Source organism: Crinia signifera, chromosome 19 (genome assembly GCF_055691185.1).
Source record: "Crinia signifera chromosome 19, ASM5569118v1, whole genome shotgun sequence".
Classification (NCBI taxonomy): domain Eukaryota; kingdom Metazoa; phylum Chordata; class Amphibia; order Anura; family Myobatrachidae; genus Crinia; species Crinia signifera.
Genome location: NC_139226.1, coordinates 100,640,096 through 100,778,883, shown reverse-complemented (window position 1 = coordinate 100,778,883; position 138,788 = coordinate 100,640,096). Strand labels below are relative to the sequence as shown.

The following is a 138,788-nucleotide window of genomic DNA, read 5'->3' as shown; positions in this document are numbered from 1 at the left end:
GGAACTACATAAACAGTTTACATTCACATACAACGCTATTAAACAGGACACATCTTACCAAAGCTACTGCAGAGGCCCACCAGGAGTATAGCAATTGCAATCTTCATATTAGCTTTGAGGTTTCAACCTGAATGCACAATTACATATAACTTTTACTAAGCGATGCAGGACAATTTATAGTCCAAAAATGCCGCTTGAGGGTGTTGACTTTAGTGCCACTCCTTAGCCATTTGGCACAAAATGGAAGAAATTATATTCTTCGTCACCAGCTTCTGAACCTTTAGTACAATATTTGTCAGATGGTGGCTGTTTGTCCTTCCTGTATTTACACGTTAGATTTAAAATAATATAATAATTTCCAACTTATTATCGCACGTGGTTGGATTTCTTCACCTCATTACAATTATTCACACCTGAAAACACAAATCTTTAATTGCATCCAGAATAATATTATAAATGTGTAAAATAAAATAAAATATCCACTAAAAACAGAGCACTATACACAAAACCCACAGGTCCTGTATCCTGGCAAAACAAAGAGTTCCTAGTAAATGATTATATTTTAACAACATTCCTTTTATTTTAATGGGTAAAAGCAGAAGTGGCAGGTGCTATGGCAAATCTAGAAATATGGTAATGGGTGGTCCCAGATCCAAATACTCAAGCAGGTTGGACCCTTGTGCAGCGAAAAGGAGGCGTGGTATTACATATTAGACCACACACCGTAATGCCCATTACACATTTTAGCAAACTCCATAATACCCATTACACATAAAGCCACACGCCGTAATGCCAATTACACATAAGGCCACGCACCATAATGCCCATTACACATTGTGCCACACATTATGATGCCCATTACATACTATATAACAATGCAATGCCCATTAAATATTTGACACACAAGTACTGCTTACCTACATGCTCATTGCTAGGGGGTTCTTGCTTGATGCCAGGGGCTTCATGCTCAATGCCAGGGGCTTCATGCTCGATGCCAAGGGGGCTTCATGCTCTATGCCAAGGGGGCTTCATGTTCGTTGTCAAGGGGGAATACATGATTGTTACCAAGAGGGAGTTTAATGTTCATTGCAAAGGGGCAGTGAAATTGCTCGTTGCCAAGGGGGAATACATGCTTGTTGCAAAGAGGGAGTTAATTGCTCATTGCCAAGGGAGTGGGATTGCTTGTTAGCGAGGGGAAATACATCCTGGTTGTCAAGAGTGAGTGAGTTGCTTGTTGCCAAGGGGGAAGGAATTGCTCATTGCCAAGGGGGAGTGAGACTGAGTCTGACAGCCACTGGCCTCACACAATTTAAATAAATGACTGTGGCTGTATATTAAGCAGGTCCATCGATATCTTCAATTCTACTGCTGGACTGCGAGCCAATAAGAGCTTGCGTCTGGCAGCCAATCAGGAGCAGCATTGGTAGTATTGGTGGCAGCTCCTGATTGGCTGCCGGACCACGAGCTGTTATTGATTTGCGGTCTAGTGGGAGAATTAAAGATATCAACGGACCTGCTTAGACTATACAGCCGCGCAGTGCACAGCCCCCCCCCCCCCCGGACCACCGTGGCCCTTAGATTCGCCCCTGGGAAAAACTGCCACCCCTAGGCATAGGCTGCTGCCCTAGGCAATTGCCTAGGATGCCTATGCATAGGGCCGGCTCTGCTCTTGGTGGCAGGGTAGCGGGACCCTGCCCGTCTCCGCTTAAGGGAGACGTGCAGGGTTAGTGGGGGTCAGGGCGGTGATGGGGACCATCGATGGCGGTGGGAGAGGCGGCGGACGGTGGCAGGGAGCTTCATCGCCATGAGGCGTGCGAGCGTCCCGTGCACGAGTGCCCCCTTGTGATGGCTTGCAGGGCTGGCGATAGAATCTCCAGCCTTTGCAAAGATGGAGCTTGCTCCATCTGTACAGTACAAAATGTCTATCAGGCTGCAACTTCCCTCACATCAGGGGACACATGCACATTGTGGCTCTGGCACATGCTGCAACACTATTGGTCAAGCATCCCGTGTCGGACTGGGACATGGAAGGCCCATCTGGAGAATACAGATATAGGAGTGTTCAGGGGTGTGCCCAGTCTCCAGTGGGGGTGTGGCCAGCTGTCACAGCTGTTTGCATAGCCATTAGGGGGTAAATAGTATAGAAGAGTATAATAAGTACATGCAAATACACCTTAGTCTTGTGCAGTATAAGGTAACATGTATAATGCATAATTCAAGTGCACAATCCAAAAGCTGATCCCTAGAAGAGGAAGTCTGGCCCCCAGGCAGTAGGGCCCACTGAGGGTTTCCTCTTTGGGCCAATCCAGCCCTGCCAACATCTGAGTATTAATCATGACCTCAACAACAGGAAATAATCTCGATGGGTCACCCCTCTTTCAAACAGTGGTGCTCTCATCTCTTTAGGTGCCAGGGTTTGGGTGGTAGAAAAACTCAAAACCCCACCCTCCTTTGCCAGTACTTTTTTCTTTTTAAAGGCATTAAAACTTTATTGGCACACATACGTTACTCCTCTGGGACTGCCGCTTGATACTTAAGGTGCGTACACACGGTTGTATTGGCATTCGATTCGATTTAGATTTGATATGCCGCCTGATTTCTACTATATAGTCTGGCCTGTACATGAATGCGCATTGGGATCAAATCTGCATCAAATGCTGCAAAAAGCATTCAAATTGATTTCTATTTGTTTTTGCTTCTATAAGCAAAATCAAATAGAAAAATAGTGCATATCTGACAGTGTGTACCCTCTATTAGGACTCTCCAGAGGTGATCAGTGCTGGTGGGAAGAAGGAAAGTCATTGGGGGACACTTTGCTGCAGCATTAAGGTATATGCGGATGGTGGCAATATTGGAAAAGTTTTACATTCCGGCTGCTGGTGAGAATGAAGGGGTCGCAGCAGGTATCAGAGATAAGTAGTAAATATCAAAGATATAGGTAGGGCGTTCCGCAATGCAGCAGTTCTGTCAAGCAGCTGTTACATACAAAGTGGGGAAAGTCACTCCCCTAAAACAAAGTGAAAACAGTAACTGTGCTAAGAAACCAGTTATATAATATTAAAGTATATAATATTAAAGGTGTCTGCAGAGTATTCTATTCGGTCTGGTGTCTGCGTGAAGTACTGTTGAAAGCATCCCTTGGAGGGACATTTGCAGGAGGCTGGGTGCAAAGAGGCAGATGTGGACAGCTGTACCCGGAAGTGCCTCTACCGCTGACTCACGTGGGGGGGGGGGGGGGGTGTGAGGGGGGGTTAGAATCAAGATCAAGATGCTGCAACTAAAGGTGGTGGCAGCAGAAGGAAATGGTGCCACCTCTGACAAGAAGGTAGTTTGGCATCATTTATAAAGGGGATGGTGCTACCATTTGAGGCTCGAAATGGTTTGAAGGGCATAACTGCGGGGCATAATATGGTGTCAGGTGCATAACTGTGAGGCATAATATGCTGTAAGGGGCATTATTGTGTGGGGCATACAGGGTTGGACTCGCCCACTGAGGCAAAGAGGAAACCGCCTCTGGTGGACCCTGCTGCATGGAGGCCTACCGCTTCATTAAGGGAACAGGTTCCAGACTGGAGAGTTGATTAATACATTATATATGTATGTAAACCTGTGAGTGCAGCTGTCTTCCTTCAACTATGTATGTATATATATATATTTTTTTGCACTTAATATGCCTTTAAATAAATAAGCTTTTTTCAGATTCATGTTGTCGGCTCTTTAATGCAAACCTTATATATATATATATATATATATATATATATATATATATATATATATATATATATATATATAATAGAAGGGGTACCCTTTCAATGCGCTATGACGAAATAAGTGGGCAGCAACTAAGTAAGTCCCCCCTGTTAGTGGGGGAGAAGGGGAAGAAATAGCAAAAAAACAACAAAGTGCGCCCCTAATCAGATGTATCCACCACCAGAATAACGGATTGTGACAATCAGATCACAATACAACAAATTTAATGTAAAACAGGTAAAGATAACATTAAAACACTTTTTTTCATCCGTGTGGTCATAAATTCAATAGCGGTCAAGTACAAGGAAACCCAACGCGTTTCGTCGTTACAACGACTTCCTCAGGGGTAACTGTCCGCAGGCAACTTAACTTTTGGATAAAGATGTTTCTTTCCAAATGTAATAAGGCTTTCAATTTAGACTCAGTAAACAAATGTGTGGGAGTGGATCCTTTGGAGATCTCAATCCTGATGCATGACAGCATCTAAAATGTAGCCTAAAAAAAAACAGAGCTGGGCAGTCAAATGTTGGACCAAACTCCAGGTGATGACCTGGAGTTTGGTCCAACATTTGACTGCCCAGCTCTGTTTTTTGAGGATCCTGATACTACACTAGGAATTTATCTGAATCTCTTCAGGATATTTCCACATTTTTCCCCTGTTCTTTATGGAAAATGACTACATTTTAGATGCTGTTATGCATCAGGATTGAGATCTCCAAAGGATCCACTCCCACACATTTGTTTACTGAGTCTAAATTGAAAGCCTTATTACATTTGGAAAGAAACATCTTTATCCAAAAGTTAAGTTGCCTGCGGACAGTTACCCCTGAGGAAGTCGTTGTAACGACGAAACGCGTTGGGTTTCCTTGTACTTGACCGCTATTGAATTTATGACTCCACACGGATAAAAAAAAAGTGTTTTAATGTTATCTTTACCTGTTTTACATTAAATTTGTTGTATTGTGATCTGATTGTCACAATCCGTTTTTCTGGTGGTGGATACATCTGATTAGGGGCGCACTTTGTTGTTTTTTTGCTATATATATATATATATATATATATATATATATACAGTATATATATATATATATTTTTTTTATTTATTTATCAAGGGCCCATACCATGCACTCTCTAATGGTTAGCGAAGCCTCGCTGGCCAAACCTCCCATGGAGAATTGACACACCCCTAAATATGGGCCCCTACCACTGCATTGCACTAGTGAGCCCTTAATTTCTCAGTTGGCCACTGTGGCATAATATGGTGCATGGGGCATTACTGTGTGGGGCATAATATGGTGAAAGGGGCATTACTGTGTGGAGCATAAAATGGTGCAAGGGGCATTACTGTGTGGTGATTAATGTGAAATGGGCATTAAACTGATCACAGTACAAATTTGTTCTCAAAATGGGTGAAACCATGTGCACTGCGGGTGGGGCAGATGTAGCATGTATAGAGAGAGTTAGATTTGTGTGAGTTATTTTGTTTCTGTGGCTGTGCAGGATAAATACTGTATGCATTATTTTCACTGCAATTAAAATTTCACTTTCAACACACCCCACCCAAATTTAACTCTCTCTGCACATGATACATCTGCCCCACCTGCAGTGCACATGATTTTGCCCATTTTGATAACAAATTTGTACTGTGATCAGATCTGAATAAGGGCCAATATGTAAGGAGCATATTACAAATTACAAATAATATATGGGGCATTAATCAAGAATTGTAATTTTTTTATATGGTGGCCAATGTTTGAGGGTTAAGGGTAAAAAAACACTGTGTAAGGTAGTCTTTTTCGACAAGACCAGGCCCACTGCAACAGCAAGGCCATGCCCTCTGTAATGAAGCTATGGCTTTCCTTCTGTCTGGCCAGGCTCCACTTTTGTCTCACAAGCCAACACCCCTTTCTGTCTCCCCTTTAGTTTATCCAGCTCTAGCCTTTTCTCCTGTCTTAGTAGTGCTCCATGCAGAGGCGTGGCGAGGGCGGAGCCGGCGAAGCACACGCTCCGGGCGCCGGAAGATAGCATGGCGCCGGAGATGTGCCGGCACCGCCAGCTCACCTGTCCGCCAGCTAACCGGCCAGCTTTGCCACTTTGCCGCTCCCCCGCTGTGTCCACTGTCCGGGTCGGGAGAGAGACGTGCTGCTATGTAAAATTCACGTCTGGACCACTAGCCAATGGGTGCTTGCGGTCCAGCAGCCAATCAACTGGTGACTACTGGACCGCGAGCGCCTATTGGCTAGCGGGCGGTGCACTGTCACACGGACGCACACTGGCAGGTGGGAGGGTAGGGGTGAACACATGCTGCATCTGTCAGCTCAAGCAGGGGGGGGGTTGCACATGGACGCACACTGGCAGGGGGAGGGGTGAGGTGAGCGGCTAACCGGCAGCTGGCTAAGTATGGTGTACTCCCTCCCTGCTGCACACCACTGCAACCAACCAACCAACACTGCTGCACCCTACTGCAGGACCGCTGCACAGTTCTGTCCCCCTTGGCAACGAGCAAATTCAGTCCCCTTGGCATCGAGCATGAAGCCCCTTGGCATCGAGCATGAATCCCCTGAGTATGTAGGTAAGTGGCACTTATGTGTCAAATGTGTAATGGGCATTATGGTGTGTTATATAGTATGTCATGGGCATTGCGGAGTGTTATATAGTATGTCATGGGTATTGCGGAGTGTAATATAGTATGTCATGGGCATTGCGGAGTGTTATATAGTATGTCATGGGCACGGCGGAGTGTTATATAGTATGCAATGGGCATTGCGGAGTGTTATATAGTATGTCATGGGCATTGCGGAGTGTCATATAGTATGTCATGGGCATTGCGGAGTGTTATATAGTATGCAATGGGCATTGCGGAGTGTTATATAGTATGCAATGGGCATCATGTGTGGGCTTATGTATAATTGGAATTACAAAGTTCACTAAAATGTGCAATGGGCATTACGGTGTGTAATGTTACATAGTTACATAGTAGGTAAGGCTGAAAAAAGACTTGCGTCCATCTAGTTCAACCTGGTGTAGATTATCTATTACTGATTTGTTATCCATTGCTGATTTGGTAGGTTCTGATATTTTACAGACAGATTATATTTCTTATTTGTACCCATGGACGTTTTTATCCAGTAATGCTGCTTTCAGACCGCAAAACTGGCTTTGACCAGGTATTTTGAAACGTTTCTAAAAACGGGTCTGCCAGGTAAAACCCCTTTCACACCGCATCTCTTAAACAGTATATTACCGTTTAAGTGTGTTTTTTTTTACACTGGCAGATCCGTTTTTGGAAGCTTTCCAAATACAGGGTCAAAGCCAGTCTTCAGCGTGCCACCCCCCCCCCCTGCCGCGGGTTAACACACACAATCGCCCCCCCCCACAAGGTACCGGACAGGGAGCCCCGGGACTGTATGGGGGGGCAGTGCTCGTACATTACCTGCACCCGCCGCCGCCACTGTGTCCGAATCCATGCCGCTGTGTCCGTATCCCCGCCGCTGTGTCCGTATCCCCGCGCTGTGTCCGTATCCCTAGCTCCTGGTACCGGACAGGGAGCCCCAGGACGGTATAGGGGGAGCAGTGATGGTACATTACCTGCACCCGCCGCCGCCGCTGTGTCCATATCCCAGCAGCCGCCGGACGCTGGACGTTGCTAGGGAGCATTGCTAGGGAGCGTTGCTAGGGAGGTACCCGATTTTGATCCCAAAATACCGGGTCTGAAACGGGTAGGACCCTGCATTTTAACCGGTTTGAAAAAACAGTATTTTCAAACCGGTTAATTGGGTCTGCACCTTTCAGACCGCACAGATTACTGTTTTAAAACGGTAAAAAAAACGGCAATATACCGTTTCCAAAGTGCGGTCTGAAAGGGGCATAAATGTTTGTCCAACTTAGCCTTGAATGCATTTAATGAGCCAGCCGCCACCATCTCACCGGGAAGAGAGTTCAACAGTTTGACTGTTCTGAAATGAAATCTTTTTTCGGTACTTATGTATTATCTGGACTCCCATGTTAAATGCACCCCATTTTTTCATACCCCTACTATCCAACTACGCATGGAGTTGATTTTATATAGTGTGGCGAGCGCAGCGAGCCACCGTGCCCGAAGCGTGGCGAGCGCAGCGAGCCCCGCGAGGGGACGCGGTCTCATAAGAAAAACGGGAGTCCAGATATTACATAAGTACCCTTTTTTCTTCTAATCTATACTCATTCCTTTCTAGTAGAAAAGAGGGTGTGTGACAGTTCCATATATTGGCCCTTGATATACTTGTACATGTTGAGCATGTCCCCCCTTAAACGTCTCTTTTCCAATGTAAATAGTCCCAAATTGCTTAAATCTTTCCTCGTAGCTTAAATTCTCCATTCCCCTAATAAGCTTTGTTGCTCGCCTTTGGATTTTTTCTAATTCTACGATGTCCTTTTTGTAGTGTGGGGCCCAGAACTGCACTCCGTACTCGAGGTGTGGTCTCACCAATGCTTTATACAGTGGCATAATTACCATTGAGTCCCTAGTTTCCATTCCCTTCTTAATACATGTCAGAATTTTGTTGGCCTTTTTTGTAGCTACATTACATTGGGCACTACATCCCAGTTTGCTGTCTATTTGGACTCCTAGATCCTTTTCAAGTATGGAATTACCTAGTTCCTCTCCACTAAGGTTGTAACTTGCACACAGGTTGTGTCTCCCAAGGTGCATAACCTTACATTTATCTACATTGAACCTCATCTTCCATTTTTTTGCCCACTCATCTAGAATTGCAAGATCATTTTGAAGCATGGTGACATCTTCTGATGATTTGATGACTTTGCTAAGTTTTGTATCATCCGCAAAGATGGATACATTGCTGAGTAACCCTATCCCAATATCGCTAATAAAAAAGTGAAACAGAATGGGCCCCAAAACCAAACCCTGGGGCACTCCACTTAGTACTGGTATCGTATCTGATATGGCACTATTCACAACTATTCTTTGTTCTCTATTACATAGCCAATTCCCTACCCATCTGCAGATATTTTCACCCAATCCTAGGTTCTCCATTTTATTAAGAACCTAGGATTGGGTGAAAATGTTGGTCCGTGCCCACTTTTCACTGTGCAGGAACTGCACCTACTACATATTGGGGGGGCGCGAAACATGCCCTTGCTCCGGGCGCAGTCAGGGCAGGCGACAGGGGGGGTCAAAGAGGACACTCGTACCGGGCCCCAAGCTTGTGAGGGGCCCCAAAGCTCTTAGGGGCTCAGGGGATGTAAACATGGCTAGTTTATAAAGGTGCTGCCTGCCCACCTGGCTTCCTGGAATGAAACTTACATGGATCCCAATCCAGTAACCCCCCTCAGTCTGGTCACCTGTCCGGCTACCAGTGACATCACACAACACAGCTAACCATAGGATGAACCAATGCTGCGCTCTCCCATCTGCCCTGCACAATTATATTGCATAGTGAATATTAATTATCATTTTTTTTACTACTAATAAAAACACATTCCATGTTATTAAAATCTGGGTGTGTTGTTGGGGGGGCCCCTAGAGATATCAGTGTACTGGGCCCCAAGATTTCTGTTGCCGGCCCTGGGCGCAGTGGCACCTAGCTACACCACTAGCCCCATATGTCTTCCTCATCTGTTTCTCCAGTCTTCCCCCTTTCCTATTCTGTCTCAACTTCTTCGTCTACAGCCTCAGCCATCCCCCATATGACACACCACTTAGGACACTCCACAGGGGGCGTGGCTCCTCTCTTTTTCAGTGGTGCAACATGACGTCATGATGTCATGTTTTACCAGGACACAATAAGCCAGTGCTAGGGCCGGCAGGCTCTCTTTCTTTGACTGAGGGCTTGAGACTATCTTGATGTTGACCCTGTTGATGCTACAGGAGCTGCAGACCTCCTCTATGACTGCAGGGTGGTGCAGGCAGAGGCGTAGCTAGGGTGGAGCTGGCGGAGCACCTGCTCCGGGCGCCGACATGTCACCTGGCACCGGGGCTCTGCCGCCGGCTCCCCCGCCCAGCTCGCCCGCTGTGCCCGACATCAGCGGACAGTTAAAACCCGGCGAGCGCTCACTGCGCATGCGCTGGTTTGGGACGCCAGAGGCAGGGATGCGGCACCATGATGTCACGGCGCCTCTTCCCTGCCTATGGCGTCCCAAACCGGCGCATGCGTGATGTGAGAGCGCTCGCCGAGTTTTTTTTTTTTTTTGAGGAGGTTGTGCTGGGCCGGCCCGCAACTACAACACATATAACACAGTCATCCTCCACTGTCGCCTGCCTCTTTATTTCCTGGGAACTGGTGTCCGAGCACCCGTCTGTGGGAAGTGAACAAGGGGTTAGTGCTGTGGGTTCTTATTATTATTATTATTATTATTATTATAATACAGGGGAGCATCCTTATTAATATACAGGGGGAGCAATCTGTGAAGTCTTGTTATTATTATTGTTATACAGGGGGAGCAGCCTGTGGTGTCCTTTTATTATACAGGGGGAGCAGCCTGTGGTGTCCTTTTATTATACATGGGGAGCAGCCTGCGGGGTCATGTTGTGATTATACAGGGGGAGCAGCCTGTGGGGTCCTGTTATTTTTATTATTATTATTAATGAGCAAGGTCAGTCCTCCTTTTCGCCGCGCAAAGGGGGGGGGGGGGGGGCGGGGGTCAGGCAGCACACAAAACATGCCCTTGCTCCGGGCACCGTGGAACCAAGCTAAACCACTGGGTGCAGGTCCTCCTCCACCTGGTCCGGGCTTGAATGTAGGCATATAACGTGCCAGGACTTGATTGTAGGCATGTAACGTGTCGTCTGGCCACTGCTTATTCATCTGTCAGTGCTCTATGTCCGGTGGATGTATTCTCGTACACATTCCCTGGCGAGGGGGTGCGGGCGGACGTTCGGCGGGTGGCATTGATTGACCTATTCGCTATGCTGCGTATACTCGGTCTAAATCAAGCCCTGTGTTTTCACAATACAAATAATTTTTTAAGGCACCCTAATAGTATTGCCCAAAAAAACAATAAAACAGAATCATCTGAAACAATACATTTGTCGTCACTAATTGGATACACCTAAAAGTACTGAAATAGTACATAACATAACAAAGGTTAGTACAAAATGATGTTTGAGGTAGACGCGTTTCACATTGACTGCTGCGAGTTAATGAATTTCAGTTGGTTGTGATGAATTTCCTGGTACTACATCCAAGGATGGCTGAGAATAGGATTTAGCTTTAGCACAGGCGGTGTTTGATGTGTCCCTAAGATTATATATAAACAGGCCATAGTTTCACATATATTTACACTTAAAAGGAAGTAGCCTAAAATCTCTTAAACAGATTAGTGAAACTGATGGAGAGCCAGGGACAGCATTAACTAATGAAGTATGCCAGAAGAGGCATTCATTATAATGGAAGACGCATATTGAAATAGACAGTGTTGCATTTACTTCCTAATATAGGTTAACAATATATTTGGGATTTATGCACAATCTTCTAAATCAAGTAACATAGGACCTGGGCCCTCATTCTGGTTGACTCTGGTTGATTCTGGTTGACTCTGAGCGAAGCTCAGAGCTTACTGCGTCCCAGAGTAAGCCCTCGCCGCCATATCCCCTTGCAACCATGGGAGGAGATGTGTCACTAAGACACATCCCTTGGCATGTGCCCGCTGCTGGAGAAATCATTCAATGGTCGCCGACCATCAAAGGATTTCTCCAGGGCTCGCAAATATAAGTCAGTGGAGCCATCCACCCCCCCCAGCACTCTGCGTCCCGCCCGAATTCCCATGGGCGCGCCCACCGTTTTCATGGGGACGCCCAGGAGTTCACATGGGTGCAATTGGACTCTGCCACCCAGGGGTGAATTTAGGGGTCAGGCTGCCCCTAGGCACAACATTTTTGGCTGCCTCCCTTTTAACATATTCATTATTAAGTTACAGTAACTAACTTTGCAGTTACCAGTATACTCAGTGGTCCAAGTGGAAATTTTAAAGTATGGGCATGAAAAAGTGAAGGCTGTAATCCTGTGCGCCAAAGGCGCACACACGCTCCGGAAAAGGGTATGTGGCCATTAAAAAGGAGGTGTGTCCTTAAGTGTAGTGTACCACACCATATGCCACTTATACACATTATGCACCACAACAGGATCCCTTTTATTATCTAGTGAAAGCAGGAACAGAGAGAATGACAGCAGGGACAGAGAGAGAGAGACACGGACACACCGATGCTGACACATGGACAAACGCTGACACACTGACACAGACAGCTGATAACACCCAGACACTGATACACAGACAGATGTTGACACACTCATGCCGACACACTAATCGTGACATACGCCTATAATGGCGCACAGACTCTGATACTCGGATGGTGACACACAGAAATATGCTAACACAAACACACTGACAGACATTGACACACTAACACATGGAAACTGACACATAAATACTGACACACAGGCAGACAGATGCTAACACAACAACCGACACATAGACAGATGCTGAAATAACAGATACAAGGAGGCTGACACACAGACAGACATTGACAGACTGGCATCTAGGGAAGCCAATCCCGGGGCATTTTTTTCAATCCCGGAATTCGGGATTGAAAAATGCCCAATCCCGGGATCCCCGGGATCCCGGGATTGGCTTCCCTACTATTAAAAACCCACCTCGGCCGCCCCGCATATTTACTTACAGATGCGTGGTGCGGCCGGGTGGGTGGGCGAGATGGGGTGATGGAGCCCCGGGCTGGTCTGCAGGTGGCCCGGCAGGTCCATTGCTGGGCGGGCGGGCTGGTCCAGGGACAGGATGGCTGGGCAGGCTGATCCGGGGACAGCCCGGGCTGGTCCGCTGGTGCCCCGGCAGGTCCGCTGCTTCTGATCCGGGGACAGACAGGATGGAGGCAGGGAGGCAGACAGCCTGTGCGGCCTGAGCAGCGTGACCTCTGACGTCTTCACGCTGCGCAGAGCCGCACTGCCCGGGACGGGAGAAGCCGGGCAGCTGCTGAGCACCCGCTCAGACGCTGCCCGGCATTAGACTGCGCATGCGCAGTCTAATCCCGAAATCCCGGGATTGGAAACTCCAATCCCGGGATTGAAATCCCGGTGTTTTGGGGGCCAAATCCCGGGATCCCGCGGATCCCGATCCCGGGATTGGCCACCCTACTGGCATCCACTGTTAAATGGACACAGATGCTGAAACACGCACAGAAAATGCTAACACACAGGAAGTGACAGATGAACGATGACACACTGGCAGATGCTGACACACATACAGACACTTACTCACAGACAGACATTGACATGCTGACACTGACACACTAACCCCGACACATTGATGCTGACACATCGATGTTGACACACATACAGACGCTGACACACTGATGTTGACACATAGACATACACTGATACATGGACACTGACACAGACACAATAACCCAGCCACATATTGATGCCGACACACAGGCAGATGTTCACACACTGACACTGACACACTAACCACTGCACAATCTGACACACTGATGCCGACACATAGACAGATGCTAATACATGGACATACCAATGCTGACACACAGAGATGTTGACACACTGATGTTGACACAGAACAGATGCTGACTCTGCCAAGAACGCTGACACAGTCACTTACTATTTTGTCTCCCTTTACAGGTCAGTCACAGATGCTGGTACAGGGATACAGCTTGCAGATGAGAAGAGAGCAGGGAAGTTCCCAGACACAACCGAGGGTGGTGGTGGTGGTTTTCCGGGCACAGCTAGGTGCATGTTCTGGGGGGGAGGGGGGAGGCGGAGACAGGTCCATCCGGTAGGTTAAGAGGAAGAGCTGCTGCTGGAAACAGCCACCGTGTGGGGGCAGTGAAGCTAGCTCCGCTGGGTGGGGGCTCTAGTGCCAGCCACAGCCATTGGAGACAGCTCCATTTATGCCGGGAGGGGGACAGAAGGAGGAGAGGCTGCTGGATACAGCCACTGGATGGATTGAGGGGCCCAGGGTGTGAAGGAGGAGGTGGGAGGGAGAAGCGGACACAGCCGCTGGCGCTGGATGGATTGAGGGGCCCAGACAGTTCTGCTGGGAGGAGAGAGGAGAGTGCCTGACACACCCCAGTGTGAGCTGGAGAGAGGAGAAGCGGCTGCTGGGCACAGCCACCAGACTGATTGGCGATCGGCCCAGATAGCATCGCTGGGTGTGTGAGGGGCATTTAAATTGAAGCCGGACATGGCCACCTGGCATTTGAGTGGGTGTGAGCAGCGGTAGGTGGGGGCAATGGTGCCTAATGCAATTGTAGGGTGGGGGGTTGAGAGACAGCTCTGCTGGGTGGGTGAGCTAAGCAACAGCAGTGGGCATCACATACATGTGGACCTTAAACTTCCAACATGGCACATTTTGAGCGAGGCATACTATCTTCCCTCATTCCCTTAAATTAAACTTTCACACTTTATGTACCAAGCTACACATTGTTGTTTTTTTTTTTTTTTTCATCACTATACACATTGGAGCCAGGGCCGGCACCACCACTAGGCAGCCTTAGGCATTTGACTTAGGAGCAGGTCCCCGTAGATGGAGGTTAGCGTCAACTCTCCTTCTTATCCCCCCCCTGGAGTTACTCCGCGGCCCTAGCAGCATCAGACCCGCCCCCCTCCTGTCCCCTCCCATTGAACATTGCGGCAGCCCTCGCTGCATTACCGCGCACCCCCTCGTGGAGCGATGGAGCGACTGGAGCAGGTGAGCGCCGGAATGCCCAGCACCCCTTCCCCCCCCCAGTGGAGCGACGGAGTGACCCCCACGGTGGAGCGGGTGAGCGCCGGAGCACCCTCCCCGCCTGGGGTGCTCCGGTGCCTTCCACTGGCCGTGGTTGGAGCACATCAAGAAGCCGGAAGAAAGGGAAACTTAGACGGATCTTCTGTCTTCCTGCAGGAAAATATACCTTTATACATTTGAAAAAAACTCTACTAAGAGTGAGTTGGGTACGCTCATCCATCCTAAATCACATAGAATAATTTTTGATTCACATTTATTGGAGTTCTAATCACTTATTTATTTTACATTTTACATATACTTTGCTGTGAGAAAAACGACCATCAAACGTTTGAACACGGAAACACTAAACATCCTAGCATCTGATGTGTGACCTTGTGCATGTATACCTTTTCACATTTCAACACTTATATAAACCTGAAATAACGACTCGGAGACTTGGGTTTGGCAGAAATTGTTAGCTGAATTTATTTAAAACACTTTAAGCTAATTGCTTGTATTAGAATGCCACAGGGAAAAGAGGAAGACTCCTCCTTCCCTGTCCCTATTATCCCAGCTAACTCTGCCCTCCCCTGCTTTCCTATTGGCTCCGAGTCACATGCTCCATGGTGTACACACAGCCTTGGATGTTTAATTCACTCCTTTTCTATGGCAGTCATTACGTTATTCTTTATTGAAAAGGATTCTTCACAAACACCTATAAAGACTGTAATAACATCCATAACTTTATTTGTTTATTATTAGTATTGTAATCTGCGCCCTACGAGAGAAATCCTCCAATTTTTTATTTTCCAAAATTGTCTCCATGGGGTCAATACATACATTTTTTGAGATTTCCACTGGTGTAGATTCGTGGAATCCGATAAATATATAGCTCGCGTTTAGATAAGGTGTGCAGAAGTGTCCCATACAAGTAACGGTCTTACACCTTATGGGTGCGATGGAGCGACATGTTGCACGTCTAAATCTTTATATAGAACTTCTTGAAGAGTAAGCGACTTGGAAGATATACATTATATGGCTCCCACTTGCGCGTGAAAGCAGAAACGGACAAAGTTAACATAGCATTCAATCTCTCAAAATACATACATTTCAAAAGTAAGTTGTCTAGATCCAGTAGGGAGGGGAGGATATGTCTGGATATCCATGAATTTAGCATGACCATTTTTGCTGCTCCAAGTAAAACATTTAAAAAGGGGATCAAATGACTCGAGCTTTTAGGGAAATGCCATAGGTCGAAATTCCCAAACAGCATTGAGACAGGATGGAGGGAAACTTGTAGATGAAAAGTATTCTTGATGTAATATATTATTTTGTACCAGTATTTCTTTATGTTTCCACAGGACCAGACATTATGGAAAAACGTGGCCGAATGGTATCAACATTTCGGACATCTACCGGGTTTGTCAAGGTCGAAAAAAAACTCGCTGTTTTTGGGAAATGTATGCCCTATATACAGTCTTAACATGAATTTCCTGTAACACCGAGGCTTGTAACATTTTCAATGTGCGGTCCCAATATTTGAAAATATCTGTATGGCTCAATAAAGGTAGATCAGATGACCATTGTTATTGAGTGTTTTTTCCATATAGCATCGGTGGGAAGGGATACTAAATCATGGTAAATTAATTTTGGTTTAAACATACCCATACAGCATTTAAATATAGCAGAGTGTATGGTAGTATATGGCTGATGAACAATATCTCGAGGTGACAATGAATTAACAAAATGGTGTAATTGAAGTAATGGGGACAGACTATTTTTGGACAGACCAAATTTGTCTTGTAGGGCTGTAATTGGGAGTAATTGCCCACCAGGGTCAAAGAGTTGGGATATCATACTCAGGCCTTTAGCTTTCATTCGATTGAACACTGGATTCTTGATACCTCATCTAAAGAGGTTGGGATCCACTCTGTTTTACTGGGATCTGTGCCTAAGTCCCTATTGATAGACCACCACGCCTCATAAGTATCTCTGAAAAGGAAGTGTGAATAAATATGCTTAGGGTTATCGCCAATGGTTCTGGTGCCAGCACGAAAAGGAGGGGCGACAGGGGGCAGGTTATGTGGAAAGGTTCTGAAATCAAGCCGTTGCACATAATTCAGAGCCGCTGTATAGAGTGGCTAGTATTTTTTAAAAATTTAGCAGGAAAAGCAAAATGTTGAAGGGTATTGTAAAGGGGAACCCAGTGCACCATGTCAAAGGCCTTTTCAGCGTCCAGCGATAAAATTCCTTGGGGTACAGCACCCCTCTAATGTTAATCACAGGATTACGGCCTGATACAAAACCCGTTTGGCTTGGGTGTATCAAGGTAGGCAAGAGTTATTTCAGCCCAGGGCTGCCACTAGACATCAGGGATGCCATATTCAAGCGTGAATATGGCATCCCTGCAGTCTCCTGTGTTTTTGCAAAGTATGGACTTCGTTTTCCTGCATTGGTAATACCCTGTAATCATGACTGAACTGCAAGCTGGATTTATGCCTTTACTTTTATAAAGATTTTTTGCCCTTTTTATCAATCGGGTGTGCTTGCCTCTAATTGTCCACAATATGAACCATTTACATGGTTTTAGCACCCGCTTTTTTTCAGTAGGAGTGTGCACAGATGCCCAGAATCTCTCTGCTATGCCCAGAATACATAGCACAGCTGGGCATAGCAGGCACTCCCTCACCTCATCTCTGTTGCCACAGGATGCAGCGCTGGCTCCCCTGTGCGGCGCCGCAGGGTATCCTGGTCTGTGATTTAAGGGCGGATGTCCTCCAGCTGGCGGCTGTTCTCTGGCTGGCGGCTGTCCTCTGGCTCCTCATCCTCAGGTGGTGTGGTGGCATTACGTCGCAATTGTTGGGGCTTCCTGTGGACGGTGGCTCCTTGATGTCAGCTGTCCTGCTGCCCACCGCACTGCCTGCTTTAATGTCCGAGGCAGGCAGAGGGCAGCGAGTGGCAGCTGCTGCTGTGCTGTGCGGCGGGCTGCAAAGTGCACCTGCCGACCTGATGGGGATTGGAGGCCGCCGGCCAGAGGGTAGGGCCCGGCTGCGGCCAACAGCTGTGTAGTGAAGAGGCAGGAGGGTGCTGCGGGCCCTGTCCTCCTGTCAGAGTGGCCGGGCCCAGGACACTTAACCCCATAGACCCCCCCTGTCGGTGGCCCTGTCTATCGGCCATGATTTTTGTGAGGAGCTTATAGTCTATATTAAGTGAAGAGATTGGGCGGTAGGATTCAGGGTCTGAAAGGTCCAGTTCTGGTTGGGGCAGGAGCCTTAATGAAGCTAAGTTGAAATGTTGCACTGGACACAGTCTCTCTCACACTGGCCACTGTTCCCTGTACACTGGACACTGAACACAGCTTCTGTTACACTGGCTAATGCACCATTACACTGGACACAGCCCCTGTCACAGTGGCCAAGCACCCTGTACACTGGCCAAGCACCCTGTACACTGGACATATCCCCTGTACACTGACCAATGCACCCTGCCACACTGGACACAACCCCTGTCACACTGGCCACAACCCCTGTCACATTGGCCACAACCCCTGTCACACTGGCCACAACCCTTGTACGCTGGCCACTGCACCCTGTTACACTGGACACAGCCCCTGTTACACTGGCAAATGCACCCTGTTACATGGGCCAATGTACTGTTACACAGGACACAGCCCCTGTCACACTAGACACAGCCCCTATCACAATGGCCAATGCACCCTGTACACAGCATCTGTCACACGGGACACAACCCTTGTCACACTGGACACAACCCCTGTCACACTGGCCACTGCACCCTGTTACACTGGCCACTGCACCCTGATCACTGGCCACTGCACCCTGTTACACTGGCCACTGCACCCTGTACACTGGACAAAGCTCCTGAACACTGGACACAACCCCTGTCACACTGGCCAATTCACCCTGTACACTGTACACAGCTTCTGTCACACTGGACACAACCCCTGTCACACTGGACACAACCCCTGTACACTGGCCACTGCACCCTGTTACACTGGACACAGCCCCTGTACACTGGACACAACCCCTGTTACACTGGCCAATGCAGTGTAACAGGGGACACAACCCGTTACACTGGCCAATGCACCCTGTACACAGCCCCTTCACACTGCCCAATGCACCCTGTCACACTGGACACAACCCCTGTCACACTGGACACAACCCCTGTACACTGGCCACTGCACACTGTTACACTGGACACTGTTACACTGGACACAGCCCCTGTACACTGGACACAACCCCTGTTACACTGGCCAATGCAGTGTAACAGGGGACACAACCCCTGTTACACTGACCAATGCACCCTGTACACAGCCCCTGTCACACTGCCCAATGCACCCTGTCACACTGGACACAACCCCTGTCACACTGGCCAATGCACACTGGACACAGCCACTGTCACACTGGCCAATGCAGAATGTTACATGGACATATGCACCGTTGCACTGGACACAACCCCTGTCACACTGGTCAATGCACCCTGTACACTGGACACAGGCCCTGGACACTGGACACAACCCCTGTCACACTGGCAAATTCACCCTGTACACAGTCCCTGTACACTGTACACAGCCCCTGTACACATCCCCTGTCACACTGGACACATCCCCTCTCACACTGGACACATCCCCTCTCACACTGGACACATCCCCTGTCACACTGGACACAACCCCTGTACACTGCACCCTGTTACACTGGGCACAGCCCCTGTACACTGCACCCTGTTACACTGGCCACTGCACCCTGTTACACTGGCTACTGCACCCTGTTACACTGGCCACTGCACCCTGTACACTGGCCACTGCACCCTGTACACTGGACACAGCCCGTCACACTGGTCACAACTGCTGTACACTGACCACTGCACCCTGTTGCACTGAACACAGCCCCTGTACACTGCACACAACCCCTGTACACAGCCCCTGTACACTGGACACAACCCCTGTACACAGCCCCTGTCACACTGGAAACAGCCCCTGTCACACTGGAAACAGGCCCTGACACACTGAACACAGCCCCTGTACACTGAACACAGCCCCTGTACACTGTACACAACCCCTTGTACACTGGCCACTGCAGCCCCTGTACACTGGTCACAACCGCTGTACACTGGCCACTGCAACCTGTTAAACTGAACACAGCCCCTTTACACTGCACACAGCCCCTGTATACAGCCCCTGTACACTGGACACAGACCCTGTCACACTGGACACAGACCCTGTCACACTGGACACAGACCCTGTCACACTGTACACAACCCCTTGTACACAGCCCCTTGTACAGCACCCCCTGCAGCCTTTAATCGAGTCACACAGCAGCAGAAAACAAATAATAATAAAAAAAATATATATTATTATTATTATTATTATTATATTATTTGGTTTAGCACAGCACAGAGCACAACCACTCTCTTCCCTCTCCTATGCTGTAGTGAAGATGGCGGTGTGTAAGTGTGTCTTTTATAGAATCCAGATCCCGCGATGATGACGTTTTAACTCGTTTTCGGCCTGAAATGAGGCGGGAATTCCCGAGTCAGCTCGGATCCCGCATCGGATCACGATGTTTGGGTGGGTTCTGATCTCAGGAGATCCGGACCTGCTCATCCCTTCTGTACATGTTCCCCCACCTGTTCCTATTGTTTATTGTTTATACTGTTTACTTGTTACTGCTGCACAGCAAACCGAAAACAAATTCCTAGTATACGCAAGTATACCTGGCCAATAAAGCATATTACAAATTACAACTAATGTATGGGGCATTAATCAATCATTGTAATTTCTTTATATAGTGGCCAATGGTTGGGGGTTAAGGGACAAAAACCTTGGTGTAAGATAGTCTTTTTTGACAAGGCCAGGCCCATCACAACAGCAAGGCCATGTCCTCTGCAATGACGCCATATCCTTCTGTCTGGCCAGTTTCCACTTCTGTATCACGAGACAACACCCCTTTCTGTCTCCCCTTTAGTTTCTCCAGGTCTAGCCTTTCCTCCTGTCTTAGTAGTGCCCCATGTGTCTCCCTCATCTGTTTCTCCAGTCTGCCCCCTTTCCCATTCTTTCTCAACTTTTCTGCTACAGCCTCAGTCATCCCCCATATGACACACCACTTAAGACCCTCCACAGGCGGTGTGGCTCATCTTCTTTTCAGTGGCGCAATGTGATGTCATTATGTCATGTTTTACCAGGACACAATAAGCCAGCTGTGGGGGTGCCGAGCGCTAGGGCCTGCAGGCTCTCTTTCTTTGACTGAGGGCTCGAGACTACCTTTACTGTGACCCTGTTGTTGCTACAGGTAATGCGGACCTCCTCCATGACTGCAGGGCGGTGCAGGCCCTCCTCCACCTTGTCCGGACTTGACTGTAGGCATATAACGTGCCAGGACTTGATTGTAGGCATGTAACGTGTCGTCTGGCCACTGCTTATACATCTGTCAGTGCCCTATGTCCGGTGGATGTATTCTCGTACACATTCCCCGGCATGCTAGCGAGGGGGTGCGGGCGGACGTTCGGCGGGTGGCTTTGATTGACCTATTCGCTATGCTGCATATACTCTAACTCAAGCTCTGTGTTTTCACAATACAAACCATTTTTTTAAGGCACCCTAATAGTATTGCCCCCAAAAAACAATAAAACAGAATCATCTGAAACAATACATTTGTCGTCACTAATTGGATACACCTAATAGTACTGAAATAGTACATAACATAACAAAGGTTAGTACAAAATGATGTTTGAGGTAGACGCGTTTCACGTTGACTACTGCGAGTTAATGAATTTCAGTTGGTTGTGATGAATTTCCTGGTACTACATCCAAGGATGGCTGAGAATAGGATTTAGCTTTAGCACAGGCGGTGTTTGATGTGTCCCTAAGATTATATATAAACAGGCCATAGTTTCACATATATTTACACTTAAAAGGAAGTAGCCTAAAATCTCTTAAACAGATTAGTGAAATTGATGGAGAGCCAGGGACAGCATTAACTAATGAAGTATGCCAGAAGAGGCATTCATTATAATGGAAGACGCATATTGAAATAGACAGTGTTGCATTTACTTCCTAATATAGGTTAACAATATATTTGGGATTTATGCACAATCTTCTAAATCAAGTAACATAGGACCTGGGCCCTCATTCTGGTTGACTCTGGTTGATTCTGGTTGACTCTGAGCGAAGCTCAGAGCTTACTGAGTCCCAGAGTAAGCCCTCGCCGCCATATCCCCTTGCAACCATGGGAGGAGATGTGTCACTAAGACACATCCCTTGGCATGTGCCCGCTGCTGGAGAAATCATTCAATGGTCGCCGACCATCAAAGGATTTCTCCAGGGCTCGCAAATATAAGTCAGTGGAGCCATCCACCCCCCCCAGCACTCTGCGTCCCGCCCGAATTCCCATGGGCGCGCCCACCGTTTTCATGGGGACGCCCAGGAGTTCACATGGGTGCAATTGGACTCTGCCACCCAGGGGTGAATTTAGGGGTCAGGCTGCCCCTAGGCACAACATTTTTGGCTGCCTCCCTTTTAACATATTCATTATTAAGTTACAGTAACTAACTTTGCAGTCACCATTATACTCAGTGGTTGAAGTGGAAATTTTAAAGTATGGGCATGGAAAAGTGAAGGCTGTAATCCAGTGCGCCAAAGGCGCACACACGCTCCGGAAAAGGGTATGTGGCCATTAAAAAGGAGGTGTGTCCTTAAGTGTAGTGTACCACACCATATGCCACTTATACACATTATGCACCACAACAGGATCCCTTTTATTATCTAGTGAAAGCAGGAACAGAGAGAATGACAGCAGGGACAGAGAGAGAGAGAGACACGGACACACCGATGCTGACACATGGACAAACGCTGACACACTGACACAGACAGCTGATAACACCCAGACACTGATACACAGACAGATGTTGACACACTCATGCCGACACACTAATCGTGACATACGCCTATAATGGCGCACAGACTCTGATACTCGGATGGTGACACACAGAAATATGCTAACACAAACACACTGACAGACATTGACACACTAGCACATGGAAACTGACACATAAATACTGACACACAGGCAGACAGATGCTAACACAACAACCGACACATAGACAGATGCTGAAATAACAGATACAAGGAGGCTGACACACAGACAGACATTGACAGACTGGCATCCACTGTTAAATGGACACAGATGCTGAAACACGCACAGAAAATGCTAACACACAGGAAGTGACAGATGAACGATGACACACTGGCAGATGCTGACACACATACAGACACTTACTCACAGACAGACATTGACATGCTGACACTGACACACTAACCCCGACACACAGGGCCGTCTTTTCGTATGGGCTTAATGGGCACTTGCCCAGGGGCCCCAGGTGTATAAGGGCCCTTTTCTGATAGCTGAGTATCCCCTTTTTCCAGGGATACCAGAATTTTGAAAATCGGCCCTGGGGAACTGGAGATATCCAAATTCAAAGCAGCAGTCCACATCTGACCTGTTAATTGCAATTCCCAGTCATATTTCTCAGGTTTTCTTTGACTTAGAGTTTTTCTGAGAGTATATTACAAAAGTAGGGACTCTCCCCTTTCTGTCGACCCTAGCGGCCTGTCTCTATCATTCCCAGAACCAGAGATATCAGCCTTCTAGCAGCCTTCCCTGCTCCAGCTCCAAACATCTCGTGTACAGTTTTATATTTTTGTCAATGGATTGTTCTGGCTCCTGATCTCTGATCCCCAAGTTTTCAGCACCTCCTGAAAGTTAAGACTAGGTTTTTATACTATTGAAGCATAAGAAATCTATTTTTAGATAATGGCGATATCTGCAGTCAAACAAGCTGACCTTCCACCGGAAAATGACAAATATTAAGCCCACTCCATTATCCAACCCTCCCCTGCATATAAAACACGCCCTACCTCCCTGGAAGTCATTTACAAGGGACCCTTCATTCAGCTCAGTGCCCCCTTCCACACATTAGTGTTCACCCTCCCACCACCTGTGCAGTAAAGGAGTAATTAGCAGAAGTTACTGCTCCAGGTCCTACATGTTGAATGGAAGATAGAGCACCCCCTGCCACCTGTGGGACATCAAAGCTGCCACTGATAGCACCTTCCACCCCTAGGAGGGGAGAATGGGTAAGGGCCCCAGTGTATTGCTTTGCCCAGGGGCCCACGCTGCTGTTAAGATGGCCCTGCCGACACATTGATGCTGACACATCGATGTTGACACACATACAGACGCTGACACACTGATGTTGACACATAGACATACACTGATACATGGACACTGACACAGACACAATAACCCAGCCACATATTGATGCCGACACACAGGCAGATGTTCACACACTGACACTGACACACTAACCACTGCACAATCTGACACACTGATGCCGACACATAGACAGATGCTAATACATGGACATACCAATGCTGACACACAGAGATGTTGACACACTGATGTTGACACAGAACAGATGCTGACTCTGCCAAGAACGCTGACACAGTCACTTACTATTTTGTCTCCCTTTACAGGTCAGTCACAGATGCTGGTACAGGGATACAGCTTGCAGATGAGAAGAGAGCAGGGAAGTTCCCAGACACAACCGAGGGTGGTGGTGGTGGTTTTCCGGGCACAGCTAGGTGCATGTTCTGGGGGGGAGGGGGGAGGCGGAGACAGGTCCATCCGGTAGGTTAAGAGGCAGAGCTGCTGCTGGAAACAGCCACCGTGTGGGGGCAGTGAAGCTAGCTCCGCTGGGTGGGGGCTTTAGTGCCAGCCACAGCCATTGGAGACAGCTCCATTTATGCCGGGAGGGGGACAGAAGGAGGAGAGGCTGCTGGATACAGCCACTGGATGGATTGAGGGGCCCAGGGTGTGAAGGAGGAGGGGGGAGGGAGAAGCGGACACAGCCGCTGGCGCTGGATGGATTGAGGGGCCCAGACAGTTCTGCTGGGAGGAGAGAGGAGAGTGCCTGACACACCCCAGTGTGAGCTGGAGAGAGGAGAAGCGGCTGCTGGGCACAGCCACCAGACTGATTGGCGATCGGCCCAGATAGCATCGCTGGGTGTGTGAGGGGCATTTAAATTGAAGCCGGACATGGCCACCTGGCATTTGAGTGGGTGTGAGCAGCGGTAGGTGGGGGCAATGGTGCCTAATGCAATTGTAGGGTGGGGGGTTGAGAGACAGCTCTGCTGGGTGGGTGAGCTAAGCAACAGCAATGGGCACCACATACATGTGGACCTTAAACTTCCAACATGGCACATTTTGAGCGAGGCATACTATCTTCCCTCATTCCCTTAAATTAAACTTTCACACTTTATGTACCAAGCTACACATTGTTGTTTTTTTTCATCACTATACACATTGGAGCCAGGGCCGGCACCACCACTAGGCAGCCTTAGGCATTTGACTTAGGAGCAGGTCCCCGTAGATGGAGGTTAGCGTCAACTCTCCTTCTTATCCCCCCCCTGGAGTTACTCCGCGGCCCTAGCAGCATCAGACCCGCCCCCCTCCTGTCCCCTCCCATTGAACATTGCGGCAGCCCTCGCTGCATTACCGCGCACCCCCTCGTGGAGCGATGGAGCGACTGGAGCAGGTGAGCGCCGGAATGCCCAGCACCCCTTCCCCCCCCAGTGGAGCGACGGAGTGACCCCCACGGTGGAGCGGGTGAGCGCCGGAGCACCCTCCCCGCCTGGGGTGCTCCGGTGCCTTCCACTGGCCGTGGTTGGAGCACATCAAGAAGCCGGAAGAAAGGGAAACTTAGACGGATCTTCTGTCTTCCTGCAGGAAAATATACCTTTATACATTTGAAAAAAACTCTACTAAGAGTGAGTTGGGTACGCTCATCCATCCTAAATCACATAGAATAATTTTTGATTCACATTTATAGGAGTTCTAATCACTTATTTATTTTACATTTTACATATACTTTGCTGTGAGAAAAACGACCATCAAACGTTTGAACATGGAAACACTAAACATCCTAGCATCTGATGTGTGACCTTGTGCATGTATACCTTTTCACATTTCAACACTTATATAAACCTGAAATAACGACTCGGAGACTTGGGTTTGGCAGAAATTGTTAGCTGAATTTATTTAAAACACTTTAAGCTAATTGCTTGTATTAGAATGCCACAGGGAAAAGAGGAAGACTCCTCCTTCCCTTTCCCTATTATCCCAGCTAACTCAGCCCTCCCCTGCTTTCCTATTGGCTCCGAGTCACATGCTCTATGGTGTACACACAGCCTTGGATGTTTAATTCACTCCTTTTCTATGGCAGTCATTACGTTATTCTTTATTGAAAAGGATTCTTCACAAACATCTATAAAGACTGTAATAACATCCATAACTTTATTTGTTTATTATTAGTATTGTAATCTGCGCCCCACGAGAGAAATCCTCCAATTTTTTATTTTCCAAAATTGTCTCCATGGGGTCAATACATACATTTTTTGAGATTTCCACTGGTGTAGATTCGTGGAATCCGATAAATATATAGCTCGCGTTTAGATAAGGTGTGCAGAAGTGTCCCATACAAGTAACGGTCTTACACCTTATGGGTGCGATGGAGCGACATGTTGCACGTCTAAATCTTTATATAGAACTTCTTGAAGAGTAAGCGACTTGGAAGATATACATTATATGGCTCCCACTTGCGCGTGAAAGCAGAAACGGACAAAGTTAACATAGCATTTAATCTCTCAAAATACATACATTTCAAAAGTAAGTTGTCTAGATCCAGTAGGGAGGGGAGGATATGTCTGGATATCCATGAATTTAGCATGACCATTTTTGCTGCTCCAAGTAAAACATTTAAAAAGGGGATCAAATGACTCGAGCTTTTAGGGAAATGCCATAGGTCGAAATTCCCAAACAGCATTGAGACAGGATGGAGGGAAACTTGTAGATGAAAAGTATTGTTGATGTAATATATTATTTTGTACCAGTATTTCTTTATGTTTCCACAGGACCAGACATTATGGAAAAAACGTGGCCGAATGGTATCAATATTTCGGACATCTACCGGGTTTGTCAGGGTCGAAAAAAAACTCGCTGTTTTTGGGAAATGTATGCCCTATATACAGTCTTAACATGAATTTCCTGTAACACCGAGGCTTGTAACATTTTCAATGTGCGGTCCCAATATTTGAAAATATCTGTATGGCTCAATAAAGGTAGATCAGATGACCATTGTTGTTGAGTGTTTTTCCATATACAGTAGAATCAGTGGAAGGGATACTAAATCATGGTAAATTAATTTTGGTTTAAACATACCCATACAGCATTTAAATATAGCAGAGTGTATGGTAGTATATGGCTGATCAACAATATCTTGATGTGACAATGAATTAACAAAATGGTGTAATTGAAGTAATGGGAACAGACTATTTTTGGACAGAACAAATTTGTCTTGTAGGGCTGTAATTGGGAGTAATTGCCCACCAGGGTCAAAGACTTGGGATATCATACTCAGGCCTTTAGCTTTCATTCGATTGAACACTGGATTCTCGATACCTCGTGTAAAGAGGTTGGGATCCACTCTGTTTTACTGGGATCTGTGCCTAAGTCCCTATTGATAGACCACCACGCCTCATAAGTATCTCTGAAAAGGAAGTGTGAATAAATATGCTTAGGGATATCTTTTTTGGGGGTATGTAGGAGAGCGCCTGGAGAATATGGAAAGAAGACTGCACAGTCCAACACGTGGTTAGAAAAGGTATTATCTTCCAGCAACCAACGCATATCTGGATAGAAGAGCACGAGAGTAGCACAGTAAGTCGGGGAGGTCTAACCCGCCTTTGGATTTGGGCATTTTCAGTTTGGCTAGGGATATCTTATGTTTTTTAGATCGCCATAGGAAGCGAGTGCATGCCTTGTGTATCAGAGAAATATCCCCATGAAATAAAGTTAAGGGTCGCATTTGCAAATTGTATGTTAATCTGGGGAACTGAACAGTTTTGATCACCTCCCACCGACCCAGAAGGGAAAGGGGTAGATCCTTCCAATTGTCTAATGTTTGAGTGAGTTTTAGGATAGTTGTAGCAAAATTAATTTTGTATAAGTGATCAGGGTTTTGCGGGATCTGAATCCCTAAATACTTAATATGATGGGTCTGGATTTTAATAGTGTTGAGATTTCGGTCTGCAGGTAGAATTGGGGTGTCACCTTTAAGCATCATAAGTTCTGATTTATTGAAATAAATTTTATAACCTGAGAAACTGCTGAAAAGTTGAATTATGGTCATAACTACCGGAATGGAATGTTGGGGGTGGGAGAGGATTAAAAACATATCATCTGCAAAAAGCGATATGCGCATGTCGACTTGCTTTACCATAATACCCAGATACAAGGGAGATTCCCTAAGGGTTATCGCCAATGGTTCTGGTGCAAGCACGAAAAGGAGGGGCGACAGGGGGCAGGTTATGGGGAAAGGTTCTGAAATCAAGCCGTTGCACATAATGCAGAGCCGCTGTATAGAGTGGCTAGTATTTTTTTTAAATTTAGCAGGAAAAGCGAAATGTTGAAGGGTATTGTAAAGGGGATCCCAGTGCACCATGTCAAAGGCCTTTTCAGCGTCCAGCGATAAAATTCCTTGGGGTACAGCACCCCTCTAATGTTAATCACAGGATTACGGCCTGATACAAAACCCGTTTGGCTTGGGTGTATCAAGGTAGGCAAGAATTATTTCAGCCCAAGGCTGCCACTAGACATCAGGGATGCCATATTCAAGCGTGAATATGGCATCCCTGAAGTCTCCTGTGTTTTTGCAAAGTATGGACTTCGTTTTCCTGCATTGGTAATACCCTGTAATCATGACTGTACTGCAAGCTGGATTTATGCCTTTACTTTTATAAAGATTTTTTGCACTTTTTCATCAATCTGGTGTGCTTGCCTCTAATTGTCCACAATATGAACCATTTACATGGTTTTAGCACCAGCTTTTTTTCAGTAGGAGTGTGCACAGATGCCCAGAATCTCTTTGCTATGCCCAGAATACATAGCACAGCTGGGCATAGCAGGCACTCCCTCACCTCATCTCTGTTGCCACAGGATGCAGCGCTGGCTCCCCTGTGCGGCGCCGCAGGGTATCCCGGTCTGTGATTTAAGGGCGGATGTCCTCCAGCTGGCGGCTGTTCTCTGGCTGGCGGCTGTCCTCTGGCTCCTCATCCTCAGGTGGTGTGGTGGCATTACGTCGCAATTGTTGGGGCTTCCTGTGGAAGGTGGCTCCTTGCTGTCAGCTGTCCTGCTGCCCACCGCACTGCCTGCTTTAATGTCCGAGGCAGGCAGCGGGCAGCGAGTGACAGCTGCTGCTGTGCGGCGGGCTGCAAAGTGCACCTGCCGACCTGATGGGGATTGGAGGCCGCCGGCCAGAGGGTAGGGCCCGGCTGCGGCCAACAGCTGTGTAGTGAAGAGGCAGGAGGGTGCTGCTGGCCCTGTCCTCCTGTCAGAGTGGCCGGGCCCAGGACACTTATCCCCATAGACCCCCGCTGTCGGCGGCCCTGTCCATCGGCCATGATTTTTGTGAGGAGCTTATAGTCTATGTTAAGTGAAGAGATCGGGCGGTAGGATCCGGGGTCTGAAAGGTCCAGTTCTGGTTGGGGCAGGAGCCTTAATGAAGCTAAGTTGAAATGTTGCACTGGACACAGCCTCTCTCACATTGGCCACTGCTCCCTGTACACTGGACACTGAACACAGCCCCTGTTACACTGGCCAATGCACCGTTACACTGGGCACAGCGCCTGTCACAGTGGCCAAGCACCCTGTACACCGGCCAAGCACCCTGTACACTGGACATATTCCCTGTACACTGACCAATGCACCCTGCCACACTGGCCACAACCCCTGTCACACTGGCCACAACCCCTGTCACACTGGCCACAACCCTTGTACGCTGGCCACTGCACCCTGTTACACTGGACACAGCCCCTGTTACACTGGCCAATGTACTGTTACACTGGACACAGCCCCTGTCACACTAGACACAGCCCCTATCACAATGGCCAATGCACCCTGTACACAGCCCCTGTCACACTGGACACAACCCTTGTCACACTGGACACAACCCCTGTCACACTGGACACAACCCCTGTCACACTGGACACAACCCCTGTACACTGGCCACTGCACCCTGTTACACTGGACACAGCACCTGTACACTGGACACAACCCCTGTTACACTGGCCAATGCAGTGTAACAGGGGACACAACCCCTGTTACACTGGCCAATGCACCCTGTACACAGCCCCTGTCACACTGCCCAATGCACCCTGTCACACTGGACACAACCCCTGTCACACTGGACACAGCCCCTGTACACTGGCCACTGCACACTGTTACACTGGACACAACCCCTGTTACACTGGCCAATGCACCCTGTACACAGCCCCTGTCACACTTCCCAATGCTCCCTGTCACACTGGACACAACCCCTGTTACACTGGACACAACCCCTGTACACTGGCCAATGCACACTGGGCACAGCCACTGTCACACTGGCCAATGCACCCTGTTACACGGGCATATGCACCGTTACACTGGACACAGCCCCTGTCACACTGGCCAATTCACCCTGTACACAGTCCCTGTACACTGTACACAGCCCCATGTACACATCCCCTGTCACACTGGACACATCCCCTCTCACACTGGACACATCCCCTGTCACACTGAACAAAACCCCTGTCACACTGGACACAACCCCTGTACACTGCACCCTGTTACACTGGACACAGCCCCTGTACACTGGACACAACCCATGTACACTGGCTACTGCACCCTGTTACACTGGCTACTGCACCCTGTTACACTGGCTACTGCACCCTGTTACACTGGCTACTGCACCCTGTTACACTGGCCACTGCACCCTGTTACACTGGCCACTGCACCCTGTACACTGGACATAGCCCGTCACACTGGTCACAACTGCTGTACACTGACCACTGCACCCTGTTGCACTGAACACAGCCCCTGTACACTGCACACAACCCCTGCACACAACCCCTGTACACAGCCCCTGTACACTGGACACAACCCCTGTACACAGCCCCTGTCACACTGGAAACAGGCCCTGACACACTGAACACAGCCCCTGTACACTGAACACAGCCCCTGTACACTGTACACAACCCATTGTACACTGGCCACTGCAGCCCCTGTACACTGGACACAGTCCGTCACACTGGACACAACCCCTGTCACACTGGTCACAACCGCTGTACACTGGCCACTGCAACCTGTTAAACTGAACACAGCCCCTTTACACTGCGCACAGCCCCTGTATACAGACCCTGTCACACTGGACACAGACCCTGTCACACTGGACACAGACCCTGTCACACTGGACACAGACCCTGTCACACTGGACACAACCACTTGTACACAGCCACTTGTACAGCACCCCCTGCAGCCTTTAATCGAGTCACACAGCAGCAGAAAACAAATAATAATAAAAAAAATATATTATTATTATGATATTGTTTGGTTTAGCACAGCACAGAGCACAACCACCCTCTTCCCTCTCCTATGCTGGAGTGAAGATGGCGGTGTGTAAGTGTGTCTTTTACATACCTCCCAACTTCTGTCCGTATGAAATAGGGACACCTGCGTCCGAAAAGGGGGCGGGGCGTATGCAAATGAGGGCGCGGCTTATGCTAATTAGCCGCGACCTAATTTTCATACGAGAATAGACGCTGTGCGCATGCGCACAGCGTCTATTCTACTAGATTGGGGGTCTTCCAACTGCCACCCCCCGCAGCGGGACAATGCCTGCCGCGGGTGGGACAGCGGGACAGGACCCGAAAATCGGGACTGTCCCTCTAAAATCGTGACAGTTGGGAGGTATGCTTTTATAGAATCCAGATCCCGCCATGATGACGTTTTAACTCGTTTTCGGCCTGAAATGAGGCGGGAATTCCCGAGTCAGCTCGGATTCCGCCTCGGATCACGATGTTTGGGTGGGTTCTGATCTCAGGAGATCCGGTAGTTATGATATTATGTTTTGTTAACATGAACCTATTACATTGTAAAAACTGCACTGTGATAGATATTATCCCCATAGGGGACGTTGCATGTTTTATGGACACCTGTATATATATATATATCCATGGATGCCTTCACAGAAGGCAAGATAAACTTTTATGAAAAGTACTGTAAATATGTTTATAGTTCATGGCACACCGCAGTTTCCCCCCAGGAGAGATTAGACTGAGCTGCCCGGATACAGAGACTACTGGAGGGCAAGTTCAAATGCCCTGCACCGAGGAGAGAGAGGATAAACAATCACAAAACCCTGCTTAATAAAGTTTTCCTGCACGCGCGGGGAGCGGGAAGGCAGAGGATCGCGTGCCATATAGCTATAAATAGGAGTGAGTTACCTCAGGAGTAAAAAAGGTGAACACGGCAGAGCGGCGCAGCGTAGCTGTGGAGAGCGGTGCTGAGGCAGAGACTTACCGGAGAATGCGGTTCTAACGTGGAGCCCCCCTTCTATGCTGGGGAGTAGGACGCTGAACAGCGGGGGTTCCCGGTGACATCCTCCCTTCATCTCCTGGCCAGGAGTTCCTGGAGGCGGGCCGGAGCATCACAGGGAGGCGGCGCCGGCGCCGGCATCGTATAACGTTGAGAGGCGGAGGCTGCGTGATCCTGTGGAAATACAGGGAGTGGTGAGTGCACGGCCCAGCTGTAACACCCCCTACACTGTCATCGATGGGGCGTGATTAGACTTAGATGGGCAGCCATTACAGCACGCCCCCAGGCTGCTAGGAGTCAGTGAGACAGACCAGCAACAGTTATGATAGGAGCAAAATACTGATACAGCCCTTGCCTTATAATAAGCCTACAATATCAGCCCTATCACAGAGAGAGAGGGATTGAGGCATTCCCTGTGCAAGTATGTCTCGTTTGGCCCAGCACTGATTTTATACAGCAACTTAGTCAAGTGTAGAAACGCTAGCCCCTGCACTTCCTGCTATACATCTACTATCAGCAATCAGCTGAGATCGCGGTTAAACTAAGTCTGAACTTATTGAACCCCTGATCAGAACACAGTATGCTGTGGAAATAATTGACAACTACGTCTGAGCTTCTAATGTGAACCCTAGAAAAGACAATCTGACAGGGCGAGTGGAGCAGTGTATCATTTAGACACTTATTAGTAACAGCTGGGAGAAAAGACCTAGTTTCCTCTACAGTATTGCAAACAGTACAGTTTATTCAACGCGTCACGGCCAATTATAGTGCAGAGTATCGCAGAGAAACAGTGACCCTAGAAGGAATGTTTTACAGCACTTTTTAGAAACTAATTGAGGCTCATCCGTTTTACACAGTACAGTCAGATAGGTTATGGACTGTCTGTTCATATAAGCCTGTTATAACGGGTTGGGATCATTTGGTCTATTGCATTATGGTCGAAAGTCATTAGGTCGAATCCATTAGGTCGACATGCTAAAAGGTCGACATGACTCTAGGTCGACATGGGAAAAGGTCAACATGATTCTAGGTCGAAAGGTCATTAGTTCGACAGGTCATTAGTTCGACATGGTCATTAGTTCGACATTGCCTATGTCGACATTCACAAGGTCGACATGGGGTTTTTCACTGTTTTTTTACCTGAATGTCAACACAGTCGACATGGACACAGTTTAAAGTGCACTGCATCCCCTCGCATCGCTCGCTGCGCTCGCTATGCGTCGGGCACGGTGCCTCGCTACGCTCGGCACACTATTTTATTCTCCCACCACGCCCTAGTGGATGGTAGGGCATGAAATACCGCCTGTCGGCACATGTTGGCTCAAAAAACAGTGAAAAACTCCATGTCGACCTTGTGAATGTCGACATAGACAATGTCGAACTAATGACCTTGTCGAACTAATGACCTGTCGAACTAATGACCTTTCGAACTAGAATCATGTCGACCTTTTCCCATGTCGACCTAGAGTCATGTCGACCTTTTAGCATGTCGACCTAATGGATTCGACCTAATGACTGTCGACCATAATGCAGTAGACCAAATGACCGCATCCCGTTATAACAGCTAACAAGTATACAGCAGTGAAGCAGACTATGTAGGAAGGATTACCTAAATTGGATACAATTGTTAGCTCTGTACAAGCTACTTTGTCATTACCGACTATACGTTGGGATTACAAATATCTGGTTGCAACCTGGCTTTCCAAAGGATTACAAAACTTACTTTGAGCACACCGTGGATACTTTGACTTCTAAGGCCCCTTTGTACTTGAGTAACTGAGCAGTTCTAAAACGAAAGGGAAAAGAAACACTCATCCTTGCAGCATGATAGGCAGAGACTAGTGCACAAATATTTAGATTCATATTATTGCGCAATAATAACTTATGAGCATTATAGGAGCTGATCATTGTATATAACTATGTATTTGTTTTGTGAAAGTTAATAACTATTTTATTGGTTTTAGTGCAGAAGGTAGGGTTGTCTAATGTTTCAGTTTTAGGGCCCTTGGTGTGAGACGAAATAATCGGATTGCAGTCACCGGCTACTGTTCCAGTTTAATAAAATATAATTGCAGCTGTGAAAGTGATTTGATGTTTGATGCATATTATCTGTGTGCTGTTTATCTTTATATTTGCTATTCCTGAAATAAATTGTTTAAATCTTATAACCGATTGGAAGTTCCGTGTCATCTTCAATCCAAACCTGTAAAGAAAAGGATACTTACCTGAAAGGAAGAAAGAAAGGTATCAGAGTAACAAAACCGAGTTTCAGGATATTACATCCCTTCTGTACATGTTCCCCCACCTGTTCATATTGTTTATTGTTTATACTGTATACTGTTTACTTGTTACTGCTGCACAGCAAACCGAAAACAAATTCCTAATATACGCAAGTATACCTGGCCAATAAAGCATATTACAAATTACAACTAATGTATGGGGCATTAATCAATCATTGTAATTTCTTTATATAGTGGCCAATGGTTGGGGGTTAAGGGACAAAAACCTTGGTGTAAGATAGTCTTTTTTGACAAGGCCAGGCCCATCACAACAGCAAGGCCATGCCCTCTGCAATGACGCCATATCCTTCTGTCTGGCCAGTTTCCACTTTTGTCTAACAAGACTACACCCCTTTCTGTCTCCCCTTTAGTTTCTCCAGGTCTAGCCTTTCCTCCTGTCTTAGTAGTGCCCCATGTGTCTCCCTCATCTGTTTCTCCAGTCTGCCCCCTTTCCCATTCTTTCTCAACTTTTCTGCTACAGCCTCAGTCATCCCCCATATGACACACCACTTAGGACACTCCACAGGCGGTGTGGCTCATCTTCTTTTCAGTGGCACAATGTGATGTCATTATGTCATGTTTTACCAGGACACAATAAGCCAGCTGTGAGGGTGCCGAGCGCTAGGGCCTGCAGGCTCTCTTTCTTTGACTGAGGGCTCGAGACTACCTTTACTGTGACCCTGTTGTTGCTACAGGTAATGCGGACCTCCTCCATGACTGCAGGGCGGTGCAGGCCCTCCTCCACCTTGTCCGGACTTGACTGTAGGCATATAACGTGCCAGGACTTGATTGTAGGCATGTAACGTGTCATCTGGCCACTGCTTATACATCTGTCAGTGCCCTATGTCCGGTGGATGTATTCTCGTACACATTCCCTGGCATGCTAGCGAGGGGGTGCGGGTGGACGTTCGGAGGGTGGCATTGATTGACCTATTCGCTATGCTGCGTATACTCGGTCTAAATCAAGCCCCGTGTTTTCACAATACAAATAATTTTTTAAGGCACCCTAATAGTATTGCCCAAAAATATAATAAAACAGAATCATCTGAAACAATACATTTGTCGTCACTAATTGGATACACCTAATAGTACTGAAATAGTACATAACATAACAAAGGTTAGTACAAAATGATGTTTGAGGTAGACGCGTTTCACATTGACTACTGCGAGTTAATGAATTTCAGTTGGTTGTGATGAATTTCCTGGTACTACATCCAAGGATGGCTGAGAATAGGATTTAGCTTTAGCACAGGCGGTGTTTGATGTGTCCCTAAGATTATATATAAACAGGCCATAGTTTCACATATATTTACACTTAAAAGGAAGTAGCCTAAAATCTCATAAACAGATTAGTGAAACTGATGGAGAGCCAGGGACAGCATTAACTAATGAAGTATGCCAGAAGAGGCATTCATTATAAGGGAAGGCGCATATTGAAATAATACTTACTTCCTAATATAGGTTAACAATATATTTGGGATTTTATGCACAATCTTCTAAATCAAGTAACATGGGACCTATACTGTACTTCTGGTTGATTCAGTAAACCACGAAGCTCGCAGTTCACAGAGACCCAGAGTGCCCGCCCTGCCGAATCGCTGCACCCTGCCGCCGTATCCCCTCAATGTGTCACGTAGACACATCCCCTGGCATGTGCCCGCTGCCGGAGAAATCATTTGATGGTCACTGACCAATAGATGATTTCTCCAGGGCCCGCAGATATAAGTCTGTGGAGACTGACTTATATTTGCGGGCACATGGCCGAAGACAGGGGGGGGAGCAGCTGATGTCATGTGACATCAGCCGCCAGCCCCCGGCACTCTGAATCCCACCTGAATTCTCATGGGAACACCCAGCGCTCCCATGGGCGCAACACAACTCCGCCAAGGGGAAACAAGAGGGACAGGAGGGACAGGAACGACATCTCGGATCTATCACACCCGAACAAATTTGCCCGGTTGGATGAAGTTTCGGGGGAGGATAGAGACAAAATGACGGAGCTGGAGGATACGGCTCCCTCTAGCAACCAGAGGAGCGGTCCCTCTAGCTCAAACGGGATGACAGTTAGTGAGGTACCAAGGCAGATAGTGGTGGTAGGGGATTCCATCATTAGGAGAACAGACAGGGCAATCTGCTATCGGGATCGCGATTGCCGCACGGTCTGTTGCCTCCCAGGTGCTCGGGTACGGCACATCGCGGACCGAGTCGACAGATTGTTGGGAGGGGCTGGGAGCAACCCGGCGGTCTTGGTGCACATCGGCACCAACGACAAAGTCAATGGTAGGTGGGATGTCCTCAAGAAAGAGTATAGGGAATTAGGTAAGAAATTAAAGGCGAGGACATCTAGGGTAATTTTCTCGGAAATATTACCAGTGCCACGCGCTAGCTCAGGGAGGCAGAGGGAGATCAGGGAGGTAAATGTGTGGCATAAGGATTGGTGTAGGAAAGAGGGATTCGTGTTCATGAAACACTGGTCGGACTTCTCGGTCAGGCGCCATCTTTTTTGCCGTGATGGATTGCACCTGAACGAGGAGGGGGCTGCGGTGCTGGGGGGAAGGATGTTTAGAGGGTTGGAGGAGATTTTAAACTAGGCGACGGGGGGAGGGGGTGGGGGCAGCAAGACATTATGGGACCATCAGGAAGAGAAGCCGGACTGGGATCAGGAATCATATGGGGGAAGGAGATGGGGGGGGGGGGGGGGGGGGGGACGGAGACATAGACAAAGTCCTGGGACATAACAAGGGTATAATCGGGGGTAACTCTCAGGGTGCATCAGGAATGTCATGTAATAAAATGTTATGTTGTAACAGTCACGTTACCCCATTACAGTTCTTAGGTACAGATGATCTTAGTATACGGGAAGGAGGGAAGGACAGAGGAAGAATTCCCAGAACTATAAAGAGGGCAGGCAGTGTGCATGGTGGGGAGGCCTGTAGAGAGTCTATTGAAGGGGAGAGGGAAAAGAGGAAGCTAGTAAAGAATTCAAATGGGTCCTGGGGTGAAACTAATCACAATATTAGAGCCATATCTAAAAATAAACATAAATTAAAATGCTTACTGGCTAATGCAAGAAGCTTAGTGAGTAAAATCGGGGAGCTAGAAACGGTGATCAGTAGGGACGACTACGACATCATTGGTATTACAGAAACATGGTGTAATGAGTCGCATGACTGGGCAATAAACATGGAGGGATATACACTCTACAGGAAAGACAGGGAAAATAGAAGGGGCGGGGGGGTGTGCCTATATGTAAATAATAACTTAACATCATGTGAGAAAAATATGAGCACAGACCTGGAAGACGACAACTCGGAGACAGTGTGGGCAGAGATAACCGACAATAATAAAAAAACAAAAAAACAATTTATAATAGGGGTATGCTATAGACCACCAAATATAAACGAAAGGGAAGAGTCTCTTCTTTTAAACCAAATCAAACAAGCATCAAATCAGGGGCAGGTATTAATTATGGGGGATTTTAATTTACCCGACATTGATTGGGAAAACGAAACAGGTAAATCAGCAAGAAGCAATGGGTTCTTAAGCTTACTTAACCCCTTCATGACAGAGCCAGTTTGTGCCTTCATGACAGAGCCCTTTTTTTCAAATCTGACATGTCTCACTTAAGTGGGGATAACTTTTTTTTTGCTTTTACTTATCCCAGTGATTTTGAGAATGTTTTCTCGTGACACATTGTACTTCAAGTTAGTGGTAAATTTGGGTCGATACAGTCTGTGTTTTTTTGTGAAAAATACCAAAATATCGTGAAAAAATGGAAAATTTAGCAATATGCAAAATGTCACATTTTCTGCTTGTGAGACAAATAATCATACCACTCAAAATAGTTAATAACTAACAAAGACCATATGTCTACTTTATGTTGCAATCATTATTTCAACTTCCTTTTAATTTTTTTGGACACTAGGAGGCTTCAAATATGACTAGCAAATTCTCAAATTTTCAAGAAAATTTCAAACACTGATTTTTTTAGGGACCAGTTCAGTTCTGATGTGACTTTGAGGGACTTGTATGTGAGACACCCCCATAAATGATGCCATTTCAAAAACTGCACCCCCACAGTATTCAAAACAGCATTTTGGAAGTTTGTTAACCCTTTAGGTGTTTCACAGGAATTAAAACAAAGTGTAGGTGAAATTTCAAAATTTCATTTTTTTTTCGGATTTTCAATTTTAATACATTTTTCTAAGGAACACAGTACATTTTACTAGAGAAATGTGACTAAAAATTGATTCCCCCAATTCTTTGGTTTTCATAAATATCCTATATGTGGCCCTAGTGTGCACGGTGACCAAACCACAGGCTTCATAATAGAAGGAGCACCTACTTGATTTTGGAGACTCCTTTTTATGAGATTATTTTTTAGGCACCATGTAGGTTTCTAGGCACCATAAGATGCTAAAAGTTAGGAACCCCCCCACAAGTGACCCCATTTTGCAAACTACACCCCTCAGGGAATTCATCTAGGGGTATAGTGTACATTTCAAACCCCCAGGGGTTTCACCAATTGTGGTACAACTGGGCAGTGAAAATGAAAAAAAATAATTTTTCATTTTCACAGCTCAGTTGTATCAAAATTGGTGAAACCCCGGGGGGTTTGAAATGTACTCTATACCCCTAGATGAATTCCCTGAGGGGTGTAGTTTGCAAAATGGGGTCACTTGTGGGGGGGTTCCACTGTATGGGTGTTTCGGGGGTCATTCAACCAGAATCTGTGCTGCAAAATCCAAAAATCACTCCTTCCCTTCTGAGTCCTGCCATGCACCCAACTGGTATTTTTTGGTCACATGTGAGGCATTGCCGTACCCGGGAGAAATTGGGGCACAGATTTTGGGGTGCTTTGTCTCCTTCATTCCTTGTGAAAATGAAAAATTTTGAGCCAGATCTGCATTTTTGTGTAAAAAAATTAAATTTTTTACACAAAAATGCAGTTCTGGCTCAAAATTTTTAATTTTCACAAGGAATGAAGGAGACAAAGCACCCCAAAATCTGTGCCCCAATTTCTCCCGGGTACGGCAATGCCTCACATGTGACCAAAAAATACCAGTTGGGTGCATGGCAGGACTCAGAAGGGAAGGAGTGATTTTTGGTGGTGGAATGAATGGCGGGTGCTATGTCGCATTAGCAAGACCCCCGAAGCACCAATACAGTGGAACCCCCCCACAAGTGACCCCATTTTGGTCACCAGCTTTGGGAGGGGGGCTGGCGCTGCGGCTGGCGGGGGGGTGGGAGGGGTGCTGGCGCTGCGGCAGCCGGGTGGGTGGGAGGGAGGGGGGCTGCCGGGTGGGAGGGGGGGGGGCTGGCGATCGGTGCGGTATACGCACACACACACACACACACACACACACATATATATATATATATATATATATGTGTGTATATATATATATATATATATACATATATATACATATATATACACACACACATATATATATATATATATATATATGTGTGTGTATATATATATATATATACACACATTTGCACATTATTTTTTATTTTATTTTATTTTTAACTTTTCCAGCAGCAGCATGATGCTGCTGCTGCTGCTGCTGCTGCTGCGGGGGGGAGGGGGGAGGAGGGGAGCGCAGCGTGCGCTCCGGACGTAGCGGTGGAGCCGGGGGAGCTGCTGCTGCTGCCGGGTGAGTGCCCGGCGGGTGGGAGGGGGGTGCTGCCGCTCGGTGGTGATCGGTGCTGCACCGATCACCACCGTTTTCTGTGTTACCGAGCGGCTTAGCCGCCGGTAACACAGGAAACGCTGTGATTGACTGTTCAGATTTGAACAGCCAATCACAGCGATCGCCGACCGGGGGGGGCACCCCTGCCCCCCCTGGGCGACGAGGGGGGATGTCTGCTGTCAGGGACAGCAGACATCTCCTAACTGTCACCGCGTCTATAGACGCAGTGACAGTTAGAATCCATGACGTACATGTACGTCAAATGTCGGGAAGTACTTCCCGACCATGACGTACATGTACGTCAAATGTCGTGAAGGGGTTAAAGACCAGTTTATTACACAAACAGTGGAAACTCCAACTCGTGATGAGGCAGTCTTGGACTATATAACACAGACTTAGTTTCAAACACAAAAGTAATTGAACAATTAGGGAACAATGATCACAATATGGTTTCACTGGAAATCAACTTCAGTAAATTACATCAAAAAGGATCTGCAAAAATACTAAACTTCAGAAAAGCGAACTTTGAATTATTCAGGGAAGCCCTAACAGGAATTGGGTGGGAAACGGTTATGGAGGGAAAAAATGCAGAGGAAATGTGGGATACTCTAAAAAAGGTGCTTGATTCACTAACTATTGAATACATTCCTAAAGTAACTAAAGGTAAATTCAACAAAAAAAAGCCACCATGGTTGGACAAAGAAGTAAGGTCAGCTATCAACAATAAAACCAGAGCCTTTAAATTCTATAAAAATAACTTGAATGAGGAGGCGTTCGCAAAATACAAAGAATCAAACAAAACTTGTAAAGGGGTAATCAAAGCAGCTAAAATATTATATGAAGAGTGCATAGCCACTGAAAGCAAAACCAACCCAAAAAAGTTTTTTAAATACATAAATAGTAAACGTTTAATTAAGGAAAACATAGGCCCACTAACTGATACTAGTGGAAAAAGTGTTACTGAGGACAAGGGAAAAGCAAAACTGTTAAATGAGTTCTTCTCATCAGTATTTACTAAGGGAGAGCAGATTGTGGAACGAACATTTACCACAAATGGGACAAATAAGCCAGATCTCATTGTGGATTTCACGCCGAAGGAAATAATACTGAGGCTAAGCAAACTCAAAACAAATAAATCACCAGGGCCAGATGGGATTCATCCGAGGGTATTAATGGAATTAAGGGATGAACTAGCTACCCCCCTACATTATATCTTTAGCAAGTCACTATCGTCAGGTATAGTACCAAAAGATTGGAGAATAGAAGAGGTAGTGCCAATATTCAAAAAAGGAAAAAAGGAAGATCCCGCTAATTATAGACCCGTTAGTTTAACATCAATTGTGGGTAAACTATTTGAAGGATTTTCAAGGGATGGTATCCAGAAATATTTAGATCATCACCATCTACTCAGTGCTAACCAACATGGGTTCGTGAAAAATCGTTCATGCCAAACTAATCTACTAGGGTTCTATGAAGAGGTTAGCAAAAACCTCGATAATGGAAATGCTGTAGATGTGATTTTCCTAGATTTCGCTAAAGCATTTGATACTGTCCCACACAAGAGATTGATTAATAAAATGGAGAACCTAGGATTGGGTGAAAATATCTGCAGATGGGTAGGGAATTGGCTATGTAATAGAGAACAAAGAGTGGTTGTGAATGGTGCTGTATCAGATATGATACCGGTACTAAGTGGAGAGCCCCAGGGTTCGGTTTTGGGGCCCATTTTGTTTAACATTTTTATTAACGATATTGGCATAGGGTTACTCAGCAATGTATCCATCTTTGCGGACGATACAAAACTTAGCAAAGTCATCAAATCATCAGAAGATGTCACCATGCTTCAAAATGATCTTGCAATTCTAGATGAGTGGGCAAAAAAATGGAAGATGAGGTTCAATGTAGATAAATGTAAGGTTATGCACCTTGGGAGACGCAACCAGTGTGCAAGTTACAACCTTAGCGGAGAGGAACTGGGTAATTCCATACTTGAAAAAGATCTAGGAGTCCAAATAGGCCAACAAAATTCTGGCATGCATTAAGAGGGGAATGGAAACTAGGGACTCAAGGGTAATTATGCCACTATATAAAGCATTGGTGAGACCTCACCTAGAGTACGGAGTACAGTTCTGGGCCCCACACTATAAAAAGGACATCATAGAATTAGAAAAAGTCCAAAGGCGAGCAACAAAGCTTATTAGGGGAATGGAGAATTTAAGCTACGGGGAGAGATTAAGCAATTTGGGACTATTTACATTAGAAAAGAGACGTTTAAGGGGGGACATGCTCAACATGTACAAGTATATCAAGGGCCAATATAAGGAACTGTCACACACCCTCTTTTCTACTAGAAAGGAATCTAGGAAGCGAGGGCATGAGTATAGATTAGAAAAAAAAAGATTTCATTCAGCTAGTAGAAAGAATTTCTTTACGGTCAGAACAGTCAAACTCTGGAACTCTCTTCCCAGAGAGGTGGTAACGGCTGGCTCATTAAATGCATTCAAGGCAAAGTTGGACAAACATTTACTGGAGAAAAACATCCATGGGTACAAATAAGAAATATAATTTGTCTGTAAAATATCAGAACCTACCAAATCAGCAATGGATATGTATACCAGGTTGAACTAGATGGACGCAAGTCTTTTTTCAGCCTTACCTACTATGTAACTATGTATGTAACCCCACGACCCTGGGCAGATTGCTATGTGTGAACAGTTCGGCACCTAAAAACCCTGCACATAAAACAGTAAGAAACCGAATGAAGCAGAATGACCCCCTGATTCAGTAAGGATCACATATGATAAGTCATACCTCCCAACTGTTCCGATTCTTGTGGGAAAGTCAAATTTTTTTTGTGACAGATCCGAGTCCCACCCACATGCAGCAGTGTCCCTTGGTGGTGGTGGTAGTAGTGAGGGGGCAGTTGCAGGGGTGGATTGGGAACTAAACACAGCTCTGGAAATATTTCTAGAAGTGGCCTCGCATGGGTGGCACCAAATAAAATGTAGGCAGCAGCAACAGCATAATAGGCGGGATTGCTACATCCCTATACCTGTGTGGAAGCGTTAGTTGGCAGTCTAGTGGCCCCCAGACCTTTACACTGCTGCAGGGCCGGCGACAGGTGGGGTCAAGGGGAACAAGTGTGACGGGTATCGTCAATCTGAAGGGCCCCAGAGCTTCTGTGCCCAGCCCGGCTGATGCCTGTACTAGCTTGCCTATCAGTGACCCCCATGGCCTGGCTGTCTACTGCGCACTGTCTATGTGTGGCTGAGTCTGACTGTGTGCCACTGTCACCTACTGCGTGTGTGCACCCCTCCACCTGTGGCCACTTGGCACTTGGAGCCATCTACTCTGTGTGTGTGCTCATAGCCCAGGGCCACGCCGCTCAGCGCTAAGAGTCTGTACTGCGCACAGGCGCGTGGCTGTACCCACCACTGGGTGGCCTCAGTCTCAGGCTTCTTTACTATTAATACGCATGCACGGGTCGTCTGTTCTATGCTCTGCAAATGGCCTGCCCTGCCTGCTCACAGTGCTCTGCATTCTTTTGTGTAAGTGACAAGTCAAGACAGGCAGCAGCCTCAGCAGGTCAGCAGCAGCCAGGGGCCAGCAGGAAGCCACAGCCAGGAGCTAGGCGAGTAGGATGGAGAACAAAAGAAGTCCACACCTGAAAGCAGGATCTGAAGCCAAGAAGATTAGGTGAAGCTCATGCAGAAGAGGGTTGTAGGGGTTTGGGATTAGGTGGGGGGATGGGGGCCCCAGAAATATCAGTGTACAGGGCCCCAAGATTTCTGTTGCCAGACAAATCACAGACCTCCACATTTTTACATAATACCCCAAATTTTAACAAAAAATAGAAAGCGGCAGTCAGTTATATACAAAAAGGAGGATTTTGTTATCTCCTATAAAGAGTTTCGCCTTTAGAGAGAAGGCGGCCCGTGTCCCGCCCAATTGCACGGTTGCGAATGCTGTGCGAAGAGGGTGAAATTTGTAGAGAAGATCGGGACCGTTGATGACACCAGCAGCCCTCCCTCCCAATTGCCGGGAGCTGCCTGCATTTTCTAGGGCAAATGCTGGTGCCTGTCAGTCAACTTTAAACGCCCAACAATGGCCAGTCATTGCCAGCTGTGTTCGCTAGGACGTCTTACACATGCGCACTGTGTAGCATGTGCGTTCAGGGTCATTTTCATAATCACTCAGACTGCCCAGCGATCAGAACTGACTCAGCCCATAGTGATATAACATCATTATAATTGCACGTAGCACTAGCATTCTTTGCCTATATCGCTAGGCCTCTGTGCTCTTGGCCCATGGGTCTCTGACGTCAGGGCTGTCCACTTACAGCCTGTCGCAGATTAGTGGAAACCTCAGACTTACTCATCATTTACACAGGCCGCAGGTACTCTTCGATGTTCCGGGATTTGCAAATGGATCTGCAATGCTTTCACAAATTTGCATGGGGTGTTTTTACTGCCGAATTAGCACCCATGTCCCAAGTGGGAAAAAGGATTCAGGCTTGGCGGAATCTTCTTGTTTCTCTGAAGATTGAGGGTTGATGGCTGTTTTGTCAGTGCAGATAAAGTTCCTGGTCCCGAAGATGAACCTGGATAGTAGAATGAAGTGTTGGTAATTGCACAAGGTGTACAACTTTTTTTTTTTTAATACCAATAGTAAATATGCCCTACTTTGTAAAACAAATACACTTTAATGGAAAAAGCCTTCATTCTCATAATCAGATTAGCCAACATGTGATGACGAGCCAGTGGTAGCACTTCCTAGTGAATGTTGCCCATACACAGTCATAAACAACTAGCGCTGCCAGCAGAGTCATATTAGTTAATGACAGCTGCTGTAACTGTAAGATGCTTGCATTGTGCACAAGGGGCCAGAAACATGGGGTGAAGTGACTAGGGTGGGTGTCGCCCAGTGTAGTTAATCATGGTGTCACCCCCCCTCCCCTCAATGGACGACCTTCTCTCGTATTACACAGAGTCCTTAGTAATGTTTTTTGTACTAGTCCTACTTGTAAATTATAATTCTTGTATATCACTGAATGTGAAGACAATAGTAGTGATATAAACAGCTAATAAAATTAACATTATACCTTAAATTACAATATCCGCAGCTTAAATAAGCCATCATGCAGTGCCACCCTGTCACCTGTAGACACATACCTCCCAACTATTTGGGGACTGTCCTGCTGTCCTTTTCTATATAGCTTGCTTGACCCTTGTGATCTGTGTCTTCTTATCTCAGCATCTGCTGCTGCTAGTGTGGAATGGTTTATTAGTAATCTTTAGTTAAACACACATATGGGACAGTAAAAAAATACTTTACAGTTTTTTTTTTTGTTTTACCAAGAGATGATCGATAAAGTAAAAATTCACAAATTGCATTTGGAATTTATTGCATGGGCACAATTTATTGCATTTTTTGCATAATTACATTTATCATTATATTGTGCTGAGTGAGATGAAAAGCAATATCACAGCGAATAGATGCAAATTAGAAATGAAGTATTGCAAAATTTACAAAAATATATTACTACTGAATTTACATAGAAATATTCAGAAACCAGCCTTTAAGCTTAGACATGCCATTGTGTGGTCCTAGTCACGTCTTTTGGATGGAACATGACACCCCACCCCCCCTTCAATTTTGCACCGCCTCTTGTACGCCACATTCTATTACAGGGTTGCCGACTTTCTCATTCTCCTCTCCGGGAGAAGCCCGGAGAGGAGAGATTCAGTAGCCGCTCAGGGGGCGGGGCTTAAGCGTGACATCACTAATCACTAACGCGATTGTGTCATTTTAGGTCCGCCCCCTCCTCTGAGACCCGAGGATTGCGGCATTTTAATGCCGCGATCCGGGGGACAGCGGGAGTCCCCCCTGAATCCGGGAGGGTTGCCCACCCTTCCGGGGGGCCGGGAGGGAGCCACGATTTTCGGGAGACTCCCGGAAATTTCGGGAGGGTCGGCAACCCTGTTCTATTACAGACTATAATGTCCAAGGACAATGGAAAGTTCAAGGGACATTTTTAACACTATCTTTCACTGGACACAGTCTAGTGCAGGCATGTCCAAACTATGGCCCTGCAGCTGTTGTGAAACTACAAGTCCCATCATACCTTGACACAGATTTGCTATTAGAGAATTCTAAAACTATGGCAAGGCATGCTGGGATGTGTAATTTCACAACAGCTGGAGGGCCACAGTTTGGACATGCCTGGTCTAGTGTATATGGGCCTCAATTTGAGACACCTTCATCATCCAAATTGCACAAATAAATCACTGAATTAACTTTAAAACCAATTTTATATTTACTGTATTCAGCATTCTGAAATTATTTTATTCACATTTAACATTGGGCAGGGCTGTTGACAGGTCAGACAGGCGCCGGTAAAATTAAGGGGGCATGGCTACGCCCCTGTGAAGAAAAAAAAAGTTAAATTTGTGCGAGTAGGCAGCAGGGTGCGGTTTGCAGGGTGCAGGTGGGTGAGCGAGGGAGGGAGCAGCTGCTGCCACTCTCCCAGGCTCAGCACACAGCAGCACTGAGCAGCATGTGCTGAGCTGGGCAGAGAGGTTGTCCTATCTGACTACCTGCCCAGCTCCCTGCAAGCAGCCACGAAGGTCTATTATTCAGCTTTCACTTCTCTGTGAGCTGCAGTGAATATAACTCCTCCATAGTCCATAAGGTCAGTCTCTAACTTTCTTGGATTAACATCACTATGATCAATGATAAATCCTTCCCCTGTGAGAACATTTCTTAGGAAGTCCTGATCATATTTGTAAATATGGAACACTTCCTGCCCAACAGTGTAGAAAGTAGCATTGACGAGGCCAAGTAATATTAGGTGACCTTCAGGTTTTAGCAACTTAACAATTTTCCTCAGATTTGTAACAAATTCATCCTTAGTTCTGCTGATGGACTCTAGGAGCGTGACACTAATGATACAGTCTGCGAGCGGGAGCACCACTGGGTCTGTGATGTTGTCTTTGTCAATGTCACATAGCACAAGCTCTTTTATTGCTGTCTTCACCTTCATTTCTTTCTCCTCATGCTGGCCACTGAAAAATACAAGCACGGTCATTAGTGTAATAGTGCAGGTCTCTCACACATGCACAATATTGGGCAATAGTGGGTGTGAGTGACTGGGGTTCCATCCTCTGATGGTAGAGACCAATAAATTGGGATGACTCTTCCTAAGAAAGAGAGTTTTAAATAGTATACTTGAGATTGATTTTTTATTATTATTATTATTATTATTATTATTATTAATAATAATAATAATAATAATATATATTTTTATATAGCGCTCTTTCTCCAGTAGGATGCAAGGTGCTTAACAGATAGAATTAATGTAATACAGTACAAGAACAATGAACTACAGAAAAGCTTTTCATGAACAATACTTAAGGGAAGTAAGGAAATGCTTGAGTAAAAAGGAAAGTCTTGAGTCTGTTTTTGAAGGATACTAGAACTGTGCCGGGAAGTGAATTCCATAGAGTAGGAGCCATATGGCTACAAGCTTGTCCCCCAGATGAATGACAGGACATCCTAGGTACTGCTAAAAGTCCTTTATCTACAGATCGCAGGACTCGGCTGGGACAGTATGGAATCAGAAGCTGCTTCAGGTACCTCAGGCCTTGGTCATGTAGGGCTTTGAAACTCAGTAAGTTGATCTTGTAGATGATTCACCATTTTATGGGCAGCAAGTGAAGGGAGTAGAGAATGGGAGTTATGTGGCTAGAACGGGGCTGGTTGGGTAACAGCCTGGCTGCTGTGTTTAGTGCCAGCTGTAGTCGGTTCAGTTCTTTAGCTGGGAGATCAAGGTAGAGGGCACTGCAGTAATCTAATCGTGGCAATACACTAATATGGTGTCTATGTGTGTGTGTTTACTGGAGCAGTGCAGTGTAACACTGTGTGAGCGCTTGAGCCATTTAGTATGGGCTTGGGTCACTGGGTCAACCCAACAAAGGTTGACATACAGTATATTGGGTCAACCACTAAGCCCTGTCAACTTTCAGTGGTCGACCCAATGTATGTTGACCTTTCTCATGTCGACCTAGTGACCGTATACCTTTAGTACAACCCGGCGTGTGCTGTCACAGTGCAGTGCAACCCAGTGTGTGCTGTAGCACTGCAAGTTATCCCAGTGTGTATGTGCTGGAGAAGCGCAGTTTAACCCAGTGTGTGTGTGTGCTTGAGCCATTCAGTGTAACCTGGTGTGTGTATGTTGGAGCATTGCAGTGGTACAAGTATAAGCGATACTACTGTGTGGCATAATGTGTTATAATGTCATTTCTACTGTGTGCCATATTGTGCAGAAGGTGTTCTGGCGTGTGGCATAATGTGTATTATGTGTATATACTGTGTGTTGTAATGTGAAGAGGGGGAACTTCTATTTGGCATAATGTTAATACGAGGAGCTTCAGTTGCTGCTTCGGGTGCTAAAACCCCTAGTTTCATAGACATTCAGATATTTACAGAGATACTTAACCATTTCCCTTCTAAGTCTGAGACATAGGCTGATGCATGATTCCAATTGAAAGCTCCTGTAAATGTGTTCAGCCATTTGTTCACTTCCATAAGGCAGACTTCCTTGAACTTCAGTACGTAAAAATCTTTAAAAAATTCACAGGCAGAGTTCATATACATAACTATGGGGCCCAAGCAGATGTCAAGTCCAACGTCTCCTTTGATGTTAGCTGTTGAAATAAAATACAAATGATTACAGCGTTCCTAAACGCCTTTGCAGTTGATGATGGCATCGGCTTCTCGCTGACATTCTAACCCAAAAACCTCTAACAGCTTAATTCTTAGGGCTAAATTTACTAAAGCTTCTTCAAATGAAAAGAGGTGGTGTTGCCCATAGCAACCAACCAGATCATTTCTATGATTTCAGCACAAATCCAATGATAGCATAGATTATGTATGGACTGTAGCACAACTACCACACGCGAGGAGGCCGCAGTTGTCGCTCCACAAGCAATGTATTGGGAGATCTGTTTGCTATGCTGTGTAAACACGGCCACCCCCCCTCAACATGTGAATCCCCATATTTACATGCCAGTGGATGTGTACTCATCCACTCACATGTGGTCGCACGGGTGAAAAATCATTTGGTGGCTCCCCATCTAATGATTTTTTTTCCCATTCGCAGATAAAAGTCAGTCTAGACTGGTTTTTATTTTATCCGACGATGGCTGAATTTGGGGCAGGCGCTGACGTGAGCTCTAGAGATGGGCAAAATGGATCATTAAGCTGAGCCCGGGTCCGACGGCTCTCTCAGTGAAAAGATACGTATCTTTTAGACGGATCCTCGGCTCGCTTTAAAAAAAGGGGGAATATACATGACCGAGTAAAAACACTGATCGATGGCTGGGTGCAGAATCGCCATCGATGGCAACCATCGATAGCGTCTGCACCAATGGCCATCCCTGGCGGCAGCAGCAGCAGCTAATCTTTCTATCACTTGTAGTCGCAGCACTGTACTCAGTCTACAGAGGTAGTACATCTCAGCTGCCACAGGTGGCAGCACTGAGATCAGGAAAATGCATTGTAAACTGAAACGGATCACCTTTTTGGGATCGGCGGCTCATTCGTTCTTGAATGGGATCCGTTCAAAAGAACCGGTTCGTTCGCAAACGACCCATCTCTAGTGAGCTCACCATAATTCTCCAGTTAATTTCCTCTGGTCAATTTTCCAAGTAATAGTAAATACAACAAGAGAGAAAGACCCGCACCATACAATGTACTGGGATGCCAATAATTAGTGGATGGAAACAATTTTTCCAACAGAGGTTTTTATATATATTATTCCTCTCCTATTGTGGGTGCCCTCAACTGATTTAAAATATGGATTATACGAGGAAAAGAGAAAGAAATCAGTTTAACTAGGATGCACTCCTCATCCACCTTGTCCAGTAGGACCTAAAAAGTATATCATGGCTGATAGTATCTTTATTAATTTGCAATTAAAGGTAAAAAGCCATCCTTTAATTTTTGTACTGGTCAATTGTATTAATTGTTCCTGACCCAGGGGCGCTGGAACGTTTTTAGGTTGGGGGGGGGGGGCAAGATATAATCTCATTTTGGCGCCCCCTAAATTGCTATATGTTACCCCCGGGCACTATACACACTGGCAGCGGCATATACACGTGGGCATTATACACAGGGCAGCGGCATATATGCATGGGCATTATACACAGGGCAGCGGCATATATGCGTGGGCATTATACACAAGGCAGCGGCATATATGCGTGGGCATTATACACAAGGCAGCGGCATTTACGCATGGGCATTATACACAGGGCAGCAGCATATACACGTGGGCATTATACACCGGGCAGCGGCATATACATGTTCTACCCTCTTGGTACCAGGGAACTTTTAGCATTAATTGCCCCATGGGCAGACTCACGATTAGGTAGGTCACACTGGATCGCGGCAGACGGTTTGCTGCTTCTGCTGCAGGGCAGTGGCTGGTTACACTGGAGATGGGCTGTGGGTCTGGCACCCCTGCTGGGACAGCTGGCTTCTTTCCTTTACTCTCTCTCTTCCTTCAAACAAGGCCAGTCACGCCGAGGCCCTCAGCTCGGTCTCCCTCTGACACTGATGTGCAGTGCATTCTCCCCTCGCTTCAGTGGGTGGCTGTTAGGTAGCGGGGTCATCGCCCTCCCGCTCTTTGGATGCGGCTGGTGGAACTGGGCACTGAGGGTTCTCTCCTCCCTAGCCGCCTCTCAGTGCGTGGCCGGCGGTGCTAATACTCGGGGAGGTCAGCGGGGGTCACAGACCTCTCCGCGCTCCCTCTGAGGGTTCTCTCCTCCCTAGCCGCCTCTCAGTGCGTGGCCGGCGGTGCTAATACTCGGGGAGGTCAGCGGGGGTCACAGACCTCTCCGCGCTCCCTCTGTCGCCTGGCTGCGGCAGTCCCCGGCGCCGCGTCTCCTCACGCTGCTGGAGGTCGGCGGGGGTCACGCTGACGTCCCCGCTCTGCCGCTCAGCCTCCCTCTCTCCGTCCCCGCTCTGCCATTAACCCCTTCTCTCCTGGGGCTTACATAGGCGGACGGGCGGGAGGCTGGATCAAGCTTAATCAGCCCACCGCCCGCCCGCCTATATTACTGTTTAATCAGCCGCCCGCCCGCACAGCTGCTTTAGCGCCTCAGTAATTTGGGGGGGGGGCAAGCGGCGCCACTGTCCTGACCTGATATATTGTGTCCCTGTATAGGATGTCGATGGCGAAATATAAAAACAAATTAATGAATATAGAGTAGAAAGAAAATAAGAAGATTAAAATCTGTAAACTGCTTATTAAATCTGGTTTATTCTGGTACTTATGTTTGTAAGTAGCAGTGATATTATACCATTATGTGCCTTTCTAATATGTGATATAGGGCCGCTGTGTGTGCTGTATTTTATGCTAGATCTGCGTCTCTAAAGCTTATATAGCTATTTTAGTAATTGTTGCGGTTTGAAGTTATTAGTATACACTGTTGCAATAAATTGGCATACACTGTTGCAACAAATTGGATACTCTTCTCTTTAGAGCCACAATAGATCTGTCTGGCTGGAAAGATTCTCAATCAGGATTTGTTTCAAATAGTACTATATTTTTATCTGATCAGGGTTGTCAGGAGATATAGTGAAAGGCTGTGATTGGTGTATACACTTTATTTGCACATATTTTCAACCTGATAGAAGAATATTGGTACTTCATATGCAACAGCGTTTATGTTGGTAATACTTTAGAATACTATCCCTAATGTGCATGCAGTAGTTTAATCCATATGCACTCAGAGCAGGCTTTAATGATTCAGATAGGGTGGCACTTATAATTGCAGATCACATCTATAAGCACTTGGAGCGGGCTGATAGTTAAGATAGGGTGGTACTTAGGTTAATACCCCCAATATACCTGCAGCAGTTTGGTACACAATCTGTATTTCTAATGTGCACACTGGCCGCAAATTAAAGGTCGCATTAATTTGCAGCCAGTGTGCACATTACAAATACGGATTGTGTACCAAACTGCTGCAGGTATATTGGGGGTATTAACCTAAGTGCCACCCTATCTGAATCATAAAAGCCTGCTCTGAGTGCATATGGAAGCGATCTGCAATTTGCGGCCAGTGTGAACATTAAAAACACAGACTATGTATTAAACTACTGCATGCACATTGGGGATAGTATTCTAAAGTATTACCAACATAAACGCTGTTGCATATGAAGTACCAATATTCTTCTATCAGGTTGAAAATATGTGCAAATAAAGTGTATACACCAATCACAGCCTTTCACTGTATCTCCTGACAACCATGATCAGATAAAAATATAGTACTATTTGAAACAAATCCTGATTGAGAATCTTTCCAGCCAGACAGATCTATTGTGGCTCTAAAGAGAAGAGTATCCAATTTGTTGCAACAGTGTATACTAATAACTTCAAACCGCAACAATTACTAAAATAGCTATTGAGATGCAGATTTAATAAACAGTTTACAAATTTAAATTTTCTTATTTTCTTTCTACTCTATGGGGGTTATTCAGTTTGATTCGCAAGGCTGCGAATTCGCAGCCTTGCGAGTCCACCAAACCCCGCCCGGCGAACGCACGCCCCGCCCGCCGCCCCAGCAAAGTGCAGCTTCGCCCGCACAGCAGCGAATGGATGTTTTGCATAAACATCCATTTACTTGCTGGGGTTGCAGAAACATCCATTTACTTGCTGGGGCTTGCTGGGGTGTCCGCCCACATCATTCGATGGTCGATGACCATCGAATGATGTTTAGCGTGCACGCTTATATAAGTGACTTTTGAGTTACTTAGTTTAGCGTGGACGTTGGCGTGATATGGGCGGGCAGCTGACATCCGGTGATGTCAGCTACCCGGCCCACACACCCGCGTCACTGCCTCATTACCATGAGAACGCCCAGCGTTCTCATGGAAACGCCCATGGAACGCTGGGCGTTCCCATATGGTGATGGGGCAGCCCGGCGCTCCCCCCCCCCCCCTCGCTGCCATAGGTGCGTGCACCCGGCGACCCGAAAGGTCGCCGTGGGTTCACGCACCGTGTGCCTGCACATGCGCAGAAACACGCCTGCGCATGCGCAGACGCACAACATCGGTACTGCGTGCGAATGCGTGCAGTACCAATGAAATCTGAATAAGGCCCTATATTCATTACTTTGTTTTTATATTTCGCCATTGATATCCCTTATACAGGGACACAATATATCAGGTCAGGAACAATTAATACAATTGACCAGTACAAAAATTAAAGGATGGCTTTTTACCTTTAATTGCGAATTAATAAAGATACTATCAGACATTTTATACTTTTTAGGTCCTACGGGACAAGGTGGATGAGGAGTGCATCCTAGTTAAACTGATTTATTTTTCTTTTCCTTGTATAGTATATACAACCCAACCTGAATGACCCCCCGTTATCCAATGTATACAGGAATCATCTGTCTCATAAACATGTCACCCCCAAACAACTATATCAAATGGGACAGTTTTTTTGTAGAAGTTGTGTATATTGAATTGACAACTTAAAACACATACAAATAGAGAATTATGTTATATTAACGAAGACATCTAATGAACAAATTATTTAGGATCTATGTGCTAAGCCTTGGAGAAAAAAAGTGGACAGAAAATACCAGCTCAGCTCCAAACTGCCATGTAACAGGCTGTGGGGTCAGTCCAAATCCCTGTGAATGGTACGATGGGGGTAGAAATCAACTTTGCACAAAAGTGTTTGGAACTCTATGGCAGCGGTTCTCAAACTGTGGGTCCTTACCCCAAAGTGGGTCCCAACCTTCTCAGCATGGGGTCGCGACTCCATGTTGCTGACCATCAGGCTGATGACTTTTCTAATCTAAGTCAATGATTCAAGGATTCTGAAAGATCTGTTGAATTGTCTGTTACTTCAGACTCCTCAGATCAGTGTGTGCCTCCATAATGCTGCCATGTATGTGCTGTCTGCTGACTACACGTGTGATTTGATGACCTTCTGCAGCAACTTGCTGGGGTCCCGTAATTATTTTTATTGTCTGATAGGGTCCCAGAGCAAAATAGTTTGAGGACCCCTGCTCTATGGGATAGCAAACACTGTTGTGCGGATATTGGCCACCGTGAAGTGGGGCTGCTGCAATGACTCACAACTGGAAGTCCATCACATAGATGGACTCTAAGTAACTCTTTATACCACTTTAAAGCTTATTATATAGAACCCTTAAGGTCAGATGTACAAAGCTTGAAAAGTGATAACATGTAAAGTGAGAAAGCAACCAGCCAATCAGCCCCTAGCTGTCATGCTACAGGCTTATTAGCTGATTGATAGTGTTTAATTACTCTCCATTGTATCACTTTTCAAGGCTTAACACATCTCCCCATAAACTTTACTGTAGGATAAAATCATACGTACCCACCCTCCCAGAATGGCCAAGAGGGTCCCAAAAATTGAGTGTCCCTCCTGGCCCCCCAGAAGGTTGGGCAAGCCTCTGCATTTAGTGGGGCCCCTGCATCAGCCACCGCTAAATGCCGGCCTACGACCAACATTCGCGGCTAAAATTGCTAAAATGAAGCAAACCGTGTAATTTAGGGGCAGATTTATTAAGCTTGGAGAAGAGATAAACTGGAGATAAAGCGGAGAAAAGGTAAAAGGAGATAAAGCACCAGCCAATCAGCTGTGTTTGAAAAAGACAGTTGGGAGTTGATTGGCTGGTGCTTTATCTCCTTTTACCTTTTCTCCGCTTTATCTCCAGTTTATCTCTTCTCCAAGCTTAATAAATCTGCCCCTTAGTACCTTTGGCAAGCCCCGCCCACAGGAAAAGCTGCAAAGAGAGAGTCTCCTCTACCTGCTTCTCCTGGAGAGGAGAAAATGAAGGTAGGCAGGTATGGATAAAGTATTGTATAGTATACATACCTGCACTTAGATACTGGTGAATCTTTTCCAAAGGATATATAATAGCTTCTTCCACAAAAATATTTTCTGGGTTACAAGAAAAATACTTATCCAGAAATGTTCTAGATTCAAACGTATTCTCATGATAGATCTTTTTGTTGGTACAAGCCATCTTTCAACGTTCCACAGGGTGTCTCTTCTTTCTCTATTTCCTTCTTCTATGCGTTCTTTATAGTAAGGAACACAGGGATTCAAATTCAACATCAGTATATTAACAAATGACAACTTATTATTAGCATAATGAGTTGGTCATGAGTGTCTATCTAGCTGATGATTTACATATACTTCATTATAATATTTAGTCAGTACAACTTAGATACATAGATCAGCATTTTAATTTGAATCTACTTAAATGATGAATTCGTTTTCCTGGCTTTCATATTACCTTTTTGAGACTTTTTCTCTTCCGTGGGCTGGGGGGTTACTGTATGTAGTTACTGTAAACCGTCAGAGAGATGGCTAACTACATCCTGCCAGTCCCGGCAGCCGTGGCCAAATGCATAGTGTAGGAAGAATATTCTTGCCTGTACTCTCTATTTGGCCGGGCGATAGCGACACTGTGGGTCGCGCATCTCTATCTCCCGCTATGTACATACGAGGCACTTCAGGCATACCTACTAAGCGAATTTGACGATGTAGTTATAATCGCTTAGAAGAATCGCCCCATGTGTGCTCCCCTCTAGAGTACTACATATCAAGTGTATTTGTTTTCCAGGTTTTTTTGAGATTTTGCCAGGAAACTCAGCATGTTGAGTTTATAAATATGTGTGTATATATATATATATATATATATATATATATACATATATACATATACATATACACTTGTCTATCCAACAACTGGGTTTTGTCTTTAAAAAAAACCTGACATTTAACTAATGCCCCTTTCACACCGCACTTGTTAAACGGTATATTGCCGTTTTTTTCACATTTCAACACGTTTAAGGCTGCAGTGGGAAAGCGCCAGAGTTGATTTACCGGTTAAAGATAACCGGTATTTCAAAATGTTTAAAAAGCAGAGTCCTACACGTTTCAGAGCTGTTTTTTATGCAGTGAAAATGGCTCTGAAACGGTATTTAGTAAAAACAACAGATTACAGACCTGTGATAGGCTGTCCCCTGCATTCTGCCTTGAAACGTGTTCAGGGGATTAAACGGGTTGACTGATGTTAATGGTACTTAAACTGTATTTAAAATGGTAATCTACTGCAATGTGAAGGCTCAGACCGTTTTAAATACCGTTTAAAAATACCGTTTTTTGAAACTTTTTGGCAGAGTGAAAGCGGTATGAGATCCCACCGGCAAAATTCTACTCATGTTTACTAGCAACCAGTTATTTAAATGAATTTGTCATGAGAATACAGACAAGGGAATCATAGATTCCTCATGTGGCATAAATTACACTTTTAACCACTTTTCTATCTTAAACTTAGTAACAGAGAAAAGTACTAGAAAACCCTCTGTTCCTGGACATCTACCTCCATCATAAAGACATTATGGCTGTGGGCATATTATTAAGGAGTGCACCATTGGAGGGGCGTGTCTATCATGGCCTACTGGGCATCAATACAAACTAAATAGATGGTGACTTATTTATGTATCTGGGCTTCCCCCCAACCCCAAAATTTACGCCATAATGGCAATTACACATTACAGATGGAGCGCCTCTTGTTCAGCACCGGGGCTCCCCAGAATGCCCCCACTGTGCATCCCAGTTTCCGGACAGCGGGGGACGCAAATCCTGCCCGTCTCCACTCCAGGGAGATGGGCAGGGTTAGGGGGGAGCTTTGGGAACCGTTTCGCAGGTGCGCGCGCACCCCCTTCTAGCGGCTGATGGTTAGCGATCTGACCACCAGACCCCCACTGGATGGAGTGTGCTCCATCTATATGCCACACTCCATAATGCCTATTACACATTAGGTCACATTCCATAATGCCCATTAAACAATATGCCACACTCCGTAATGCCTATTACACATTAGGTCACATTCCATAATGCCCATTAAACATTATGACACACTCCGTAATGCCTATTACACATTATACCAAACACCGTAATGCCCATTATACATTATGTCACACATCATAATGCCAATTACACATTATGCCATACACCTATTACATATTATGCCACATATGTGCTGCTTAGGTTACATGCTCATTGCCAGAGGTTTCTTGCTCAATGCCAGGGGTTACATGCTTCTTGTTGGGGTTTCATTCTCGCTGCCAAGGGTACTAAAATGCTCACTCCCTAGGGGAAGTTACATGCTCATTGCTAGGGGGAGTTAAATGCTCTTTGATAGGGGGAGTTACATGCTCATTGCCAGGGGGAGTTACATGCTCATTGTGAAGGGGACTTACATGCTTATTGCCAAGGGGACTTACATGCTTGTTGCCAAAGGGTAATTACAGACGGGAGTTACATGCTCATTGACAAGGGTAATTACATGCTCATTGCTAGGGTGGACTTACATGATTGTTGCCAAGGGGACTTCTCATTGCCCAGGGGGGAGTTACATGCTCCTTGCCAAGCGGACTTACATGCTTGTTGTCAATGGGACTTAAATGCTTGTTGCTATGGGGGCTTTCATGCTCATTGCAAGGGGAGTTACATGCTCATTGCCAAAGGTAATTACAAGTTTGTTGTCCATAGGGTAGTGACATGCTTGTTGTCAAAGGGACTAACATACTTATTGCCAAGGGGACTTACATGGTCATTGCCAGGGGGAGTTATATATAAACTCCAACAAAAGAAGGCACGCCGAAGGCTTGTTCAGAAGGTGAAAAAAAAATAGTGTAAAACTCCACAATTTATTGTCAACGTTTCGTGGACCGAATCCACTTCCTGAGGACTATCACAACACACAATGTGCACAATATATAACATGAATAAACAGTGTATAACTTACCCCCTCCCCTTCTACTGTACCCAGGTGTGCAGCCTACATGAGGTCTGGGCGTCCAGGGACTCCTCCAGCTTCCCTGGATGCCCTGATCTCACGCAGGCTGAACACCTGGGTACAGTAGAAGGGGAGTTGTCACACGCAGCCGCGACGGAGCGCGGCGGGTACAGTACTCACCCGTCCGCGCCCGCCGCCGGCTAGCGTGTGCAGGCTCCACTCTGAGGCGGGCAGGTGGGGGCAGCGCTGGGTAGAGGCGGCAGCGACGGAGCATCAGGTAGCAGCGTCCTTGACGATTGCGGCGCCGGGTGGCCGGCGGCGCCATCTTGAGTAAGGGCAGGTAGCGGATTGGGCCAGAGTAGAGAGTTCCTCCTCATCCTGCACGGACAGCCAATGGCAGCCACTCCCTGGGGATATAGTGGAGCTGCCCAGGCTGATCCGTGTCAGTGCAATGAGTCTTCTGAGTCGTTCACATCTCCGAGCTGACTCCTGGATCCTGGTTCTCTCTCCTGACTCTGGTGCCTTGCTCCCTGCACCTTATCCAAGGAAGGTTTTCTCCTGACACCAATGCTGCAAGCGCTATCTAGTGCTGGCTCCTGCTTGTTCCAGAATTCCCTTTCTTCATCATCCATCCATTCCATCCTCTTCCAGTCTTCCGGATCCATTTCTTCCATCATCAAATCAACCTCTTCCTGCATCTTCTTCTATGTACTCTGGCTCACCTAAAGACTGGTTCCAGAATTACCACTGGCAGTATATTGTGCTGGACTTATTGATTTATTCTTTTGCCACTTAAAGAAGTATTTCAGTGAACTTATTATTTATGAAACCAGTTATTAAACCTGCACGTTTCAATCCTACTCGCCCTCGTCCGTCTCCAGCTTCTGTGCACCACACGACTCCATCCAGCCCTTCTGCCGTGACAGTTTGCACTGACCCGATGGAATCGGGTGAAGCACAGGCTTCCATGACGGATGTTCTTCAAGGCATCATGGCTCGCCTGGAACAAGTAGAAACCACCCAGCGTCAAGTGGCTCACTTCCTCCAGTCCTTGTCACCACCTCAGGCGGCTCCCTCAGCTTCGGCCGCACCCACTGCTGGAGTCTCTGCCCCTCCTGCTCCTGCGAGTCCATCTGTTCCTCACCATCTACAGCTGTCGACACCCAGTAAATATGACGGGTCTCCGAGAGGATGTCGAGGATTCCTAAATCAATGTGACGTGCATTTTACCCTCCAGCCTTCCAATTTCCCTTCGCCCAAAACCCGGGTGGCCTACATCGTATCCCTACTGGCTGGTCCAGCCCTGGAGTGGGTGTCCCCCCTCTGGGAGCGTGCGGACCCTCTTCTCAATAATTATGAAGAGTTTGTGGCCTCCTTCCGTCGTATATTCGACGAGCCCGGCAGAGTGTCCTCTGCAGCCACGGAGATCCTGAGGATTCGTCAAGGCAGTCGCCCAGTGGGACAATATGTCGTACAGTTCCAAACCCTGGCGTCCGAACTTCGATGGAACGAAGAGGCTCTCGTATCTGCCTTCTGGAACGGTCTGGCTGGGCGCATCAAAGACGAGTTAGCAACTCGCGATCCTCCTTCCACCCTGGCAGAACTCATCTCCCTATGTACCAAAGTCGACCTGCGACTCCAAGAACGCCAACTTGAGAGGAATCGTTCTGATCGCCTTCGTCCTCGTTTCTCTCCCAATGTTGCTCCGGGTCCCAAGGCAATTCCTTCGCCTGCTGCACCAGCTGATGAACCCATGCAAATCAATCGTTCCCGCCTGTCCCTCGAGGAGAAGTTCCGAAGACGGCGAGAGAATTTGTGTATGTACTGTGGCTCATCTGCTCACCTATTGGCTGCCTGCCCACTGCGGCCGGGAAACGACCGCTCCTAATCCCCCCGAGGGAGGTCCGATTAGGAGTATTGTTTTCATCTCCCTCTTCTACTGACTCTATTATTCCAGTGACTCTTGTGTGTCCCCAAGGCGAGAGAAGACTTCAGGCCTTATTGGATTCTGGAGCAGCGGGGAACTTCCTTTCTTCTTCTTTTGTCAACCAGCATGCCCTGCCTGTGCAACCTCTGGATCATTCGCTGGTCCTCACGGCTGTGGATGGGAGTCGAATTCGGAGTGGACAAATCACTCATCAAACCATTCCGCTGAAGTTGCTCATCGGAGCCTTACATCAAGAGACCATTCAATTCTTCATTCTTCCACAATCTTCTCATCAAATGGTCCTGGGTCTTCCCTGGCTCTCCAAACATAATCCACAAATTGATTGGACCACTATGGAGATCAAGGCCTGGGGAACAGTCTGCCAGTCTACTTGCATTCCTCAGATCCTTCCGGTCTACCAGACCCATCCACAATGTGAGGATAACTGCTCTTCATCTTCTTCAGCTCCACCCTTGTCTATACCCGTACCGTATCGTCCATTTACAGATGTCTTCAGTAAAGGAGGTGCTGACACTTTACCTCCCCACCGGCCTTGGGACTGCCCAATAGAATTGATGGCTGGGAAATTTCCTCCTCGTGGCCGCATCTATTCTCTGTCGCTACCCGAGACTGAGGCCATGTCCTTGTACATCCAAGAGAACTTAAACAAGGGGTTCATCCGACCTTCTACCTCTCCGGCCGGGGCTGGGTTTTTCTTTGTGAAAAAGAAAGATGGCGGTCTTCGGCCTTGTATCGACTATAGAGGCCTGAACGACATCACTATAAAGAATCGCTATCCCTTACCCCTTATCACAGAACTGTTTGATAAGATCAGAGGAGCGACTGTCTTCACCAAATTGGACCTACGAGGGGCCTACAACTTGATACGAATCCGTTCCGGTGACGAGTGGAAGACGGCTTTTAATACAAGAGACGGTCACTATGAATATCTGGTGATGCCCTTCGGCCTTTGCAACGCCCCTGCCGTCTTCCAACAGTTCGTGAATGATATCTTCCGGGACTTGCTGTACCATTCCATTGTAGTCTATCTAGACGATATACTCATCTTCTCCTCCAATCTTCAACATCACAGACAGACCGTGTCCGAGGTGCTACGACGTCTTCGTCAAAATCAACTATTCTGTAAGTTGGAAAAATGCGTTTTTGAAGTCACCTCCATTCCATTCTTAGGCCACATTCTCTCTGCTACTGGTATCGAGATGGATCCAGAGAAGGTGAGAGCGATCCAAGACTGGGCACCTCCCATGACACTCAAGGGAATTCAGAGATTTTTAGGATTCTCAAATTATTACCGGCGATTCATCCGGAACTTCTCTACCATCGCTGCTCCCCTCACAGCTCTTACCCACAAAGGAGTTGATCCAAGTCAATGGCCGCCAGAAGCATTCTCAGCCTTCCAACAGTTAAAGAGGGCGTTTATGACGGCACCCATTCTCCTCCAACCAGATCTCGACAAGCCCTTCATCCTCGAGGTGGACGCATCCTCGGAAGGTATTGGGGCCATCTTGTCACAAAAAGGAGAGGATCAAGAATTACATCCTTGTGCTTTCCCCTCCAAAAAATTCCTTCCGGCAGAGAGGAATTACCCCATTGGGGAACAAGAGTTACTTGCTGTCAAAACGGCGTTAGAGGAGTGGCGATACCTTCTGGAGGGTGCGCGGCATAAGATCACCGTGTATTCAGATCACAAGAATTTGTCCTTTCTCAAACAAGTTCAATGCCTCACTGCTCGTCAAGCCCGATGGGCTATGTTTTTCGAACGTTTTAATTTTCAAATTAAATTTCGACCTGGCACCACTAATATTAAAGCTGATGCCCTATCCCGTTCCTTTGAAACGACTTCTGATATAGAGATTCTTCCTCGTCCAATCCTTGATCCAGTGGTTTTTGCTCAAGTGTCCGTACAGCCAATTCCTCCTCCAGGCAAGACGTTTGTTCCTCTCGAACTGCGAAAAAAAATATTATCATGGGCACATTCCTCCCGTTTCGCAGGTCACGCAGGAATACAGAAGACCTTGATGTTCCTGTCACGTTCTTATTGGTGGCCAACCATTCGTCACGACGTCACCAACTTCATCGCGTCTTGTGTAAAATGTGCTCAGCATAAGGTGCCCAGAACAACTCCTGTTGGTCCTCTCCGTCCTCTGGCCATTCCCACAGAACCATGGACTCATCTATCTATGGACTTCATTTGCGAGTTGCCTCCTTCCAAAGGTCATACAGCAATCTGGGTAGTGGTTGACCGATTCTCAAAAATGGTCCATTTCGTCCCACTAAAAGGTCTTCCCTCTGCTCCAGTACTGGCTCAGCTATTCATTTCCACCATTTTTAAATTACATGGTCTGCCCAAAGAAATTGTGTCTGATCGCGGAGTACAGTTCGTGGCGAAATTCTGGAGAGCTCTCTGTGCCACGGTAAAGGTTAACCTCAAGTTTTCTACTGCCTTTCATCCCCAGACCAACGGCCAGACGGAACGGGTGAATCAGGACTTGGAGGCCTTTATTCGATTGTTCATCTCGTCCTCTCAAGATGACTGGGTAGATCTCCTCCCGTGGGCAGAATTTATGCATAACAACTCCTATCACTCTTCCTCCGGAACCACGCCCTTCTTTACCGTATTTGGTAAACACCCACGATCTCCAGACTTCTCAGAATTACCCTCTTCTGAAGTTCCTGCAGCGACCACTTCCCTCCAACGCTTTGCGAAGATTTGGTCGGATGTCCACACCGCTCTCCTTAAATCTTCTGCTCGATACAAGAGAATGGCGGACAGGAAAAGAAGAGCAGCGCCCAGATTAAAACTCGGGGATCGGGTATGGCTATCTACCCGTCATATACGCCTCCGTCTGCCTTCTATGAAACTGGCTCCCCGGTACATTGGGCCATATGCCATCACCCAAGTCATTAATCCAGTCGCTTATAGACTTCAACTTCCTCCTTCCCTAAGGATCTCGAATTCCTTTCATGTGTCCCTCCTCAAGCCTTTAAGATTGAACTCTTATCAGAAGAAGGTTCCCAAACCACCCAAGATTAACTCCGAGAGTGGGATCGAATTCGAGGTAAGACGTATCATAGACTCTCGTCACCGCAATGCTCGTACTCAGTATCTGGTGGAGTGGGTCGGTTTTGGTCCTGAAGAGAACTCTTGGGTGGACTCCGTTGATTTGCATGCTCCAAAGCTGATTAAGCAATTTCTGCAGCGAAATCCTCACAAGGCCCATAGGCGTCCTGGGGCCACCCTGAAAAGGGGGGGTACTGTCACACGCAGCCGCGACGGAGCGCGGCGGGTACAGTACTCACCCGTCCGCGCCCGCCGCCGGCTAGCGTGTGCAGGCTCCACTCTGAGGCGGGCAGGTGGGGGCAGCGCTGGGTAGAGGCGGCAGCGACGGAGCATCAGGTAGCAGCGTCCTTGACGATTGCGGCGCCGGGTGGCCGGCGGCGCCATCTTGAGTAAGGGCAGGTAGCGCATTGGGCCAGAGTAGAGAGTTCCTCCTCATCCTGCACGGACAGCCAATGGCAGCCACTCCCTGGGGATATAGTGGAGCTGCCCAGGCTGATCCGTGTCAGTGCAATGAGTCTTCTGAGTCGTTCACATCTCCGAGCTGACTCCTGGATCCTGGTTCTCTCTCCTGACTCTGGTGCCTTGCTCCCTGCACCTTATCCAAGGAAGGTTTTCTCCTGACACCAATGCTGCAAGCGCTATCTAGTGCTGGCTCCTGCTTGTTCCAGAATTCCCTTTCTTCATCATCCATCCATTCCATCCTCTTCCAGTCTTCCGGATCCATTTCTTCCATCATCAAATCAACCTCTTCCTGCATCTTCTTCTATGTACTCTGGCTCACCTAAAGACTGGTTCCAGAATTACCACTGGCAGTATATTGTGCTGGACTTATTGATTTATTCTTTTGCCACTTAAAGAAGTATTTAAGTGAACTTATTATTTATGAAACCAGTTATTAAACCTGCACGTTTCAATCCTACTCGCCCTGGTCCGTCTCCAGCTTCTGTGCACCACACGACTCCATCCAGCCCTTCTGCCGTGACAGGAGTGGGCTACATGCACATTGCGTGTTGTGAAGTAATAGTCCTGACTGACTTTTTGGTTCTCCAAGTGCAACGATGCCTTGGCAGACTGACGGATCTGTAGTATCCCACTGAAATGGGTAAGATTCTTTTTTTTATACTATAAACTCCACAGGGGTTTTGAATAACTTTACATCTCAGATTCACATAAACAATCAAACAGACTTGGTGTAGCATCTGGCCATCCCTACTCTCTCCCTGGCGCCCTGCCTCCAAACTCCCTCCCCCCTGGAAGGGTGGGTACTTTATTGCAAGTTTCCTAGTTCTCAAATGGATAAGCCCTAGTAAGAGAAAATGGACTGGTGTGTCCTTAAGCCTTGGGGTACTCCATTTTTTTCTTTTGATCTGGGAGGTCCATTCCATGGTCATTCTTCTTTAGCCCCCTCAGGTCACTGCACAATCATGGCTGTGGCTGGTATGTTTGGTTAATGGATTTGGTCAGCTAATGGCCTCTCACCTGCAGCCCTTGGTGATATCACTGGGGAGGTAGCCAGGCTTATTCAGTGGCTTTTGAGAGTTCTGTTGCAGAGTTGGGTAGGTCCCTTGAGGCCCTTAGATATGGATTTTTTCCTATGCTGATAGATTGATAAATATGGATGGTACTTGTGTACAATCACGGCTCCCACGATGTCCATCGTATAGTAAAAGTACACGTCCTACGACCTTTTCATACCCCCACTATCCACGTCGGCGTGGAGTTGAGAATAGAAAATGGGGCGAGCGCAGCGAGCCACCGAGCCCGAAGCGTGGCGAGCGGACACGGATACCTTCACAGGTATACGCGTCCCCTCGCGGGCTTCACAGGTGTCCGCGTCCCCTCGCTGTGCTCGCCACGCTTCGGGCTCGGTGGCTCGCTGCTCTCGCCACACTTTCTATTCTCAACTCCACGCCGACGTGGATAGTGGGGGTATGAAAAGGTCATAGGACACGTACCGCCGCCCCTCGCGGGCTCGCTGCGCTCGCCATGCTTCGGATTTGCGTTGACAGTGGGGGTGGTACAGCCTCAAAAATGACATTTGGGGGCCATTGAACATGTTTGATACTAATTTCAATGCATTTGGATGCATTTCTGTTAAAAATCGCATGCGATGCGATCGCATGCGATTTTTCAAAAAAAATGCTTAAAAACTGCAAAAATCACATGCCATCGCATGCCACTACATTTGGCATGCGATGGGAGCCGTGAAAGTACACAAGTACCAAATGGATCACTGTGCATATTGAATAAACATACCTATGTTTGTTATAGGGTGTGCTGGCTCTCTCTGTTTTTCTTTGGGACATTAACCCTTGGAAGACTGCTTGCTGATACAATTAAGGAGTGTGCGTTTCCCACATGACAATGGTATGGTTGTGCGTTTCACACATGACAATGGTAGGTTGTAGAATGGCCGGCACTCCACGGCTCAGTGTAGAAATAGCAGCACCAGGTGCCTCCCCCTGGCAGATGGAGTAAGTCCTCAATATGTATCGTAGTGGTAGGGCGGCACTCCAAACGCCTGCTTAGATCAAGGAAACGCGAGTTTTCATCTCTTTATCAGGATAAAAAATGGACAAGTGGAAGACATAATTTAGCCTCAACCCATGTGTAAGCTGATTGGCAGGCTCCTCCTCAGAACAAACCAGGGGGAGATCAGCCATCAGGACAGTGATCAAAGCATATAGCAAGATGGTTATAATGTTACAAAACAATAATATATACAAAAAATACATAGTATACAGTGTCTAATGTAGGATACACACCAGGACGACCACCGTCGTTCACGACCGATAGACGACCATGGAACGATTTCCCTTGGACTTCCCGGGAGCTCCCAGGCAGTCCCCAGCAAACGATTAGCAAAAATTGTGTTTTTTGGGCGGAACGATCTAGATCCGATCCCGATGTGCCCGCGATGGTCTTGAAGACGGTCGGATCGCTGGTTTTTGTTTTTTTGCAAGAACACATGCGACCGTCGTCAGATTGGCCTTTGAAATTTGAATGAAGGGGCTGGACTAGCAGAGGGGGAGGACTAGCAGAGGGGGATAGGAATAGCAGCAGCCATTTTAAACCAGTGTATTTCTGCTTTGTTACTAGTGAGGCTTGGTTTATACCTGCTGAACGCTGGACATAGCTATTTACACATTACTTTGTTTTGCCTGCCATTACAAAGTTTCTTTTAACCCTGCACTATGGAGAATGCAGTGATGGGTAGTCACCAGCAACAGTACCTGCTCTATTATGCAGTTTTGAAGCTCAGGCGTCAGAGAGCCCAGCGCAGGAGAGAAAGATCATGCTGGACAAAGCAGTGGCTACTTCAGCGTCAGACTCGTTCGCACATGCCACTGCTCAGGGACATCAGGGAGAATAACCCAGACGATTTTCGTAACTTCTTGAGGATGGATGATGCCACATTCCAGGAATTGCTGCGTCTGGTGACTCCCCACATCGAGAAGCAGGATACCAAGTATCGCATGGCTATCCCTGCTGAGGAACGGCTGGTGGTGACCCTGAGGTTTCTGGCGACAGGACAGTCTCTTGCTGACCTAAAGTTTGGATCCCTCATCTCCCCGCAAGCTTTGGGCCTCATCATCCCGGAGACCTGCAAAGCCATTGTGAAGGTGCTGCAGTACCAGTATTGCAAGGTAAGGATGAAATATACACCGTACACTTTATTGTGCAAACAAAATATTTTTATTTATAATTTAGGCCTAGGACAGAAACAGGTTTTTTAGGCCTTTCATAGGTAAAACATGTAAAATAGTAAATAGATTGTGTCAACACAAATATATTATAATACCATATATAAAAGATATTGTACAAAAACACACACTATATATAAAGATTTAAGTATGTATGACCCAGTTTAAACTTTCCCAATAAGTACGGGCTACTGTGTGGCAGAGGATGTCTGCCGCCGATAAGTAAAGGCTGCGGCCCACATGGCGCATGGCGCAGATGCAATGGCCCCGGCCCCATTGATGTGCGCCATACGCCATGTGAGCAGTGGCCATCTGTTTGATACATCTCGTCGACTCCAGCACCAGACTTCTTTGCAGCCTTCACCTTCTTGTGTTCCTTTAAGAACACCGTGCGCAGATTCTGGATGCGTTTCCTCACCCATTCAACATTGGCCTCTGGGTGAAATGGAAGACTGTAGCGTGCCAAGTCCTCCAAGGCTTGGTTTCTTTTCATTTTGTTTGAATACTCCTTGGATTTTGTTCGCCACAGGCATTCGTGTGAACGATATTTTTCAATAAACCCTTCAAGAAACTCTTGTTCCTTTGCGTTGGACATTGGGACTGTAAAAAGATAAAACCATTTTAGTTGTTATAGTTATACCCATGTTTTGTTTCATATTTAAATTTTTATAGTTATAATTATACCCATGTTTTGTTTCATATTTAAATTTTTATAGTTATAGTTATATCCATGTTTTGTTTCATATTTAAATTTTTATAGTTATAGTTACCAGTTTACCTAGTTCTTATGTTTTAAGTATTTAAAATGTTAATAAACTTTTATGAAAACCACTATACATTTTATTGTGCATATTGCTATTCACACACAGGTGAATGGGGCCTAGCAGAGAGGAGTGCATGGAATACTGCAATGGTGGACAATGGTTTATGTATATATATCTATATATACACAAACACACACACACACAGGTGAATGGGGCCTAGCAGAGAGGAGTGCATGGAATACTGCAATGGTGGACATTGGTTATATGTATACACACACACATGGGGCCCACCCGAGCAAACAGTGACATGGTCGGGTGCACGGTTGACAAACCAGTGCTCTATACACACTATATACATTGGTGGCAACAGTGGGCATGCATAGGAGAGCATTGGGAGTGCAAACATACCAGGTTGTTGTTCTGGGAGCTGAGACAAGAAGGAGAGTCCAACTGCTGCGCCAGCGCTGTTTGCTATGTGGAAAAACATGGCGCCGGGGGAGTGTTTAGGAAATGCCACTCAAATAGGCTGGATCAAACGACGGACGCACCGACGGACGGACGACGGAGGCGGCAAAAAACACTCACGATCTGCATACGATTGACGGTCGGTCGGCCTGGGATTGACGGATCCTACCTGCAGCACGTAGGACCAAAGATGCGACCAAACGAGCGGCGTGAACGCGCATTGGATCGGAATCGGATCAAATAAATGTCAAAAACACACGATAGTACATACAATCTGCATACAACCGGTCGGAATTGGATCTAAATTGACAGAATCGGGCCCTAGTCGTCCTGGTGTGTACCCAGCATAACAGTGTTAATCCTGTGTGCATAAACCAAAGATTTTTTATTAAATAAAACATCCATTGTACATACAAGAAAAATACATTTGGAATCCTCTATGCTCATGCTGGTTACATCCATACTACTATAGTAAATAGGAGAATCCGACGGTCCAGTGACCTCTGGTGGTCAGGTGGAAAAAGACCCACCAATTTTCTTCTTGAAATGTGGAATGATTTTCTATAGCAATACCTAAACGCCATATTCAATTAGAAACATGCAATTAGAGATAACATATAATCATAAAGCATCTCCTGCACCCCTTATACATTTCTTACAAGAAAGAGCTCAAGCCCAAATTTTCACTAAGTCCTAATGGTGAGAGGGTCTTTAACCCCTTCCCGACAATTGACGTACATTTACGTCATGGTCGGGAAGTACTTCCCGACACATGGCGTAAATGTACGTCATGGCATTTAACTGTCACCGCGTCTATAGACGCGGTGACAGTTTCAACATGTCTGCTGTCCCTGACAGCAGACATGTCCGTGCATGCCCAGGGGGGGCTGCGATGCCGCCCCCCCGTCGGCGATCGCTGTGATTGGCTGTTCAGTGTGAACAGCCAATTACAGCGTTTTCTGTGTCACCGGCGAATAACGTTCGCCGGTGACACGCGATCGGAGGTGATTGGTGCTGTAAAGTACAGCACCAATCACCGCGGGGTGTAAGGGTGACACTGGTGTCACCCCACCTCACCCCGCCCGCCCCCAAAGGCCGTGATTGGTCCGTCGGACCGACGGACCAATCACAGCCATGGAGGGGGGTTTAAACTAACGGTGACTGCACTGCAGACGCCATTCCGGTCTGGAATTGCGTGCAGTGCGGTCACCGTGCCAATCTGCCGCGATATACTGACCAGAACCTGGCAAAATACTTACCTGATCCTTGCAAATATCTTGGCTGCTTCATCTGCTTGTAGTGTGCTGGATGCTTCCTGGATCCTGTTACTTGTGACTTCCTGTGAACTTGTGCTGCTGCAGTGTAATAGCGTTAGTTAGATAGAGAGAGATAGAGAGAGATAGTGTCAGAGAGTGCTGTATTTTGTGCTGCTGCAGTGTGATATAGTTATAGAGATAGAGAGAGATAGAGAGAGATAGAGAGAGATAGAGAGAGATAGAGAGAGATAGAGAGAGAGAGATAGAGAGGCCTAGTGACAGAGAGTGCTATATTTTGTGCTGCTGCAGTGTTAGTTATAGATAGAGAGAGAGATAGAGAGAGATAGAGAGAGAGAGATAGAGATAGTGACAGATTGTGCTATATATTTTTTATATAACTGACTGCTGCCCCCCCTTTTGTGCTGATCAGTATAAATTAACTGATCAGCAACTTTTTGGGGGCGCAGGGTATTTTTATATATATATATACCTGTCACTGCTGCTGCTGCAGTGTCATAGAGTGTTAGATAGTGAGAGATAGAGAGATAGAGAGAGATAGTGACAGAGAGTGATAGAGAGTGCTAAATTTTGTGTCTGCTGCCCCCGCCTTTTGTGCTGATCACTATATCTGAGGTGATCAGCAACTTTTTAGGGGTGCAGAGTTTTTTTTTTTTTTTTATATATATACCTGCCAGTTGCACTGTCAGTTGCACCTGCTACCCCTCACTGGTAATCAGTGTCGCATCACTGATCACCTTTTTTTTTTTTTGTGTGTGCTGTGGGGTCTTTTTTTAATTTTTTTTTTTACACACACTGTGATTTTGTGGGTGTCCTGTGGCCGCTGTGCGCGGATCAGTGACGTACATCACTGATCATCTTTTTCGGCACAGGGTTGATCTATTTTTTTTTTTTTTTTGATCAAATTCCTGTTGCCTTTCAGCGCTGTTCAGTGACGGACGTTACTGACCAACATCTGTGCTCAATTTTTGGCGCAGGACCTTTTTTTTTTTTTTTTTTTAACCCCTTCAATTTTTTTTTTTAACCCCTTCAATTTTTTTTTTTTTAACCCCTCCATTTTTTTTTGTTTGTATAAAGTATTTTTTTTTTTCTGCACACTACATACACACTACACACTACATACCCCCCGGGTTGAAATAAAGTTTGTACCCCCCCCTACACTATACACGTGTTGAAACATTTCACTACCAGTAACACAAAAATAAAAATGGCATCCCAAATGTCATCCCAAATGTCATCCCAGTCATCCAGAAGAATGTATTCAGCGGAGGAGGCATATGCCCTGCTTGCTTCTGACTCTGACACAGCCAGTGATGCAAGCGGGGAATTTGAAGGATTCGCCTTAAGCTCCTCTTCCTCCTCTGATGATGAGGGACCCCCTCAAAGACGCCCCTGTAGAGCAGCTGAGACCCCCCCCCCAATAATTGATCTCGTATGGACCCCACCACCAGACAATTTTGAGCCCCAGGTTCCTGAGTTTTTGGCCATGCCAGGAATCCAATTTGATTCCACAGGTCTCAGAGAAATTGACTTTTTCAAATTATTTTTCTCTGATGATTTTATAAATTTAATGGTGGACCAAACTAATTTATATGCCCAGCAGTTTATTGCTCAAAACCCCACGTCATCATTTGCTAGGTGGACCCCTGTAGATGCAGTAGAGATGATGACGTTTTGGGGTCTGGTGTTTCATATGGGCATAGTAAAAAAGCCAGAAATTAGGCAATATTGGAGTACAGATGTTCTGTACAGCACCCCATTTTACCGTATGGCCATGCCCCGGGCTCGATTTGAGACGATCCTTAAATTTTTGCATTACAACGATAATGCACAGTGCCCACCCAGAGATGATCCCACCTTTGACCGGCTATTCAAAGTCAGGCCGGTCATTGATCATTTCAGTGCCAAATTTGAAGACATGTACATCCCAGATAAATTCATTTGCATAGACGAGTCCCTTATACATTTTAAAGGAAGGGTTAAATTCCGCCAGTACCTTCCCAGTAAGAGGGCAAGGTATGGCATAAAAATGTATAGGTTGTGTGAAAGCACCTCAGGGTACACCCACAGGTTTAGGGTATATGAAGGGAAGGATTCAAGAATAGAACCGCCAGAATGCCCCCCCTCCCTCGTAGGTGTTAGTGGAAAAATTGTCTGGGATTTAGTGCACCCCTTCCTGGATAAAGGTTATCACCTCTATGTGGATAACTTTTACACCAGCATCCCCCTGTTTAAGGCCCTTGGTTCAAGAGGTACAGCAGCTTGCGGTACTGTGCGCAAGAACCAAAGAGGCCTCCCAAAAACGCACATTGCCCAAGTAATGAGAAGGGGTGAAAGCAGGGGAATATGCACCGAAAATATGTTGTTGGTCAAATATAAGGACAAGAGGGATGTCCTTATACTGACAACAATTCACGGAGACAGTACCACCTCCGTCCCTGTACGAGGTACCAGTACCCACACCTCCAAACCTAATTGTATCCTGGATTACAATAGGTACATGGGCGGAGTGGATCTTTCAGATCAGGTACTGAAGCCGTACAGTGCCCTGCGGAAAACAAAAATCTGGTACAAGAAGCTGGCCGTGTATATCATCCAGATGGCACTGTATAACGCTTACGTGCTATTCCGTTCTACCGGCCAGAGGGGGACATTTATGCACTTTCAAGAGGAAGTCATAAAGGGCCTAATATTTGGGAACCAGCAGGCTGAGGGCCCCAGTACTTCTAGTACTGGCCCCCGTATTGTACCAGGGCAGCATTTTCCTGATGAAATCCCCTCCACTGGAAAAAAGGGCAGGACACAAAAAAGGTGCAAAGTTTGCTATAAAAAGGGAATAAGAAAGCAAACTATTTTCCAGTGTGACACTTGCCCCGACAAACCCGGCCTATGTATAAAGGAGTGTTTTAAAATATACCACACATCTATGGATTATTAGGTTCATAATTTCACCGTGCTTCGGGGGTCTTGCTAATGCCACATACCACCCACCATTCATTCCACCATAATCTGAGCCGCAAAATCCAAAAATCACTCCTTCCGTTCTGAGTCCTGCCATGCACCCAACTGGTATTTTTTGGTCACATGTGAGGCATTGCCGTACTCGGGAGAAATTGGGGCACAGATTTTGGGGTGCTTTTTCTCCTTCATACCTTCTGAAAATGAAAAATTTTGAGCCAGAACTGCATTTTTGTGTAAAAAAATGTAATTTTTCATTTTCACTGCCCACTTGTATCAAAATTGGTGAAACCCCTGGGGGTTTGAAATGTACACTATACCCCTAGATGAATTCCCTGAGGGGTGTAGTTTGCAAAATGGGGTCACTTGTGGGGGGGTTCCACTGTATTGGTGCTTTGGGGGTCTTGCTAATGCGACATAGCACCCACCATCATTCCACCAGAATTTGTGCTGCAAAATCCAAATATCACTCCTTCCCTTCTGAGTCCTGCAACTTTTTGGTCACACATGAGGCATTGCCGTACTCGGGAGAAATTGGGGCACATATTTTGGGGTGCTTTTTCTCCTTCATACCTTCTGAAAATGAAAAATTTTGAGCCAGAACTGCATTTTTGTGTAAAAAAATGTAATTTTTCATTTTCACTGCCCACTTGTATCAAAATTGGTGAAACCCCTGGGGGTTTGAAATGTACACTATACCCCTAGATGAATTCCCTGAGGGGTGTAGTTTGCAAAATGGGGTGACTTGTGGGGGGGTTCCACTGTATTGGTGCAACATAGCACCCACCATTCATTCCACCAGAATCTGTGCTGCAAAATCCAAAAATCACTCCTTCCCTTCTGAGTCCTGCCATGCACCCAACTGGTATTTTTTGGTCACATGTGAGGCATTGCCGTACTCGGGAGAAATTGGGGCACAGATTTTGGGGTGCTTTTTCTCCTTCATACCTTCTGAAAATGAAAAATTTTGAGCCAGAACTGCATTTTTGTGTAAAAAATGTAATTTTTCATTTTCACTGCCCACTTGTATCAAAATTGGTGAAACCCCTGGGGGTTTGAAATGTACACTATACCCCTAGATGAATTCCCTGAGGGGTGTAGTTTGCAAAATGGGGTCACTTGTGGGGGGGTTCCACTGTATTGGTGCTTGGGGGGTCTTGCTAATGCGACATAGCACCCACCAAAATTCCACCAGAATCTGAGCCGCAAAATCCAAAAATCACTCCTTCCGTTCTGAGTCCTGCCATGCACCCAACTGGTATTTTTTGGTCACATGTGAGGCATTGCCGTACTCGGGAGAAATTGGGGCACATATTTTGGGGTGCTTTTTCTCCTTCATACCTTCTGAAAATGACAAATTTTGAGCCAGAACTGCATTTTTTGTGTAAAAAAATGTAATTTTTCATTTTCACTGCCCAGTTGTATCAAAATTGGTGAAACCCCTGGGGGTTTGAAATGTACACTATACCCCTAGATGAATTCCCTGAGGGGTGTAGTTTGCAAAATGGGGTCACTTGTGGGGGGGTTCCACTGTATTGGTGCTTGGGGGGTCTTGCTAATGCGACATAGCACCCACCAAAATTCCACCAGAATCTGAGCTGCAAAATCCAAAAATCACTCCTTCCCTTCTGAGTCCTGCCATGCACCCAACTGGTATTTTTTGGTCACATGTGAGGCATTGCCGTACTCGGGAGAAATTGGGGCACAGATTTTGGGGTGCTTTTTCTCCTTCATACCTTCTGAAAATGAAAAATTTTGAGCCAGAACTGCATTTTTGTGTAAAAAATGTAATTTTTCATTTTCACTGCCCACTTGTATCAAAATTGGTGAAACCCCTGGGGGTTTGAAATGTACACTATACCCCTAGATGAATTCCCTGAGGGGTGTAGTTTGCAAAATGGGGTCACTTGTGGGGGGGTTCCACTGTATTGGTGCTTGGGGGGTCTTGCTAATGCGACATAGCACCCACCAAAATTCCACCAGAATCTGAGCTGCAAAATCCAAAAATCACTCCTTCCCTTCTGAGTCCTGCCATGCACCCAACTGGTATTTTTTGGTCACATGTGAGGCATTGCCGTACTCGGGAGAAATTGGGGCACAGATTTTGGGGTGCTTTTTCTCCTTCATACCTTCTGAAAATGAAAAATTTTGAGCCAGAACTGCATTTTTGTGTAAAAAAATGTAATTTTTCATTTTCACTGCCCACTTGTATCAAAATTGGTGAAACCCCTGGGGGTTTGAAATGTACACTATACCCCTAGATGAATTCCCTGAGGGGTGTAGTTTGCAAAATGGGGTGACTTGTGGGGGGGTTCCACTGTATTGGTGCAACATAGCACCCACCATTCATTCCACCAGAATCTGTGCTGCAAAATCCAAAAATCACTCCTTCCCTTCTGAGTCCTGCCATGCACCCAACTGGTATTTTTTGGTCACATGTGAGGCATTGCCGTACTCGGGAGAAATTGGGGCACAGATTTTGGGGTGCTTTTTCTCCTTCATACCTTCTGAAAATGAAAAATTTTGAGCCAGAACTGCATTTTTGTGTAAAAAATGTAATTTTTCATTTTCACTGCCCACTTGTATCAAAATTGGTGAAACCCCTGGGGGTTTGAAATGTACACTATACCCCTAGATGAATTCCCTGAGGGGTGTAGTTTGCAAAATGGGGTCACTTGTGGGGGGGTTCCACTGTATTGGTGCTTGGGGGGTCTTGCTAATGCGACATAGCACCCACCAAAATTCCACCAGAATCTGAGCCGCAAAATCCAAAAATCACTCCTTCCGTTCTGAGTCCTGCCATGCACCCAACTGGTATTTTTTGGTCACATGTGAGGCATTGCCGTACTCGGGAGAAATTGGGGCACATATTTTGGGGTGCTTTTTCTCCTTCATACCTTCTGAAAATGACAAATTTTGAGCCAGAACTGCATTTTTTGTGTAAAAAAATGTAATTTTTCATTTTCACTGCCCAGTTGTATCAAAATTGGTGAAACCCCTGGGGGTTTGAAATGTACACTATACCCCTAGATGAATTCCCTGAGGGGTGTAGTTTGCAAAATGGGGTCACTTGTGGGGGGGTTCCGCTGTATTGGTGCTTGGGGGGTCTTGCTAATGCGACATAGCACCCACCAAAATTCCACCAGAATCTGAGCTGCAAAATCCAAAAATCACTCCTTCCCTTCTGAGTCCTGCCATGCACCCAACTGGTATTTTTTGGTCACATGTGAGGCATTGCCGTACTCGGGAGAAATTGGGGCACAGATTTTGGGGTGCTTTTTCTCCTTCATACCTTCTGAAAATGAAAAATTTTGAGCCAGAACTGCATTTTTGTGTAAAAAATGTAATTTTTCATTTTCACTGCCCACTTGTATCAAAATTGGTGAAACCCCTGGGGGTTTGAAATGTACACTATACCCCTAGATGAATTCCCTGAGGGGTGTAGTTTGCAAAATGGGGTCATTTGTGGGGGGGTTCCACTGTATTGGTGCTTGGGGGGTCTTGCTAATGCGACATAGCACCCACCAAAATTCCACCAGAATCTGAGCTGCAAAATCCAAAAATCACTCCTTCCCTTCTGAGTCCTGCCATGCACCCAACTGGTATTTTTTGGTCACATGTGAGGCATTGCCGTACTCGGGAGAAATTGGGGCACAGATTTTGGGGTGCTTTTTCTCCTTCATACCTTCTGAAAATGAAAAATTTTGAGCCAGAACTGCATTTTTGTGTAAAAAAATGTAATTTTTCATTTTCACTGCCCACTTGTATCAAAATTGGTGAAACCCCTGGGGGTTTGAAATGTACACTATACCCCTAGATGAATTCCCTGAGGGGTGTAGTTTGCAAAATGGGGTCACTTGTGGGGGGGTTCCACTGTATTGGTGCTTGGGGGGTCTTGCTAATGCGACATAGCACCCACCAAAATTCCACCAGAATCTGAGCCGCAAAATCCAAAAATCACTCCTTCCGTTCTGAGTCCTGCCATGCACCCAACTGGTATTTTTTGGTCACATGTGAGGCATTGCCGTACTCGGGAGAAATTGGGGCACATATTTTGGGGTGCTTTTTCTCCTTCATACCTTCTGAAAATGAAAAATTTTGAGCCAGAACTGCATTTTTGTGTAAAAAAATGTAATTTTTCATTTTCACTGCCCACTTGTATCAAAATTGGTGAAACCCCTGGGGGTTTGAAATGTACACTATACCCCTAGATGAATTCCCTGAGGGGTGTACTTTGCAAAATGGGGTGACTTGTGGGGGGGTTCCACTGTATTGGTGCAACATAGCACCCACCATTCATTCCACCAGAATCTGTGCTGCAAAATCCAAAAATCACTCCTTCCCTTCTGAGTCCTGCCATGCACCCAACTGGTATTTTTTGGTCACATGTGAGGCATTGCCGTACTCGGGAGAAATTGGGGCACAGATTTTGGGGTGCTTTTTCTCCTTCATACCTTCTGAAAATGAAAAATTTTGAGCCAGAACTGCATTTTTGTGTAAAAAAATGTAACTTTTCATTTTCACTGCCCACTTGTATCAAAATTGGTGAAACCCCTGGGGGTTTGAAATGTACACTATACCCCTAGATGAATTCCCTGAGGGGTGTAGTTTGCAAAATGGGGTCACTTGTGGGGGGGTTCCACTGTATTGGTGCTTGGGGGGTCTTGCTAATGCGACATAGCACCCACCAAAATTCCACCAGAATCTGAGCCGCAAAATCCAAAAATCACTCCTTCCGTTCTGAGTCCTGCCATGCACCCAACTGGTATTTTTTGGTCACATGTGAGGCATTGCCGTACTCGGGAGAAATTGGGGCACATATTTTGGGGTGCTTTTTCTCCTTCATACCTTCTGAAAATGAAAAATTTTGAGCCAGAACTGCATTTTTGTGTAAAAAAATGTAATTTTTCATTTTCACTGCCCACTTGTATCAAAATTGGTGAAACCCCTGGGGGTTTGAAATGTACACTATACCCCTAGATGAATTCCCTGAGGGGTGTACTTTGCAAAATGGGGTGACTTGTGGGGGGGTTCCACTGTATTGGTGCAACATAGCACCCACCATTCATTCCACCAGAATCTGTGCTGCAAAATCCAAAAATCACTCCTTCCCTTCTGAGTCCTGCCATGCACCCAACTGGTATATTTTGGTCACATGTGAGGCATTGCCGTACTCGGGAGAAATTGGGGCACAGATTTTGGGGTGCTTTTTCTCCTTCATACCTTCTGAAAATGAAAAATTTTGAGCCAGAACTGCATTTTTGTGTAAAAAAATGTAATTTTTCATTTTCACTGCCCACTTGTATCAAAATTGGTGAAACCCCTGGGGGTTTGAAATGTACACTATACCCCTAGATGAATTCCCTGAGGGGTGTAGTTTGCAAAATGGGGTCACTTGTGGGGGGGTTCCACTGTATTGGTGCTTTGGGGGTCTTGCTAATGCGACATAGCACCCACCAAAATTCCACCAGAATCTGAGCTGCAAAATCCAAAAATCACTCCTTCCCTTCTGAGTCCTGCCATGCACCCAACTGGTATTTTTTGGTCACATGTGAGGCATTGCCGTACTCGGGAGAAATTGGGGCACAGATTTTGGGGTGCTTTTTCTCCTTCATACCTTCTGAAAATGAAAAATTTTGAGCCAGAACTGCATTTTTGTGTAAAAAATGTAATTTTTCATTTTCACTGCCCACTTGTATCAAAATTGGTGAAACCCCTGGGGGTTTGAAATGTACACTATACCCCTAGATGAATTCCCTGAGGGGTGTAGTTTGCAAAATGGGGTCACTTGTGGGGGGGTTCCACTGTATTGGTGCTTGGGGGGTCTTGCTAATGCGACATAGCACCCACCAAAATTCCACCAGAATCTGAGCTGCAAAATCCAAAAATCACTCCTTCCCTTCTGAGTCCTGCCATGCACCCAACTGGTATTTTTTGGTCACATGTGAGGCATTGCCGTACTCGGGAGAAATTGGGGCACAGATTTTGGGGTGCTTTTTCTCCTTCATACCTTCTGAAAATGAAAAATTTTGAGCCAGAACTGCATTTTTGTGTAAAAAAATGTAATTTTTCATTTTCACTGCCCACTTGTATCAAAATTGGTGAAACCCCTGGGGGTTTGAAATGTACACTATACCCCTAGATGAATTCCCTGAGGGGTGTAGTTTGCAAAATGGGGTCACTTGTGGGGGGGTTCCACTGTATTGGTGCTTTGGGGGTCTTGCTAATGCGACATAGCACCCACCATCATTCCACCAGAATTTGTGCTGCAAAATCCAAATATCACTCCTTCCCTTCTGAGTCCTGCAACTTTTTGGTCACACATGAGGCATTGCCGTACTCGGGAGAAATTGGGGCACATATTTTGTGGTGCTTTTTCTCCTTCATACCTTCTGAAAATGAAAAATTTTGAGCCAGAACTGCATTTTTGTGTAAAAAAATGTAATTTTTCATTTTCACTGCCCACTTGTATCAAAATTGGTGAAACCCCTGGGGGTTTGAAATGTACACTATACCCCTAGATGAATTCCCTGAGGGGTGTAGTTTGCAAAATGGGGTGACTTGTGGGGGGGTTCCACTGTATTGGTGCAACATAGCACCCACCATTCATTCCACCAGAATCTGTGCTGCAAAATCCAAAAATCACTCCTTCCCTTCTGAGTCCTGCCATGCACCCAACTGGTATTTTTTGGTCACATGTGAGGCATTGCCGTACTCGGGAGAAATTGGGGCACAGATTTTGGGGTGCTTTTTCTCCTTCATACCTTCTGAAAATGAAAAATTTTGAGCCAGAACTGCATTTTTGTGTAAAAAATGTAATTTTTCATTTTCACTGCCCACTTGTATCAAAATTGGTGAAACCCCTGGGGGTTTGAAATGTACACTATACCCCTAGATGAATTCCCTGAGGGGTGTAGTTTGCAAAATGGGGTCACTTGTGGGGGGGTTCCACTGTATTGGTGCTTGGGGGGTCTTGCTAATGCGACATAGCACCCACCAAAATTCCACCAGAATCTGAGCCGCAAAATCCAAAAATCACTCCTTCCGTTCTGAGTCCTGCCATGCACCCAACTGGTATTTTTTGGTCACATGTGAGGCATTGCCGTACTCGGGAGAAATTGGGGCACATATTTTGGGGTGCTTTTTCTCCTTCATACCTTCTGAAAATGACAAATTTTGAGCCAGAACTGCATTTTTTGTGTAAAAAAATGTAATTTTTCATTTTCACTGCCCAGTTGTATCAAAATTGGTGAAACCCCTGGGGGTTTGAAATGTACACTATACCCCTAGATGAATTCCCTGAGGGGTGTAGTTTGCAAAATGGGGTCACTTGTGGGGGGGTTCCGCTGTATTGGTGCTTGGGGGGTCTTGCTAATGCGACATAGCACCCACCAAAATTCCACCAGAATCTGAGCTGCAAAATCCAAAAATCACTCCTTCCCTTCTGAGTCCTGCCATGCACCCAACTGGTATTTTTTGGTCACATGTGAGGCATTGCCGTACTCGGGAGAAATTGGGGCACAGATTTTGGGGTGCTTTTTCTCCTTCATACCTTCTGAAAATGAAAAATTTTGAGCCAGAACTGCATTTTTGTGTAAAAAATGTAATTTTTCATTTTCACTGCCCACTTGTATCAAAATTGGTGAAACCCCTGGGGGTTTGAAATGTACACTATACCCCTAGATGAATTCCCTGAGGGGTGTAGTTTGCAAAATGGGGTCATTTGTGGGGGGGTTCCACTGTATTGGTGCTTGGGGGGTCTTGCTAATGCGACATAGCACCCACCAAAATTCCACCAGAATCTGAGCTGCAAAATCCAAAAATCACTCCTTCCCTTCTGAGTCCTGCCATGCACCCAACTGGTATTTTTTGGTCACATGTGAGGCATTGCCGTACTCGGGAGAAATTGGGGCACAGATTTTGGGGTGCTTTTTCTCCTTCATACCTTCTGAAAATGAAAAATTTTGAGCCAGAACTGCATTTTTGTGTAAAAAAATGTAATTTTTCATTTTCACTGCCCACTTGTATCAAAATTGGTGAAACCCCTGGGGGTTTGAAATGTACACTATACCCCTAGATGAATTCCCTGAGGGGTGTAGTTTGCAAAATGGGGTCACTTGTGGGGGGGTTCCACTGTATTGGTGCTTGGGGGGTCTTGCTAATGCGACATAGCACCCACCAAAATTCCACCAGAATCTGAGCCGCAAAATCCAAAAATCACTCCTTCCGTTCTGAGTCCTGCCATGCACCCAACTGGTATTTTTTGGTCACATGTGAGGCATTGCCGTACTCGGGAGAAATTGGGGCACATATTTTGGGGTGCTTTTTCTCCTTCATACCTTCTGAAAATGAAAAATTTTGAGCCAGAACTGCATTTTTGTGTAAAAAAATGTAATTTTTCATTTTCACTGCCCACTTGTATCAAAATTGGTGAAACCCCTGGGGGTTTGAAATGTACACTATACCCCTAGATGAATTCCCTGAGGGGTGTACTTTGCAAAATGGGGTGACTTGTGGGGGGGTTCCACTGTATTGGTGCAACATAGCACCCACCATTCATTCCACCAGAATCTGTGCTGCAAAATCCAAAAATCACTCCTTCCCTTCTGAGTCCTGCCATGCACCCAACTGGTATTTTTTGGTCACATGTGAGGCATTGCCGTACTCGGGAGAAATTGGGGCACAGATTTTGGGGTGCTTTTTCTCCTTCATACCTTCTGAAAATGAAAAATTTTGAGCCAGAACTGCATTTTTGTGTAAAAAAATGTAATTTTTCATTTTCACTGCCCACTTGTATCAAAATTGGTGAAACCCCTGGGGGTTTGAAATGTACACTATACCCCTAGATGAATTCCCTGAGGGGTGTAGTTTGCAAAATGGGGTCACTTGTGGGGGGGTTCCACTGTATTGGTGCTTTGGGGGTCTTGCTAATGCGACATAGCACCCACCAAAATTCCACCAGAATCTGAGCTGCAAAATCCAAAAATCACTCCTTCCCTTCTGAGTCCTGCCATGCACCCAACTGGTATTTTTTGGTCACATGTGAGGCATTGCCGTACTCTGGAGAAATTGGGGCACAGATTTTGGGGTGCTTTTTCTCCTTCATACCTTCTGAAAATGAAAAATTTTGAGCCAGAACTGCATTTTTGTGTAAAAAATGTAATTTTTCATTTTCACTGCCCACTTGTATCAAAATTGGTGAAACCCCTGGGGGTTTGAAATGTACACTATACCCCTAGATGAATTCCCTGAGGGGTGTAGTTTGCAAAATGGGGTCACTTGTGGGGGGGTTCCACTGTATTGGTGCTTGGGGGGTCTTGCTAATGCGACATAGCACCCACCAAAATTCCACCAGAATCTGAGCTGCAAAATCCAAAAATCACTCCTTCCCTTCTGAGTCCTGCCATGCACCCAACTGGTATTTTTTGGTCACATGTGAGGCATTGCCGTACTCGGGAGAAATTGGGGCACAGATTTTGGGGTGCTTTTTCTCCTTCATACCTTCTGAAAATGAAAAATTTTGAGCCAGAACTGCATTTTTGTGTAAAAAATGTAATTTTTCATTTTCACTGCCCACTTGTATCAAAATTGGTGAAACCCCTGGGGGTTTGAAATGTACACTATACCCCTAGATGAATTCCCTGAGGGGTGTAGTTTGCAAAATGGGGTCACTTGTGGGGGGGTTCCACTGTATTGGTGCTTGGGGGGTCTTGCTAATGCGACATAGCACCCACCAAAATTCCACCAGAATCTGAGCTGCAAAATCCAAAAATCACTCCTTCCCTTCTGAGTCCTGCCATGCACCCAACTGGTATTTTTTGGTCACATGTGAGGCATTGCCGTACTCGGGAGAAATTGGGGCACAGATTTTGGGGTGCTTTTTCTCCTTCATACCTTCTGAAAATGAAAAATTTTGAGCCAGAACTGCATTTTTGTGTAAAAAAATGTAATTTTTCATTTTCACTGCCCACTTGTATCAAAATTGGTGAAACCCCTGGGGGTTTGAAATGTACACTATACCCCTAGATGAATTCCCTGAGGGGTGTAGTTTGCAAAATGGGGTCACTTGTGGGGGGGTTCCACTGTATTGGTGCTTGGAGGGGTCTTGCTAATGCGACATAGCACCCACCAAAATTCCACCAGAATCTGAGCCGCAAAATCCAAAAATCACTCCTTCCGTTCTGAGTCCTGCCATGCACCCAACTGGTATTTTTTGGTCACATGTGAGGCATTGCCGTACTCGGGAGAAATTGGGGCACATATTTTGGGGTGCTTTTTCTCCTTCATACCTTCTGAAAATGAAAAATTTTGAGCCAGAACTGCATTTTTGTGTAAAAAAATGTAATTTTTCATTTTCACTGCCCACTTGTATCAAAATTGGTGAAACCCCTGGGGGTTTGAAATGTACACTATACCCCTAGATGAATTCCCTGAGGGGTGTAGTTTGCAAAATGGGGTCACTTGTGGGGGGGTTCCACTGTATTGGTGCTTTGGGGGTCTTGCTAATGCGACATAGCACCCACCAAAATTCCACCAGAATCTGAGCTGCAAAATCCAAAAATCACTCCTTCCCTTCTGAGTCCTGCCATGCACCCAAATGGTATTTTTTGGTCACATGTGAGGCATTGCCGTACTCGGGAGAAATTGGGGTACAGATTTTGGGGTGCTTTGTCTCCTTCATACCTTCTGAAAATGACAAATTTGGAGCCAGAACTGCATTTTTGTGTAAAAAAATAATTTTTCATTTTCACTGCCCAGTTGTACCACAATTGGTGAAACCCCTGGGGGTTTGAAATGTACACTATACCCCTAGATGAATTCCCTGAGGGGTGTAGTTTGCAAAATGGGGTCACTTGTGGGGGGGTTCCTAACTTTTAGCATCTTATGGTGCCTAGAAACCTACATGGTGCCTAAAAAATAATCTCATAAAAAGGAGGCTCCAAAATCAAGTAGGTGCTCCTTCTATTATGAAGCCTGTGGTTTGGTCACCGTGCACACTAGGGCCACATATAGGATATTTATGAAAACAAAAGAATTGGGGGAATCAATTTTCAGTCACATTTCTCTAGTAAAATGTACTGTGTTCCTTAGAAAAATGTATTAAAATTGCAAATCTGCAAAAAAAAAGAAATTTTGAAATTTCACCTACACTTTGTTTTAATTCCTGTGAAACACCTAAAGGGTTAACAAACTTCCAAAATGCTGTTTTGAATACTGTGAGGGGTGCAGTTTTTGAAATGGCATCATTTATGGGGGTGTCTCACATACAAGTCCCTCAAAGTCACATCAGAACTGAACTGGTCCCTAAAAAAATCAGTGTTTGAAATTTTCTTGAAAATTTGAGAATTTGCTATTCATATTGTAAGCCTCCTAGTGTCCCAAAAAATTAAAAGGAAGTTGAAATAATGATGTCAACATAAAGTAGACATATGGTCTATGTTAGTTATTAACTATTTTGAGTGGTATGATTATTTGTCTCACAAGCAGAAAATTTAACATTTTGCAAATTGCTAAATTTTCCAATTTGTTACGACATTTTGGTATTTTTCACAAAAAAACACAGACTGTATCGACGAAAATTTACCACTAACTTGAAGTACAATGTGTCACGAAAAAACAATCTCAAAATCACTGGGATAAGTAAAAGCAAAAAAAAGTTATCCCCACTTAAGTGAGACATGTCAGATTTGAAAAAAAGGGCTCTGTCAGGAACGCAAAAACTGGCTCTGTCAGGAAGGGGTTAAACAAATAATCCATTTGGATTCCAGCTGTAACAGCTTTCTGGCCCGATCCCCACCAAGGGGCCAGTGTTTATTCAAAGACCTACGAATCTCTCTCTCTCTCTATATATATATATCTATATCTATATATCTATAGATATATATATAGATAGATAGATAGATATGTATATATATATATATATATATATAAAATGTGGGTCCTGTCCTCGGCACTCAAGATAAAGATGATTACTGCGCTCGATGCCCTCCTGATGCTGCTACCGAGGTAGTCAGCGATGTATAGTAGGTGGTGGTGGTGGCACTCGGATCCAAAAAAGAAACACAATACACGTGTCTTTCTACAACGTTTCAGCACCCGTAGCGCTTTTATCAAGAACCATCTCTGGTCGCTGATGAAAAGGAGAAACTGAGCAATATATTGCTGGGCAATATAGCTCCCCGTGTGTACGCACCTTTACACTTTTGAGATTTTGTGAGATTTGACCCAATTCAGGTGGATTGAGTCAATTTATCTGACAAAATTTAATGTGCCTGTCTGACAAAATCTGATGTGCCTGATTTGTAGGACACAATGCACAATCCCGTGCCATTTGGTATATCCAAGAGACTGCAAGAGATTGATCCTCCTGCACATAGGATAAATCTCGAGTCAATCAGGTCCAACTTGTTGAACAAATAGTTGAACAAGAGTAAGGGGGCCTTAACACATTTTTAAAGATCCACAGGTGGAGCTAAAGACTTCACCTGTGATTCTGTGAGGAGACAGGAAAAACGTTAACTGTTGGTAGCTCTCGAGAGTTAGCTACTTCTGTTCTAGTGTGTACGGGCCTTTATGCAGATGACTGCTTTTGTTCCCAGAAATGTTCAGATTTCCAGATTTTCATTCCAACCAGCCAGATTGGAAAGATAATCTTCTAGTTTGTATGGGCCTTTATTCATACAATTTACAGTTTACTTCCAATTTCCAGACAAATAAGATGACATTTTTGGATTTGGTAATGGATACAAGTGAGTGTATAGATAGGAAACATACTAATACATATACTTGAGAGCAACAATTATGTGCATTATCTAAGTTGCCATCTAAAAAATTGGTGGCAAATATCCCCTATTTATTCAGATAAGGAGAAACTGTGTAGAAGATGCAAAGTTTGAGCAGCAAACTGAGTTTTATAGTCATTTATAATAATTATTCATAGTAATCTGCAGACATCATTCCTTTCGGATTAAAAAATTAATTTAAGAGCCTTCTGGCTCACAATTAAAATTCTGTCTGGAACTATTTGTATGTGATTTGTAATACAGACAGACATATTGACTTTTAAGGTTGATATATTCATTTTCAAACAAATGTAAATTTTACACCTGAAAACGTAATTGTAAATTCAAATTCATGCTCTATTCCCTGTTTGTAGATAAACTCATGATTAATGCTTGCCTAACTAATAATACCATACATCCCAACTGTCCCAATTACAGCTGTATAGTCCCTCTAATTGGAGACTGGACCGCTGTCAGTGGCGGAACTACTATGGGTGCAGGGGGTGCAGCTGTTATTGGGCCCCGCGGCTGGGGGGTCCCATGAACAGCAAGCACTCCCCTGCCTTTTCCTGTGCTGGCGCTGAGCTTGGGGATACCCAGCAGGGAACACCACTTGCCGGCGTCTCCTGTCTAAACCCCCCCCAGCGCGTGTGAGGGGGAGAAGCAGCTGCCTGCCTGCGCCTCCTGTGCCCTGTCTCCGGCTCTCCGCCCACCCAGCGCATGTGAGCGGGAGAGAGACCTGGCGGGGGAACTGCAGCACTTGCTGCCGATGGAACTGATGCACTTGCCGGGACCTCTACCGCCCCACCCACTGCATGTACGGAGTAGACAAAGTGGAGAAGCAGCTGCCTTCGCCTCCTGTCTCTGCCCACCCAGTGCATGTGAGCAGGGGAGACCAGCGGGGAGCAGCACTTGCCGGCAACTCCTGTCTCCCCCCCCCCCCCCAGCGTGTGTGAGGAGGAGACCAAACAGGTAGTAAAGGCTGCCTGCGCCTTCTGTGTCTTGTCTCCACCCACCCAGTGCATGTGAGCGAGAGAAAGACCCAGGGAGGGGAAACAGCACTTGCCGGAGTCTCCTCCCCCCCCCCCCCCTCCAGCGGGATATCCATGTCTGCACCCTGGTGTATGAGTGTCAATCCCAGCGAGGCCTGGATCCATTCTATGAAGGTGAATACATGCTCGGTGAGTAGTGATTTCCTGTTCCTAATGTCCCCTCCTATCTCTATTGTCCTGTCCTATCCCTTGTCATCCCTATTGTCCTGTACTATCTCTATTGTTCTTTGCTTATGAATATAATAATGTCCTGTCTCTATTGTCCTGTCCCTATTGTCCTCTCCCTATTGTCCTGAGCTTATGTCCAATGTCCTATCCTGTATCTATTGTCCTGGCCCTTTTGCCCTGTGCTGTGCCTATTGTCCTGTGCTTATACCTAATATACTTTCTACTGTATCATACCCATCCCCCTTTGCTATTCTGACCTCCACCCACCCCCACCCCCACCGTCCTCATTTGGGTAAAGTGCTGGGCGGCCCTTTCAAAATTTTGCTATGGGGCCCACAAAGGTGTAGTTACGCCTCTGACCGCTGTCCCTCGGGTGGGGGCAGTTGGGGGGAACCAGAGATCACCGCTGTTCTGGTGATTGCTGAAGAGTTGACGTACGCATGCGCATGTCATCTCTTCAGTGTAGGGAGGGATAGTAGCTCCACCCACTTCTCAGGCAGGTCCCGATTTACAAAAAGCAAAGTGACGAACTGTAGCTCCACCCCCTTCTCAGACAAGTCTCGATTTACAAAAAAAAAGTTGGGAGGTATGCTAATATAAATCTTTAATGCCGCTAAAAATTAAAAATAGAGGAGCAGGAGGGTAACTTCCAGAGGCAAAGGAGTCGCGAGCCTCTAGGCTCCAAGCCCTGAAGTGGCACCTGCATGTGCAATAGCAGCATCCGTGTGGTTAACAGTGGGATCCAAATGTGATTGCTGCTTTCACAATAGATCTCTGTGGTGCAACTGCTCTACTCCAGAAGCACTGCTAACACCTGCAATAAGGGACACGACGACTCCCACCTCAACCTCCGCTGCAACAAAGTGACAAACTCCAACCTGCATCAGAGAGATCAGAGAGGACTTGTGTGTGCTCAAAATGTTGTGCTTTACTTCCCTTCCCTCCCGGAAGCTGCAGGAATGTCAACAGCGCACAACATGTAAGGCAGCCAGGAAGGAGAGTCCACTGCCCGCGTGTCCCCACACCCATTAGGACAACACCGACGCACAAATTAATTTAAAATTTGGATGGTATGGTCATTCCACCAATGCTAAAATCTATAGAAGTGAGACCTGTACGACCCTATATATCACCGCATGTCTCCGCTTCTTCGCCTCTGTATAAGATTATATATCCCCCAGAGTGAAGTTCAAATTTTACCAAAGTGAGACTATACGTTCCTAAAGATAACCACATGTCTCTTCTTCTCCACATCAGAGTGGGAGTATAGCGATAAACACCTCTAGTCAGGTCTCTTTCATTAATGGGGGTCAAATTTCCATCAATGATGCCAGAGGTTTCCCCAGAAAGAATAAATACCATATATAGTGTAGTATTTATTAAATATCAAATTACAGTAGATAAACTCTTTAAAAGCTATGGAACAACAGGTAAAAATGGACTATTACCCTATGCGTTGGAGAACGGTGAAATGGAAATCAATCACTATGATTTTGTTTTGAACCATGTTTCAGAACCCAAGATCTGTTTTATAAACTGGACCAACAAAATAACTCCCCTACGTTGCTGTTAGTACAGGTTGAGTATCCCTTATCCAAATATCCGTTATCCAAATTATTTCGAAAACCAGTCTCCAAAATGTACTTTTTTGCTAAAAACCTACTGGCTACATCTGTAACTGGCACTACTGGGGAAATAACATGTAACTTGCACTATATATGTGCAAGGACATGATTGCTTAGCAATCAAATTCAGTATCCGAGATTGTACACAAACTTTGTTTCATGTTATAAAACCTTGTTTCATGCACACATAAAATATAGTTGTGTGTATTTCATGTGTTTGTACAACATAAATGCAAGATACCTCATTCAAATATAAAAATATTCCAAAAATATGGAATAATCCTTTATCCAACATTCTTTTGGTCCCGAGCATTTTGGATAAGGGATACTCAACCCAGTGGCATAACTATAGCCCCGCAGCCCCCGCGGTGGCAGGGAGGCGCTGAGGGACTGTGGGCGCCGATCTGCGGGGCTATAGTTACTAGCCCTCCCACCCACCCAAGTAAATTTACACACCCCCCTTACCCCTCCGCATGCTGCCTCCGCATTCAGGGTCCCGGCCGCAGCGCAGATCTTGTTCTGGCTCCGTCTCCTCCTGCAGTTCACTTCTAATGAAAAATAACTATCAGAAAATGGCTGCCCCCTACCAGCAGACAGTTTTTTGGGATGCTAGAGGAGGCGCGGGCCTCCTCTAGCATCCTTAAAAACTGTCTGCTGTTAGGGGACAGCCATTTTCTGATGGTCATTATAGAACTGCAGGAGGAGAAGGAGCCGGGAGAAGATATGCGCGGTGGCACCCTGAATGCGGTGGCGGTGGCATGCGGAGGGGTAAGGGGGGGTTCTAACTTCACTTGGGAAGGTGGGTGGGAGGGCTAGGGGGAGGGGGGCGGTGCTGCCGATATCGGCGGGGGGCGCAAAAATTCTAGTTACGCCGCTGACTCAACCTGTAGTAACCTAGGACATGTTAAAGGCATTGATCTGATTCTGAGGATGATTTAGCAGTGGTGATGCCTTGTAGACATGGTGTACCTCTGGCCTGATAAGATGTTGTTTCAGGGTTCATGCTGACCCATGCGTGCATGCACAGGTTAGCCAAGGTGACATAATAGTGATTTGGACTAATCTGTGGGGCTTAGTGAACTAGCCCCAGAGAACATGATGCAACAATGTTCCATAGCAGAAACCCAAACACATGGGGTGAAATGTAATAGGATGAGAGATTCAGAAAGTGAGAGATTTGGTAAGAAATCTCCAGTTTTTTTAAAGTGGCAATCATTGACACAGCAAAATCACACTGGTTTTGCTGTGTAAATGATTGCCACTTTAAAAAAACTGGAGATTTCTTACCAAATCTCTCACTTTCTGAATCTCTCATCCTATTACATTTCACCCATGATATGTACTAATATATTTATACCTGGGGCAGAGTAGCTATTGTTTTACATATTTCATGAAAAGTTATTATGTAAAAGGGTTTCACATGATAATAAACTGATTTAACTTTACCTGTGAATACATTGTGACCTTATATGTAAGGCATATAATTGTTATGTAATGTTTAAAGCGTGATCACATTGCTTAACAAATCATATGTATAACATATCTATACTTGTTTGCATATTCTTGTTATGTAATGTTTAATTGCTCACCCAAACATATTTAAATCCAAAGACCTCCCTCATTAGGATCATACAAGGCTACAGCATTAGGATGGATCCCAGCGGGATTTTGCCCCACCATTTACAGGAGTGTTCTCCAAAAGATGTACTTAGTACATATTTTTCTCCAACTACTGACAAACAAATGTTTTATGAACTCGTAACATTCCCTATTAATGAGCTTCGGAAACTTAAGGCTACAGGTATGTACTGTATATGAATTGCTAATGTCTATCTTGTACCATTTATGAGACATAAAAAACAGTGGGGGAAATTTACTAAGATATGTATTCTACTTCACATGGTATGTTGCTATGGGAAACCAATCAGATCCTGTCTACTATCTTCTAGAGGGTGCTAAATAAATAAGAAATAGATTCTGATTGGTTTCCCATAGCAACATCACATGTGAAGTAGAATACACATCTTAGTAGATTTCCCCCAGTATGTGTAGGTGAACCAAACTTCTTTTGAGTAATATGACAGGTAAAAAATTTAAGATAATGTTTAAATATATTCTTTTTCTTTTATTTTGAGCTATACTGACAGTCCTCACTAGTAGACCTTACACTATGGACCTTATTCAATTCCGGTGACAGCAGCGCAACATTCGCATGGGGACCGATGTTGTCTTACTCCGCATACGCATTTCTGTACATATGCATACGCAGGGTGGGTGCACCCACAGCGAACAGTCTGTTCAACAGTCTGTTCTCGCTTGTGAATGGGTGATGGCAGCCAATTATTCGCAAGGTGGTGTTTGGTTGATCCGCAAGGGTGCCAGCGTATCAACCAGAATTACCCTCTATATACACAAAAATATCGCTATGACTGGTCATTATCATTTAAAATATCATCTTATTTGTACACAGCTTTAAAGAGTGAGTAAGTGAGATATGTGTACAAACAGCTATCCTATGAAATAAAGATTACTGTATTTAGTCTGTATTTTTGGTTCTGCTGTCAGCTGTTTGCATTTAGGGCATTGAACAGCTGATGAGAGACTTATTGGAATGACTTGTATTACAGTTAAAAAAAGATAGGTATTTTTTTAAAGTACATCATTGCTGCAACACAGGAGAAATATGGAAGAATAATGGGTGTCTCTTATAATACCTTCTTTGTATGTATGTATGGCACTATTTTAGCACAAATAGATACAAAAAACACCATTCAAAAACTGTTTAAAAAAAGTCAGCAGAGGAAGATCATCTGTTTGTTACTGGATAAACTCTCTTAGATCGCTACAATCTCGTTAGTATATCAGAGAAATATCATCTACACACATATATATATATATATATATATATATATATATATATATATATATATATATATATATATATATATATATATATATATATATATATATATATATATATATATATAGTAGATAACAGACCGGCACTCTCCCTTCTGTATTGATGGCCCCGGTGCCTATCCAGGCAAAAATGGATGGGGGGAACAAGAAGGCACTCAGGGGACTTTTCTTAGATCAAAAAACGTGTATATAACACAGCAAATAGAAAGCCGCGGTTTTTTGATCTAAGAAAAGTCCTCTGAGTGCCTTCTTGTTCCCCCCATCTATATATATATATATATATATATATATATATATATATATATATATATATACTGTATGCAGGGGTTAAAGTGAGTGAGGGGAACGGGTTGGAAATGAGTTTCACCAACCCTAATGGTAGAGGGAACTGAGTTCCACCTCTACCACAGTCCTTAACAGTAATTTCAACAGAAAAGCCTGTCCCAGCGGCTTCTTCTTCTGGCACGGAGTATGTAATGTAAAGATAAGATGAACAATTGTGGACATTATGTGTATAAGAGGCATTACTAATTAATACTAATGAATGTCTATTGTCTGATTGTGTGTCTCCGAAACACTGCCACCTATTGGCAGTGAGTGAAACTAAATCTCTTTCCCTCTCACACAGGCACAAACACAGAGGCAATCACAAGGAAGCAGACTAGCTTTTGAAGCATTTGCTTTGGGCGGACTTACTAGTCTCTAATGTATATGTTATGTAGCAAAAGTCATCAAAAGGAAACACCATTCAGATGTGCTATTAAAAAGAGGCCCAGATAAATTGTCAATTCATTTAGCACCTTTTCAAAGTGATAGGAATATAGATAGCACAGCTTAACAAAGCGCACCAGAAGTGACTGTGTATCTATAAACACCAGCTCACACAAAGGAAAACAAGACCAATACTGTCCTTTAATGTGTAGTGAGCCAAAGTTCTCTTCTTATTAATGCCTATCTTTCACGGTTAAAATAGGAATGAATAAAACAGCACAATAGACAAAAATCGCATGGAAAAGCTGCTAAAACTGGAAACCGTCCTGGGTTGGAATAGATCAGCTGGAAGTCTGAATGCATCAGCCCCTTCCCCAGGAGTGGTGACCATACAGTGGATAAGGCACAGGGACAATGTAAGTTTGGGTCACGCTTAACATGTATCGGATCTCTGTGATCCTTTTTCAAGCATGGAAGAGCTCTCCTTTAATGGGTATTTGTAATATGGAAACAATCTGCCGCCCATTGGAAATTTGCCATATTGTTTCGGTATATGGACATGCGCAGTAGTCGCAAAGTGACTTCTGGTACGGCAGAGCCCTTCCATGCTTCTGAAGAAGGTTTACGGAGATCCGATACACGTTAAGTGTGGCTCGAACTTACCTTGTCAGGGTGCCTGATCTGCTGTATGGTCACCACTCCTGATAATCACACCCACTGCCAACAACTGCCATTCCAAACGAACTTTGTGTGACGAAACGCGTTGGGGCATGCCCTGGCGTCGTGACTGGCAAACGATTGCCTGCGAGTACGGAGTGTAACCGGCTCCCAACGAATAGGTGCTGTGCACCATTGACACATGCTGCATGCTTGCGGTGATTTGAGCTGCCAACCTCGGTACGTGATTCAATCTACCTGTCTTCTGTTTTATGCTGAATAAAAAACTTTATTTTTAAAAACATTTACGCACTATGGAGCGCCCGTTCTGACTTTTCAAGATGTACCTTTGACCTGTTGGATTCAGGTGTATTGGGAACGGAGCAGCTGGGCATCGAATCGGCCTAAGTGTTTTCAGTGAGGAGGAATACACTCCAGTTGGACTGGGACTTGTAGTTCCACACGTATTTCTGAAACCTTTTTCTATCTTGCGTAATACTGATTTTTTATTATACATACATATATACCTAACTACCCTGCCTGCGGGTTTGGGTCATTAGGTCAACCAAATGAAGGTGGATATACATTGGGTCAACTATTGAGGGCCAACAGGTGTAAGGTCGACAAAGACAAAAGGTTGACATGGCTAATGTCGACAGGTGCATAAGGTCGACAAATGCATTAGGTCGACATTGGGAAGGTCGACATGTTTTTTTTTGCTTTTTCTTGTCCCAAGTGTCGACATAGCCGACGTGGACATCATATCGGTGCATTGTGTCCCCTTGCATGGTTCTCTGCGCTCGTCATGCTTTGGGCATGGTGCATCGCTGTGCTTGTCACACTATTCTGTTCTCCCTCCAAGCCCTAGTGGATGGTAGGGCACATGTCAGCTCCAAAAAAAAGGTGAAAAACCCATGTTGACCTTTTAAATGTCGACCTTCCCAATGTCGACCTAAGGCACGTGTCAACCTTATGACTCTGTCGACATTAGCCATGTCGACCGTTTGTCTGTGTCGAGATATGGCCTGTTGACCATCAGTGTTTGACCCAATGTATGTCCACCATAGTTGTGTCGACCAAACAACCGTTTCCCCTGCCTGCAGCCTGACTCTATCCCCCCTTTGGAAGTGCCTAACCCTTGTCTCCCTCCCTGCAACTAAACTCAAACCTTACCTTCCCCTGCTGCTGAAGTCCCCTCAAGTAATAAGTGGCACTGGTAATAATAAGTGCATAAAGTACAAACAAAAGATAACGTTTCTCCATGAGTTTCCCGACATTTCATATTTATCATTTCTAGTTATTGTATATTTTCAATTAAAGGTAAATAAAAAGATTATAAACTAAGGGATAGATGTACAAAGCCTTGAAAAGTGGTAAGTGGAGAGTGATAGAAAGTACCAGCCAATTATTTTTCAACCACAGCCTGTAACAGCAGGTAGCAGCTGATTGGTTGGTGCTTTATCACTCTCCAATGTATCACTTTTCAAGCTTTAATACATTTGTCGGTAAAGATTAGTAAAATGCATACATGACGACTTTCTGGCTGCCCTCATGAGCCAGCTCATGAGGCAGGAGGGCGGGGCCGTCGCCGGGAGCAAACCGGGGCAGTGTGGGGGCAGAGCCATGGGAGGGCTGACTTGTTTGGGGGCGTGGTGAGTGATTGCGTTATTTTAGCCCTGGTATTTCAGGCATTGCAATTTGGGGGGGGGGGGCTTGTCTATGGGACACAATTTGTGTAATTTGAACCCATAGACACCCCCCCCCCATGGGGCAGTTCCCAGGAGATGGATGGCTCTGTGGGTGGGGTGCCTGATTTCCAGCCATTCTGGGAGGGTAGGCAACCCTGGTCAAATGCAATTGCTATGTTTTTACATTTGTTTTGCAATTATTGCTCTGAAGTTCTTATTTTTGTATTTTTTCATGGTTTATTTTGAAGGAAATATCTTGATTGATTTTTCAACTGGACCCACCATGTTCCAACTGTTTGCTGTCTGTGAGGATTTTAAGGAAATCTATATTCTTGAAGCACATGAGTCCCACATTAAGGAATTGGAGAGTTGGGTAAACAACACAGAAGATGCTCATGACTGGAGTCTTCTATCTGACAGCTTTCCTGAACTAGGAAATGACTCGTAAGTAAAGGATCTGTGATTTGGCCAAAGATTACTAATTAAAAATATCAAAAAATTCCATAATAAAAATATTTAGATTACTGGTCATGTCTCCCATTACCAGAATTCCGGAATATGGGAAATTCCAAAATATGGATTTTGTTTAGTGTGACTTAAAGAAACCTTTGATTTCGGATGGATCAATATGCACACAATTATTTGAAATATTGTATAAAATGACCTTCAGAATGTGTGTAGGTGTATATGAAACATAAATTAATTTTGTGAATGTAAACAAACCTTTGGCCTGTTTCAGGGTTGCAAGCAAAGCAAAAAAGCTCACAACTGGTTGAAACCCTTCTGGTGGGGCAGATGTAAGATGTGCAGAGAGTTAGATTTGTGTGGGGTGTGTTCAAACAGAAATCTAAATTGCAGTGTTAATACTGTATATAGCAGTCAGTATTTACCCTGCACAGAAACAATATAGCTCCCCCAAATATTAAATCTATGTGCACATTATATCATCCCCTTATGCAGTGCAACTTTGCCCAGTTGTGTACTTTTTCTGCATTGCTTGCAACTCAGAACCAGACCTTTTGTTCCATGCTCAAAATAAATTGAAATGTTGTATAAAAATTGACCTTTAGACCACAGTATGGGCCTGATTCTGGTTCACTTGCAAAAGTAATTTCATTCTCTAATGGACAAAACCATGTGCACTGCAGGGGGGGGGGGGGGCAGATGTAACGTGCAGAGAGAGTTAGATTTGGGTGGGGTGCGTACTTCAAACTGATATCTGTATATCTGTATTGCAGTGTAAAAATAAAGCAGTTAGTATTTACCCTGCACAGAAACATAATAACTCACCCATATCTATCTATCTCTGCACATGTTACATCTGCCCCACCTGCAGTGCAGCATGTTTTAGTTCATTAAAGAATGAATTTGCTTTTGCAAGTGAATCAGAATCAGGCCCTTTGTATATAAGGTTGATCCTCACAACCTACCGAGTGCCAGAAAGCCACCCCACCGCCCCGATGAGAATCTTTCCCCCCATCGCTGTTTCCCCTCGCAACCATGCCAGGGGATGTATCAAAGATACATCCCCTGGCATGTACCCGCTGGTGGAGAAATCATTCGATGTTCACAGACCATCAAATGATTTCTCCTAGGTTCGCAAATAAAAGTCAGTGGGAACTGACTTTTATTTGCGTGTGTCAGATCGAAGACAGGGCGAGCGGCTGATGTCATGTGACCTAAGATGACCGCCCCGGCACAGAACAGCGTGCCCACATTCTCATGGGACCCCCAGCATTTTCATGGGGACACCCATGAAACACTGGGCATTCCTATGGGCGAAACCCGACTCTGCAGCCACACGTCCCCAGCCCGCACCGCTCCGTGTGAACGGCTGGGCGATTATGCCAGTCCCCAAAGTCGTTTGCCCAGGGAACCTGCACATGCGCACAAGAGAAACATTGCCCCCCCGTGAGAACACGCAGGGGAGCAAACTAATCAGAATGAGATCCAAGGTATATATTATATATAAATGCATTCAGTGTTTAGACATGGGTCCCATGCCCAAGCTATCTAATTATGGTATGCAATTATTCCAAATCTGATATTCAGAATACTTCTGGTCCCAAGCATTCTGGATATGGGAGGCTCACCCTGTACTAAAGTTTTGGTGTTACACTGCAGTGATGAAATATAGTTTTCGTCTTTAATATGTTGAATACAGCGTAAGTTTTATATTTGCAAGCATTTAATTGGTTTACATTTCTTTTTTTTTGTAAACCAAGAGAGGTGTTACCAGAAGTTAAAGCTTTCATACTTATTTATGGAATTTGTGCACCACTGCAGCTCATAATGCAGAGCAATGTACTGTGCTGTCAATCTCCAGTCTTATTTGATAACCATTATCTACTCTGACTGTTATCTCTTTGCTATCATCCATAACCCTCCTCTGCTCCATCTTTCCTCCTCTTTCTTGGAGGGATGCACTAAAGCAGAAATGCGGTAAAAACCTAATTTTCTGGGTTTTTACCGCATGTACATTAAAGCCCTTCTACTGAGGTACCGCTGCAGGCAGGGGCGTAACTAGAACAATATGGGCCCCATAGCAAGATCTTGGAAGCCCGTCCCCCCATTGTCACTACAGTGCCCATTGGGGGTGGGACAGAAGAAAGAGTGAGAGAGTAAGAGACAGAGCGTGGCGGGAGAGAGCATCATGGAAAAGAGGGAGAGAGAGAGAAACAGAGAGGGGGATCAGTAGAGAAAGGCAAGGGGCGAGTTGGAGTGAGAGATGTCAGAGAGAGAGACAGGGGGAGAGAGAGTGAGTCAGGGAGAGATATGGGGAGTGAGCGTGTCAGCGAGAGACAGGATGAGAGAGAGGTTGTTGGGAAAAGACAGGGATAAAGATAGAGGGTGTCAGGGAGAGAGAGAGAGAGAAAGAAAGCGACAGTGCCAGGTAGAGTTGGGGAGAGAGATTGTCAGAGAGGATGTCGTGAGAGACAGGGCTAGAGAGAGGGTGTCTGAGAAATTGCAAAGAAAGAAGAGGGGTGGGAGACTATACAGGTGCCGCTGAGTACCTTTAAAACCCCCAACCAGTATAAGTGCTGCTATGTACAATTTAATTACCCCCCCCCTACCCAGTAAAGGTGCCACTGCGTTACTAATTGCATATGTTAGTGCAAATGCGATTATTATGAATGCGGTAGCCAGCTAAGTGTTACCAAAACTTTTCTACTTCACATTTGAAAATAATTTATTCTCGAGTGTCTCCACTCCACAAAAATAACTCTCACCAAAGCCAGTAATGACCAAAGGTCATTATTTCATATTATCCTTAACCACCAGAAATATTTTGAAACCATAGAACATCCTCTTAAATCCTTTATTACTTTGGATCCGAATCTGGTTCAGTCGCAGTGAACTGAAATTGGCGCCTGCCCCAACGGTCAGGGTTTGCGCATGTGCAAATCCCAACTGCGAGCGAAGCTCAGTAATTTACACTGTTGCTGGGCCGTTCGCTAAACCCTTATACATGTTATAGCACATTAGAGCCACTTATACATATTTCACCACAGATGAGCGCCTTATACACATCTTACCATTGTATCCCCCCCTCCTCCAAGTCATTGCCCATGAGTTCTTTTTTCTAGCACACTCAAGGTTATTGCAGTGCGCTAGCACCCACACACAAAAATACACACAGGGTTACATGGCACTGCACTAGCACACACACACAGTTATAAAGTAGTCATCACTACACATAGCAATTAAATGGGCACAGCAGGGGATCTCTGGCAACCAGAGCTCTATAGGGTTGGGATTCCATGTATTGACTCTTCATGGGATTCTACGTTTTTCCTTGTTTTCAGATCTGAGCCCGGCAGGAAGATCTGAACCGGGTCTCAGAACCTTTAAGTTCAGATGGGTTTGGTTTCCAGGAAACTGAACCTGTTCATCTATATTAGCAAATCATTAATGTATGTAAGTTGCATATTAGAGTGAAGTTTCCTTTAATTGTGCTGTCATCTTTTTCAGGGCAAAGTGGTCGGAAAGAGAAGAGACTCTACGAAGAAGAATTAAAAAAATGCTGCCATTTAATCTTGACAAAGTTAACATTACAGATCCCGTTGTAATGGAGAAAGCTGATTGTGTAATAAGTACATATTTACTGCAACATGTTAGCCTAGATAAAGATTCTTTTCGCGAAAACCTTAAAAAATTATCTTTCTTAATGAAAGTTGGGGGCTGTCTAATATTCATCGGTTCATTTAATGGAAGGTATTATAGAGTTGGAGACGGCATCTTCCATATCTTAACATATGACGAGACCTTCTTAAGGCAGGCTCTAGGAGAAACAGGATTTATCGTAGAATATCTTCAGGTGCTGAAGAGCACAGTAGACCATTATTGTGTAGAATACGGAGATATGTACTGTCTTAAGGCTCGCAAAAAGAAGGACGTTTAATATAAAATAAAAGTATGGGTTTGAGGTCATTTTGAAAATAGACCAAGAACCAAAGCTTAAGCATCTTAAGAAACGTCTCAAATGAATACAAAGTTTTAGTTATACTATGCAATGCATGCTGAAAATGTTCCGATCTATAGTCAAACGTTAGTTGTTTAGATTGTAAGCTCTAAAGGCAAAAAGTTGACAGAAATTATACCAAACCATGTTAGAGTGTACTTAATGATTTTTTTGCTTCTTATTTCATTATAATTGCATACATTGATTATGTATTACAAATATCCAAAAACTAATTAAATAACTAAATAACAGCACAAATCAGGCTCTTGGGTCACTTTGTTTGAAATTTTCACATAAAAATGTTGTAGCTGTAGCGGCATAAGGTGGGTGCGGGGTGTGTATTCGGCCTGTACTCAGGTGTCATCCACGGAGGGGGTGACTCCAAAGTGCCTGCTCTTCTGTAGTGACAGGAGGTGTACAGTGGGGTAAGTTCATCCCAGTTGCCAGGAGGTAAGATAAATATTGGTGCCCCCCAAATAGTTCAATCAGTAAGGTGTCTGTCTCCAGTAAGACAGGTTATGTGATCTAATACAGGGTGTGACACTTGCAAAAATTATGTTAGAACCCAGTCAACTGCTTTCAATTAACTGATTCAATCTCTGAGTGCGTACCGTACTCATTGTATTAACAGGAGCTTTCAAGCATATAAAGTTTTTTTTAAATCCTTATCCAAAGTTCATAATATGCAGATTAACGAATCCAAGCGGCCAAATTAGCAGTGTACCATACTCATTGGAGATATAGGTGTAATAAGCACATAGCAGTTTCTTTAGAGAACCGGCCCCCTTTGGTCCAATAAAGCTGTAAACCTCATGAATGGAGGTATATAAACAGAGGAAAGGGAGGACCAGTCTCAGTAAAAAAAAACATTAAATAAAAAAGTACAACTGAAGTGTGACGAATTGGCAAATGGCCACAACTACAGATGATACAGTGAAAGATAAAACAAAGTAAAACAACTCACTTCTCTGCCAACATGTTTCGGAGGTCACAGCCGCCTTTCTCAAATATAGAGAGTGAGTGAACTGGCAGTAATTTATATAGCAACATGGAGGAAGCACTTCTGGTTCGCACATAATTATGGGGAACGGGACTTAATAGCTTAATATAGCAATCCCAAACCGTTGTGAATGAATGGCTTAAATAGCGCATGTTTCAAGGTATAAAATTATATAAGCACAATGACTCTTATAAAAGCCAAAAGCAGACTGGGGTAAAGTGAACCGCATACGAATACGGTCATTACTTCCTGCATGTGGAACGCACAACTGGAAATCAAGTGACCGCCCTCGGCTCTGACCAAGAAAATACGCTTAGATTTAGTGTTTTAAAAGCGCATAATGAGGTGCTTACTGACCAATTTATACGGACTCCCAAAAGCAGATTTAATATTTGTAATTTTTATAAGCCGTGTACCTTAACGCCTAGGTCCCTGCATGGAACGCATAGCCGGAAGTGCCTGCGTGAAACACCGTAGTTTCAATTTTATTATTATCGACATAAATCCTTAAATCGAGGAAATTCACCTAAATTTTACTTACATTAAATATTAAATGTAAGTTGGATATTAAAGCAATTCTTATTAAGATGTTCACAAAATTTATTCAACTCAGTCTCCTGTCCCCTCCACACAAACAACACATCGTCAATATAATGCCACCATTGGACCAGATTTGCTCCTCAGCCATGCCCATGCCATACCATCAGGTTTTCCCATCTGGCCATGAACATATTGGCATAGCTGGGGGCAAACTTGGTCCCCATGGCCGTGCCTATTTCTTGGATGTAGTAGCACCCGTTAAAGTTAAAATAATTATTTAGCAAAATAAACTCAATCCCCTGTATTAACAAATTTTGTAGATCAGGAATGATTTCAGTATCCAACAAAGCTTGTTTGACCGCCTGTATACCGTCCATGTGTTTAATTATGGTATACAGAGATGTAACATCAGCAGTTATTAAAAAGCAATCATCATCCCACTTGACATTATTGATCTTGTTTAAAAAGTCTTTAGTGTCTTTTAGATGGGATCTATTGGTAAGTACTACAGGCTGCAAATGGTGATCTATAAAGTAAGATAAATTAGCGGTTATGCTGTTTGCGCCAGCGACAATAGGGCGTCCTGGAGGATTCGCAGTATTTTTGTGAACCTTGGGCAAGAGATAGAGCACAGGAATGGAATACTGCTCTCTTACCAAAAATTCAGCTGTTTCCTTACTCAAGGTCCCAGATATAACAAAACCATCAATGAATTTCTTTAGATCAGAAAGAATTCTTTGTGTAGGGTCCGTTTTGAGCTTCCTATAAGTGACCCCATCATTAAGTTGCCATAAAGCTTCTGTGGTATACACAGATTTATTTAAAACCACAACCGCCCCGCCCTTATCGGCCGGTTTAAAAAAAGTGTCTATGGCCTCTCTTTCTATTTTGGTCAGATTATGTTTAAGGGTAGGGAGGTTGTCCTTTAACACATTAAGTTCGCTATTCACTATCTTTTGGAAGGCTTCCACAAAACAGCCCTTAATGTGTTGGGGATTAAATAACGAGGGTTTCTTAAATGGATTCATTTCTTGATTAGTGTTAGCGGGCTCTTTATCAGCGAAAAAAATTTTGAGTGTGATTTTTTCTGATAAATTTGTTAACATCCAGATACAGGTCAAATTTTTTTATAGAATTCCTAGAGGCATATTTAAGGCCCTTTTGTAATATAAATGTCTCATCATCGGTGAGTACATGGTCACTCAAGTTGTAAATTTTCATGACACTATCTTCTGTATTAATGGTGTTTAAGGGAAACACTATTCCGTGGTAGATACAAGTCAAGAGCCATCATTTCCGTATTTGTTCTGGAGCATCAACCATATGCAGTACAGGATATATCAAGAGTATAAACACATATAAAACAGTCAAGCAAATACGGGGCTGGAGGGGGATGGGAAAGGGATGGACATAGGAAAATGCTGCTCTGGTCTATATAGTAATAGTGCTAGTTTAAAAGAAAATTCAGATCAATTAGTACATGTTATTATAGAAACAAAATAGATATGAGGCAAGATTATACAGTCTGTAAATGATGGTGTTCAGAAAGAGACATTTTGTGATTGTGTTCCAGGTTGTGGAGTCAAATACGGACATAATTTGGTCCTGCTGACTTAAGGATTTAATAAACGAGACCCACTTTTTTTAGATTCGAATACCGCACTCCTCTATGTTGGGTAAAGTAGAATATCGTTCTAAATGCAGTATTTTCTTAAACGGGCATGGAGCGCATCAAGCCTAGGGAAAAAATGGACAGTCCAATTTGTAAGGATTACCAATCATGAGGATCGCATTGGACATGCCGCATTTCAGGCATCCTGCAGAAGCACCAGGTACCATGTGTGATCTCTGACCAGGTGAGACATAAGCTTTGTGAAGAAATCTCACATGTGTTTCCTGTAGCTGTGCGGAGTGTAGAGATTTAAAAATCATAGGAAGATTTTTGTGTACTTCCTTTACCATAATGGGGATTGCTAGATCTGTTTGCCAGGTTGATACGCTGCGCGCCCATAGTCTATCTGGACTGAGGGGGAGAAAATTCCAAAATAAGAATCTAATTCTGTATGGAGCATGTCCGAACACGGTGTAAATTCTGTGTAGAAAATGATCGGTCGGACCCATCTGAGCAGGGGGTGGAGAGGGGTGTGAAGGGGTGTTTTGGCTCATTACCATATGCGTACGCCCCGCGTTTCATGGGCGTTCCCATGAAAATGCTGGGCGTACATATGGTAATGCGGCCGTGATGCACATGTGGGGGCGGACAGCTGACATAGCCGGATGTCAGCTGCCCGCCCATATCCCTGCTTTCATACGGAAAAATGTCCGAGTGGTCTGGAGCACTCTGTGCTGCCTGATCACTCGGTCCATCATTCGATGGTCGGCGACCATTGGAGGATGGGGGAGGTTCCCACAGATAAGGGAGCTGTTCGTATGAAACATCCGCTCGTGGTCCGTTCGCTCAGCGTTTTACCGCATTCGGACGGTGTGAGTGATCCGTTCGGTAGGCGGGGCTAAGAACACTCGGTGGCCGTCCGAAAATACGGATCCGACCGAGTCAATCAGAATAAGGCCCACTATGTCTTAACTGTAGATACATAAAAAAAATCAGAGTTGGATAGTTGAAACTTTCCCCCCAATTAGCAAAAGAGAGTATCTTACCTCCGGGGTCAAATACATATTTTATAGATAGGATGTATTTTTTCTGCCAAAGGGTAAATTTAAAATTAGCCGGGAAGGATGGGTTGCCACAGAAGGGGAGAAATCTGGAGTGAACAGGATGTCATTTTTGGAGCTTGTTTCCCAACCACCAAGCTAGGTATATATCCCAAAAGATCGGGTTAGATCTTGCCTCCACCTGTAAATTTGCCAGAGGAATGTGGAGAAGCGCTGACATAGAATAGGGTAGAAAGATGGCCTGTTGTAAAGAAAAGTTGGAGTAGGTTAATCTAGATCAGGGGTCTTCAACCTTTAAGACAACGTGGGCCACCTAAAAAAATCCAGTTAAGCCCAAGGGCCACTAAACTCTACTGCGGTATTTCAGACAGCCCCATAGAATCATAGCTCCCCTATAACATCAGCACAGTCCTTCATAGATAGTTGGCACAGCCGCCCATACTCAGCACAACCCCCCCCCCCCCCCCCCACACACACACAAATAGTCATCAGCAGCCAATTTGGGATCCAGTGCAAACAGTGAAATATGTGGCACCCATATATAATTTGATATTGAATAAATTGCACGCGCCGTAGGCGCGCTCCAAAAAGGGGTGTGGCCTAATTATAAGGGCGTGGTCTAATTTTAAAGAGTGTGAACTAGCAGGAAAACAATTATCTGACACCTCTTTTGCAACCTGCATGACCAGACATTGGTTACCGCAGGAATGGTCTTTGTCCTCACACGCTTAAGTTGACTGAAGGCTGTACAGTGACATATAAGCATGAAGGCCCAACACAGTGAACTAGTATGCCTCACAGATCAAGGCCAAACAATGAAAGGCTACTTAAATCAATATAAACTGTTACACATTGTGCATTACACCATAGTGTCCATTAGACATTATGCCACACACTGTAATACCTGTTGTACATTATGTCATACACCGTAATGCCCATTACACATTATGCCGCACACCGTGATGCCCATTACACATTAATCCACACAAAATTATGCCCATTGCACATTATGCCCCACACTGATGCCCATTATGCCACAGACCATAATGCCAGCAGTACACCTGCTTTTACATATGATGCCCCAGAAGTGCCCCTCACCCAATGCCCCAGCAGTGCCCCTCACACACAATGCCCCAGCAGTGCCCCTCACACACAATGCCCCAGCAGTGCCCCTCACACACACAATGCCCCCAGTAATGCCCCACACACAATGCCCCTAGTAATGCCTGCAGCTTTGCCAGGTCCCCTGCTCCAGCCAGCTGTACCTCCTCATCCTGCAGCTTTGCCAGGTCACCATCCATGCCTCCTCCTGCAGTTTCGCCGGGTCCCCTCTGCCAGCTGTGCCTCCTCCTCCTGCAGTTCCTGCACCAGGTCCCCTGCTCCCGCCAGCTGCGTCGCCTCCTCCCGCAGCTTCGCCGGGTCCCAACTCCCCAGCTCCCACCAGACGTGCCTCCTCCTCCTCCCTCAGCCGCGCTGGATCCACTCCTCTGCCCTGCCTGCAGCCAATGAAAAATCGGGTAGGCGGCACCCGGGGGGACTCCATTACCCTGCCTCCCTCGGCAGCGTTTTCTTTTACTTTAAAAAAATAAATCCTGTGCATGGCTGGCCGGTGGGCAGAGGGCCACTGAGATCAGCTCCGTGGGCCACTCGTGGCCCGCGGGCCATGGGTTGAAGACCCCTGATCTAGATAATAACCAATCCCATATATACCTAAATGCGGCAGCCTTCGAGAAGGCTTTAATATCTGGGACTGCCATGCCTCCATCCCCTCTTTGTAATTTCAATTTGGTCAAAGCTATTCTAGGCCTTTTTCTAGCCCATAAAAACTTAGTGAAGATCCGTTCACAGTAAACAATATCCGAGGGTTTGGGGGAAACGGGAGCATTTGGATGATATAAGATAACTTCAGAAAAATAATACTTTTAAACACTGCTATCCTCCCCTGTAGGGAGATCCAGGGGCGTAACTATAGCACCGCAGCCCCCGTGACCGCGCGGGGGGGGGGGGGGGGGCGCTGTGCATGTGCGGGCGCCGGGGGCTGCAGTGCTATAGTTACACCCCCATCCCCGCAGTCTTTACCTGTCAGTGTCTTCAGTACGCGCTGGTCCCGGCTCCCTTCTTCTGCTATGAGGACCACAACAAAATGTCCGCCCCCATTTAGCAGACTGTTCTGTGAAACTGTCTGCTGCATGGGGGTGGCCATTTTGTGGTGGTCCTCATAGCAGAAGAAGGGAGCCGGGACCAGCGCGTACTGAGCATAGGTAAGACTGCGGGGGATGGGGGGTTTGCATGGGCGGCGAGGCGGGGGTTGGTGCGGCGGGGCGGCGGTTGTTGCTGCGGGCCGGCGGGCGGGGGTTGGTGCGGCGGGGTGCGTGGGTGGGCGCCCTCCCTTCAACGGCGGGGGGGGCGCCCAAAAGCTAGTTACGCCACTGGGGAGATCGGCATAGCTGCCTAAGATTGGAGAAGTGCAGTGATTTTACGAAACACTGGAGAGTAGTTTGCCAGATACATATTAGCTAGTTTGGAGGATATATTTATGCCTAAGTATTTTAGCAAAAAACAGTGAAGTTTGAAAGAAAGGATGGAAGCAGAGGATGAAGAAATGAGGGATGCCGCATCTGGGTTTAAAGGGAGGAGCTCAGACTTGTCAGCATTTATTTGGTAACCGGCGAACGAGCCACATTTGTGTATTAGATCCATAATGGTAGGTATTGAACTCAGTGGGTCAGAGACAAAGAGTAACATAACGCAATCTTTAATTCATGTGACGCCACCTTTATTCCCTTAAATGTAGGTAAGTTTCTCAAAGCTACCGCTAATGGCCTGAGAAGCATGTAATGAGCTCCACCAATCAGAGCTCAGCACAAACCTCTGCCTTATTGTGAAAAGTGTCATGGGACTTAGTCAACTCCCAGTAATCATTGTCACATTGGCAGATAGGTGAAGCTGCAGCACTACCCCACTCCCCTCCCATGCACAAAACCTTTAGCTAAAAATAAATATATATATATATATATATATATATATATATATATATAGATATATCAATATCTATATCTATATATTTTTTTAAATACATGCCAACCACAGGGGGCCCCTCTTTGCCCCCCCTTTAATCCGGCCCAGGGTGTGATGCATTATCCAATAAGGATGTTATCTTGCTAATCATTTTCCTCTCTACCTTTATCTTCCTCTCTACCACTATCTCTACAGAATCCGAAGGCATTCCTAAAACAGAACTGGCCTTCCTTACTAGTATCACTGCTCATACTAAACATCTCTCCGTTAGCAAAGGCCGTGCACCAAAACTGTGAAATGACATGATCACTGTACACCTCCACTAGTTGTTGACAAATGCCAGCTGCTGGTGTGCCCTTTAGAGGCAGTTATCTGATAACGCTATGCACCTCATGTGACCATGGTCCACCAGCCTGGTCATCTTACTCCTGTGGCCAAATGTAATAGCCAGGTCCATCTTAACAGCTTTGTTGGCCTTGGGCAAAACAATTCATTTGGGGCCCCTTTACACCCATTAAGGGGAATAAATGTAAAAACATTCATAAAACACACCTCCTATGGTCCCCTGCCATCTCTCCACTTGTTCCAGCCATCCACCAATCATCATGAAGACAGCCATTGACTGTCTGGCTGCATGCTGAGAAGCAGGAAGACAATGCTGCCTGGTTGCTCTGTTTGTGTGTGATTCGCAATCATGGCGACCAGGCAGCATTCTCTGCTAAAGAAAATATGCACAGAGGTTGACTCCTCTGTATTTATCTCAGAGAGCGCCACACAATTGGAGAATTGATTATCACAATAGACAGAGAAAAAACAGTCCTGCGCTGCGGAAAGACGTCAAATTATAAACAAATATGTAATATAATACCACCAGACTTGGTTAAAATAAACCAGCATTCTTATCAATTGCAGCTGTTCTATTTGGGATAGCTCAATGTCCCAATAAAACAAAAAAGCAAACTTGTAGAAAGATAAAACTGCGCAATATCAGGAATATGACATTTATTAATATTTATCTCCAATAAATGGCACAATACTCTAAAAATCACATAAAACGTATAAATGAATAATAAAAGAAAAAAGCACATATACTGTGTAACACCTAAAACAACATAGGGCCTTATTTTGGTTCATTCTTTCTGACAAAATCCTTCTTAGATGGGCAAAACTATGTGCACTGCAGGTGGGGCAGGTGTTACTTGTGCAGAGAGAATTAGATTTGGGTGGGGTTTTACTTCAAAGTGAGATCTATATTGCAGTGTAAAAATAAAGCAGTCAGTATTTTCCCTGCACAGAAACAAAATAACTCACCCAAATCTAATTCTCTCTGCACATGTTACATCTGCCCCCCCTGCAGTGCACATGTTTTTTTTCCATCTAAGAAGGATTTTGTCAGAAAGAATGAACCAAAATAAGGCCCAGCACCTAAATCAGGCATACATTACTGATTCAAGTCGGCATGCACTATACCTTGAGTTTTATTGTTAGTAAATAAGCAGAGTGGATTTAGCTTAGTCCATAACAACTTGTTAGTAAGCAGCTCTGTGTCACAGATAAGACACCATTAGTTGTTAGTACTTATGGTACTTGTGTAATATCTGGGCGCCCGATGTGTTTGATTGTATGCCTTAACTTAAGGCAAACAATCAGATGCAATGGACGCGATTTTTTCGGAAAAATCGCGTGGATCGCATCGCATGCAACCAAATCGCATGCGATGTGATCGGTGCGATCGACGCAATTTTTCCATAGGATTCAATGTTAAATGGTCCTGTTCATACCCCCATTATCCAAGTTGGCATGGAGTTGATTTTATATAGCGTGGCGAGCGCAGTGAGCCACGGAGCCTGGAGCGTGGCGAGCGCAACGAGCCCCGCGAGGGGACGCAGATTACTTAAAATGTATTCCACGTCCCCTCGCGGGGCTCGCTGCGCTCGCCACGCTATATAAAATCAACTCCATGCCAACTTGGATAGTGGGAGTATGAACAGGACCATTTAACATTGAATTCTATGGAAAAATCGCGTCCATCGCATCACATCGCATCACATGCGATTTGGTTGCATGCGATGCGATGGACGCAATTTTTCCGACCCGATCCAAAAATTGGGCACCCAGATATTGCACAAGTACCGTACTTATAAATCTCACCTATTTAACTTTGGTAATTTCAATTAGCAGAGATGGTGTGGATGTGATAAATTTAAAATGTCCAGTTTTTATGTCTGGCCAGACAGTATAACAGAGGTACCTTTATTATTATAATTTTATTTATAAGGCGCCACAAGTGTTTCGCAGCGCCGTGCAAAAGAACAGTATTACATTAAATAAATAACAAAAATAGGGTACAAATAAAGAGCGCCACAGTTCAATACACATTACAGCTTAAATATAAGTAGTGAGGACTCAATCAACATACAACTAGAGGCTTGAGGCCAATGATGGAGATGAGTATGCATACGAACAGAGCCGGCCTTAGGCATAGGCAAACTAGGCAATTGCCTAGGGCATTTGGAATGCCTAGGGGCATCAGCAGCTTCTGCTGATTAAAATGATATGCAGCATGCCTATATTTTGTGTGTGAGTGAGGCTGTTACTGCATATGAAATAGTGTATTCATGGAAATCACTGGAACATAGCATTCCGTATGCAGGTACAGCCACAGTCGCTCACAGAATATAGGCATGCTGCATATCATTTTAATCATTGGAAGCTCCTTGTGTGTGCTGGTCATAGTGCAAATAAGACAAATTTTCAACAAAAAAGGCACCCAACGTTAGCAGAACTGGCCAAGAGCTGCATGGCCTATTGAGTCAAGATGTATGAGGAAACATCTATATCCAAGCCGAGGCAGAGGTCACAGTGTTAGCGGCTGTGCGAGTGCTGTCTGCGGGTGGGTTGGTTGTGCAATAGTGTTCGGCATATGTGTAATGGGCATTATGTGTGCCATGTATAAATGTATTAATAATGTGCGACATATGTGTAAGGGGCATTATGTGTGTCATTATGTGTATGGAGGGCATTAATAAAGGTTGGCATAATGTGTAAGGGGCATTATGGTTATAAGGACATTAATAATGTGTGTCATGTGTGTCAAAGGGGTAGGGGGTACAAATTACCCAGGCCAAAGTCTGATGGAAGGGCCCAGTGGGGGCCCCGGGCCCCCTCCCCTTAAGTGACAGCAGAAGCTGCAGCTATTCTCCTCTGCCCAGCACACACTGCTTTGTGCTGGATTGCAGTGTGGCCATGGAGGTGCATAAAATACAATATTTTCTCAGGATTTTTTTCTAAGGGTGTAATGTGAATAATGTGAGGAGTAATGTATATAAGGTAAAGTGGTGCTACTGTGTGATGTAACGTGAATAAGGGACACCATTGCATGATATAATGTGAATAAAGTGGCACTACTGTGTGGCATAATTTTAATTGGGGATACTATTGTGTGGCTATGCCTCTTCCCAGCAAGAACACACCCCTGTTTGGGCCATGTACCGAATGTGTGCACTGTTTCTATTTAAAATATTACGGGTAGGAGCACCAAAATGATGACTGCTATGATGAGGGTTAATGGTGCTGGGAAAGGGGAGCAGGGTCAGAGGCGAAACTAGTGGCGGTGCTAGGGGACACCAGACAAAATCTTGCCTAGGGCGTCATTTAGGCTAGGGCCGGCTCTGCAGACGAAGATGGTCACTGAGTGTTTGAGTATAGGAGAGCTGTGAGTGATATGTGAATAGAAGAGGGCTTTGACAACAGGAGGGAAGAGGGCCCTGCTCCGAGGAGCTTACAATCTAGTAGGAAGGGGAGCCAGACAGATTACAAGAGGTGCAAGCAAGTGGGTGGTAGCTAGATAGCAGGATGTAAACAGGCAAAGGGTCAGAGAACCAGCTAGTTTATGCAGTGGAAGGGTACGCTTTGATGAATAGGTGACTTTTCAGTGCCCGTTTGAAGAAATAAGTGATACCTTACAGCAGCGGTGGGGAACCTCCGGCCCGCGGGCCGTACATGGCCCCCGCAGCCGGTCTTTGTGGCCCGCCCACCCTCCCGGCGGCTGTGAAGGGAAGTCAAGTACAGGGGAAATCTCGCGAGAGTTACCGACCTCTTGCGAGATTTCCCCTGTATCAGACTCCCTGCACAGCCGCCGGACCACACAGGCGGGCGACTCTCAAACTGTGGCAGCCGCCGGAGTGTGGGACGGCTGCTGCAGGGCAATTTGTAAGTTTTTTTTTAAATGGCCCCTGAGCCATTTTCAACCAATGGAAATGGCCCTTGGCCCCCTAAATGTTCCCCACCCCTGCCTTACAGGGTATCACTTATTTCTTCATAATTCTCAGGTGCACTTTTCTATATTGCACCATCCTTCCTTTAATTCATTTTAAGAAGAGTGGGCCAAAGAACTTACACCTAGCCACAGCTGGAGGGAAAAAGCATTTATAGTGATGCATGTTATCCACATTTCCCCTAGTGCTTTACTAATGTGGAGACTGAGCTGCCCCACTACCCCAAACTCTGGGCCTAGTTCCAATAGGTGTGGTTATTCTTTCCAATGGGGGGTAGTGGACAAATGGGGTAATTCCGGTTGGTTTGCAAAAGCAAACTCATTTAATGGACAAAACCATGTGCACTGCAGGTGGGGCAGATGTAACATGTGCAGAGAGAGTTACATTTGGGTGAGTTATTTTGTTTCTGTGCAGAGTAAATAATGGCTGCTTTATTCTTACACTGCAATTTAGATTTCAGTTTGAACACAACCCTCCCAAATCTAACTCTCTTCTCACATGTTACATCTGCACCACCTGCAGTGCACATGGTTTTGTCCATTGAAGAAGGAGTTTGCTTTTGCAAACCACTCCTGTGCACTTAATATGGACATCACATCACACGGCACTACAGACGCTGTGCGATCCGATGCGATGCGATTTCACTACGGAGAATAGCCCAGTACACTAAATGCGTACTGGGCGCCCTGCCAGGAAACAAGTACCAAATTTTTTTGCTCATTCTGTGCCACATAAAGGGAATTTTGGCTCTTTCCCCGTGGCATCCTGTTTAAGAGGCAAGTGTAAGTGGGTCTATTACTGTTTTGCATAATGTGTATAAGGGGCATATACCATGGTACACTACACTCAAGGACATGCCCCCTTTTGAGTGGCAGCACCCTCTTTTTCTGGAGTGTGCACATAACTTCAGCCTTCAATTTCCCATACCCCCACTTTCCACCTCGACCACTGCACACACATATATATACAAAGCGCACCTCACACACTTACACATTGGATAGATACACACAACACAAAACACCACACACAGTACACACACCCACAACACACACAAAAAAAATGCATCATAGGTGCTAAATCTCAGGAGTGGATGTGGAATAAATCAACACACACCAGCTATCAAGTCAGGAGTGGTGCGTTTCAAACAACACCACACCTGATTTCATTGCTGGCATTGAGTATCAATGCAAACACATTCTAACATTATGGTGGAATCTATAACAAATTACAATCTGGCACAACATAACATGACATTTTACAGCAATTCTGGAAATTAAAAATAAAACAAAGGTTTTCCCGGGCAACGCCGGGCGGGTCAGCTAGTATGTACATATATAAAAGTAGAAGTAGATACTAATGTATACTAATATATGTAGAATTATTGTCATTCATTCTACTTTAGGAGATGATAACATTATCTTTACTCCCATGACCAGCTCGTGAACAGGATGCATCGTCTACTGATAATATAGAAGTTCCTGTACTGCTGAATATTATGAATAATTGAATACTAGTAAACACAAATAGAGTTTCTGAACTAGTCACATGCGACAGAGACACAGGAGGCATCTGGGAAATCCACCCATTGGCCTGACTTGCTGGGATTCCTGCAGGTCACATGGTCTTTCCAGATGAATCACTGTAATGTCTCATGGAGAACGTGACCCTGTTTTTAGTGTTGGCATAGTATGTACAGTATACATTTCACCGCTAAGGTCACTTACCTTAAAACTGAAGACAGACAACTATTGTACCCCACACCTGTCTCACCTGAGATCTTTCCAATTCCAATAAGACTGCCCATGCAGGCAGCAAATATTAAGGATTCCTGGGACTTACAGGAAACAGGGCCATAACAACTATAGGGTGTTCCCATGAAAACGCTGTGTTCTTATGGAAATAAGGCATTGATGTGGCTGCTGTCCGCAGATATCCACTGCCCGCTCTGTCCTCATACAGATCGCACGCAAAATGTCTTAGTTATGCATGTCTAGGCTGCAAATGGATGTTTATTCAAAACATCCATTTGCAGTCAAGCGTGCAAATTTGGTGAGTGAGGGGGGAGGGCGACTGTACAAGTGGTGGGCACCTTTAAAATCACACGCAGCGCTGCGAACTTCACAGCACTGTGTGTAAACCAGAATAAGGTCCTAAGGTCAAGTTTAGCTGGGAAATTGGATTAAACCTGACCAAACTAATGGGTGCGACGTGAAAAGTCCCATTTGCGCTAAAGTGGATGACCCTAGGGGGTCCTCCCCAATAAGTTAGATGGCTTGTCTAATGCATTAATATGCCACTCTGTGCCCTGTGAATAAGGTGCATGGGAACACCAAAACAGCTGTTAGGGTGCTGACTAAGGCCCTTATTCTGGTTTGCTCATAAAGGCAAATTCCTTCTCAAATGGACAAAACCATGTGCACTGCAGGTGGGGCAGATGTAACATGTGCAGAGAGAGTTGGATTTGGGTGGGGTTTTACTTCAAATTGAGATCTATTTTGCAGTGTAAAAGTAAAGCAGTCAGTATTTACCCTGCACAGAAACAAAATAACTCACCAAATCTAATTCTCTTCACAAGCCCTGCAGTGCATATGGTTTTGTCCATTAGAGAATGAAATACTGCTAATATTATGCTTTTAAGGCATGATATATACAATTCTTTATCAGACTGGCTCCTCATTCCCCTCCCTTCTGTTCTGTTCTGGTCCATGGTCCCCATTCTTCCCTGTCCAGTATCCCCCACTACAAGGTCCCAGCCACCCCTGCCCAGCTGCGCTACCCTGTCCACCTCCGTCACTCCATCCTGCTCTGCCCCCTACCCCACCATCACTTTGTTCCACCCCTCACCACTCCCATATTCAGGGCTAGATATAGAGCAAAATTACAGGGTGGTACAATGAGTGTGGTCTCACAATAATATGCGCATAGCCTCAAAGAAAATACCATATCCTTGAGCCAATATGTGACAGCAAAGGGTGAAAGGGAGAGGCAGTGGGTTATTGGGAGAGGCAGTGAAAGAAGGGGAAAGGGTGATAGAAAAGAGAGGGTGATAGGGATATACAGCAGTGATGCAGGGGAGAGCCAATGGGTAATAGTAAGAGGGTGATTTTTTTTATAGATGCAGATTGTGTCAAGAGAGGGGGATAATGGATAAAAAATGATGCAAAGGAGAGGCAATGGGTGACAGAAGTGGGTGACATGGAGAGCCAGTGGATGATGTCAGGGAGAGGCAGAGGATGACTGGAGAAGCTGAATGAAGAGGCAATGGAAGACAGGGAGAAGGTGACAGAAGAGTCAGTGGGAGAAAGGGAGAAGGTGACAGAAGAGGCAGTGGGAGACCATGGAAAGATTAACAATGGGCCTGATTGCACTGAAGTTCCAGGCCCACTCTCCAAATAGGCCCACAGCACCTGCAACCAGTGGCGGATTCAGGGGGGAGGGCACCCAGGCACGTGCCCCCCCCCCCCCCGCCCTATCATTTCTGACAGCTCCAGGCCCATTTAGACCTTAATATGGCACTGTGGGAGACAGGTACAGGCAGTGGATGATGCCAGGGAAAGGGTAGCAGGTCATGGATTAGAAGAGGGTGACAGACATATAGGTGACAGGAAAAGGCAGTGGATAACATCAGGGGCATAAGTTTATCCCAGTCACCTGGAGGCAAGTTGGAGTTTGGTGTTCCACCTTTCTAAATAGCTCTCTAAGCTGCGCTACAGGGACCAAAGCTGTCCTGTCCCCTACTGCAGGTGTTGGCAGGGGTCGATGACAGAATTTGTGGTTTGTGGACCCAGGTGCAAAAATATAATTCAGACCCCCCCCCTCCTCAACCCCAACCCAAGTTTACAATAACTCATTGCTTGTTTGGGTAGCAGTGGGCATCAATGGTAGTTCAGCCAATGGCAGGGGTAATTATATGGAGGCAGTGCCGGATTAAGGGCCTCATAGGCTGGAGCTGAAAATGTACAAGGGCCTAGTACGAGAAGTTGAGAAGGCGATGCCAATGCCATGTAGAACCCATACACACTATAGGCCCCAATGTCACCCTAAATATATAAAAGTACAAAAATTGCATAAATAGGTAAAACAGAAATATTAATACTTATGATTTATGGCCAACCATGTGGCCTTTTGGCAGTCATCACGCTGTCATGATGCTGGGCCTACTTTTATGTATAGGCCTGGAGCTACAGCTCTATCTGCCTCATTGTTAATCTGGCCCTGGCTAGAGGCGATTAACTGTGCAGCAGGTTTGCAGCTGATCACTGAGAGCAGCGGGCATACTTGGAACATGCTATGAACCACATTGGTGCTGCTGTACATGCGGGTACCGCTTCGGGCATGGAGCCTGGAGGCAGGCGACTCCATTGTCTCTGGAAGTTATTGTGAAGATACGGGTTCTTCAATCACTCAGACACCGAGCAGATGAAACCAAAATATGGTTTATTTTTATCACAGCACACACAGGTAGACAAAGACAGGAACAAGAGGCAAATGTAGCATATAAACGTTATCGGGTAGCAGTCCAAAATGGCAGTCCTTGTAGCAGCAGTTCCAAAGCACAAAACTATCACTCCTCCACACAGCAGTGATAGTAGATAAGTCCACACGATACCTTGTAGCAGCAGTTCCAAAGCACAAAACTATCACTCCTCCACACAGCAGTGATAGCAGATAAGTCCACACGATACCTTGTAGCAGCAGTTCCAAAGCACAAAACTATCACTCCTCCACACAGCAGTGATAGCAGATAAGTCCACACGATACCTTGTAGCAGCAGTTCCAAAGCACAAAACTATCACTCCTCCACACAGCAGTGATAGCAGATAAGTCCACACGATACCTTGTAGCAGCAGTTCCAAAGCACAAAACTATCACTCCTCCACACAGCAGTGATAGCAGATAAGTCCACACGATACCTTGTAGCAGCAGTTCCAAAGCACAAAACTATCACTCCTCCACACAGCAGTGATAGCAGATAAGTCCACACGATACCTTGTAGCAGCAGTTCCAAAGCACAAAACTATCACTCCTCCACACAGCAGTGATAGCAGATAAGTCCATACGATACCTAGATAGAGTACAACCTCTTAGTCTAGGACAGTCCAAAAAATCTCCCCCCTGGCTTGTGTGCATGTGAGGGGACAGGCGGCGGGGGGCTGTGCTGGGGAGGGGACGGAGGAGGCTTACCTCCGTCTCCCTCCGGCTGGCTCCCCGTTGCGGCGTCGGCGGCGAGATTGCGGCCTGGAGGAACTTGAGTCCGGGAGGATTCAGGTTCCTCCAATCAACCGCCGGTATTTCGAATGGCGCGCCTCGCGCGAGCCAATAAGCGCTCGCGGCGAGGCGGCCAATCAGCGCGGGACGCGGTGGACCAATCCGGGCTCGCCGCGTCATAGCTCCGCCTCCTCCCAGCGTCTTATATTAGACGCGGGGGAGCGGCGGAGCGGAGTTTGTCGGCGGAGAGGGAGCGAGGAAGAGCTCCTGAAGGCAGAAGGGAGAAGCAGCGGCAGAGACGGCGGCGGAGACGGCGGCAGAGACGGCGGCAGATCCAGGAGCAGCCAGCACCGCAGCAGAGGCTACCGAAGAGCCCAAAGAACAGAAGCTGAGGACCGGAGAGTGCTGCAGCAGTGGGGAGACAAAAGAGCTAACGAAGTCCCCTGCTGCAGCCTCTCCCACCGGATCGGGTAAGTGGCCCTGGCCGGCCACCACCAGCACATAGCCACCCTAGACCACCACTGTCAGGCCTCCAGCCTGTGCCCTAATTCCAGGCCTCCGGCCTGTGCCTCAGTGTCAGGCCTCCAGCCTGTGCCCTAATCCCAGGCCTCCGGCCTGTGCCTCAGTGTCAGGCCTCCAGCCTGTGCCCTAACCCCAGGCCTCCTACCTGTACGTAATCACCAGGCCTCTGGCCTGTGCTCATCCCCAGGCCTACTGCCTGTGTGTCATAGGTCTGCGGCATCCATCTTAGGCCTGTCGGCCATTTTGTATATTAGTTAACTATAGGAAGGGAAGGGTGATCCAGCCCTCCCACACCACAGGTCTTGAGCTGGGATAGACGGCTGTCTACCCAGGTATCGGTGCCTGTCCTAGGGGTGTACTGCAGTAAGCCGGGAGCACTTTATATCACAGAGGTTAGTACCTTTCACACACACCTGTTATAGTATGATCTGATCACGTAATTGTTTGATTGTCCTTATGTCTGCCTTGACTGTTAGTTAGAGGATATTGCTTGTTGTTTGCTAGTGTAAGTTCAGCCTAGTTACTCGAGTTATGTTAGGGACAGGTTAGTCTTAGTTAGATTAGTGAAGGGTTGTAGAGAGGCTGTTTTCGTACTTGTTCCCCAGGTGCTGGGATCCTCAAGCAAGGTGACAAGGAATTACGTAGGTGAGTTTCATCCGTGTGTGTGTTTGTCCCTGAGCGCCGGTCTGTGGCTCTCCCGTGAGAGAGTCACATCTACCACCTACGTGCGAGAGTGCGAATAGGTGAAGTTAGGGTGGCTGAGGCCTTTGGCCGATGATGACCTTCGCCTAACCGGTGAAGCTCGCAGCACCCGTGGGTGTCCATAAGTGACCCCGTCTTAACATACAGCCCGGCTGTGGTTACAAGTATCCTTTTCCCCTCTAGTGATATTCCGGTCCTCGTTGGATACCTGGGGCGGACCCTTCGCGGAACCTTTGAGAGTTGAGAAGCTCACCTAACCGTAAGTGAATTACTACCAATTCACATTTGGCGTAGTCGGCAGGATGTCGGAGACAGAGGAAACTTCTCCGAAAGGGGACCGAAAGTTTAATTTCGGCTCCGCCCTGTCCAGGGTGCCCCGGTACGATGGGCAGAATATGTCGCTGGGAGATTGGAAGAAGAGACTGGAAGGGATCATCCAGATGTACCGGGTGCCGGAAGAGTTCCAGCATCAACTTGCGGTTAATGCTTTAGATGGAGAGGCCTGGCGGTCCGTCATCCTTGTCGCCGAGGATGACCGGGATACCTTGGACGACGTGTTCGGGATACTCGAAATGTCTGCCTTGACTGTTAGTTAGAGGATATTGCTTGTTGTTTGCTAGTGTAAGTTCAGCCTAGTTACTCGTGTTATGTTAGGGACAGGTTAGTCTTAGTTAGATTAGTGAAGGGTTGTAGAGAGGCTGTTTTCGTACTTGTTCCCCAGGTGCTGGGATCCTCAAGCAAGGTGACAAGGAATTACGTAGGTGAGTTTCATCCGTGTGTGTGTTTGTCCCTGAGCGCCGGTCTGTGGCTCTCCCGTGAGAGAGTCACATCTACCACCTACGTGCGAGAGTGCGAATAGGTGAAGTTAGGGTGGCTGAGGCCTTTGGCCGATGATGACCTTCGCCTAACCGGTGAAGCTCGCAGCACCCGTGGGTGTCCATAAGTGACCCCGTCTTAACATACAGCCCGGCTGTGGTTACAAGTATCCTTTTCCCCTCTAGTGATATTCCGGTCCTCGTTGGATACCTGGGGCGGACCCTTCGCGGAACCTTTGAGAGTTGAGAAGCTCACCTAACCGTAAGTGAATTACTACCAATTCACATTTGGCGTAGTCGGCAGGATGTCGGAGACAGAGGAAACTTCTCTGAAAGGGGACCGAAAGTTTAATTTCGGCTCCGCCCTGTCCAGGGTGCCCCGGTACGATGGGCAGAATATGTCGCTGGGAGATTGGAAGAAGAGACTGGAAGGGATCATCCAGATGTACCGGGTGCCGGAAGAGTTCCAGCATCAACTTGCGGTTAATGCTTTAGATGGAGAGGCCTGGCGGTCCGTCATCCTTGTCGCCGAGGATGACCGGGATACCTTGGACGACGTGTTCGGGATACTCGACGGAATCTATGGAAATACTTCCTCCGCGGGAAACCTGCGACAGCGATTGTTTACGCGCGTGCAGAGGGAGGACGAATCTATCCCGCAGTTTGCCAATGCACTACAAGAAATGCTGGGAGAGATTTGTCGCCGTGACCCGGAATGTTTGGGCAAGTTGGCCAACCCCAGCATCGTATTACGGGATCAATTCGCACTGGGATTACGGAGTGTCCCCCTGCGGCAGATTTTGTTGGACAAAATTTCCGACAACAAAATGCTTACGTTCCACCAAACCCAAGTGGAGGCCATCGCCCGAGACCGGGATGCTAACTTCGGCCCCTATGCTATGGCCCCACAGTGTCTGACGCCCGTATCGGCCCCAGTCGCTCGGGAGGAACCCCACCCCCTTGAATCATGTATCAAGGATTTGAAGGAGGCCTTTTCAAAAGTCACGCTAGAAATGAGAGAAGAGATCTCCCAGTTGCGGGAAGAAGACCATTGACAGAGGGGCCATGGGAATGTAGAAGACCGTGCTCCCCGGCGAGTGCAAGGGGGATCACGAGGGGGCAACAACAGTGGGGCCCGACCTAGAGAGAACAGAGGCCCCCGATGTTACAGCTGTGGCCGCTTCGGACACTTCGCTCGGGAGTGCGGGGCAGACCGGGGCCCTCCTTTAAACTAGAGTCCCTCGCGGTCACGGGACCACCCGCGGGGGAGATGGGCGGAGAGGCAGCTATAGTGGATTCAGCTGACCTAGTGGGAGAGTGTCCTGTTGTTGTGGGATGTTTTGCGGACAAGGAACAGAAATGCCTGTTGGACACCGGCTCTCAGGTGACCACCATGTCGGAGGACTGTTTCCTGGAACATTATTCCCACCTGAAGGAGGCAGTGTTTGAAAGCTGGGTTACCCTTACGGCTGCTAACAACCTTCCTATCCCAGTCGTGGGGGTGGTCTGGATGGAGATAGAGATTTGTGGCCAGAAGGTGGGGAAGAAGGGGATCCTGGTAGTTAAAGGTAAGGGGCTCAGCCATGGGCCGGTGATCGTCGGTATGAATGTATTGAAGGATCTTGATCGGATTTTATTCCAGGAGAGTGGCCCCCAATACTGGAAGAAGCTGGGTGTCCAGCGCCCGGTGCAACAGGCCTTTCAACAAGTGGGACAAATTTGCGAAACCGGAAGGTCGGAAGAGTCTATGGGAATTATCAAAACTAGTCATAGACAACAGATAGAGCTGCCTCCCCGTCAAGAGATCGTTCTTCCCCTCGAGGTAAGGACCCACCGGCGGTTGGATGGGTTTGAAGTGATGGTGGAACCCAACGGATATTTGGGAATTGACTCCGGCCTCATCCTGGCTCGAACCCTGGCAGTGGTAAGGGACGGCAAAGTATTGGTTCGGCTGTGCAACCTTCTGGATGAGCCCAGGAAAATTCCAGCCGGCGCCACCATAGCTACTGTGACTACTGTCCCCAGGGATAATATATGTGGGGGGCGGCCAATTTTGCTACGACCAGAGGAAAAAGAGGCATGGTCGATGGCGGTGAGTTTGGGAGAGGAGGAGTGCCCCAGTGCAGATTGGAATGGTCGAGTAATTCGGGAACAGATGGATGTTTCCCTAGATGAGTGTGATGCTGCGACAGTACAGAGGCTGGAGGATATGCTGTGGGAGAGGCGGAAGGTTTTTTCCCGGCATGAGGAGGATTTTGGGTATACTGAGGACTTGCAGCATGAGATCCGCACTGGAGATAGTCTTCCTGTTCGAGAGAGGTACCGGCCAATTCCTCCCAAACTTTACCAAGAGGTGAAAACAATGTTGCGGCAGATGCTGGAGAACAAGGTGATCCGTGAGAGTAAAAGTCCGTGGGCCGCCCCCATTGTTCTTGTGCGGAAGAAAGATGGTTCCATCCGATTCTGTGTGGATTACCGTCGGTTGAATAGCTGCACCGTCCGAGATGCGTACCCGTTGCCACGAATCGAGGAATCCCTAGCTGCCCTCGGGGACGCTCGGTATTTTTCCACACTAGATCTGGCCAGTGGGTACTGGCAAGTCGCCGTAGCTACGCAGGACCAAGAAAAGACTGCCTTTACGACACCGATGGGGTTGTTCGAATTTCTGCGTATGCCTTTTGGACTCACCAATGCGCCGGCGACATTCCAACGAATGATGGAGAGGTGTTTGGGGGACTTGAACTTTGAAGCGCTGTTGATTTACCTGGATGACATCATTGTCTTTGCTTCTACTCTGGATGAACATCTGGTGAGGCTGGACTTGGTGCTGCAGCGCCTGGAGAAGTACGGACTTAAGCTAAAGCCCCGCAAGTGCCAGTCTCGAGTACCTGGGTCATGTGGTGTCCAGGGATGGAGTGTGCCCCACCCCGAGTAAGATTTCGGCTGTACAAGACTGGAAAACTCCGACCACCATTACAGAGTTGCGAGCCTTCTTAGGATTGGTTGGCTACTACCGTCGGTTCATCAAGGACTTTGCCAAGGTGGCCGAGCCCCTGCAGGCCCTGCTGCGAGGTGTCGCCACTACCAACAAGAAACAGGCCGTGGCCTGGGGGGCTCCCCAGGAGGTGGCGTTTGCCCACCTCAAGCGAATGCTCACGGAGGCGCCGGTACTGGGCTATGCCAACTTTGAAAAGCCTTTCATTCTTTATACGGACGGCAGCCTGCAGGGACTGGGGGCTGTACTATCCCAGGAACAGGACGGCCAGGAGCGAGTGATTGCCTATGGCAGTAGGAGTTTGCGAGAGACCGAGAGGAACCCGGACAACTACAGTGCCTTCAAGCTAGAGCTACTAGCAGTAGTCTGGGCCGTAACTGAGAAATTTGCGGAGTATCTGGCGGCAGCTCACGTGGAGATCTTCACCGACCACAATCCTCTGGCCTATTTGGACACTGCCAAGCTTGGAGCGTTGGAACAACGGTGGGTAGCGCGACTGGCGAAATACAGCCACAAGATCCGCTACCGGCCAGGAAAAAGTAACGGGAATGCTGATGCTTTATCTCGGTTTCCTCAACAGATACCCCTGGTCCCGGGGGACGAGGAACATGAAGCAGTAGAGATTCCCGACTTAACCAGGATCACCTCCTCTGGGGTACAGACGCAACCCCAGGTAGAGGTGGAGACACGTTTGTACCGAAACACAGAGCGGGATTGGGCCTCGTTACAACAGAATGATCCCGGGCTACATGCCATTCGCCAATGGAAGATCAGAGGACACTGGCCCAATCGCGAGGAGCGGAATCGACTGACCCCCTACTGCCAGAAACTCCTTCGGAGCTGGGATCGTCTAAAGGTCTGCGCTGGTACGTTACGCCGCCAGGTGTACTTGGAACAAGAATTTCGCATGGTGGACCAGGTTGTAGTGCCCGAAGCATTGATACTGACCTTGGTGGTTGAGGCTCACGAGAATGGAGCCCACCTGGGGGCAGCAAAAACTTACCAGTGGGTACAACGCCTGTTCTTTGCCCCCCAGTTGCTGGCGATTGTAGAAAGAGTGTGTCGGGAGTGTCGACAGTGCGGGGTAGTGAAGCCCTCGATGCAACATCCTCCTATACAGACCATCAAGACCAGTCGCACCTTGGAACTGCTGATGATTGACTACGTCCTCATTGGAGAATCTGTCAGTGGTCATCAATATGCCCTAGTCATGACGGATCACTTTACAAAGTTCACTGTGGTGGTGCCGACCCGGGATCAGACGGCGGAGTCCGCGACCAAAGCTATTGTGGAGCATTTCATTCGGCAATATGGGTGTCCTGAACGGATCCATTCAGATCAGGGTGCCTGTTTTCAAGGGAAACTCATGGAACAGCTTTGCTTGCTATATGGAGTGCAGAAGTCCCGCACCACGCCGTATCATCCCCAGGGCAATGGCGCTTGCGAACGGTTCAACCGGACGTTGCTTCAGATGTTGCGAACCTTAGAAGCAACCAAGAGACGACGATGGCCCGAACATGTGCAAGAATTAGTGTGGATTTATAACAACAGGGTACACAGCACCACGGGATTCTCGCCATTTTTCTTGATGTTTGGGCGCCCCGGACGAGATGCCCAGGAATTACATCTGTCCGAATCGGGAGCAGGGGGGGACGCCTTGCCTGGGGATTGGATCACTGAACATCAACAGAGGTTGAAAGAGGCACACGACATAGCGAGGAGAAGGATAGCGGATCATGCTCACCCCCCTGTTAGTGGTCGAGGGGCGGAGCCCCTGCAGGTGGGTCAACGAGTACTTGTCCGCATGGTCCGTCCGGGGAACAAGCTGTCAGAAAGCTGGGAGGTGGTGCCATATGTGGTCCGGAGACGGTTGTCTGAGCAAGGTCCGGTTTATGAAGTAGAAAGTACGGATGGGACAGGTCGGCTGAGGATCCTCAATCGAGACAAGCTGCGTCCTTGCCCGTTTCCAGAAGACATCGAGGAGGAAGGACCTCCGGACACGCGGCCTTTGCCACCACCAGTGCCCGGGGAAGATGATCTAAGCGAAGATGGGTGGGTGTTCATTGAACTGCCTAGAGACAGCGTGGCCCCTGATGATGGAACTCCTGGTCCTGGGATTGTTCCCCCAATGAGACGTTCACAGAGGACCAACCGTGGTGTTCCCGGTCCGCAATATGCTGACCCCAACTTTGTATGGTCCAGTCCTGTATTTGTCGGGACGACAAAGGAAAAAGGGGGGGGAAATGTGAGGGGACAGGCGGCGGGGGGCTGTGCTGGGGAGGGGACGGAGGAGGCTTACCTCCGTCTCCCTCCGGCTGGCTCCCCGTTGCGGCGTCGGCGGCGAGATTGCGGCCTGGAGGAACTTGAGTCCGGGAGGATTCAGGTTCCTCCAATCAACCGCCGGTATTTCGAATGGCGCGCCTCGCGCGAGCCAATAAGCGCTCGCGGCGAGGCGGCCAATCAGCGCGGGACGCGGCGGACCAATCCGGGCTCGCCGCGTCATAGCTCCGCCTCCTCCCAGCGTCTTATATTAGACGCGGGGGAGCGGCGGAGCGGAGTTCGTCGGCGGAGAGGGAGCGAGGAAGAGCTCCTGAAGGCAGAAGGGAGAAGCAGCGGCAGAGACGGCGGCGGAGACGGCGGCAGAGACGGCGGCAGATCCAGGAGCAGCCAGCACCGCAGCAGAGGCTACCGAAGAGCCCAAAGAACAGAAGCTGAGGACCGGAGAGTGCTGCAGCAGTGGGGAGACAAAAGAGCTAACGAAGTCCCCTGCTGCAGCCTCTCCCACCGGATCGGGTAAGTGGCCCTGGCCGGCCACCACCAGCACATAGCCACCCTAGACCACCACTGTCAGGCCTCCAGCCTGTGCCCTAATTCCAGGCCTCCGGCCTGTGCCTCAGTGTCAGGCCTCCAGCCTGTGCCCTAATCCCAGGCCTCCGGCCTGTGCCTCAGTGTCAGGCCTCCAGCCTGTGCCCTAACCCCAGGCCTCCTACCTGTACGTAATCACCAGGCCTCTGGCCTGTGCTCATCCCCAGGCCTACTGCCTGTGTGTCATAGGTCTGCGGCATCCATCTTAGGCCTGTCGGCCATTTTGTATATTAGTTAACTATAGGAAGGGAAGGGTGATCCAGCCCTCCCACACCACAGGTCTTGAGCTGGGATAGACGGCTGTCTACCCAGGTATCGGTGCCTGTCCTAGGGGTGTACTGCAGTAAGCCGGGAGCACTTTATATCACAGAGGTTAGTACCTTTCACACACACCTGTTATAGTATGATCTGATCACGTAATTGTTTGATTGTCCTTATGTCTGCCTTGACTGTTAGTTAGAGGATATTGCTTGTTGTTTGCTAGTGTAAGTTCAGCCTAGTTACTCGTGTTATGTTAGGGACAGGTTAGTCCTAGTTAGATTAGTGAAGGGTTGTAGAGAGGCTGTTTTCGTTCTTGTTCCCCAGGTGCTGGGATGCTCAAGCAAGGTGACAAGGAATTACGTAGGTGAGTTTCATCCGTGTGTGTGTTTGTCCCTGAGCGCCGGTCTGTGGCTCTCCCGTGAGAGAGTCACATCTACCACCTACGTGCGAGAGTGCGAATAGGTGAAGTTAGGGTGGCTGAGGCCTTTGGCCGATGATGACCTTCGCCTAACCGGTGAAGCTCGCAGCACCCGTGGGTGTCCATAAGTGACCCCGTCTTAACATACAGCCCGGCTGTGGTTACAAGTATCCTTTTCCCCTCTAGTGATATTCCGGTCCTCGTTGGATACCTGGGGCGGACCCTTCGCGGAACCTTTGAGGGTTGAGAAGCTCACCTAACCGTAAGTGAATTACTACCAATTCACATTCAAGTCATTTTAAAAACTTCTAAATTCCCATGGTGCACAAACCAAAAGTGGACTTGCAGTGGATCTTGATTGGTGGATTCAAGAGTCAGGTATATCCCCCTCCCAGCTACTGCTGCTGCCCCCCCCTGCTGGGTTCGGTTCCAGTAAGTCTGCTAGTGACCAGAGATATGCAAGGGAGTATCAATACAATGAACAATAACCAGCTGATTGCGTTATGTGCTGATCACCCCTTGTGAAGATTGTCCCTCAGCTATCACCCTCCTGTGATAGCAAGAACAATAGTATGGTAATTGGACATAACCTTTTGGTGAATTCTTTCCTGGGTATTTCCTGTCCGACCATATTTGGGCAACATACAGTCTAATACTATGGTTCTGGAAATACACACAGATTTAGGGGGATAGAAACATCTATGGAGAATAAGAGGGTACAGACGGACTAAAAAAGTACATTAATCACTACACCTAATAAAATATAATAATTACAGCCTTACAGTGAGTCTAATAACTTCACATTCCTTCCCCTACTATTTTAGTCCCGGTACCAAGTTGTTCAGGAACCAATAACAACCTGTAGTGGGATGCAGAGCAGAGAATCTGAGGTTTGGATGTACCACCTGAGTCCCACAGAGTGACATCATACCAAACCCATCTTGTAAAAGGCGGCTGGTTTGCAGAATCAGCAAGGGCAATATCACAATCTAAGTTATACATTTGAACTAACAAGGGATTTAGCAATTCCTCTTCTTCAGATGCTGGGTACCCCCTCTCTGCAACATTGTAACCTTTTACACTGGGTACACCTATAGGGGGTACTAATACTTTTGCCTCTGGCACAATGGGGCAGGGAGCACTTTCCACCTCCCCCTCTTGCACAAGGAACAGCTGCCCAACAGCAGGCCAATATAGGGACTCTGGCCCTGGCACTTCCGCCACTCTGCCAAGTCCTTCCTCCCTCAAACCCAAACTAGGGGCATGGCAAATTTCAGTACAGCATTTGGTCTCAATTCCCAGGGCTGAGGAGGGACCCTCCATCAGGAACAATTCCGCTGGTGGCTGCAGGACAGGCCGTATCAGCTCTATCCCCTTAAAAGAAAGTTGCTCACCTGCAGCCACTTCTGCGCACACCTCCTTCTCCTGGATAACCTCCTTCCCCAGCTGAATATGCTGGGCAGCCTGAAACAAGACGTCATCTGTGACCGGTGTTCTTGTGGCCTGGATGTTGGCGAATACTCCTCTACCCACGGTGATCTCTTCTTGGACGCAGTCCTCATAGATCCCCTGGCAGCAGGAGAATAGCTCTTCATCTTCCATCTCAGCAAAAGGGAAGCTGTAGTGCAGCTCCTCCTGGGGTGCCTGGCTAACGGGCCCCACTTTTTTCACTTTGGGGATAACCTCCCCCAGTATAGAACACTGACCAGCTTCTTCCCTAGGCTGTGGGAGAAGCTGTTGCAGGCGGTGCTTTTTTTTGTCTCGCCATGCTGGGGTGTCCAGAAGCCCGTGATCAATCGCCTCTTCCTCTGCCACAATAAAGCACTCCTCCAGACACTCCAATTGTTCCCACACACTCAGCTGTGCACCGAAATGGAGGATCCATGCCCGATAATCGGTAAATGCTTTTGTAGGATCCCCCTGATCTTGAAGGATCTGCTGGATGATTCCCCCGCGAGTGCAGGATCGGATGGGTATACCTCGCAGCTGACATTCTGCTATTAGCTCCTCCATACTCATTTCTTCAAGGGCAGTTAGGGGCCCCCCTGACAACGACCCTTCTCTTGTGGTAACAAATAATTCTGTGGCAGACCCCTCGGTTGTCTGCCCAGATTGCAGTAGCCCCCTTCTAGACCTTTCCTCTGGTTCTATCTGGGGCATCAATTTATTCTGGACTTGTCCTTCAGCCTCAGAATATTGTCCTCTTTGTAGCATCTGGGTAACTGTAGCAATCACTTCCTCTGTAAATTCTACAAACTCTGGCTCCCCCAGCAGATTCCACGAGGTGGCCTCACCTTTACAGTGCAGGAATGCATCCCCCAGGTAACACAACTTGTCCTGTATACTGGATACTCTCCACCCGCTGATCATCTGCTGAGCTCTTTCCCAGTACTCCCAGATATACTGCATTTTCCTGACAATAAATAACAGATCCGGCTTCCCAGCCTGCCGATACACTGAAGAACCTCCATCCCTGAGCTCCTCTGCTCCAGGGGTCTTGAGGCATCGATTTTCTTTCCTTGGAAACATTTTACCTTTCACAGGAATGACACCTGCTCCCTTGCTGAACTTCACCTTAGTGCATTTTTCATTTCCTTACATATGGTCTGATCCTCTGTACTCTGTGCTTTCTGTGCTCGATGGTTGGTGTCTGAATGATCCCACTGTCGCTGCCGCCAAATGTGAAGATACGGGTTCTTCAATCACTCAGACACTGAGCAGATGAAACCAAAATATGGTTTATTTTTATCACAGCACACACAGGTAGACAAAGACAGGAACAAGAGGCAAATGTAGCATATGAACGTTATCGGGTAGCAGTCCAAAATGGCAGTCCTTGTAGCAGCAGTTCCAAAGCACAAAACTATCACTCCTCCACACAGCAGTGATAGTAGATAAGTCCACACGATACCTTGTAGCAGCAGTTCCAAAGCACAAAACTATCACTCCTCCACACAGCAGTGATAGCAGATAAGTCCACACGATACCTTGTAGCAGCAGTTCCAAAGCACAAAACTATCACTCCTCCACACAGCAGTGATAGCAGATAAGTCCATACGATACCTAGACAGAGTACAACCTCTTAGTCTAGGACAGTCCAAAAAATCTCCCCCCTGGCTTGTGTGCAAGTCATTTTAAAAACTTCTAAATTCCCACGGTGCACAAACCAAAAGTGGGCTTGCAGTGGATCTTGATTGATGTATTCAAGAGTCAGGTATATCCCCCTCCCAGCTACTGCTGCTGCCCCCCCCTGCTGGGTTCGGTTCCAGTAAGTCTGCTAGTGACCAGAGATATGCAAGGGAGTATCAATACAACGAACAATAACCAGCTGATTGCGTTATGTGCTGATCACCCCCTGTGAAGATTGTCCCTCAGCTATCACCCTCCTGTGATAGCAGGAACAATAGTATGGTAATTGGACATAACCTTTTGGTGAATTCTTTCCTGGGTATTTCCTGTCCGACCATATTTGGGCAACATACAGTCTAATACTATGGTTCTGGAAATACACACAGATTTGGGTGATAGAAACATCTATGGAGAATAAGAGGGTACAGACGGACTAAAAAAGTACATTAATCACTACACCTAATAAAATATAATAATTACAGCCTTACAGTGAGTCTGATAACTTCACAGTTATGCCCCTGGATGATATCAGGGCCAGATTAAGCCTTCTCCCTCTTGTCACTACTGGCCACAACCTGCATGGGAGAACACAGAGTAAAGGCAGTATAAAACTTACAGACCATAGAGTCACTAAAATAGCAGATACAAGCAAATGACAATATTAGCAGCAAAGCCTTGCATGTAGATCCTACATATGTATAATGTCACTGACTAGTTCAAATAGACTAGGGGGCAAGTTCAAATGTACGGACATGTTATAAAGCAAAGGTAGGAACATTGCGATAAGAGAGTACATGTAAACTCCAAAGTTGCTGGGAGGGTACATGTAAACTCCATGAGTAAGTGTGCTATTCAGGGCACCTGGAATATCAGATACCCATAATAGAAGTGGTCTTCAACTGGAGGTGGTCTGAAAAATAGGGAATAATTACATGGGAGAGTATGTACAAATCTGCTGGTATTAGATATCTTGCAGGATCTAGAATGTACAACAGGCAATCTGAAAGCTCTGATGGAGAAGTGCTCATAAAGGGCTCAGGTTAAAAGATCAATGGTAAATGGGTAACTGCAGGGGGGATCCATCTGTACCTTACTCTGTAGGAGACCTGACATCAGCTCTGCCTCTGATGAAAACCCTCCCATGACGAGGCTGCTGCTGTCATCCATGGGCCTGAGAAGCATGTGATGAGCTCCAGCAATCAGCTCAGCACAAGCCTCTCAGCCTCTGACCTCTTCATCGACCACACATCGGCAGATAGGTGAGCTGCAGCACTACCCCACTCATAACATTTTTGCCCACAGGGTGGCCCTAGATAGAGGGGGGCCCAGGGGTACTGACCCCCTACTACATTTTGATATGCACGAAAACCTGCATGGTGGGTTTTTACTGCGGGGGGAATCATCAGCAAAAGCTGGCAATACCCCATAGAAGCCTATAGACTTCTCAACACCATTCATGCCACTCTGCACAGACCCCCGCTGCCTCGAAACTGACCCCCCTCTCATCTTTGTCAACGCAGCACAGAGCTGTGCTGCCCAGACCAGTGACCTCCTCCTCCCTGCACTGTGCATCCTCTTCCGGGTGCAGGGAGGAGGAGAGTCCGTCCGCAGCAGCATCCGTCCGGGTAAGGGAGGGAGCCGCCGGGACCCGATGCGCAACGCCGGCCCCATTGCAAAGGACAGCTCTTATCACAAGAGCTGTCCTTTGCAATAATTATCGCATATGTTAGGAAATATGCAATAATTACCTCTGCTGTAGCCGGCGATGTGCGGCAAGTGGGGGTGCGGATGTGCGGAGTGCATCCCGCCCATAGTGTAAGAGTTTCACTCAATATGGATACTTCTCAAAGTCAATTTTAGACCCAAACTTTTTTAAGAGTCACATTATCTTTTTGGTGCAGTACTTCTGGATGTGATACTTTAAATAAATAACAATGATCAATTCCCAACACAGCGGTCACTTTTAATTGTGTATAAGTTATTATAATGAAACAGTTCATAATAAACAAGTCTCCAAACAGAAGTATAATGATAACCCTATTTCTGCCTAAACCAGTATTATTTCAAGCAGGTTATATTACTATACACTATAAAAGTGAGTGTGGTTATTCATTTTCCATTATCAATTTCTTATATTATAATGCAATCACCTGCTTTCCCATGACAGTTATATGGCACGAAAATGATACATCTTGTGATACTGTACTATTTGTGTTCCTGTTGATATTTCTAATGATGACTATAAATAGGTGGATCCCATTTAATCTAATCAGAATTCCCGAATGATTTGAGTAAATTCATGAGACTGATCTGCGACACAATATTGCAAGATGGATTCTGTCTCCCATAAACTATATCATTTACATGAAACTGATTCAAGAGCTATTCTGGAAACGTATTTTTCTGATAAGCCAGGAGAGAGCTTTGAAGATGAAGCACAAAGATTTCCTATGGAGAAATGTCACTATGCTTTCAGTGCTGGTATGTACACCATATTGGAATTTAAGATTGAATTATTTATTTTTGAGGTGGAGTAACTAAACACATAGGGGTGTATTCAATGCCGGGGGCCAGCGGTGACAGCGAGCAGGGCTGCCTGCTTTCTGTCACCGCTAGCCCGGTCAGTATTCAACGGGGAACCCCCCCCCCCGCGCGCTCGCACATACGCGATTCTGAAAATGGAGCGAGGAGAAATGGGCGTATGCGGCGGCAGAAGCAGCGAGACTCGCGGCTAATGTAGCGGGCTCCCTGCATTAGCCATAAGCCTCGCTGTTTGGAGGAATCCTCGCTGTCCAGCAAGGATTACCCTGGAACATTGAATAGAGTGAGCGGCCGGTGCGGGGGTTAAACAGCGAGGATCTATGGTTTTCTGTGCCATTTAACGCCCTCGCTGGCCACTCGCCACTGCATTGAATACTGCCCATAGTTTAGTTACTTGATACAATTGGGCAAATGCAATAGCATGTGAGAATCATAATGGCCCTTATTTTGGTTCATTCTTTCTGACAAAATCCTTCTTAGATGGGCAAAACCATGTGCACTGCAGGGGGGCAGATGTAACTTGTGCAGAGAGAATTAGATTTGGGTGGGGTTTTACTTCAAAGTGAGATCTATATTGCAGTGTAAAAATAAAGCAGTCAGTATTTTCCCTGCACAGAAACAAAATTACTCACCCAAATCTAATTCTCTCTGCACATGTTACATCTGCCCCCTGCAGTGCACATGGTTTTGTCCATCTAAGAAGGATTTTGTCAGAAAGAATGAACCAAAATAAGGCCCAATGTGAGAGACTTTGGGAGAGTTTTCCTAATCATTTACATAAGAGAGCGCCTAAACTTTGTGGATTGAAGTGACCAGGCTCATACAGAGTGAGGCCGGTAATGCAGGTCTTAATTACCTCCGTCGCCTGTTGATGGACTGCCGATGATCAAACGCAGTTGCCAGTGAGCTGCCAGCCTATGATTGCGTTATCCGTCACCTATCTTGTACTAACAGCAGTTCGTCCGAGTGCAGCGGGTGATTGGCACACAGGTCAGGGGGGCAGGGCGCTCAGAATAAAAGTAGTGCAATAACCTGTCTCTTGACGCGTTTCTCTGCTATCGGAGGTGCAGCTGTTTCATCAGAAGAATTTTCCCAGGACCAGTCGGGTGTTAATTAGTGTTGGCAAAATTTTAGAACGACAGATATATACTGTATGTGTTCATACATATTGCTGCAGTCAGGCCAATGTGAGGTCTCCTGAGAATCTTCTAGTGTTGGCGTCTACTTTTTCTTCGGTCGACAGTCTATAGCTCGACACATGAATAAGGTCAACATGGATTAGGTTGACAGGGTTGAAAGATTGACACAAGCAATAGGTTGACATGGAAAAGGTCAACATGAAAAGGTTGATGTGATTTTTGACTTTTTTTATATGTTTTAGCTGTCTTACATCGACATGGAGACCAGATAAGTGTTATGTTCCCCTCGCTTGGCGCACGGCACACTATTATATATACTATGTCCTCTTGGAAAGTATGAAAAAACACCTGTTTTGGAAATTTAATTTGAGAAACTCATGCTGACCTTTTGACCATGTAGACCTTAAGTATGTCGACCCTTTTCAGGTGACTATTTATTACCGACCTGCCGACCACATCCCTGCCTTAGTTGCAACGCAATGTGACTAGGATGCACATGGAGTCTATTAATAATTTGATATCTGACACTTATATATCAGTGTACAACGGAGGCTCTGAATCTGTACATGAAGTGCTACAATGTTGGTTTCATAGTCTGTATATGTTCAGCTCCGTATACAGACTATGCAAGTGTCACATTGCAAATTACCCAGCACAGACTGCTGATGTATCTTAGTCATATTGAGTTCTGACCAGCGGTGGCTGCGGGTTGGGATCATAAGGTCGACCAAAGGAAGGCCGACATGTATTAGGTCAACCATTGAAAGTCGACAGGCCTTAGGTCAACACCTTCAAATGGTCAACATGGGTTTAGGTCATCAGGGTCATTTGGTCGACACAAGCATTAGATCGACATGAGGAAGGTCGACAGTCAAAAGGTCGACATGGGGTTTTCACTGGGTTTTTGACCCTGGTGTTGACACGGACACCGTATCGGTACACTGCATCCCCTCGCATGGCTCACTGCGCTCGATATGCTTCGGGCACACTGCCTTTCTATGCTTGGCACACTATTCTATTCTCCCTTCATGCCCTAGTGGATGTTAGAGCATGAAATACTGCCTGTCGGCACATGTCGGCTCATAAAAACGTGAAACACCCATGTCGACCTTTTGACTGTTGACCTTGCCCATGTCGACCTTTTAACGTTGTTGACCTAAGGACTGTCAACCTTCAGTGGTCAACCTCAGGGCAGCCGAGAGGTATGTCGGGCCCTGGTAAAATGTTGGGGCATGGCCTAATTGAGGGAGAAGTGGCCACTCCCGCAATTAGACCACACCCCAAAAATGTTTAGTGGGGTGATAAAACACTTTAAAGTTGAGGGGGGAGTGTTAGTGTCGCCCCCTCTCAGCAGCAGCACACACCTACAGCATGTACTGTGCTGGCAGCAGGCTCAGCATGAGCTCTTACACTGTCAGTGAGATGCACATGCTGTAGGTGTGTGCTGTTGCTGCCTAGAAGGGCCAGAGGGGGAAGGAGGGGGGGGGTGGAGGGGGTTGGATCAGGGCCCCTTCTGGGCCCCTCCAGCTAGCTTGAGCCCAGGTAATTAGTACCTGCTCCCCCCCTCTCAGCAGCTCTGGTCAACCTAATGTATGTTGATCTTCCTTTGATCGATCTAGTGACCGTGCACCGCTGGGCTGCAGCCAAAGACTGCAGGGTGGAGCTGGCCAGCACATATCATCATACATGTATACCGTATATACTCATGTATAAGCTGAGTTTAAGAGAGAGCAACACATATTTTTCACATTAGTCTGTAGATACTGATGTCAGATGATCATGATCCTTGAAATTGACCTTTGACCAAAGGCCTATCTACATATAAAGGGATCTTTCTTGGACACATATATCTCATGCAACCTGACAATCCCTGGAAGCAGCCATTATGTCATCATATGATGAAGATATTATCTTGTATGTATTATTGATGGATACCCATTTTATGGAATACATTTAATACATGTTTTGAGACAACTTGTGTGGGAGACGTTCCATATTGGGTGAACAAAGGACCTAAAGAAACCTTTTCAGGCACATAGGACTTCTGTAAGAGGTGAGTGTTGGTCTTTTGGGGATACCATCTCATGACATAATGGCTGCTTCCAGAGATTGTCAGGTTGCATGTGAAATACAAGGTAGTCTCTTATCCAAGTAGCAACCATGACCACCACTACCAGCTGCCATGGTTCACGGAGTTGGACTCAGATTTATTGCAAGTAAGAGAGTCTAATATTAGAAATGGGGATATAAATTAAGAGATTTCTGCTGTCCCTTTCCCGTGGGGAGGTACTCTGGGTGGAAATGACAGTGCAAATTAGTCTCCCTATGTTATCAGGATGCGAGTACCGTGTAGAAAGTAAAGATTAGTGTAGAAGAAGCAACCTTTGTTCTGCCATTAAATAGGCTCCCATGTGCATAAATATGTATTGATGAGAGGTGAGTGATAAATGGCTGAGAAAGAGGTGCTTATAGTAAAGCAAGATAGGCAACACAATTCCTAGGGGAGAGTAATCATATGGTAAAAATACCTCGAAAACAACTAGGGGGAAGAATGGGTACCTCATACCAAATAATTTAGTTAGTCCCTGGAAGGTCTCTAGACTGAAAGACAGGGTGGTGCTGCGGGGCCCTCCATGCACGGGGGGAGCGCTTTCAACAGACGGTCGTTTTGTCTGAGGCTTCTTAAGTGAAGAAGCCCAGGCGAAACGGCTGTCTGTTGAAACACGTGGAGAGCTCTTTCAAATGATGGCCTATAACTTACATGTCAAAGTCCATTTTTGAAAAATAGCAGGAACTGATTGTTTGGCAGTTATCCTCTCCACTTTATCACTTTTCAAGACTGTACACAAATGTTGAATCAGCAGAAGAATTTGAAGGCACACCAGACAGATAGATTTAGAGAGGAGCTTGTGTTTCTAGCAGTGCACAGATTGTATAGCTGCACTCACTGTACCACTAAAAGGCAGTGGAGTTGAAGTAAATTCTACAGCGAGTCAGCCTTTCATGGACTGAAGAAGGACAAATTGGTGGTCTAATGCAGCTAAGTACTACATGTCTGTGTAGGACTGTGGCACTCAAACATAATGGCAAGATGATGCCATGCATGCAGAAGACCTAACGGCAGCCATCTTGGTAAAGGTTAGATGATTCACTATTGGAACATCATGGAGATAGTGCAGTATGACACTCCCATAAATCTGGGTTAAATGTGTTTCCCTAATACATTTAAGCAGAAACTGGAGCTTTATGTGCTTGCATGGGTTTCCTCCAGGTACTCCGGTTTCCTACCACACTTAAAATGTATCGATAGGTTATTTGGCTCTGAACAAATAAAAAGGAACCCTAGTGCATTAACATGCATTTGGGGCAGAATAGATGGGCCAAGAGGTTCTTATCTGCCATCATATTCTATTTTTCTACAATATATTTGTCTCTTTTGCTGCAGGTCAAATAAAGGGAGATCTGTTGATTGACATCAGTGCTGGGCCAATAATTCATCATCTTTATTCAGCATGTGAATATTTCAATGACATTAAAGTGCTGAGGTTTAATGAAAAATGTATTATGGAACTGACCAGATGGCTTCATAACCGCACTGGGGCATTTGATTGGAATCACACAACCTCATATGTTACAGCATTAGAAGGAAATAAGTTAAGTTTCAGTCCAAACATTTCACTGGCTAAGGGTACATCGTCACACTAACCCCTTTTCCATAAATAAATGAAAAAAAAAAAAGAATTTGTGAAAGTCTTGAAATACTGTCAGCTGTGCTGTAAAGTGAGCTGCCATTTTGCAGCTTCACTTTACTGCACTGGAGGTCACATGAGCAGTAGGGAATCCTTGATGACCGGCAACCCTCACCAGACCACAATCAGTGGCTGATAACTGATCACACTGGCTGGATCCCCACACCGGATATATATTAACCCTTTCATTCACATTTTATTTAGTAACCAGATCGCATTTCCCATTCTTATAAAAGGAAATGCGTTCTGGACGAATTCAATTTAAAAAAAAAAAATGGGACAAAAACCTGCAGTGAGCCCTGTGATAATACCACCAGCTTTAGATAGAAAATTACAGAGCACACTGCAGGTTTTTTTGTCACAATTTTTTTAAATTAAATTCATCCAGATAAGATTTCCTGTTATAAGAATGGGAAATGTGATCTGGTTACTAAATAAAAATGCAAATTAAAGGGGTTGCAGCAGTTTTTCATGGAAACTACTCCAAAACTCCTTTAATGTATTTAGGTGGTACTAAAATAATGTGAAACGGGTGTGAAAACACTCCTTTTCACATTATTTTAGTAAAAATAATGTTTATAAATGGGCCTCTGATTAAATTATCTCTTCTCTGAATAAAAAGTTGTATGCACTTACCAAGGTAAATCCACAACCTCTCAACTATAATAAGAAGTAAAATGTGTTGCTCGCACCGATGCTGCCATTATTATAGATAAATGAGAATGGGGCTATTAGCAGTGGTGGCTCTTACCTCTGCCCCCCCCCCCCCCCCCAGCTGCCACCGCTACTGGTCACTGCTGCCATTTGCTGGTCCTGATCCCCGTTGTGGGACTGGCGCATGCGCAGTAGCTTCTTCAGTGCTGCACATGTGCAGAACCCATTTTTTAATATAATATTTTTTAAGCACATAAAGAGGCATCATGGAGGGAGGGAACACCCCCCAAATGGGACTTCCTTGGGTGACTCACAGGTCGAACATCCAATAGGAAGTCACTGCCAGTCTCACAGACTGCATCTGGCTTCACACAGTGGCGAATTTTACCCATAGGTAAAAACCGCCACTGGCCCTTAGAAATCATGGGAACATTTGCTGTATTTTTGCACTTCCGCATCTGATCTTTATTATATTTGTATTTTACAGCGATCAATGGGAGGAGAAAGAAATAAGGCTGAAGTCAGCAATAAATCACATTGTAAAATGTGACCTTCAAAAAGAAAATCTCACAGAGCCGTTGGTGCTTCCGCCAGCAGACTGTGTCATCAGTATCTGGCTGCTGGATATGGTCAGCAAAGACCAAGAGGATTACGTCAGAAATCTGAGGAAAATTGCTAAACTTCTAAAACCAGGAGGTCATCTGATATTAGTAGGTGACTTAAACACAACATACATCATGATCGGGCAGGAAAGGTTCCATGTTTTCAACTACGATGAGGACTATGTAAGGAACGCCCTGACTGAAGAAGGCTTCATTATAGATCACTGTGATGTTTTCAAAAGAAAGTTTGTGAGCGACCTTACTGACTGTGAGGCCGTTATATTCTTCACAGCTCACAAAGAGGATTAGGTCTGGGAAAAAATACATTTAAATATAGCAGAAGTTGGGAACAGATAGCAGATGTTACATGCTAATAAAATATTTCAAGACTATTACTGTCAATGTTTATTAAACAATAATCCTTAAGATGCCTCCTATCAGTGGCGTAACCAAGTTTTGGGCGCCCCCCCCCCCGCCAAGCACCCCCAATCCCCCCCCCCAATCCCCTGCAGCCTTACCTATCGCGCTGGTCACGGCGGCTCCGTTCTTCTTCTGCTGACTCGAGGACCACCACAAAATGGCCGCCCCCATACAGCAGACAGTTTCAGAGAACTGTGTGCTGTATGGGAGTGGCCATTTTGTGGTGGTCCTCAGCAGAAGAACGGAGCCGCCGGGACCAGCGAGATAGGTAAGTCTGCGGGGGATTGGGGGGTGTAACTATAGCACCGCAGCCCCCGGCGCCCCCACATGCACAGCGCCCCCCGCAGTGGCGGGGGCTGCGGTGCTATAGTTACGCCGCTGCCTCCTATACACAGTGATGATTTAGGAGAGGAGAAGGCCCATGTGTTGCCTCCTCACCACGAGCCCCTCCTCTCTGTTGGCAGCCACACAGAACTATAGAGTCTGAGCAGTAGAGGTCACTGATACCCCATAAAATGGTGCAGCAGCCATTTTTCCAGTGATTTTTGCAGCACTGCTGCCATCAATGTGGGACTCCGGATGGTAAGTATTAAAAAAATGGGTGCAGCATCACACGTCATGCTCAAAACTGCACCTATTGTAAACATGCCACTGCCTATATGTGTAATACCTGGGCCAGGGCCCATGTTGGGTATGGGAGCTGAGGTAAGAATGGTAACAGCAGGCCATCTCATCACAAACCATAAGAAGTATATTCAAAATTCAACAAAATGGTTATCACAGCAATCACATGTAATTTATTTTTCTCCTCTCTCCGGCACAATATTCATATGGGTTACATCAGGATAGCATTTCCACTCATTCGCTTCAATGGCAACAGCAGCATAAACAATGATGGGACAGCAATACATTACCAAGGTATCCTGGGACCAGTAGTGCCCCACAGCCTACTAAGAGTCTCCTTATTGGTGTGGTCTCCCCTTATTCGCTGGGGGCTCTTTGCAGTCTATCTAAACAGGATCTCTCGTGGACTCATCACTGGGGGCCTTTCACTCCTCATATGGTTTCCTTCCACTCACCCAGATAGTTCACTCCCAAAGACACAGCTTTCGTCTTGTAGCTAGGGCAACCCCTTGTTCCTTCCACTGACCTCTGAATACTGTTGTCCTCACACCGTGATCTCTCTCTGCATAATGCCACGGTCCCAAGACGGGCTTCTCTGTCCTGGACACTTCTAGCCTTGTGTCTTCCATCCTCCACTCAACTCACACAGAACTACAGCCTGTCCTGTGACCTTTGTTCTCAAACTTCCTGTTCATCTCCCTGCCTGTCCAATAAACTGGACCAACTGATTTTTGTCATAAACTCCCCCATTCATTGATATGGCTGCATGGCTTTTGTAACAAAACATTTCACTATATTAACCCCTGCAGTGTCTGCAGCTCAGCAAAAGTTTGGGATGCTACACATGCATCTGTGATCTTAGGGCTGTGTCCAAAAAACAGCATCGTATTACTATCTTGTCCATTGGTCATGATGGCAGAAGATTTACTCAGAATGACTGCCGAAGCTGCTCAGCCGGGGCCAGGAAATCTACACCAGGCGACACAGATCCTGGCATTGGCTCTCAGAAAAAAAGGAAATGCAGTTGCACACACTAACTATGCTGATAATCAGAACATTAATAATTAACTCTACAATTTAGCAGGGAGGTTCTTAGCACAATTTTTTTGCCCAAAGAGTGGCCCCACTTACCATGACCAGGTGACCTCATCAGGCAGGTCCGTAACACCCCTAATGCTGAAAAATGAATGTATCCAGGTGTTACCTATTCTTGTAATACAGGGGTGGGGAACCTTTTGTGGTCCGAGGGCCGTTTTCATTGAGACATTATGCCTCGTGGGCCATTTAAAAAAAATCAACTTACAAATCGTCCTGCGGCAGCCGTCTCACGCTCCGGCGGCTGCCGCAGGTTACAAGTCGCCGGGCTGTGTGGTCAGGCGGCTGTGCAGGGAGTCTCATACAGGGGAAATCTCGCGAGAGGTCGGTAGCTCTTGTGAGATTTCCCCTGTATGAGCATTGCTGTGCAGCCGTCGGGCGGGTGGGCGGGCCACAAGAACCGGCTCTGGGGGCCGTATACGGCCCGTGGGCCGCTGTTCTAATAGGTATGCCCCAAGGCATCACAGTAGAAAGAAGTGGCAGTTTAAGGGCCAGATGTATAAAACTTCAAAAAGTGATAAAATGGAGAGTGAAAAACAACCAGCCAATCAGCTCCCAACAGCCATATTTTAAACCCAGCCTGTAAGACAGTTGGAAGCTGATTGTCTGGTTGTTTATCACTCTCTATTTGGTCACTTTTTGAATCTTGGTGCATTTGGCTCTAAGGGGAGTATTCAATGCTTTTTTTCTCGATGTGCAGCGAATCCTGTTTAGGATTCGCTGCACATTCACAGGGTTCCGGAGGGCTGCAGCATTCACTGCCACCCCTCCCTGTCACCCTATTCAATGCCGGGGCTCGATGCCTCTGACATAGAATTTTAACCCCTGCGGCAAATGCCTCAGGTAGCTGGGGGACGGCGGCAGGCAGGGAGATGTAAGCCTCCCTGCCTGCCCCAGAATTTGTGGGGGAGAAGGAGGGCTCCTGGGACACAGGCAGCAGAAGCTGCCCCACAGGATGGAGAGCTGGCAGGGGATAGGGGTAGGGAGCCGCTTCACTGGTCCCGCTCGTAATAAGCCGGGAACAGTGTGAAGTGAATATAGGAATATTTAATGAGCGGCTCCCGGCTCCCAGACCCCTGCTGGCGAATGTGTAGAAAAAAAATGTAAAAAAATCAAAATTAAATATATATTAATGTGCTTCAAGCACATGAATAAAAAGTGCATGCTCCTTCACAGAAAAAAAATTCACACCAAATTGACACCAAAAAAAACCCCTTTATTTTAAAAGATCACATTCCAGTTCACCTTAAAAAGATGTCAAATGCAAAACGGTGAATCATGGCAAAAATCAGGGAGAAAGCAATTCGCCATCCTAGCATTAAATACACTCTCGGCGAAACTCAGTGAAAACCCCATTGAAATACACCAGCGACTTGCAGCGAGCATGAAACGGAGAACTGGTCGGCATTCGCTGTTCGCTTTCGGCGAACAGTGAACACTGAATAGGGTGAATCAGATTTTCAGTGAAAAAGATTCACTGCAAGGAGTGAAAACAGCCCGATTCGC

At 46.2% G+C, this 138,788-nt stretch overlaps 3 protein-coding genes across 5 annotated transcripts; 2 read left to right on the top strand and 1 right to left on the bottom strand.

Moving 5' to 3' along the window:
• The first annotated feature begins 34,134 nt into the window (after positions 1–34,134).
• Positions 34,135–98,199, top strand: LOC146041974 (nicotinamide N-methyltransferase-like). Of its 2 annotated transcripts, XM_083161863.1 has the most exons (4): positions 34,135–34,202; positions 89,224–89,399; positions 93,822–94,017; positions 97,546–98,199. In XM_083161863.1, the coding sequence occupies exons 2-4, from the start codon at positions 89,249–89,251 to the stop codon at positions 97,973–97,975; spliced, it is 777 nt and encodes a 258-aa protein (XP_083017989.1). In that variant the 5' UTR covers positions 34,135–34,202; positions 89,224–89,248; the 3' UTR covers positions 97,976–98,199. The 2 variants fall into 2 exon arrangements, with proteins under 2 accessions (XP_083017989.1, XP_083017988.1); XM_083161862.1 differs by lacking the exon at positions 34,135–34,202 and having other exon boundaries at positions 89,214–89,399.
• On the bottom strand, positions 45,773–136,941 carry LOC146041973 (indolethylamine N-methyltransferase-like). Of its 2 annotated transcripts, none has more exons than XM_083161861.1 (4): positions 136,714–136,941; positions 54,860–55,065; positions 48,434–48,641; positions 45,773–47,000 (listed from the first exon to the last, which is right to left on the bottom strand). In XM_083161861.1, the coding sequence occupies exons 2-4, from the start codon at positions 55,008–55,010 to the stop codon at positions 46,568–46,570; spliced, it is 792 nt and encodes a 263-aa protein (XP_083017987.1). In that variant the 5' UTR covers positions 55,011–55,065; positions 136,714–136,941; the 3' UTR covers positions 45,773–46,567. The 2 variants fall into 2 exon arrangements, with proteins under 2 accessions (XP_083017987.1, XP_083017986.1); XM_083161860.1 differs by lacking the exon at positions 136,714–136,941 and adding an exon at positions 65,063–65,551.
• On the top strand, positions 128,789–135,519 carry LOC146041968 (indolethylamine N-methyltransferase-like). Its single transcript, XM_083161847.1, has 3 exons — positions 128,789–128,939; positions 133,584–133,791; positions 135,029–135,519. The coding sequence occupies exons 1-3, from the start codon at positions 128,789–128,791 to the stop codon at positions 135,450–135,452; spliced, it is 783 nt and encodes a 260-aa protein (XP_083017973.1). The 3' UTR covers positions 135,453–135,519.
• Positions 136,942–138,788: the final 1,847 nt, after the last annotated feature.

Bases quoted from the DNA above. Each gene is read 5' to 3' on its own strand.
- LOC146041973 (XM_083161861.1), bottom strand. From the start codon at position 55,010: ATGGCTTGTACCAACAAAAAGATCTATCATGAGAATACGTTTGAATCT. The intron at 48,642-54,859 runs GTATGTATACTA...TTATTTCAACAG, and splicing joins TCACCAGTATCTAAGTGCAG to CTAACATCAAAGGAGACGTT. The intron at 47,001-48,433 runs GTTAAGTATCTC...TGTATTTTTCAG, and splicing joins TCAGACTTAGAAGGGAAATG to TGGCCAGCATGAGGAGAAAG.
- LOC146041974 (XM_083161863.1), top strand. From the start codon at position 89,249: ATGGATCCCAGCGGGATTTTGCCCCACCATTTACAGGAGTGTTCTCCA. The intron at 89,400-93,821 runs GTATGTACTGTA...TTTATTTTGAAG, and splicing joins TCGGAAACTTAAGGCTACAG to GAAATATCTTGATTGATTTT. The intron at 94,018-97,545 runs GTAAGTAAAGGA...CATCTTTTTCAG, and splicing joins CCTGAACTAGGAAATGACTC to GGCAAAGTGGTCGGAAAGAG.
- LOC146041968 (XM_083161847.1), top strand. From the start codon at position 128,789: ATGGATTCTGTCTCCCATAAACTATATCATTTACATGAAACTGATTCA. The intron at 128,940-133,583 runs GTATGTACACCA...CTTTTGCTGCAG, and splicing joins TCACTATGCTTTCAGTGCTG to GTCAAATAAAGGGAGATCTG. The intron at 133,792-135,028 runs GTTAAGTTTCAG...TGTATTTTACAG, and splicing joins ACAGCATTAGAAGGAAATAA to CGATCAATGGGAGGAGAAAG.